At 36.9% G+C, this 107,457-nt stretch overlaps 2 long non-coding RNA genes across 3 annotated transcripts; both read left to right on the top strand.

The window, feature by feature from the left end:
• Nucleotides 1-36,797: 36,797 nt before the first annotated feature.
• On the top strand, nucleotides 36,798-47,371 carry LOC135301538 (uncharacterized). 2 transcript variants are annotated; one of them, XR_010363288.1, is made up of 4 exons: nucleotides 36,798-36,901; nucleotides 37,566-37,767; nucleotides 38,691-39,052; nucleotides 47,170-47,371. It is a non-coding gene; the product is annotated as an uncharacterized LOC135301538 (long non-coding RNA). The 2 variants fall into 2 exon arrangements; XR_010363287.1 differs by lacking the exon at nucleotides 47,170-47,371 and having other exon boundaries at nucleotides 38,691-42,090.
• Nucleotides 47,372-53,419: 6,048 nt separating this feature from the next.
• LOC135301543 (uncharacterized) lies at nucleotides 53,420-83,042 on the top strand. Its single transcript, XR_010363290.1, has 5 exons — nucleotides 53,420-56,127; nucleotides 57,195-57,270; nucleotides 71,123-71,347; nucleotides 77,934-78,046; nucleotides 81,324-83,042. It is a non-coding gene; the product is annotated as an uncharacterized LOC135301543 (long non-coding RNA).
• Nucleotides 83,043-107,457: the final 24,415 nt, after the last annotated feature.

Raw genomic sequence — 107,457 nt, 5'->3', positions numbered from 1 at the left:
TTTTGATAAATATTTAAAAGAGTAAAGTTTACTTGAAAAGCAGATTCTGAAATGAAAACTCACATAACAAAAGATAAGAAAAATTGAGTTTTTATGTATTCAAACTGGGTGTAAGGATAAGTTTCATATAAAAAAATCTGAGAGAAATAGTAGCTAGGATAGATATCTAGTACCAAATAATTTTAGTAATTCTAATTTCAGTCACAGCAAACAAGGGCTGTATACTTGCCAGCTGATTATAGTATATGTATTTTGGTAGGACTGATGGCTCAGTTTTGATTACAAGGTAAAGAAAAACAGATGGATGATATTTTTGCTCTTCTGAGTATTGGGAAATACATTTAAAATCAATGTAAGCAGAAAGAAGGAATTCAGACTTTTAATTCTAAGCCGTTTATTATAAGCGTTTTATTACTATGCAGAAAAAAACTTCATCATCCTAACAGTAGCATTTCATCTTGACCTCAAGAAAATGGCGGTTAATTGGGTAAAAGAATATTAAATCAATAAGAAGGAGAAAAAAAATTAAGAAAATAACCAGAATTATTCAAGAGAGATTATTCTAAAGTGCTTGGAAACGAGCCATGTGAGCCAGGCATTCCTGAGTTCTACTCTTATTTCTTCTTTAATGACTAGATTCCAACAGTCAGAAAAGATAAAACAGGCAATTTCATGTACATATATATAAATAATTACAAATTATGAAGGTATTTTTATGTTTATAAATATATATTAAATAATAGAATCATATTATCTCAAGTTGGAGGGGACTATAAGGGACATCCAGTCCTGCTCCCTGCTCCTTGCAGGACAACCTACAAACAAATCAAGAGAGTCATGCAGATGCTGGCTGAACTTTGACAGGCTTAAGTGCCATGATCACTTCTCTGGGGAGTCTTTTCCAGTGATAGACCACTCCCTCACTGAAGAACCTTTTCCTAATGTCCAATCTGAGCTTCCTGATGCAGCTTCATTCCCATTTCCTTCAGTTCTATCATTGGTCATCAGAGAGGAGATCAGCACCTTCCTTTCCACTGTCCCCTACTGAGAAAGTTGTAGACTGTGACAAGGTCACCCCTTAGCCTTCTCTTTCCTAAGCTGAACAAGCCAAGTCACCTCAGACACTTCTCTTACGTCCTGATCTTGATATCTTTCATAATCTTGGTCACCCTTCTCTGGACACACTCTAATAATTTGATTAGATTCTTTCACTGGGCCACCCAAAACTGCACACAGCAATGGCTGAGACTGCACCAGTGTGGAGTGGGAGAATTGTGGTTGTGCTCAAGGGTCTCAGGACGAGGGAAGAGATGAGAATCTTGACTCCATGTTTCAGAAGGCTGATTTATTATATTATGATATTATATTACATTAAAATGCTATACTAAAACTATACTAAAAAGAATAGAGAGAAAGGATCCATCAGAAGTCTGGAAAGGAAAAGAAAGGAATGATAATAAAATCTTGTGACTGCTCACAACCTCGACACAGGTGGATGTCATTGGTCATCAAGTAAAAACAATTTCACATGCTGGGTAAACAATTTTCCAAATCACATTCCAAAGCAGCAAAACATGGAGAAGCTGAAGCTTCCCAGCTTCTCAGGAGAAAAGATCCTGGTAAAAGGATTTTTCATAAAATATGTCTGTGACAGAGAATCCTCCTCCATGCTGTGTTTGATGCACCCACGTCACAGCTAGCCCACCTAGATGCCAGGTGACACTGCCAACTAACATTCAACTTGCCATCAACCACTGCTCTCCAGTTTCTCATCCCCCAATTTTCATGAAGAACCTACATTATCCTATCTTCAGTGGAGAATCTGGCACTTGCTTTTGTTATGTTTCATTGTGATTGGTGATTTCCCAGCTCTCTAGTCTATTCAGATCTCTCTGTCAGGCCTCTCTAAACTCGAGGGAGTTGATAGCTCCTCCTGATTTAGTATACCTGGCAAACTTACTAAAAAGGCATTTCCTTCCTGTATAAAGATAATTTAAAAAAATTAAAAATCACCGTCCCTAAAATTGAATCCTGGTGAAGTCCATTACTGATTGGCTGTCAGCCTGATGCAATCTCATTTGCTATAGCTCTTTTAGCTAAGCCCTTCAGTCAATTGTTCATCCAGTGTATTACAGAATTATCTAGCTGTATGCTGAACCTTTTGTCTAGAAGAATATAAAGAGTTACTGGAGGTTTCCAGCATATAAAGAATTTATATATATATATATATATATATATATATATATATATATATATACATGAACACACATACACAAAGACTTACTGGGAATCTCCTTTTATTAAAGATAATTAGATTTTCCTGCTTATTTTATGCATTTGTGATGATTTTTTACTACTTATGCTTATTTTCAGTTATAAGTACAGATCAGTTTCCACTGAACCAGTCCACTCATATTTTCCCAGGTAAAGTAAAGCAAACTTTGACCACAAGCAAACTTTGACCATCCATTTTGGTAGGACCTTAGGGGTTTGCCCAGCACTGAGATTAAAATGAAAACTCGAAAATTCTTTTTTCTATGTATTGTGTATAGTCCATCTGTTAAGACTTTTCTTATTGAAAAACTATGGTTTTCATTTTAATCTCTCTGTAACTGTTCGGGGCAAGTTAAAGTAAGCAACAGTTTAGCCTGGTAAGTGTCCTGGAAGTGGCAAAATGGCCTTGGTCCCATTGACTGTTCTGTCCAGCAGAGCTTCATAAAACCAGATTTGTTGCTGAGGGAGGTGTTGGGCAGTCACAGTGAGCAATAGGTAATTCTGAGGCCACAGCCAGCAGGACTAATTGTGTCTCCCAGCTCAACTGCCCCAGGAGCTGCTGAAATCTAGCTCTCCATCCCTTTTGCTGATCCCTGGAGCAATTAATTTAAAACATGCCATTGCTGCTGAAAATTTATGCCAGCTCTGATTCTCTCTTCTATGACAGGATAATGTAGCAAGGGATTCAGAAATTCATCCCCTAAAAATAGTGTCCTAATTAAATTTGCATGAAATATTTTGGCTTGTCTGAACAATGTTGTTGAATAGAAGGGAAGTGTTGCCAAACTTCAATCTAACAGAAAGAAAAAACTTCTCTGATGCAATAGTTTCATAAAAGTTGAGTGAATCATTCCTATATTGTGTACTTTAAAAAAAAGTAACTTCAGTATCATTCATTTCCTCAATACGCTGTGATTGATACAGGAATTTGCCAGGTGAAGCAATACATTGAATTTTTTATATATTCCAGCATTAGGCTCATAGCATTGATCCAGGTCTTCAAAATTAATGGGATAACTACTTAAAAATTAACTTCAGTGACATTTGGCTTAGATTCATATGAATGAACTTTGAGTTGTAAGAACATGTATATCATTATCATATAACCTTGTAGGGAACGCCAATTTGACTTCCTAATTATTTTATTAACTGTAGGATTATCCTAGTTCAAAGACCAAAGTAATCTTTAGTATATTGTATGTCTGTTTATTATTATGCTAGTTCAGGAACCAGATAAATGACTTCAGGATTTTGCTAGGTTATATGTTATTGAAATTTAAGCTTAATTGTAGTATTAAGTATTGACTTAACTATTATTATTTCTCAGAAAGTTAGTACTTATTCTATGCCTCTGAGTAAACTGGACAGCCAGAATGTGGGTTACAAATGCATAAGAATCAGAATGTCTCTGTAGTGCCTACATAATGGATATGCCATGTGTGTTTTATGTATATAATATAGAATCCATTAGGTTGGACAAGACCTTTAAGACCATAGAATCCAACCTCTAACCCAACACTGCCAAGTGCACCACTGAACTATGTATCTAAATGACTCATCTATGTGTATTTTAAATATCTCCAGGTAATTCAACCACTTCTCTAGGCAGCTTGCTTCAGTGATGGATAACCAGTTTGGTGAAGTCTCCATAATATCCAATCTAAATCTCTCCTGACACAACTGAAGGCTGGCTTGTCTTGTCCTAATCCTTTGCTCCTCACTGCAATAAATAAAGGCTAGACATTTTCTATAAACATCCTTTAATTGCAAATATATTAAAAGAAATTGGTTTTACTGGGTTTTAGAGGGTTTTTTGTTGGGTTTTATTTTTTTTTTAAATTTTTTTTTTTTTAAGTAGCAATCATATTAAGTCCCTGTTGGTCTTTGGTCCTTCTGATTTTCTCCCTACAGAATCTCATAACATTTTTGTAGTCCTCCTGAGTGGCTTTGCCCTTCTTCCAATGGTCATAAACTTTCTTTTTTTCACCAGAGTTTCCGAAAAAGCTCTCAGCTGGCCTTCTTCCCCACCATTTCATCTTTCAACACACGAGGATTGTCTGCTTTTGCACATTTAAGAATTTCTTCCTGAAAAATTTCCAGTCTTTGTGGACTCCTTTGCCCCTTCAGGACTGGCTCCCAAGGGACTCTTTCAGCCAGGGTCCTAAACAGGCCAAAGTCTGCCCTCCAGAAGTCCACATTAGCAGTTCTCATTATTCCCCTCCCGACTTCTCTAAGAATTGAAAACTATCATTTCATGATCTCTGTGCTCAAAGTGGCCTCCAGCCCCCACAAATCTTTCTCTGTTTGCAAATAGCAGGTCCATCTTAAGAAAATATTTTCTGTACAGATGTTGCATTCACTCTGTACAGATTGAGAGGACTTGTCTGGACTTTCTACATACCAGTTTGCTAGATTCCAAGCAGATATTTGAGCACCTTTGGCAAAATGCTCAAATTTCTCTCTTTCCAACATGAAGAGAAAATGGCCAGCAGCAGTAAAGAGTAAAGAAAGCCATATCTCATGATCAGATGGGTTGTGACCCTGTTCTATTTGGGACTTTCTAAGTGCAAACCTAGAGAGAACAACTTCATCCTTTATTCCCTGCACTGTATTTGAGGATTGGTTAGTGTCTTTCATTTTGATGTGTTGTACTTCAGTGCAGTTTTGTCCACACATTTTACTTTTTAAAATATCAAAGCATGTTTTAAATTTGAAGTTACTGAAAGTTAAGGCACTTTGACGGCTTGCCTATATGTAGGCAAAAAAAAAATAAAGCTGCTTTTCTCTTTTTCATGTTTAACACCATAGCTTGCTTAAAAATGTACTGCCACTGAGAATTGTTCTCAAGCAGTCTTTGTTCTGTCAAAGCTTAGCATCAGAAAGCTGGTATAAAGAATATTCTTCTACCTTGGAATATTCAGTTCTTTGAAAAAAGATTGTACCTGTATCAGCCTCACCATAATCTCAAAGCACATTAGAGATAAAGGTTTTTTATGATCTTTGATAGAATATCTCAATGAGAATAGGTTACTGGATTGCTTATAATTGTATAATCTTATGTGCATTGATACAATATATTTTGATAAGGCACTTCATGATGTCTGAAGCTTCTTTTTTTTAAGATGCAGTAAATTTTACTTTCCAAAGAGGACTTAGACTAGTTGGTTTAAAGCAAGTCATTAAGAGTGACAAAGTATGCCTATATCTATAAGAAAGTAAGAACTGTCCTGTGTGAATTTAAAACTAAGGCAGTTAAGAGCATTTACTTTCTTGGCATATCAGTGACTTCCTATGACCCATTAATTCTGGCTGCCACAAACACAACTAGAATGAGGTGTGACAATCTGAGCAAAATCAAAATTCATTTGCCTTCAATAATGTAGGATATAAGCTTAATTGCTGTTAGATTGTTGCATATAGCAACTGAGAAGCAGAATCTCCCTGATTAGAAAAGTCACAGAATGGGTATCTGATTGCTTTTATTACTGTAAAATTAATTCTTCTTCTGTAAATACTCATGGGTTTCATCCACTATAAATAAACCTATTTTTCAACGTGATTTTACTGCTAGATAGCAACTAAAACATGGTCTTGCCAACTCCTTTAACTTTAAGATGCATTTTGTTGTATTTTATGTTTTTTCCTAAAGCCTTAGCTCCTGAAGAGATAAGATTGCTGAGCAACCTTAACTTTCATTATGAAAGATGTGAACACTTAGATGCCATAATTGTAGAGGGAAAGCTTGAAAATGAGAAGGCTAAGGCTTACATACAATCCAGTTTCACAAAAAAAACAAAACAAAACAAAACAAAACAAAACAAAACAAAACAAAACAAAACAAAACAAAACAAAACAAAACCACATTATTTTTAAAAATCTCACTTAAATGAACATCATTATGTCAGGTTGGGGTGGAAGGGGAGGAAGAAAGGAAGTATGGTTTTGAATGTAAGAGATTTATAACACTGAAAATATAGGCACAATTTTAAAATATGGTTTCATACTCAGATATCTTCCCTGATGTTTCTGATACCTTGCTGACATATTCACTGTTTTTGAAGTGAGCTTCAACAGCTAAAAAACTGCGGGCAAAAGCATCATGGATTTTTGATCACAGACAGCCTTTAGCTGCTGAAGAATTGTTTTTTAAAGTATTTCTAATGGCTTGAACAGATTTTAAGAGCTTTCTGCATAAAATCTTTCTGCACAAGAAAGCCCTGGTGAGGGCTTAGCTGGACCACTGTGTCCAATGCTGGGCTCCTCATTAGGAGAGAGACATGAAGCTCCTGAAGCGGGTCCAGCAGAGGTCAAAGATGATGTGGGAACAGGAGCACTTCACTTACGAGTAAAGGCTGAGGGAGCTGGGCCTGTTTTGCCTTGAGAAGATATGGCTGAGAGGGGACCGCATCGATAAATATCTGAAGGAAGGGTGTCTAGAGGATGGAACCAGCCTCTTCTCACCAGTGCTGAGTAACAGGAGAAGAGGCAAAAGCAGAAACTGGAACACGGAAGTTCCACCTGAACATGAGGAAGAAATTCTTTACAGTCAGGGTGACTGAGCGCTGGAACACATTGCCCAGAAAGACTGTGGGATCTCTTTCTCTGGAGAGATCCAAATGTTGTCTGGACACAATCACGAGTAATATTCTTAAGCAGGGAGACTTGACTAGATGACCTCCAAGGGTTCCTTCCAACCATTCTGTGAGTCTCTGAAAATCTCTGGGCTTGAGATCTAAAACAGAAAAAACACAGTTCTTTTTCATTACGCCCATTGTAAAATGAAAGTCTACACTGGAGTACAAGAATGGTTACAGCATATCGAGTAACAAGGGATGAAAGGGATAACTTTCTTTTTTACTTACCTTGGTTGTTCATACTGAATGCAGTGCTCATGAAACCCCCAGATTTTCCCACAGTGAGATCAGATATTACTATTTATTGAGGTTCTAGCCCTGAAAAGTGTGAAGCAGTGGCACTGAGGATGCTCAGTTACATTCGCTGGTACTTTGCATTTTAAGCAATAAGTATCAACAAGGTAAACTTTTCCATATTACTTCTCATTTCTCCAAGCTGGTACTTTCAACTTTTGAATAGACAAAGCCATTCTGGGATGATTTTAGATACAGCATCTGTTTCTTCTCTTGTTTATTACTCTCGTCTGCCAGCAGGTGTTCTGTGACAATCTAGTCTTGGCTATTGAAGATGAAGAGTATTTGTGTTAGAAATTAAGCCAAGTGTAGCATTACATTTTATATATTCTTTGCTGGCAGTGGAATCATGTAAACAGAGAAAAAACAACAGCCAGAAGTTGTTTAATACTTTCAGAAGATTCTTTAAAAAGCAAAACTTTTTCAAAACGTTCATTTCTATGAAAAAAAAAAAGCCACAGAACCCTGCAAGAAACAAACATGAAAGCAGCGCACTGAGACACAAAGAGGAAACAGTCCTCTGTCAAAAATCTGGCCAGACAGACCACAGCTCTGGGGTGTTCTTGTTTTGGATCATGTTAAGAGCTATTCCAGGGTCTTGCCCAGTTTCTTATTTTCAATATGGTTCAGTACTCTGGATATTATTATGACTGTAAAATTACTGTAAAATTAGTACTGTAATTATTACTGCAATGAATTAGTAGTATAAAAATATTGATAAAGCACTCTGGCTATTGAAATACATTTTTCATCAGAGATATTATTCACTTTTTTTATTTATTCCATTTCAGAATACTACAGTGATTCTGCATATTAATTGTGAATAATGGCTGCCATAATATCTTGGATGACTTTTTACTATGAATTTGCTACACTCTAGCCCCCATACTGAAGGTAGTGATCAAATTCATGAGAAGATGAGCAATAAATTTTGGTGTCATTTCTAAATCACAAAACTGTTAAGGAAATTGGGCCAAATCTGGCAGACCAGAGAGGCAATGCTGCATGCCCCCCATTGCAGCTGCTTGCAGGGTTGAGTATGTATTGCCAGTAGGTGCACACACAGAGCACCACATATAATACAAACTTACATGTAGGATTAGAGAATCACAGAATGTTTTTGAGTTTGAAAAGGCCTCTAAAGATCACTTTGGTACAACCTCTCTGACATGGGCAAGGACATCTTTCACTGGATCAGATTGCCTAAAGCCTTGTCCAACCTGATTTTGAACAGTTCTTATGATGGGGCATCCACAGCTTCTATGGGCAACCTGTCCCAGTGTCTCAACATCCTCCTAGTAAAGAATTTCTTCTTATATCCAACCTAAATCTATCCTCTTTCTGTTTAACACCACTGACTCTTGTCCTAGAGGCCTTGGTAAAAAGTCTCTCTCCATCATTTTTATAAGTTCCCTTAAGTATTAAAAGGCCACAATCCCTGATCTCTCAGACTTTCCTCATAAGAGAGGTGTTTCAGCCCTCTGATCATTTTCATTTCCCTATTCTGGACTTGCTCCAGTAGGTCTTGGTTGTTGATGTGCTGAAGATGCCAGAGCTGGATGCTATTCTCGAAATGGGGTCTCATGAGAGAAAAGAGAGGGAGAATCACTTTCATGCCACTGGCCATGCTTTTTGCACAGTCCAGGGTACATTGGCTGCAACAAACCAGATGCAAGGACTGAAAATTTACCCAGAATTATAAACTGGAGAAAGAACTAGATCAAAAATGCATGTTTTATCATTTGTCTCCTTGCATAATGTTTCAGTTGCCTCCTATCTGTATACCATGCACTAGTTCATCAATTAGTTTGGTAATTGATTTAGCAATGTGAAGCAAATCAGAAAGCTTTGGTGCATTCACAACAAAAAGGAAATTATTTATCCTAAAAATCTTTGATCAGTGGTATGACTTTGGAGGAACTAATTTTTGTTTTGCTTGAATATTAATTTTATTCAATTTTCTTGTGGATTTTCTTAAAATACAGCACACCTTAGCATTTAGGTGACTGGAACTCTATAACATTTCTCTTTGGGAAAGGCATTTTGTATGGTAAAGTTTACTAAATTCATTACTATATATACTGATGGATAAATATAAATAAACTCTACCAATATAGTCAAGGGGTACATTGCTTATTTATGTAAGTGAAAAAACAAACTCACAGGGTAACTGGCTCTACTTGATTATTCCTGTGAAGGCTTATGGTTGATTCACTGAATATGGGCAGCTGTGGGGAAAAAAGCAGCATATCACCAGAAATTTCGTCAAAATCTGTCATACAAGAATGCAAGGATGAGAAGCAATTTTTGATGTTTTCACATCTCAACCCAGAGCACCTTAGTTCTATCTTAGTTGTGTTAAAATAAAATAATTTGTGTGTGTGTGTGTGTGTGTGTGTGTGTGTGTGTGTGTGTGTGTGTGTAGAGAGGATGTATCCAGACAAATTCTGCTCTCAAATTCAGGCCCATACTCTCTATTTTATGATGAGAGCCATAAAGCCATTTGCACATTTTTCAGGCAGATGCACATTTCCAGAAAATCTCCAAATAATCTACATAATCTCTGTTATAGATATGGGTAGTAATTCGTGGAAATAAAAGGTGTATCAAAATATATAGGTATAAAATGAACTACTGATGTACAAAGTGGGGGGGAGACTCTTCCCCAGGATGGCGAAACCGTGGCAGATGGACAGAAAGGCACCACCTCATTTGCATGCAAAGGAACTTCGGCTGCCAATAAGAGATGGGCATTCACAAGGACCTGCACCCAGTGACAAGCCATGATGGCCCAGACAAGATACCTATCTGAGAGGACCAGGACCATCAACACCTTCCATCTGAATGCCAGATTCCGGGAATCAAGGAAATTCCCGGACGGAGGCTTTGTGCAGCCCGAGCCAGAGAAAGAAACCAACTTGAATATGAAGAACTCAGAAAGAAACAAAGACACTCTGCCGTGGGCAAAATAAACCGTATAAGAACTGCTGCCTCGGAGAAGCCGGTGTGGACAGGGAGTCATTGGTCTAGCAAGTCCAATCTCACGTTCACCCGTATCACCGACTGGGGGTGTTACGCTGGCCGATTTGATTGGTGGCGGTCGGGTAATAAATTTTTTTTTAAATTTTTTTATTAAAATTGGCTATTTCTCATTTTTCATTTATAACAATCTCTAAGGAATTTTACTTTTCCCACACAAAAGATTCTGTGCATTTAAGAATTACTATTCTATGTGTGCAAAGAACTCCCAGGTGTTTGCAACTTTGTGGGGCCCGCATAGTTTCGTGTACCCTACCTCCTGCATGCAGGAGTGCTTGCCGACTTGCTTATGTGACTTCCTTCACTGATATCTGCGTGGCCAGGCCAGAAAAGTGTCAGCTGCCAGTTCAGAGTGGCATGTCTGTCATGTTTTCACTCTGATGTCTGGAGGGAGCCTCCATTCCAGAAATTCTCCCAGGGATAACTCCCTTACTGATCCAATAAAATGTTATTATTGTTTTGTGGTTCATCTCTGTATACAGCAATGCAGCTTTATCTTAAAAAAAAAAAAACAACCTATCTATGTCGAGGTAATCTAGAAAATAGAGAATTGCTAAAGTAATAATAACGATGTGCTGAGATATAGAAGGGGTTTGTAAGATACATAACATTTTCCCCGTGAGGCATTTCAGATGAGTGATTGAAAGAATTGCAGAATTGGAGTTACTATGACTTTACCTCTGTTGTTCATCAAACATGATATTGTTTAGGCACAGAGCCTAAATGGGGTTATTTTAGTAATTTTTCTTTTATTTACTAACTGTACTGTGGTAGCACTTGACAGTCACCAAACACAGAGCTGGGAGCTGCTAGAAGGTAAAGGCACTTTGAAAAAGAAACAGCAGGTGACTCCTCTTCCACAAGAGTGCAAGGAGCACAATAGTTTGGCAATTTACTTCCCGTGAAGCTGCACATTCCCACAACAAGCACTTGTTTTAGTAGAAGACAGAGCATAACAGTTAAGGAACTGAGGGACACATTGTCTTGCTGATTGAGGTAACTTTTTAGGGAAAGTCTCTGTTATAAACTAACCCACTAGCTTCCTGAAATTAAGTCAACATTACAGTTTCAAGAGCATGGGATATTTTAAGGCAACTTCCTTCTTAAAGCAGAAAAATCATCAGATTTCATGGAAAGTGACAGATAAGATAAACGAGCAAACACCTAAAATTTTTCAAAAGTAATTTCTATGCTGGAATGTTCAAAAGATAGGTGGCATGACAACTGCACTCATGGCTTTTTTTTAGGAGATTTTTTGTTTTGCCACCATTCGATCAGCACTTTTCAAGGTGACGAATATGGTAAGTCTGAGATAAATCTGAAAGGAGTGTAAATGAACAAAAATGAGCAAAAAGAATGACTTCCATATTTTACAGTAAAACCACAAATATCATCATCCTTATGAGGAAATTTCTATTAATTTTCCACAGTTTAGGAAAAACACATTGTTCAGAAAATGAGCTGACATTTAAGCTGGCACTTTCAGTTATATTCTATGTAATTAAACTTAAATAGTTATGCTTGAATTATATTACTACTTAAATATTTATTTTTAATCATGGACACAGTATATTTTCAACAAATTAATATAACAAAGATGAAAATTACATCAACATATAAATAGTTAACATTATGTTAATCAAAAATACTTTCTTTCCAGGATATGGCAGATGAAGTAGAAATACCACATTTCTCCATTACTGGGATTACTTTTTATACTGAAAACAGATATTCTGAAGATAAATTGAAGAAATAATGCAGTGAAATAGAAATGTCTGGAGAAAGTGATAAAGGAATAAAGTATCAATAGAAGTATTTTCTTGTTCACAACTGAAAATATAAACTTCACTGAAACAATGTAGTATGATTTCAGCTGGAACACTAAATTAATAAACAATAAAGAAGACTTTTCCCCACCAGTAAATTCTTTGAAATCTTTGAAATGCTACATCTAACACAAGCATAGGATTAAGTATCCATAACTTTGAGTCAAGTGATGAATGTTGTAATAAACCTGTAAAAAATTTTCCTTCCAAAAATAATTTTATATATATATATATATATATATATATATATATATATAAAACTTCAAAAGCCTATAAAATATACATGAGAAATATATGTAGTGAGTAAAAATGCCTTATGTAGGGAATGAAAATTCAGAGAGGACAGATAGAAAAGTTTGATAATGAAGAGAAAAATTATGCTGGGACAAAACAGCTTTCAGTCTGCTACAGGTTTATGCAGTTTTACCTTAAAGCATTAGTCTTTTGGCTGGGTCATGTCGAGGTGGAAAAACATTTGCCCTGCCCTTTCTGTCTCAATGTTCATCCTCCCTTGGGGGAAGTAGTCCAAATGAGAAATAATTCTTCTGTGGCTTCCTTGCTACTACTGAACCTCAGCATTGCATATAATGCTTTGATTGAAAAGAAATAACAGCTAATTACAAATCTGGGCTTTGGCATCAAATTTGTATTTATCAGTCCTCAGTCAGAGAGAAATACATATATTACAAAGCTTGCGAAATTGAGGCACAGTGTTGCTTTCCAGGGTCCAGACCAGATATCAAAAATGGATATTGCCCTATGGCAGTAACTACCTCAGAGCAGGAAGTACCACTGCTGGAAATTGAAGAGCTAGTGTAAATGCACTGTCTGGAATAGGAGTACCTTATTCCATTTCAGGTTCATCCCAAAATGATAAGAAGTTAATTTCCTAGGGCCTCAGGCCAGACCTCCATGCTAAGGAGTCTTAGAAAAATAAACCCCAATCCTGGACCTACAGTGATATTACTGATTTCAAAGCTGGTCCCAAGGACGAGTGAGCAGTGAGTCAGCAGAATGATTGCTTTTTGACAAGATAATGCTTGCTGGAAATCTGATCTACTGGTAATCTAGGATTACAGCCAGATTAAAGCAGCCATTTGGGAAAGTTCACATTACTGTTCTAGAGACTGACCACTTAATGGTGGATTTTGGAAGATTTCAAATGGAAAGTCTGAAAAAATGAAAAACTAACCAAACTGGCTTGGTGAACTAGTCCAATAGTTCATTTAGAAAAAAAAAATTTGGAATGCTGAAGCAGTTTTTCTCTGTAGGAGCAGTCTGACAGAGAACTAAGTCTTTGTAGAAGCAGTCAGTCTGATATTTTTGTCGCTATTTCTGATTTCCTTAATAATTGCTCTTAAGTATGAGAGATAGCCTAGAGAGCAGGAAGATGAGCACAAAGCTGTTCCTCACTAAAGCAGTTATTTTCTTATTTCTTTCTTATACATTTATTGTTATTTATTCATTTATTATTCTTTCTTTCTTTCTTTCTTTCTTTCTTTCTTTCTTTCTTTCTTTCTTTCTTTCTTTCTTTCTTTCTTTCTTTCTTTCTTTCTTTCTTTCTTATACATTTAGAATTTATAGATATCATTAACTCACAATAAGGCAACAAAAGGTTTTGAGTATAATTTTCAGGGTCCAAAACATACAGCATCCAAAAGGACATGCTTTTAGCTTGCACATGAGAAGGAAGATTCATTTGTGGCATACAGCATAAATAATAGACTCTTGCTATTGCCTCCTTAGGGTTGGTTGGTGCTTAACTGGTGCTTAGGTTGTATGGTGCTTAACTGAGGTCTGCAAAAGAAAAGTACGATTAAAATTACAGCCATCTGAAAAAAAGGGCTTTGTTGCAGAGACAATAGGTAAGAAAATACACTGGATCATGAACTAATAATCAGAGGGAATGGGAGCAGTCCTTGACTGCAAGATTTTTAATATGCTGCAGTATGTTAAGGCAAATTTGATGCTCCACTCAGGCTGCATCGTGAGGGAGTTTAAAAGTGTGGAGCTGATGGCAGATGTGATGAGTGGGTGTGTGAACAGATCTTAAAACTTGGCTGGAATGAGCCTAAGAGTTTCCATTTTAGAGCTACTTTGAAGAAAGACAAATCAGACTAATGCTTGTCATTTATCTTTCATGAAATGCTTTCTCTTACTGTTGGCCCAGATGACCAGTTTGGAGCAGTAAGTTTATTTGGCTAAGAGAAAAATGAAAAAATCTTCTGTTGTTTGTCCTTTTTTTAGCAATTTTATGATAACTTCTCATAAGCTCAGGAATAAGAGAATTTCCATGGCAAAGGAATTTGGTTGTAAATTGAGCTTTCATTTATATTTAAATAAGTCAGACACAAACTACATTTAGTGGCATGACCTATGTTTTTACTTATAATTTATGTAATATTTTAATAGAAATTCATATAAATTTAGACATTTATACAAATATTCCAGTCTTGTAAGTACACGCAAAATACTAACTTATTATGAACATGAAATTTTACTCTTACAGTCTGTCCTGTATTATGCAATGTCATTTAAACATAAGAAATTAATGATTTCTTAGGTTTAAGAAAGGCTTTTTTTTCCCCTGGAAATAGACAGAACATACTCATAATCACAGATAAAAGATTAGAGAACAGGTCTTACCTTCTAAATGTTGCAGTCATTAATAAATTTGTCTTTCAGTGCTGTGTTTCACTGCTTTCATTCCAAGCTGTACTTGCGAGTTCATAATGTGAATACTAAAGAACTTTGTCTTTATAATACACACAACCCTTCTTTTGTGCTTTCAGTCAACAAAAAGGGAAGTAATTTCTTTTTCTTCGGGTATTTTAAAATGCACTATGACATATGCCTACAAAGACATTGCAAGATTTAAAGTTTGTTCTTGTCCTATGAGAGTACAGGTATAAAATATAGATACACTTTTAAGAAAAAAAATCCATATGAATAGCATTTCAGATTCTTAGAAAATATCAGCAATGTAACGTATGTAGCATGTGTGCTTAAGAACTCTTTAACTACTCTGTGCATTTCTGCTCTACCTTTCTGCCCCAGACTGATGGTTTTCCACTAATCAAAAAATATATTCCTCTTCTCTTAGTAAGCATAGGGACTATTCTTTCTGGAATAGCTGGTCTATTCTCTCCTTAAACCACTGATGCACTCGCATGCTCTGTGCTGTTAGTGTACAGTGCGTGTGTTGTCAGTGGTTCAGAAACAAGGTGTGGTTGTTTCCACTTTTTCTAATCAATGTTAAAAGTAGATTTGAATGACAGTTCCCAAGAGTTGTCATCTCACTTTTTGAGATGTCTCCACTTCCTCTTCTCTCAAAGGCCCACAGGGTCTGAACCAGATTTTGGGCTTGCTATGTAAATTATTTCTGTCCTTGTAATTAAATAGAGATATATATAAATGTCTATGACAATGAAGCACTCGTCTGAAAAAGCTATATGATTACATTTTTAAAAGTGACAGCAGCTAAACTACTGCATTCCCTGTGCAGAAATGCAGCCTAAGTATGAATGGGGGTAGAAGAATGGCTACAAGCTTAGACATAAATAAATAATCTGAGTATTTTAATTGCATTGATTACATGTACATCTTAAGAGCCCTGCAGATAAAATTTATTGTCTTGGATTGCTTGTAAGTAATGAATATATTATTCTTTTTCCATTCTGTTTCATAATTGAACAATTCAGGCATTTAATTCTTGCTTCTAGTTAAATGAGAAATTTTAATTACAAAGTAATTGATTGAACAGTTTAAATACACTTCAATTCTAATGAATATGGATATATTATATGGTGCATTGTACCAATACATCTTTTGTTTCTGTATCTGTATGTTCTCATACTCTATCCTCTGCAATGAATGGGAGTCTCTGGAAGCCTTTTCGTTTCTTCAGGAAACCTGGTGTTAGAGTTCTAGGAAGTTGTACAGTAGCAAAATTATCAGAAGGAAATGTTTGAACTTGTTCTAACAAGATAAGATGCTGTATAAAAAAACCCAATGAACCAACGAACCAACCAACCAGCCCGCCAACCAAGCAAACAAACAAAAAAACCTAACACAAATCCCTGACATTTTCCATGTATTTCTTTAAGTTTCTTCTAAATTTAAGACAAAAAGAAAACTAGAAGTAAGGCTGGTTTTGGCTAATCCATTATGTTATACTCTCCAATGCATATTAGCTAGTCATAACATTTTTACTGGGTGCTCTGCCCCACTGTCCTCTTGGGCTGAAGACATCTCTTTTAGATTCTTCCTTTACTCAGGCTTTAATACTTTGTCATGGTTTGACCCTGACACAATGCCAGGGCCCCCATGCCAAACCACGACATACTTAAATAAGGATTGATGTGTTTTCTGCTTGTCTTGCTGCTTCTGTGAACAAGGCTATATTTAAGATTAAGTCTGACAACCAACCTCTGACCATATTGTCATTTGTCTACAAACTTCACAACATCCCCCTCTTTTAATTTTGCTGGAGATTTTTATACTTGTATATGTCAATCATTATATGTTGGCCCGTATGTATGAGCAGGAAAGGGTAAGCAGCAATAACTATTGCTTGAATTTCACCATTTGAATGACCATGTTTTCTCCATCTCTCCAAATGGATTCTTTCCCCTTCTCCCAGTCACTTGAAATATATATCTTTCACCTATCCTATTGTTGCCTACTATCATTTTAATGTTTCTTTTATGAGTAGGCACAAAACCTGATTTCCAGGTGTGCAAACAAAAGAATTGTACTACTAATATAAATAGCCATTATACAGAACCATCAGATTGCTTTCTCTATCTCTACAGAATATTTTTGTTTACCTGGCACGTTAGTTTGCCCTTGTATGTTTATCATTATATACTGGGATATATTAGTGTTTTGAAATTAATTTGCAGATTCAGCTTTTGAGGAAGGATTTTCTCATCTATTCATATTGAGCCTGATATCCCAGATGCTACAACCCTGACACTTCCTTTTGGATACTATGGTTATTAAATAACTGTCCAACATGTTGTCAAATATATATTTGGATTCTGTGTTGGACACACCCTCCTAAGAAGACAGTTATCTAATAAATCCTACAAGCAAACATGAATGAGTCTCACTGTTTTTCATATAAAGGGAGAAATGTAAGTAAATTTGAGTAGATAGCAAATATCACTGCCCATAATGTTCCTTAAATCATTCAGAAGTGATATAGGTGTTTGGATAGTACTCTTCAGTTATGTTGAAACTACTAGTTCAGAAATCTTTCTACAGCATGCAAATAGTTGCAAATATTTTTCAGCATAACTCCTTTTCTAGAAGAGAAATGCAGAAACTAGAAGAGAACTGTCTTCTAGAAAAAGGTCTACCCATTTATCTGTTTGATAAAGAGTCATGATATAAGTAAATAATTTTCATTTTGAATAAGACTAGTTACTTTCAAATTTTCCATGGTAAACAAATAGAGTGCTGTCAAATTCCCAGTTTTACACTGGGTCCTAATTCATAAAGCTTCATAGATGCACAGGAACTTGTCTCTTTTTGTCTGTAAGAATCAGGTCAAGATTTACTCCAGGAAATTTAGACCACAGAGGAGTCTCCCCATGCCAGTTTTAGAGCATGTGGACATCTTTTCATGCTTCTTTTGATTCTGCATTTACTAATTGGTCAGGCTTTGCTTCTGTGCTTAAAACATAACATTCTTGGCACGCACTGTCAGTGATAAAGAATTAAAACTGAATGATACTCTACCAGTGTAAGAAACGGGGTTTCTTGATTATTCCTTAATAAATTAGGTAATTTATTACATAATTTTCTAGTTCTTGTCCTTCTGTAGTATTTTAGCCTGAATGAAAACAAAAGTTTTGGAAATTGAATACCATCAATGCGAAACAGTCCATTGTATCCCAGTCACTAGTTTACGAATTTGATGCTCAGAACAGTGTAGGTATCTTTCCCAAAATATTGAAGACTATTCTTTATTTAAGTGACAAATAGCATTTTCTGGCCACATGATTTGTAAATTTTATATCCTCTGGACCCTCAGAAGGCTTTTCCTTCTCTATTAAATGCATGGGAGTAAAATGCTGTGAAATCTTGGATAATGAATTATGCTGAATCTGTAGAAAAAAAGGTACACACATCAGCAGTTAATATGAGGAGTAGAAACACAGATTAAGACACATTTTGGAATACTTTAAAAAAAACTACAATAAAAAAAAATCAACAGCAACAAAAACAAGCAGCAGAAAAAAATCTCAATGAACAAAAACCCAAATGAAAAGCTGAATTACCTTTCCTTCTTTTTTTGTTTATGAGTGTTCAAGTATTTTCCTGTAGTCTTGGTCTGCAAATACTGCAGACCAGAGTATGTGAAATATGTCTGTCATGTTTTTATTTGCCTTAATGCTTTCTGCAGCATTATTTTGGCACCATCTAGAAAGTTCACCATAGAGCAGCCCCAGCAAAATGGATGTGCCTTGATTGATGTCAAGTGCTCTTACTGAAAGGATAATGGGAAACGATCTACTGGTGACATCTATTCTCTGTCTTGGCAACTTAATGTTGTTGCTAACTGCAGTCAAGATTGCAGTTTAAATGTGTGCCAGAGCACATTCAAAGGTCTGAGAAGGTTCTTCAGTGAAAGAGAATTTTGTGTAACTCAGAGGGTATGGCTGAAAAAGCTAACTTCTGTTTCTCTTTCCTGCCCTGCTTAATCACACATTTTTTTCCAGCTCTGTCAGTGCACATACCTGGGATTTGCTTTTCCAGTGGAAAACATATGACTGTTTGATGAGAGTGGTGTAGAGTCTGCTTCCACATTTACGTAATGTGACAGTGACAATGACTTGAAAACAAAGCTATTAATATTCAGAAAACTAAAAATTGCTGCCATCATATTTCCTTAAACTTGCTGTCATTCTTTGGTATAACACAAACTCTTAATATTCAAGGAAATAATTAATAATTTTAATTAATATTTTTAATTAATTCAAAGAAATAATATTCAAGAAAATAATTTTTGCTGTGTTTTTCATGATGACCACTTCCCCCAAGCCTTGAAAAAATGTAGCTGGAATTTTCTCTTATATAATCTTTCTGCTTAGTACCTGTTGTGGGATTGATATTATATAATCACATCTCACTTAAAATTATAATTAAATCCCTTATTTTCCCTATAATAAAATGAGCAGAGCCTCTAAAATATCTCAGAAGGATCAGTCAGCAGAACAACTGAATATATACAATAAATTGTCTTGATTTTCTCTGTTAATTTGTGAGGTTTAGGCTATAAACTGTTTTCTGTCTGTACAAAGAAGAAATAAACTCTCTCATCATGTGCATTGCAGAAACAAATGCTTTAAATCATTGCAACTGAAATTGCTTTCTCTGCTGCAGGTTTTGTGCTTTAATCAGCATGACAAGTATGAAGGGGAAGAAAGAATGTCTCCATTCCAATACTTAGATAATTCACAACACAATGACAATATGATGCTAAAGAGCTTTACTGGCACATACTGGTGAACACGGCAGTAACATGAAATGATCAAACACCAACCCTTCTTTAATAACAAAAGGAGGAACTTAAAAAATACTTTATTCTAATCTCTTTACCTTGTCAGTTATGTATCAGTTTTGTGAATGAAATTGCATAATTATTTTATGAGTATTACATTTTAAATTTTATGCCACAATGAGAATGCAGACCCTCCCGCACTACGTTTTTTCATTGGCCTGTCTTCTGGAGGGAGGTATGTTAATGCCCTGTGAGAAACAGTTTTTCTAATGTTACTACTGAGACAGCAACTCTCAGGCATGTCATGGAAAAAACAGTAGGAGGAAAAAGCAAGGCAAGAAATGGGATGCTTGGGCTTTGTCAAGGGAGTGACTTACAGGAATGCTGTGCTTTCAGGCTGACAAAACAATAGCATAGATTAAGGAAACCTACATTAAGAACTGCTAAAGATGAGTGAGAGAAAAAAGAAAGGGGAAGAAGGAAGAGCATACAATTGATAGTAGTTTAAATGAAAAAGAAATCCAAAAGAATGATGGGAAGGGGATATGTGACCAGTTTTGAAGATGGAAAATAGAAGGAAAAAAATTAAAAGTACAGGAATTCTTTTCTGAAGTAGTAATTTTATTACATGCTGCTTTCTGAAGTTGTGTTTATGATAAGTAGCACAGCTTAATTTACAAACCATTGTACAATTATAATTTCTCATTCAATTGTAACCTGATGACAACTCAGAAAATCAGGGCAGTGTTTCAGTTCCCTGACTGTTGGGGAAAGCAGGGACTCAGGGAAGTGGTTCTAAAACCCCTGGGGTTTTCAGTTACTGTAGTTGTGAAAACAGCCTTGGAGGACAGAATAAAGAAATTAGATTCTCTTTTACAAAAAAAGCTGCAGAGAAGAAACAGCTTTGATTCTTGGCATCCATTCTTGTCCAGGACTACTTAAGGATGAGGACTTATGCTGTCACTACAGGCAAAGAACATGCATGTACTGAACATAATTTGCTTTATTTGTTTTGGCAAGTTATCTCTGTAACAGGCATGGAGCTCCAGAACAGATAATGCTGCAAAGAAGTGCCTTGTCATGGATTATTAATCTGGGGAATTTAGATATCACTAAAATGTGAAGAGAGTGAAGTATGCATAGGGGAAATTTTTACCAGAACTGGTTATGCTGACTTGAGAGGAAAGATAGAAAATTCATGAATAGAAATCAGAACATAGAAGCATGGGATAGAAAATGCAATTCTGGTAAAAGTTAACTTCATGGACTATGAATAGATAATAAAGATTATATATGACAGATCTGTGAAGCCAATGGGGAGTGAAAATTCTTTAGTTCCAGAAATGCAGCTCCAGGCTTTAAATAGTATGGTCATGAATTAATGGCATGTTACACTGCAACTAATTTAATAGAAAATCCAGCCTGCACTGCCCTAACAGCATTCTGTGGGATGAGTAACACTGGAATGGATGTCAGAAGAAAACAGACAGATTTCACCTCTTTTCAAGAATAACACAAATAATATGGATTAGAACACATGTACTGTGAAAGTTGAAGTCAGTATTTTTCTCTGTATTTATGTACCTAAGGGAGATTCTGTATTCTGAAAAACTGATACAACTATTCACAAGGGAAATTTGTCTTAGTAAGTTTTACTGCTTCTGGTGTTTGGGGTTTTTTTTGTTTGTTTGTTTTGGGTTTTTTGGTTGTTTTTTTTTTTTGTTTGTTTTTTTTTTTTATAATTTTTTGGGTTTTTTGGTTTGGTTTGGTTTGGGTTTGGGATTTTTTTCCCCCCTGTTGTTCAGGATGTCAGGATCTTAAACAAAAGTAATTTTTTCTTAAAATATTAACATTTGTCTTTGAATTACAAGGACTTCTTCAGTTTAAAAATTTCCCTATGCAGTCTGATTGACTTCCATTCCTCAAGAATAAGGTATTTTAACACACCTGAAAGATTAATGGAAAACCTATACAGCTGTCTTCAGACAACAAGTCATGGTTTCTCTTGTACAGTGAACATGTATCTTGTCACAGTTTCTTCATTACTTGTTTTGGTCATATAATGGAGAGCTGAAACAAGTCTTGAGTTCCAAAGGAGGATAGAGGAAGGGAGATATCAAAAGTCCAACTTTTAGGTCCATTTGAAAAAAATTGTGTTGGTATTTTTCTAAGGGCTTCAAGAGGTCACTCAAGAATACATTTCCATCTGTTGAAAAAAATTCTCAGACAGAGAATTACATTAATTTCTTCCAGTATTTCTATCTATTTTTTCTCTTTGAGATCATCTGACGGTATCAGCAGATGAGATTTTAGGCCACAAAACTCATTCAAATTGCATGTGTTGTAATTAGAATGATAATTACAGGGAAAAGTGTAGCTTCCTCCATGCTTCAATGACATTGTCCTGGAAAAAGGTGGAGTTACTCTTTCACAGGATTAGAAGGAAAAGCCTACAAGCTAATGGTGTCAATAAGATATAATAAAATAAAAAGTAATTTTGAACTACTATGTATATGCTGTGTACCCAGGATAATATAAGAAATTTCAGAATAGAACTTTGCATCGCATCTAGCATGCCATTTGTCAGGTGTTTTTAGAAAATTGTTCAAATTAAATGATCCCTGAATTTATCCCATAAAACCAAAGAAGCTTGTAAGATCAATAGTCTTTTAAGTTACTCAAACGACCTGACTATCTTGTGAAATCTTGAGGGGACAATGAATAGAAGTGCATATGCAAGTGCACAGAATTCAAATGGATGGAATTTGTCAGAGCACTACTGCTAAAGCACAACTGTCTCCATAGCAGAGGCAAAATTTTGTACTACATGCAGACTAAATGACTTTCTTTAATTGTGTAGCATATTTGATAGACAGAAATGGACACAATTGTACATTAGTAGGCTCCTCTTTATCTTCAAAAATATCAGAAAACGTGAGAGAATTTTAATCAGATATATAGAGATACTTTGTTTGTGGAGTGAGGGAGACGTTTTTCTGTAGTAGCTGTTTGTAATCTGAAACATATTAATCCAACAGCTTTTCTGCATTTTAAAGCATATTTTACAGAAAAAGAAACAATATAAAAATTCTTTCACTAGCTTTCACTAACATTTCTTAGAAGATTTGAAGAAAGTGTTCTGTGAATACTAAACATGTTGACATCTTGTTCAAATTAATATCAAGTCTTTTATACTTTCTGACAGTCTCATTTCTATTGTCGTATACTACTGATTGGGATGTACTCTCTGAGACTCTTTGTGGTGTTGCTACTGTTTGGTATCTCTGGAAGCCAAGAGTTGTGTGATATTGGTAAGACTGGAGTCTAGTTTGCATTGTGTGGATGCCCAGGTCTCAGGGTGGAAACCCTTTTGTAACTAACATGTTTTGTCCATGGTGCTAAATAATTTTGTGCTAGTAATGGCTGAGGGTTTGCTTCAAATTGGTCCCAGATCACTTGTCATGGACCAGGGAGGAATGGATTAAGTTGAATAAAGAAAAATCCTTCAGGAGATAGAGGAAAATCACAGATATTGTTGGCCACATTTTAAAATTGTAACTTTTTTGTGATAACTTGGAGACTTTTTGAGTTGGGGATAAAGAAATATTTTGGGGATATTGCACTATGAGACACTGATGAAAGCTAGAAATTTGGTAATTGGATGCTTATCTCTAGTTACACATGCCCATCTTTACTTTTTTTCATGCTCAGCAGTTTTTATATGAAATTTTGCTGCTTACTTACAATATGTTTTGACTGACTAGAAATAGATATACTTTGTTGTCTATTTGCATCTGATCTTCACAAATGTCCTTCAGCTGTGAAATGGCTTCCCTAAGGCATAAGCAAGCTCCATGACCTTTTCAGTGCACAGAGTCTGTTCATAAAGCAAAGACACAAACCTGACATTGTTGAGATATTACATACTTTATTAAAATCAAAACAAACCACTTCTGGTCTTCCCCCACACCTTGCATCTTAGCACTGTATTTATTGAATTGTTATTTTAGTATAGCTTATTATTGCTTTTCTGCATATTGAAAACTTGTTTCTACACTACAGGACACAAACATTTTGGTATTAGTCTTTATTACCTTTTTTAACAGCAGAACTCATGGCAGCATACATCCAAACGTTTTTCATTGAATATGTTTCTTTATGTAGACTGCTCTTTCAGATCGTTTTATAGGGGTGTTTTATCCATCTGTTTACTTCCCCCACATTTTTTTTTTGTTTTGAAACTATTTTTAATTCTCACACGGTTTAAAATTATAAAATTATCCAACCATGAGCTATGATTTTTAGATGTTCACACTGAGGTAAAAAAATCTTCTGAAAAATTCTAACCTTTCCAAAAGCTTTTGATGTTTAATATCTTGTTGCATACAGACAGATAAGTAGTCATTGCATTCTGTGTTTCAGTATAACCTTCATGATTGGCTTTTTGTTTGAGTTCAGGCAGAAAAATAAATTAAGGGATTTATATTTTTTCCCAAGTATGAGAGTGGTTACAGAACTGGTCACATTTCATTCACTTCACTTTTGTCACCTGATAGAATGAAGAATATCTCCAACCATCTTCTGTTGTTGGAAATACATAAAAATAACTCTGACCAACAAATGCTATAGGTAGCCATATCAAATGTCATTGTTATAGAGTGATATTGCACTGAGACCTTTCTTATCATGGTCCCTGTAGATGTCATAATTATTTTGCATTCAGGATGGGGAGGTGTTAAATTTATTCCTTGTTCAAGAAATGTGTCTTACGGTTTACAGGATCTCAAGTGTTCTCTTACAGTAGTCTAACTGATGAAGAGCAACTTATTTCAGCTGTCAGCTAGGAAATAAAAAGGGGGAGAAAAAATGTTCCTGATAACAATTATACATCCTTTGTATAGAATTTCCTTATTTGTCTTTTAGTCAGAGTATGTCCTAACTCTGTTATGTCATTACAGAAAAAAACCGAAAAAAACATTCAATTTCTTTTTTAATTTTGAGACCTTTCAGTTAAATTAGTCACTTTGGGGGTCCTTTTTCTTAAACTGAGGTTTATTAGAACTCCTAGATTTCTTTTTGTCCTGGCTTGTAAAGTAGGCATGTATTCTATTTTGCCATCTGTTGGGGGTTGGGCAGTTTTTCTTATCTCTTTCAAGAACAATGACACTGCCAGGAAGATAATCTCCTGCTAATGGGCTATATGGTGTCCTGGCCTGTAAAATAGGCATGTATTCTTTTTTTGCCATCTGTTGGGGGTTGGGCAGTTTTTCTTATCTCTTTCAAGAACAATGACACTGCCAGGAAGATAATCTCCTGCTGATGGGCTATTGAATTACTCACTGTGGCTGGTAAGATTAGTTACATCATCCCATTGAGAGATGCTCCACCCAGAGGGAGGAGCCAAGCATCCCTGACACCATAAAACAAGCATTTCTGAGACCACAGACAGCCTTCTTCGCTGGATTTCCGAGAGGAATCAGGAACCAAGGCCCAGCTGCTCCTTTGCCGCATTTTCGGAAGGGATCTACACCCTTCTGCAGATCGCCGCTCCAGGAGGAGCAGCCACCTTTTGGCTGGACTGCTATCAGCACCCTGACTTCTCAGGGTGTCAGGTTTTTTCTCACTCTGCCAGTGGTTCTTTTGCTTGTACTAAATTACATTGTTATTTAGTTTTTTTTCTTCCTAGTAAAGAATTGTTATTCCCGTTCCCATATCTTTGCCTGAGAGCCCTTTTTAATTCTGAAGTTGTGATAATTTGGAGGGAGGGGGTTTACCTTCTCCATTTCACAGGAGGCTTTTTGCCTTCCTTCACAGGCTCCTGTCTTTTCAAACCAAGACACTTTTCAAGAGCAATTTCTGGAATAACTAAATTCAAAACAAGATAAAACAAACTGAAACAAATTATTCAAGAATGTTTCTTTTTATCTTTAAAACTATCATTGTCAGATCAAGGTGATAGTATCTTGTGGTAAGTAAATTAGAAAATTATGCAGCTTTCCTAGAGTCTTTTAGATGTCTGAAGATGTTTTTACAGTTAGTTTTTGTATCGCAGGTTGAATATAAAGATTGGTAGACTAAATGCATAATAGATTTGCTATTTTTAGAGCATGCACTTGTGCTAAATCATACCTCTAATATTTTTATGCATACCAGTCTATTTTATCTGAGTCCTTAAAATACGCTTTCAGCCAGGATATCTGCATTCTATATAGGTAGAGAATTTTGTAACATCCATTTTATAAGTATCTATGTATATGCATACATATGTACAAATCTCCTTTATAATAAAAAAAAAATTCCTTATATTTTCTCAGTTCAGCCCTGACGTGATTAAAAGTGCCTTGGAGACTGATTGTGAGCAGGGAAATGAAGACAGCTTGGGAAATACATGTATGGTGTTATGCCTGTGTGAGAATGACATTAAAAGGGAAGTGAATGAATGGATTGTGTTGTGTTCCCCTACATACAAGTCCCAATGAGAAATTAATGAACATCTATGCTATAGTAGAAGGAAATAAAGAGGATACAGTGAAATGATGGGCCACTGCTTCTTTGGCAGGCATAGGAAAAGAACATGGTCCCCTGCTAGCCATTTAAGGGCAAAGGAAGGGAAATAGCAAAGAGAGTACATTGTGCCATGACAGACTCAGATGTTAGATGTATGCATGCCTGAGCAAAATAAACTTTTTAAATGTATGGGTATGTTACTAATTATTTATATCCTTCATCAAACATTTAGCACATTTAGCTATGTTGAATATACAATTCAGCACACTTGGCCACTGATTCCCTTCTTATATTTATTTAATACTCTTTTCAGTAAGAGTAGCTGACAAATGTAAGTAAAAACATTTCTCTGCTGAAGTCCATGGAGGTGAGAATTTGCTGCTGGCTTTTTGAATTGCAGCCTTGTTTCAAGTGTAATTTTGCTATGGCATACTGAATGGGCACTGCTGGTCTCTGTCTTTCAGATATTAAGCAAAAAAAAAAAAAAAAAAATTTCCCTCCTGATGCTTAGTCTAAACATTTTTTAAAAAATAAGTTCAGATGAGGATGTGAGGCTGTCATGGTTTGGCCAGGAAGTGAGTTTCTGGAAAAGTCGTGGTCAAACCAATCAGTGGCCAGATTTTAAATTGTCACCTGTGGTGGCCACTGAGGAGCTGGATACGCCTCTGAGAACACACAGGGGTTAAAAGCAGGAGATTCCCAGAGAACTTCCTCTTTTGATCCAGTGGTGAGTGGAGTCTGAACCTCTCCCCTGCCCAGCTGCGTCTGGGTGGGGGAGGGGAAGGCCATGCGGCCTGTGGGGAGGGAGGCCGGAGCCCTTAAAGGTGCAGGGGTGGAAGAGACTTGGGATGTCTGGGCAGCACCCCCCCCCGGGAGAGAGTGATAGAGACTGTGCTGGCAGCACGGCTGGCCAGAAGCGGGGGATGCGGCGAGAGAAGGTGCCTGGCAGCTGTGGGAGTCCTGGGCAGACAGAGGCGAAGATTTTAACCCCTTTGTAGAATTATGGAAACCTTACAAATACTGATCCTCCTGAATCAGAATGAGGAGAGAGAGATGAGAGATGAAATGGGCAAGCGTGAGGAAAGCTGGAAGAGGTGAGAAGAATCCTAGGTGGGAAGAGAAGATGGAGTGGCCTTGGGCTGGACTCTTTCTTGTATGGCCATGGACAGACCCGTGTTTTTCCTGTGACCCAGAAACTGTATTTAGGGGGAGGCAATACCTTGGAGTCAAGAATGGAGCAGTGGCATGAGCAGAGACAGCTGAGGAGGGTGTGGGATGCCCTCTGTCTCCACAGAGAGGAAGATCTCTGTTCACGAGGCCCCTTGGCCCCAGGGGGTGAAATCTGGGGGGGACTGGTGTCCCGAAGTTGAGAGACTGCTGCTTCTGGAACTGGGTGGAGCATCTTTAAACGGGGAACCATACAGGCAGTCCTGGTCCATGTCCAGTGGTGAGAGCACTGGACAGAGCGGGGGAGAAGTCACGAAGGCCGATGTTCTCTGGGCGGGGCCATGAGTGACACGGAACCACAGGAGGTTTCAGTTGTGTTTCTGGGGGAAGCCTATGGTGCAAGGGGGGACTCCTCTGTCCGTGATGGATTTGAGGGTTGATTATTTGAGGGGTGATGATGAACTGAAAGTTGATTATGTGAGAGATGGTGACAGAGTGGAAATCTATGGTGTTATTTCATTCTGTGGAGAAAATGGAGGGGGGAGGAGGAATGTATTTGAAAGGTTTTCATTCTTAGCTTTGTGTGTGTTCTTTTTTAGATATTGTAATTAATAAAGTGTTGTGTTTTCCCCTCCATCCCCAAGTGGGAGCCTGCTTTGCTCTGTTTCCAGGTCACATCTCACAGTAACCATTTTAGACCTTTCATGGGGGCCCTGGCATTGTGCCAGGGTCAAACCATGACAGAGGCTTTTTCTTAATTTCATTAATAGGGTGCTTTTTTAGGTATCTAGTTGATCCAATATGTCCATAATAATCACCAGCTCTGATATTCTCCTCCTGAGGAATACTGTTGGAAACACATTTGAATACAACTTACAAGAAGAAGGAACAGGCCTTAGAAGAGGCACAGATGTATACATGGACTATATTTCTTCTAATGCTAATTGTTAAAGTCCTTATTCTTCCTCTCCAGAAACATCCCATAAATGTGGTACCATGAAAAGTGAAAGAGTATCAACAGATCAAGTCAGTTGGGAAATACCTGTTTTGTTTGAGATTCTGGTGCTTAGTTTGTTTTTTTTTTAAATTTAATTTTCTTTTGTTTTGTCTTTTCTAAAGAAACATTTTCTGGAGGGAAAAATTATGTTTTTTGGAGTAGGTTTGCTTTCCTTAAATTGGAGTGTGACTATTTTCATGTTGTTTTTCTTTCATACTCATTTGTAGTATCTTTTGTTTTTCTGAGGAAACTCCCCAAAAGTAAGTGTCAGCCCTGTAAAGTGAAGGGTCTTGTAGCTTCCATTTTTACATTGTTACAGCCAGAGAAGAACTCATTAGCAAAAAGATGGTAGGGAGAAATTTGCCAATTCATCACCTGTGATTCTTTGTTCTGTCAGTCTTGCAAGCAGAACTTAACTGTTTTATAGTCTATAGGGTTGGTTTAGTTTGGGTTTTTTAAGTAACAGAATGTTCACTTGGTGTTAGAATTGTTACACAGCATTTAGTAATGGGTATATTTCATATTTTTAAATGTATTTTGTGTTTATCTTTGCTGGAAAGCTGATAAGAGAAATGAGGAACTTGACAAATTCCTATGAAATCAATATTTGCTTTGCACACACTCCATTATTTAGCATTAATAGATAAAATATATCAGGTATGCAAACCATCTGGAATATTACTTTGACTTCTTTGCATTGGTGTTTTTGTAAACATGGCCATCCTGAGTGTATATTTTTTCTTTTTCCTTAAAAACACCATATTGGCAATGTTCTTGTAGAAAAAAATATTAGGTATTTCATGATACTTCTTGGCAGATCCCCCTCTCTAACCTTGAAATATTAGTTACTCAACAGACCAAAACACAGAAGTGCTATTCCTTTACAGAGAATGAAACAACAGAGAAAGTAACGAAGAAAGTGACATTCAAATGGTATGTGGAAAGCTGTAGACTTGGTCTGTAGCCAGAGGCTGCTACCACATTGGCTTATTGTCTGACTACACCGAACTGACTTCTTTATAATCACATTTTTTACAGAAGAATTTTAAGGTGGAACTAGAATAGATTTTTGTCAACAGTGCTGCTGAAAATGATTGAACTTCTTCTTGTTTCCTAAGGCCTTATATAGTTGTATTTTCCTACTTGTATTAAAAAACAAATTATGAAAACATTTTCTATGCTCAGGAATGTCTTCCTGGTAGCCTTTCCTCTCCAATCTGAAGGTAAGAGTATAACTGAAATTTATTTCAGATGAAGAACAACTCCATTAAGAGAATCTCCTGTATGTGTAAAAAATGAGAAGTTACCTATGATATTGCTAAGCAACAGGGAGCCTGTAGAAGTCTTCCCAGCCTTTATCAGCAGTTTAGCCAATGAACCCTTCCTAACTGCAAAAAAGGTGAGTAAAGACTTGTGAGAAGGTCCAAGCCTGCGCTGAATTTACTACTCATTGCCTTCACTGCTAAAAATAAAACTGATGAGTATAGGAAAAAGGAAATGGAGTTGCAAATAAACAAACCTCAACATATCTCTAGATCTGTTCCTTTCTAAAACAGGCTGAGTGCAACATGGTAATTAATGGGTAAATGTATTGGACTTGAAGTGCTTGATCACAGAAGAAATCAGCAGAGAAGGAAAACATTCTAAAGGAAAAAAGAGGAATGATGACAACAATGAGAATATTAGAAATTATAAGATCAGTGTCATAACTGCAGTGTTTTGCTATTATTCCATTCATCACATACTCTCTTCAGTGCTGTTCATTGTCTCCTTGAGAAGGAAAATGTGTGTTTAGAAAGAAGAGTGATGAAGCAGACACAAAAGAGAATGCAGTTGCATTATGTCCCATAGCTGGCAGCATTTGTGTCCCCATCTGTTAGGGGGAGAGGAGCAGAATAGCACGGGAATGCATTAATTCACTGAAAAATATCAGAAATCATCTCTTTTCTTATCTCTTCACCAATTTCATATTCAGTATCTCCATTGTACCTACGATACCTTCAAAGGATTAGAAGTAGCCTGATTACCCTTAATGCATTAATAGCCTTGTCCCAGTTTTCAAGAAGGGCAAGAAGGAGGAAACTACAGACCTGTCAGTTGTACTACAGTGCCCAGTAACATAATGGAAAAGATTATTCTGGTAGGTACTGAAAAACACTTGGTGGACAATGTATTCAGTGGTCACAGCCAGTACAGATTCATGAGAGGGAAGTCCTGTTTGTTAAATCTGGTTTCCTTCTATAAAACAGTAACTCAGTTGATCTCAAAAAGCTAGTTGATGTAACCTCTAGACTTCAGCAAAGTTTTAAATATTGTCTCAGACAGCATCCACCTAGACAAAGCCCACAGCTCCTGGTCCAGCCCACAGCTGGATAAACACAGCATGCGGTGGGTGAGCAACCTGTTCATGGGTCAAACACAAAGGGTTACAGTGAACAGGATGGTATCAGACTGGTAACCTGTCACTGGTGGGTGACAAGGTCCACAAGGTCCCACCCTCAGCCTGATTCTCTTCAGCACCTTCATTAATGACCTGGAAGCAGGACTTGAAGGAATACTAAGCAAGTTTTCTGATGACACTTTATTGGAAAGGACTGTCACCTCCTTCACGGCCAGAGAGGACCTGCAGAGAGACCTCAACAAAAGCGTTGTGGAAAGGGACATAGAGGTCATGGTCAACAGAAATTTGAACACAAGTCAGCAGTGCCCTGGCAGCCAGGAGAGCAAGCAATATCATGGGGTGCACCAGGCACAGCATTACCAGCCATACAACAGAGGTCATTGTCCTGCTCTGCTCTGCTCTGCTCTGCACTGGGGTGGCCTCACCTAAAGTCCTAGGAGCAGTTTTGGCTTATACAATACAAAAAAGACATTAAGCTGTTAGAGTGTTCAGAGAAGGGCCTCAAGTATAGGGAAGGGTCTGAAGGAGAATTCTCGTGAGGAGCGCCTGAGGTCACTTGCCTTCTTCAGCCTGGAGGAGGCTGAGGAAGACCTCACTGCAGTCTATAACTTACTAATGAGGAAAAGTACAGGGGCAGGTACTGATCTCTTCTTTCTTATGACGAGTGGCAGGACCTGAGGGAATGGCCTAAAGTTGTGTCAGAGAAGATTTAGGTGGGATATTAGGAAAAGGTTCTTCAGCCATAGAGTCATTGGGCACTGGAGCAGGCTCCCCGGGGAAACTGTCACAAGGACCAAGTCTGACAGAGTTCAAGACACATAAGGACAACACCATCAGGTACAGGGTGTTGTTCTCAAGGTGTCCTGTGTGGGGCTAGGAGTTGGACTTTATAATCCTGATGGGTCTCTTCCAACTCAGCTTATTCTATGATTCTACAACATAAAAATACCCAGAGACTGGAATGAAATTAGTGGCAAGTGTTGTGTGTTATTTCCTTTGATTTTACCTGTCCTTTGTCAGCCATTTGTGTCATGCTATGATAAACAGTAAGGTAGACCTTTGGTCTGACCAAGCCCTGCTCTGAGGGTAAAGGGCTGAGAGAAATATTTGGATATGTAAGACCAGGATGCTTACAAGTTCGGAAGAAAATTAATTAAAGTTTTTACAGGCCATATGATGAAAGAATCAGCATGTAAAAGGCTAAATTGGACTATTGTCTAGGAAGAAAACCATATGAAGGCCTTAAAATGAGTTTAAATGCTTCAGATGTGATATTTCTTCTCACTTGTCCCCCACTGAAAACAGGGGCTGCTTACGGAGTTTGGTGCCCTGCAGTTTCAAAACAGAGTGTAAAGTCCATTTTCATAATAATTGAAAGATTGTAAGTCATTAATAATTTTGTTGCTTTAAAGACTTTAAAGATCAGCAATCACTCTTCTGAAAACTTTCTGGCTGTTGAATATTAAGAATTACTTAGGCACTTTGATGCTGTCCATCTCAATGCCATTTACTTCGCACTGTCGTTTCTGGAACCAGGTCTAAAACCTGAATTTTTCCTCTTTCAGGCTAGCATCTGATCACTGTAAAAAAAAAAAAAAAAAAGTACATGTTCCCTGCTTTGGCCAAATGAACATTAAATTTTGCTGTCATTAAAATTAACCAATTTAAAACACAAATAAAAAACATCTGCAGTAATTTCCATTAATATGTCACCATTTGTCTTGTCACCATATAGTAACTTAGCGTCTACAGCTATTTACTTTCCTAAGGATGAAAAGAGAAACAGCTTTGCTGCTGATGCTAAAGGAATGTACTTAGAGGGGAAGAGGCAGACATCTGTTAGGTTGTTTGAAAAATAGGTTTTTTGAAATTTAGGTGACACAAAAATATGCAATGTCTTTTACATGCAATTATAGTGGGTAGAGATAAACCCTTTATAAACAATTTTGCAGTAGTCTAGTTTTAAAAAAAGAGTGCAGAGTTGCAATAACTTAATGAGTCATCAAAGAAGGTTGAGCTCTTCAATGTCTATTAAATTGAAATGATTTTTCCAGAACACTGAGAGATAATGGCAAAATGAAAAGGTTCATCAGTGCCATAGGGTTTTTTTTTTTTTTTTAATGCAACCAGGTTTTAATACCTTTAAAAAAATGAAGTTAGAGAGTTCATAAGCACTAGAGTCATCTCAGTAATTGAGATTTGGATGTATGGTATAGATAGTAAAGTCAGTGCCATGAAAGCAATTCTTGATAACAGTCTCAAGCCTCTTCCTATTTGGTTGGATGGTTTGGGTTTTTTTTTTTTGCCTGGAATGAACCTGGCAGTATGTGCTTTTATTAAGTTTGTATCCACTAAAAACCCCAACAGGCATTTCCTGATTGGGTTAAATATTACACTCATCTTTTATTGAAGGATAGAAAAGTGCATTTAGCTAAAATAAGAGTTGACCAAATTTTTGCTGGGAGAAAAACTATAAAAGTACCTTATTCCTTATACCATATTTAGATGCATATACTATTGCATTTTCTTTTTTACTTAAAGCTACTTATTTCCACAAAGGCTATGGATTGAGGCTATTTCATCAGAAGGAAAGCCAGAGATCCAGAAGCAGGTCCAAACACTGCAGTTTTCAGATACACTATTTTGTATGCCTGTTGCATGCTGTGGAGGTCTTGCAGTAAGGGTTTTACCCATGTCTCACATAAGACAAATACTATGCCACGTAATGAGTATTTATCTCCTGACTGTAAAATGTCGCCTTTCCACTTGTGTTGAGTGGTAGATTCATATTTCAACAGGAAAAGATGCAGACCAATAAAATAGCATTTTAATAGCGGAATGATGGTAAGAGGAATAAAATGTGCAACAGGTAGATGACTATGTCTGATGTGGCAGTCAGTAACAGCAAGCAAGAATAAAAATAAGTTTTACATGGAGGCTGCTTTAAAAATTTTAGTTGGGATTTTTGTTTTGTTTTTTTTTCATTCTAGGAGTAGAGTACAATAGCTACAGGCATGATGTGGAAAGGAATGATTGTGTTTTAACAGAGATAATGGAACTGCCTCTCTTTGATGCATCATATGTTGAGCGTAGCTCATGCCACCTCATGCCCAAAGAAAGGACAGCATTGACTGGCCCACAGTGGTGGATCTGCACATTCTTGGTCATGCAACCACAGTGATTTCTGAGCAAACCAGAAAGATGTGCTGTTGGAGTTAATGGAGTGAAATAGGAGCAGAGCCTTTACAGACAGAGAAGAAGTTGAATTATCAGCATTTCAGACCTCTGTCTTGTTAATAGCCTGAAAAGAATTCTCAGCTGAGGAAAATAATGCTCTCTGTCACTTGATAAAAGACTTAGTTGTCACTTTGACTGCACTAACTGAAAGAGACCTTGACAACCATTTCATACCATATGGTATTTCCTGCTTCAATTTGTTTTAAATGTTCAGATTCTTTTTATACTGCATGACCTTAAAAAAAATCTTGATATTTTCTCCGACAGATGAATAGTTTCAGTAGTACTACTTCTATTAATATAAAGTTACCATTTCAAGAAAGCAACTCTAATGTGGAGGTTGCTCCATGAAAGAAAAGAGATGTGTGTATTTTTAAAGCATCCTGTCTGTTGATTTACTTCAGTCCATCTTTAGGTAAGCCAAAGGTGAAAGTCCAAAACCAAAACTTTGAGAGAAAAAGGCAGGGGTATGATCCCTCAGGAAGAGATAGACAAGGAAAATTTAAGCTGATGGATAGAAAGAAATAAAAAAAAAAAAGAAAGTTTTTTAATCTATTAACATTGCATTATTTATCATTATTTTCCTTTTAGAAGCTGAATAGAAGAAAACAAATAGAGACCTGCTAAACCTTGCCTGTACTAAAGATGTGTGTTCTAAAAAATACTCTACTATGCAGATCTCAGGCAATTAAATAAAGTTTAACTTCTGAAATTAGGGTGTTGAACATGGTAAACAGTGTTAGTAGTTATCATATTACATTTGGAAGGTTTTTATTCCCATCCTTTGAAACTGGTCCATTATAATGTTCATTAAGTTAAAAGTATTTATTTTGTCCCTTTTTTCTCATTCCCTCTTTCTCACGCCAACAGGAGTAAACAATTTTTATTTCAGGACATAACTTGCCTTGCTAATAAATAATGCTGATTATAGGATGCTTCCAGGGAATGCTAAGGAATTTAGGTGGATGACAATATAGGATTTTCAAGAAGCTGCCTGTTAGAAAGCACACTATTTGAATTTTTTTTTTACTAAGGGAATTCAGGAAAACTTTTGAGAGTGTTGCCATAGAAGGAGAGACAATTGCTGAATGTATGTTTCCAGAGATGCTAGAAAATCCAAAGTTACTTTTCTTCTTTTTACCTACTTGTCAAAGGGTTAAATTTTTTTCCTATAGCTAAAGAAAATATTACTTGTTACTTTTTGTGGCCTTTACTAGAACCATGGGAAAGGCAGATGTGTCACTGTATGTACAGTTGCTCAGTTGTGGGAAGAACCAACCAGCTAGTATGTAGGTTCCAGCAGACTTGTACAAACACTACCTGGCCTTAAGAAAGTATTGCATAAACATAGAAACGTAGAATGGTTTGAGTTGGAAGAGGCCTTAAAGATCATCTAGTTCCATCTCCCATGCCATAGGCAGGGACACTTTTTAATAGACCTGGTTGCTCAGAGCTCCATCCAGCCTGATCTTAAATATTTCCAGGACAGGGCATCCACACTTTCTCTGGACAACCTGTTCCAGTGCCTCTCTATCTTCACGGCAAAGGATTTCTACCTAATATCTAATCTAAACCTACTCTCTCACAGTTTGATCTTCACAAGAGATGAAACACAAATAGTAGAACCATTTGTGTGTGTGCTTTACAATGGTGCAGATAATTTTAAAAAGGAAGATTATAAAGACTATAAAGCAAACTGTCAAAATGTTTAGGGCACCTGAAAATTTCTGTGAATGGCATACTATCTGTATAGTCTTTCAAGGAAAATCTTTGGGCAATGTGGAGATAGATATGATATCTGAAGGAGTGTTTCTAGACATAAGTAAATAGATAAATAAATTTTAAAAAGTCTTTACACAATCATTTCATGCTTTGATTACAAAAATTATTTCATTACAGTAATGATAAATATATTGGAGGTTATATCAGCATCCTCACTTCTTCATTAGTGTTAGGAGTGGCTTTTTGTAAAGCATTGCTTTTTATTTGCTGCAATGGAATTCTTTTAGACTTAGCCAAGAATGAAGAATTTATTGTTTTTGGAAAATAAAGAGAGACTGAAGTTACCAATTCTTCTCCATCTTCTTCTTGGAGGACAATCCAATAAAAATAAACTTTCAAAGTAATATCACTGTGAACTAGAGTACTGTATGATTTCCTAGAGCTACCAGCTGTTTATTCTTTGGGTTTCCTCTCATATTCTGGCTATATTTACACTAGTAAGGAGTATTCCCATGCTCTTGTATTGAAAAATACTGCTGGTATATGCATGAATGTATGAATATGCATTTTTCTTAGAGAAATTGTAAGATAATGGTCAGTCACTTCACCAATTCATCTGGGTGCAGCATTTTTTTCATAAATTGCTAGAACTTTCAGATTGGCCAAGAATCTTGTTCTTTTATTGAACATAAAAAAATTTGAATCAGCAGGAAGTGAGACTTGTCAATCTAATACAATTTTATCTTTCCTTGCAAAAGAATTATCTTTGATTATGTATCAAAATACTTGTGAAAGCAATATGACCTACTTTGATTTAAAAAAGGAATTTAGCCACATTTTTCATTCGACAAGGAAATAATAAATTTTAATATAAATGATCAGCAAAATAGAGATTTTCTTGTTCTGGCATTTATGTGGGTTTCTTTGGTTTTACTGCAAGATTGTGATAGTTGCTCTTCCATACATGCAGAAAGATGAACAGGCTTCTTTGCAGTGAGAGACTCATAACTGATTCAGAGCATTTTAATCAAAAAGTGTGCAAAATTAACCAGGCACCAGATCATCACCAGGATCCTGAGGTGTCACAGTTTCAGAGACAGAGCAGTGACAAGACACACTAAGTTCATGCAGCAAGACTTCACTTTATTCAGGTCTAGCTCCCTTATATACCTTAGGAGCCCATGAGGTTAATCCTCATTGGCTGAGCCTGTTACTTCCTGCTCAGCCAGCCAATAGAAGCCTGAGTCTCCAATGGCCTGGGCCTGCTCTTAGTGATCATATTATGGAAGTCAGGTAGTTATGTAACTGATCACATATTTCTGTTATAATTTTATAATTATTTATCCTTTGAGACCCACAGGCCAGCTCTTGGCCACCACACTGAGGAGCTGGAAGTATGCTGAAGACCTGTGGGCACAGATTATTAGGTTGAACTGGGAAAGCTGAGTAGAAGATAAAAGGCATTTATCTATGGTATGGCTGACACCTTACATGAGCCTCTGTGTATGGGTTGCTATATTTAAGATTGATAACTCAGCCAAGATGCCATTGAAAATTAGATAATTTTAAGATTGGAAGCTGTTTATTTTTGGGGCAATTTTATGAGTCCTCTCTTTTAAAGTATTTCTCAGCAACAGCAAGATATCAAAACCATGCCTTTTTAGAAATAAGAAAAGCAAGCTGAGAAAGGTTCTCTTGTTTCTAAACACACATTTTCTAGTGTCCTTTTTCATTATAGGATTACTGCTGATCTGTGATCAGGTGAACGTCAAGTGAGACAGGGCTGTGTGGTAGATTATTGTCTTTTCTTCTTTCTGAGGAAGCTAATGGCCATCATAAGGGCTGTGTCTACACTAATTTAGACCACTACACTAGTTTAGACCACTAGAGCAGTTTTGGAATGATTCCTTCATATGTCTTCACATACCAGGCATTGTTTTGTTTTCTTGTTTTTCAGCATGTAAAAAACTCCCTGTTTCTTATAAAGAAAGGGAAATCAGAGGCTGTTGTTCAAGACCCCTGTGGAGGTTAAGGCTGCATCATCCCTGATCCCCCAAAAGATATCTAACACATTGCCCCCCTCAGGTTCAGGAGAGCCTTGTTGGCTCTTCACTCAACACCTGCAAACCCTGGCACTAGCATTCTTGGTACCAATTCAGGTAAATATACTACTTTTCTATTAATATCTTCAGAGCTGGTGAAGAGGTTGTTAGAGGTCTCTGGTAGAATCTAGATGTTTGGTTTGAAGTTATAAAATGAGAACATGTGTTTGCGTGTGTGTTTTTGTGTGTCTACACAAAAAACAATTTTCACCAAGGTGTGTTAGCCAGTGCTGTACTCTGTACAGGGACAAGCCACTAATACTGATAGCAATGTAGCCCTTAAGTGATCTGATTTAAAAGGAAAAAACAAAAAATCCAAAAAGAAAACACTTCAGCCCAAATCCCTATTTCACTGGTCAGGTTGATATTTTTAAATATACATTTATGCTGTATGTGTGGACTGATTGAAATGGTAGTTGTTGGCATGTTGGTAGTATATTTTGGAATGGAGGGATATTGCAGTGAATCCAATTGTGTGTCATGCTCCAGTGCATGACTCCAGATTGCCATGCCACCTTTGTTTTCAAGGGGCAGTTCAGTTAAATGTTACACTGTCTCCCATAACCTAGACCTTGACAATAATTTATTCTTGAACACTGCCTCCTCTTACGGCTGCTTCTATGACAGCATATTTAAGAACGAAAAAGCCACACTGCTTCTATGACAGCATATTTAAGAACAAAAAAGTCACACAAAGTTCTCTTGCTCCCTGCTCTCTAAAAAGAGGTGGAAGGCTGGCCAGGTCCCCTTCCTGGCACGGCAGGGGCCTTTCCTGGAGGAGGCCACTGGACCTAATCCCCACACAGGTTCTGGACAATGCTGCCAGGGATCATCCCAGGCCACAAGAAACCATGAGGCCAGGGCAGTGCCACATGGCTGCAGCTCTCTCAGCATGGCTTGCCATGGACTTTATTTACTTAGCTGCTTTTAGCCAGCCATGCTGTGGACAGAAAGGTAGTGGTAGCAGCTTTTTTTTTCAGCATCCTGCAAGAAGAAAAGGTGCAGAATGGAGCCAGCAGTCAGCATGGCTTGTGTAGTGCTGGTGGAGACCACGTGACCGACAGAGACAGAAGCATGGCGAGTGATTGCCCCATTGTGGAGCCTGGATAAGATCAACCTTTCAGTGCTGTAGAACTCCATGGAAACTGTTTCACTTGATAGAAGTTGGGAACAAACGAACTTATGAACACCAATTCTCTCCTGAGTCAGGAAAAAGGAAAAGGAGAAGACAGGTGAGGAGAACAACATGGAAGCACTAAGGTAGCGACCAAGGAAGGAGGAGAAGAGGAGGGAAGAAGGAAGTGCTCTGAGTATCAGGGCTGAGATTCTTCTGCAAGCCATGGTGAGGACTATAATACACCAAACTGTTTCCCTGTGATTCATGAATCACATGCATGGGGGGATGCACCACTCACCCTCAGCCCATGAGAAAAAGGCCCTCATGCTGGAGCGTGTGGATGTGAAAAGCTGGTGAGAGGCTTGAACAGAGAGAGAGAGAGAGAGAGAGGGTGTTTTCTTCCAAAAACAAAGGAAGAGGGCACTTGATTTTATACTCTAGAACAGTTCATCCTTTAAAACTGCACCCCATAAAATAAATAGCCCCCAAAAAGCAGTTGTGGAAAGACTGGAAGCCATGGGAGTGACTTCATGTTGCAGATTTTGGGCAGACTGTTATTTGTGAAAATTAAAACTTCATTGAAAAAGTTCACAGAGAACTGTCTCCCATGGGAAGGACTCCATAACATAGCAAAAGAGACTCTTCTCCTTAAGTGAACTGCAGGAATATTTTTAGAACTGACAAACTGATTAAAGATCCCATGTTTTTTCTCCCTGTGCTGTCAGTGGGAAGGAAAGAAGGGTTGGGGGGGAGGAAAGGTGTTCTAAATGTTTATTTTTAGTTCTCATTATCCTCTTTTAATTCTGTTAATAATTTTTTCTTTATATCTTTTAAAGTTTTAAGCCTGTTTTGCTCTTAAAGTGTTTTCTCCTAATCCTTATCTTACCCCACCAGTTTTCTTTCCCCCATCCACTTAACTATAGCAGAGGAAAATGAGTAAATTATTTTCGTGGGTGCACTGGCATTTGGCCAGCATCAACCCATTACACTTATCTTGTGAAAAATGTTTTAATATCAAAAGCATGGAAAAAGCAGAAAAACTACTGATATTCTTATCTTTGCTTACCTTTTTCTTATCTTTTATGTGTCTTTCATTGCATTATAGTCTGTCTTTGTTTAATTCTGTCTTGCTATTCCTCTACAGACAAGTAAATACCAGCATAATGCATAACAAGATATCATGCCACTGTGCTATGTAAACTTTTACTTGTGCTATATTTCAAAAACGGAGCTCTGATATGAATTGAAAATGTGCCTCATCAATTGAGATACCCATAAATTATATTTAGCAGGCAAAATATTCAAAACCAGCTGTGGGTGGAAGTAACACAAAAAAAACCTGTAGGACATTTGTCTTCACTTTTTGCGTCTGTGTACAGATAGATACTCTTCACAGATCACCTCTATATGCACATTTGACTTTCATTAATGTTGCCGTATACATAGAACAGTATCCCTGACCAGGCTGGCAAATATCTGAAAGTCTTGAGAAAAAAGAAAAATTGTTATTAAGGATGTGCACTTTCTATTTACAGATGAACCTTAGGCTCCTGAGACAAATATATTCAATGTGCCTTTGCTAGCCATAAATATGAGCCTGATATCTAGTCATGAAAATTCTTTTATGGGCTTGACCCGCAGGTGACAGGAAAGACATAAAATGTAAAGGTATAACGCTTGAGAGGTGAATTGATCCTTCCCAAACAAAAGCAAGAACTTGAGATTAGATGGGAGTATTCTACTGTCTACAGTCCATTTATTGTTTTGAATGCTCTCACTTGTGCTAAGATAACTAGGAGATGGGGGACTCCATGCTAAATGGAATTAAATGCTTCTCAAATAAGTTGAGGGAACAAATGAAATGTAGATCCTTTTATTGCCTTTCTACCAGGAAGGAAAGATGAATTGTGGCACACATTTTCCTCAGTTTTGTTAGTTTTCAAAGATTTCATCTTGCTATTTTTAATACAAATGGTTATTACTGAGAAATTTCCTTTCTTCTCAAGGTACTCCAAGGCATCTAATCAGATTAATTGCTTCAATTTCTTCTTCTTTTACACCATCTTTTAGTTTTGGGCATGATGTCTATCAGAAGCCTAAAGGCTCTATTAATTAAGATCTGGTAGTCAAGGAAATGTTAGCTGTGGAGCCTCTCTGAAATCTTAAGTCTGCACTGTCATGAGAAGGAATCTGCTCAGTCTGTGCTTTCTTCCTATTACATTATCACAAGTGTTTGTAAAAAGAGCAGGCTAAGAGCACTCTCTTCTGAGCAGCTACTGGACAGCAGTGTTCTAAGACTAGGGAGGAATCTCATGGACAAGATTTTCAAATGTGACTGCTGATTCAGTGTTTCTCCATCTAGGATTTTAAACCTGAAATACCTTCAAGGAAACGTAAATTTTAGAAGCTATATTCTTAATGTGAGAGTCAAGCTTTCCTAGACTATTCCAGTGTGGTTTTTGTTTTATTAGTAGGTTTATTGTTTGATTTGTAATTTAGTAGTTTTCTTTATGCTGTTTCCTTTTGCTCCTGCTTCTTTCCAGAACATTCGTCACTTTTCTTGTTGTTAGTTGCTAGTTTCTATTTCCCCAAACTTTATCAGTTTACTGATATTGTTCTCCTCCCTTGGAAATTTTATTGGTTTATACACTGTGGTTCCCACCTGGTTTTTTACTCCCAGTTCTCCTGATTTGTTAAATATTGTACCCTCCCCTGAGACCTGCCCCCACATATAAGTTCTTCTCTGCCCCTTGTTCCTGGTCCCCAGGATGAAGAGGGGAAGTTTCACCATCAAAGAAAGTTACCCTGGGACCTGTATGCTGCTCTGTGTTTTATGATGCACCAACACTGGCACCTGGGATTCAATGGGGCTCGAGTGGGGGATCTTCTGCCCCCTCTTCCCCCCACCTCCTGTCATCAGCTAGACAGGAGGAGGAGCGGCAGTAGATATTTCAGATTTTCTACCAAAACTACTGATTTCCTGCCATTGTAATGTCCCCTGGGTATGTAGTGTAAGTTAGTAATTTGAACTTATGCTATTTAGTATGCTGTCTTTAGATAAACTAATAGTATCTAATTTAGTTAGTATAAGTGCATTTGATAGGCCAATACTACAGTATTCAAGATAACAGAAGTAAAAAAAAATATTCAGAAGACTACAACAAAACTTTTTCTACTTTATATTAGCAAGAGACAGAACCTTTGGAAGAGAAATGTTTTCTCTCAATTGATGTTACACTATTGAATAAATGACTTTTTGCTTAGCTGCTGCAGTTGATATAGTTTTCAATTTTTCAGATTGTCGTAATTCATGCTTGTTCTGGTTCTTTTGCTTCAAAGCAGATCAAAAATTCATTAGACTTTTATTTCCAAGTCTGTAAACTTAGTTATTAAGATGTGATAGAAAATTAGCAATCATTGGCAATGGGGACAGTGGGTCAATAATAATTCCCATTGTGGAAACCATTAGGGACAGGGAGAACTTGGGATTAAATACTGGTGCATTTAAAATCATGTACTTTTAAATTAGCACCTGGTAGCTACCAAATGTATCATCTAGAAAGGTAAATTTCTCCTGAGTTCTGATTCTGCAAAGATTCTCACACATGCTTCCCTTAATGCACAATTACAGTCATTTGGTAATTACTCAATTATATCAAACTTGATCTACTACACGAAGTGAATCTAAAGATACTCTGCCACTGCAATACAGGGGCCCCAGACAGAAATGAGTCTAGGTTCATTCTAGCCTAGGGAACTACATCAGAGGAACTACTGGCCAGTATTTTGGATCCACAGCAACTTCTTTACATTTGTCACATCGAACTTTTTTCTAGTCTGCATCAATCTGTTATGAATAACAGGGGCACAGACAAGTAAAAGTATTCTGTCCACTGAGATGGAGAACACTCACCAAAGACAGGGTTTGTGAGGGATGTGTCATTTTTACAGCAATATCTACAATTCATTGGTTCTTTAATGCAGTTTTTGTTTAGTGTCACTAGAGACCATAAAATATGGTCTAGTACAGGCTGGTGGGAATGACTTAGCTTTTAACAAGACTATGCTTCCAAGAGAGGAAGAATATCTTGACATTATTTTACAGAAAATAATTTAAGTAAAATTGTTTCTGAGCATCCAGTTCAGGTTTTTTAAAAATAAAAATGGTATTATTACTACCAATTTTAAAAATAATCCTGTTGCAACCAAAATAAGGCCTCTATAGTTAATACTCTTTCTTTGAATAATATGGCCATCTGGTCTTCTTTTTTCTCTAAAATTGATTATGTTTTTTTCCTTTTTTTTATTGTTGCTGTGTGGTTTTTTTTCTAATTATTATACTATAAATTACAGTTTAATAATTTTTATTGCCATGAAAATGACAATATTAGATTTACACAGTTCAGTTAATCTGAGAATGAGTATATATCAGTAACATCCCTTTGGAAAATCATGGATTCTGGATGACTTAATGAAAAGGTTTAATTGCTACTATTATTTTAGAAATATACTAACATACTCAGTATTTTAATTATTTGTTCTTTACAAATGTAATTTCACTCTAGAAATATCTAAATTTCTTATGCATCATGTGAACCTTTCATTGCCTGTTGTGATGCTGCTCAATTTACTTCCTAATGAATCAATTTATTAACACAGAATAGGTTGACACAAGTGCTATAGGTTTGCATAAACAGGTTAATTTTTTAAAAATAATAGAATGTCATATGTGAAGTGAAAGGCCACTGTACTGCTCTATAAGAACTGACTGAAAAAATAATTTATCCCTATGACCACACTGACATAAGTCATGTCAGATCTTTGTGACACTTGGTTGTTGCTCAGCTTTAATTTGGCAGCTTGCAGTCAGCAGAAGGCCTCTTGCAGGTTGCAGCTGAATTTGCACTACAATTGAGGAAAGAGAAGACATGTAAGCTCTTTCCAAATAGATTCCATTTATATGTTATCCCAAATCTAGGAAGCTACTGGGAAACTAAATCAAGGAAGATTTATACAAGTTAGAAGTACCAAAGATATGCTGATAAATTTATGTGAAGACCTAAACCAATTTACACTGCTAACTTTGGGCAAAAAAGGAGAGAATAAGGGAAATGCAGTGGTATATGTAGTTGAACCTAAAGCATGAAATAAATTAGGGAGGGAAGACAGAACACAAATATTTTAACTAAAGTTAAATTTCTGTGAAAAAACCCAAGATGGATTATCAATACATAAGAAAGTAGAACAACTTTGTTTTTTTCAAATAGGCAATATATGCATATTACCTTTTGGTCTAATTGTGCTCATTTGCTCTGTTTTCTCTGGCAGACTAATATTGTCAAGCAGCACTGTATCTTTACTTATAATAATATGGTCTTAGATGTACCTTTAAACTACAGAAATATAGTCTATAAAAAAAGATAAAGTGAGTATATAATCCATGGAAAAAGCACTCTTGGAGAGAAGTTAGCATTAGCTTATGAGTTAAATGGGGGTATTTCAAATTGGGTTCCTCAGTGGTCTGACTTAAGCTTAATTTTATCCACTATTTCTATGACATTTTGAATAGGATGTAAGATTAGAACATGAACAATTAAAACAAAACTAGAAGAGTCTAGTTTTGCTAGTCAAGCAAATACTATTTGCTAGTCAAACAAATACTTGGCTTATCATTCTAATGATCTTGTAAGACTTAGGAGTGAGTACTTCAAATTCTTGAAAACATGTTTTTCTTAATATTTGTGCAATTGTTCTTAAAATTAGTTAGAAAAATATGTATATTTATTTCATTACATTCATTGCTTTCTTAAGTTTAAAAATCTCTTGGTATATTTCCCTGAACTCGAACTGCATTTATTTTGACAATATGGGAAATTTTAGCGGTGTTGTTTTCTACATGTTCTTAAGACTAACTTTGGATTCCAGAAGTGATCTCTTTTAAAAAAAAATCTCATTTCACACTGTGAACCTTATGGTTTGCTTATGCATCAGTAGTTGCTTTATAAGCAAACATAGTATGTCATGTAGATGTGGGACAATGTCATTGACAGTGAGGCTTTTTACAGTACAGGTCAACCCCAGGGATGGTAACCTCAATTGTGTCCTCAATGGTGGCCTATTTATTCTACTTGATATATTAGATCTATATCTGTAGTGTAAAAATTGACAATTAAAAATTAAAAAGAAGGAAGGTTATTTTATTTTTCCTGTGGGAGACACTGGGAACTCTAAGGCTGTGGTGAGAATTTTAATTATCTTGAAATTAAAAATAGCAAGTTATGTAGCTCTGTGCAATCTTAAATTTACTGAGGGACTAGGAGGACTGTTGTTTTCTCCAATTAGCCTGGTACAGTTTTGTATCATATTCAGAGAGAAAGAGTACATTAGTTCCTATGTATTCAATTGATATCATGGCTGAATCTACCCAAGCTTGTCACAACATATAGATATGGGTGATAGTGTGATAAGAGTTTGGAGTGGGAGCTCCCTGGGTATTGCTCAAGCCTCATTCGGCCATGTGATAGGAGGGAAGCCATAGTATACAGATTCCTTTGAGAAGAGTTTTTAATGCTCTCCCTGTCTTTGACTCCTTGTTTCCCACTTCTTTGTTGTGGTTCTGATTAATTTGACATTCAGGCACACTTTCCAGTGTCTGCGGTATGTATCAAGAATGTAGAGGGTAACAACACTCCATAACTCCAGAAAAAATTGGAGATGGAAGATAGATAAACAAAGAAATACAAGATACTGGAAAAATACCTGTTCATTCATTGATGTCAGGTTTATGCTAACTGAAACAGTAAAAATGCTTGCTTCAGTTACCATATTTTATTTAAAACTCCATTCCTCTCAATAAGACTTATAACCTTAATCTCAGTAAATGAAACACAAAATCTCTCTACAAAAATAGGTGAATATGGCTTCATCAGAGAAAATTGTTGCCTACAGCAGATGAGTTTCTACAGTGTCACTGTTCATATGCTTCTGGAAGCTGAGATAGAAGAAAATTGCAGTCCTGAAAGAATCCTCATAAAATCATAGAATATGCAGAGTTGTAAAGAGACCCATCATGATCATAGAGTCCAGTTCCTGGGCCTACACAGGGAATACCAAGATTCACACCATGTACCTGACAGCATTGTCCAAATGCTTCTTGAACTCTGTCAGGCAGGCACTGTGACCACTTCCCAGGGGAGCCTGTTACAGTGCCCAAACACCCTCTGGGTGAAAAAAGCTCCTCCTGAATTCAAATCTTAACTTCCCCTGTCATAGCTATATGCCATTTCCTCAAGTTCTGTCACTGGACATGAGAGTGAAGAGATCAGTACCTGCCCCTCTGCTTCTCTTTGATGAACATGCACACACAAAAACGCTTTGCATTAGAATAGCAAGGAAAAAAATGTTCCATACTTCTGTAAAAGAACCACTGGTTTTAATTTGAGATTTAAGGGTCTAGTAGGACATGCCTTTTATCTGAGGCACTTTGCTCATTCTTCATGGAAATGGGGACTATTTGAGCAGAGGTGATGGGATGTGTGGGATGGGATTATGGCAGGAATTGCTGGTAACACTTTTTCATTTTTCTTTTCTTTCTATCTTCTTCTCCAGCATGACTGCAGTTGCCTTTACGATCATTTAGGAGTTTTATTTTATAAAATCACTGCTATTACAGAGATCTAGTAATTGGTGTGCCCTTCATCTCTTCTTCCTTTCCTTTGTCCTTAATGTTATCACTGAATTTTATTAAGAAATGTTTTCTGTGTGCGCTTGTGATAAAAATGGATGTTTGATAGACTCTTTGAATGGAGCATTATATGATAATTTATAATTGTAAAATCCAGATTTTGGCAATGGAATTTCCCACTAAATTTAGACTATCTTGTATTTAACAGCAGACAGATTAGTAGGTGGTTAAGAAACTTTTCTCCCTCCCCCACTGTCTCCTTCCTTTTCTCGGTTGCTCTGTTTCATGCTCCACTTACTTAACATACACAAGCAGCCAGAAGACTGCAGCAAAAATGAGGAATTTAACCCCTCACTCTCAGTCTGCACTATGACCAGATGCAGAATTTGAAAAGCAGAATTTGACTCAATGATGATTATAAAAGAATTTTATACTAAAGTATATAAATCCCAAGTAAATATTAACTGGGACTGTTAAGTCTAACTAAATAAAAAAGATTTATTTTGGATGGAACTGGGTGGGCTTTATAAAGTATGTAAAGTATCACCCACTTCTTGCTTTGGGGAGCTGTGTAGATTTGATGGTAGCAGAGCTGTGATTCTTACTGAATATGAGCTATACTTTCTGGTCTTAAGTCTGATGTTTCCTTACTTTTCAGTGTAACTCTATCAGATCAGGAGGGACAAGGGAGTTACCCATCAAGATGTCTCACTGTGTTTGCTGTTGTGACCTTGATTTGTTCTATACAACAAATTCATATCTTTCTTTGAAGGCAGCAGTGTTATATATATTGAACTCTTGCAGAACTGCTTTTCCAGAACTTCCTCTGAATTTTGTCTCATTAAAATTGTTCATAATAATCATGTGTTGTAAGCATTTCATTTATCAGCTTAAGCATGTGGGTGTACTTGCAAGCATTGCAATTTGGAAGGAAATTTGCAACCTCATCTAATAAAATGCAAGCAAGCAAGCAAGCATTATCATAGACATACTTATTCAAGCAAAAAACCAAAGCCTGCAGCAGAAGCATATAAATTCTTAGAGGGTGTGCTGCTGGCTTAGACTAGGTACTGTAAGTGTAGTAGAAAATGATTTAGAGAGCTAATTTGGAAACACGTAATTGTGTATAACACAAAACCTAGTTCATATAACACAGCAGTGCTGTAAAGGGGAGTGGGATAAGGAGACAGGGTGGTCTTAAATGAATACATGAAAAGGAAAAAACCCCAAAATACTATTTAGCACATTTGTTGAAATACCCGCTGTGGTGAAGGAGACATATATTGCATACAGCAAATTATATGCCTTGATACTTAAGGAACTAATACTCTGTTTAATAGTCTGGTACTTGGTTTAGTCTTCTGGTGTTTTATTTTATGTATTTGTCTTCCCTCTATTGGTTACTGCAGTTTGATTTGTTTTGTTAGGGGCAAGATGAGATGAGCTTTATTTTAATGAGGCTTAGTAGAAAGACTAATATTTCCTTTAAAAATATGAAATATAATCTACACTTGTAGATTACTACTTATCCCATAATATGATTAATGAGATTTTTAGATTTCAATTCTATGATTCAGTTTCTTCTTGAAACAGTGTACAGATGATTTACTTTAATATCTATTATATACACACTTATATATGTAGACATCTGTGACTATATTACAACTAAAATTGAAATTAACACACCAAGATTTTTATTTTAAAATATAGAATGGGAATGGGCTATGAACGTAAACACTGGGAAAGACATGAAAAATATATGACTTTAGGAGCATAGGCAAAGGAATTTTCTTTGGAATCTTGCATCCATTTTGACTACCTTATACCCTGTTCATATTACTGACATCTACAACATCACATAGTATTCATTCACATGATAAAATCCACAATATTAATTATGCATATTGTGAAAATGTATATTCTTATTGAGCTTTTTTGATAATTTCATTTGATGTTCTGAATTTCTTATTTTAAGACAAAGTTCAAGAGATTTCTCTGTTTGCTTTTTTTTTTTCTTTTATTCTGTCACTTATCACTTATAGTCTCAAATCTCCTTTTTCAGTATGAGTCATTTTGGGCTTTTCCTTCAGCCAATTGCTCATTTACTTCATATATCTGACATCCATATACCTCCCAGACTTCACCATCATTTTCTACTCGGCATGATAGGAGACATTTGGAGATGTCCAGGGAGATTATTTTTTTCTAGTTTCCTGTATGGACATAAATGACATGTTGAAGAAAGTAAGTACAGAATAATCTTTCTCTAGTAGAGTCATCTTTTATTATCTCATCTGTCATTTAGCTCCCAATTTGCAGATGTTTTGCCTTTTCTTCAGAGCAAAAAACCCAGATTTTTAGTTGAGAAGATCACTTCTTATCTTTTACTATACCCCAGTCATATAGTACCTCACTTAACTTGGTTGAATTTAAAAATATTGCTGTCAAACCTCAAATTTAAAATGCCAGAAATTTTCCATCTTGTACAACAGAAAACAGAGATCCCCTACAGCATAAGTGCATGTATGTTTACCAATATCTCAGTTGTAAATATTATAATTTGTATATGTAGCAAATATAATACAATAAATATGAGTTTATTTTCTCTGTATGCTATCTTTTCCCAAAAGTTTATTGTCAATGCACTCAGATCAAGAAAAGCCTTTATGGTTTTTTGAAAACTTATTTCTTATAAGACTAGCATGAAGTGATGCCTTAAGCTTTAGCTTACATATTATCTACATTCTGTGCTGCATTAGTATATAGCTCTGAACTTCATATAAAGTGTTAGCAAGCTCTCCTCCTCTCAATTTAGTTAGACAAAACAATCCTTTCCCACCCCCAAGAACCAAGGATACCATTGCAGCTTCAGGCCCAAAAAGTATAAACAACAGTAAATAAATAGCATGGAAGGATGGGACTTCATAACCTGAAGCTGTAACTGGACAATTAATCCCAGTATGTAAATAGCCCAAAACTTATAAAAATTATAAGTTACACATTATAAAATGTGTGACCTGTCATCCATCTTAGGTGTAGCTATGGCCGGGCTCGTGTACTGCCCAAGGTGTATCCTTTGAAGCCTTTTAATAAATACCTATTTTATTCCTTTAACCCTGTCTAGCCTCTGTTCTAGGTAGCCTCTCAAAACATCAGGAATGTATTGAGAAGCAGCACTTTAGAACACATACTTCAGAACTTGGTGCTGACACCAAATTGGCCTGACATTGCTATTAAAATAGATCTTTTGTGAGGCAAACTAGAAAAACAGAGGTAGAAAAAAAATCTTCTCCCATTTTCTTCTATCTTTCATGGAGGATTTTTCAAAGTTTTTCAGAAGCTTTTGTTCAGAACACAAAGGTGGAGATTTGCTGGCTAGAATATCTCCAGGAGGTATCTATTTATTGCAGAGGGGTTTTTTAGGCCTAGTTTGATTTGAGTGGGTTTTGGCTGAAGTTAAAGCCTATGGATCACAGCTTTTGTAAAATATTTAAAGCATTACTGACACTTCTAGTGCTTTTTAAGTATCCATTCCAATTTATATTAGTTTCTTACCAGGTGTTTTGCCCACCTGACAGTAACAGAATGTGGAAACAATACTCTCAGTAATGGCTGGATTATATTTTTTAAATCTCATAGCATAGCATCATAGTTTTTAATAGAGTGGCGAAACGATCTGATAAGTGCATGTAGTGAAAGATGAAACTGTGTGAAATGGAAGATGAGTAACTTTTTCAAATGTTCACTGCTCAGAAAGAAAAAAAGTCAAAAATAGCTGGAAACAAGGATTCAGCCACTAAAAGGCAATTTTCCCCCTCCATTTCAAGATTTACTCTCTCCATCGACAATGTGAGAAGGAAAAATTCAGTACATTCTCCTTTGAATCTTTTGCTTTTATGAAAAGGTATTATTTCTTTTTTATTTTTGAATGGCACCAACTATCACCAATAAAAATTTTACTAAAAAGTCTGTTCTAAAAAGTGACTCTGTAGGATCAGCCAGGTTTAGAATAGCATAGATGGAAGAAAAAGTCAAAGTCATGGTGTGGCATCTTCAATCAGTGCTCAAGCACACCCTGCTGAAGCTTGTGTTACATAGCTTTCTAGTTAATGATGTTCATGTGAAGACTGTCAGCTATCATGGTGAGCAGCTTTGTGTAGTTAATGCTGCCTGTGACATGCTGGCTACCCATTAAGATTGTAGGAAAAAATATGCAGCCATCAATAGGTCTTTGGGAATGCAAATATAATATCAGTGGCCTTGAGAGCATCTCACATTGGAGCCTAGTGTTCAGTCTTGCCATACTAAAATACTGGTGTAGCTCCATGTCCCTGAGAAAAATTGTTTCTATAACCTCCCCTGAAATAAAGAAGGTAGTGATTTATATATTTATTTAAAACTGCATGTGAAGTGTCCAAGCCCAGGTCCCTAAAACTTCATTAAATACTAGCTAGCATCTTGCTAGTCTTTCCCTGACTGGTCTCTCCTGCTATGTTCTGCTTCTAAGCATGTTTCAGCATTTTTGTACATCAAGGTTGGAAAAAAAGTGTGTCAGACAGAAAAAACACCTTTCAAAAGTCCTGCCGTGATCAATAAAATTTCAGTGAAGAACTTTTATTACCACTGAACATATGCTCTCAGCTTTTTAAAAAATCCACCAGAATAGAGAGCATGTAGAGCAAGATGATCACTGGTCACCATGGCAGTCTCACAACTGCCCACAGTTGTTGCTGTTTGTTTAAGGGTCCCTGGGGAGTCCCCGGAGAGCCCCCTAAGCTGAGTGTTCCCTGGTAGCAATAGGCAGGCAAGGAGATTCCACACGGCTTCTGAGGGTGCTGATTACATGAGCGTTAATTGGGGGTCCCACCCCTGGGAGCAGTGTGGTTTCTGAGGGAGAAGAGGGAAAGGGGGAGGGAGGGGGAGAGAGAGCCTAAGGAGAAAAGGGCCAAGAGAGAGTTCGGTCTGCCTCGCACAGCTTAACAGGGAGATTCAAAGTGGGCGCGGAATAAGACTTGGGCCAATGGGATTACAAATACATGATACTTCAGGGGAGGATCCCAGGCTCTGAATAAACTGTACATTTTTGAGGGGTGAGACAGAACATTTAACTAAAATGTAACACCAGACACAGTAACATGCTATCTCTGCATGTCACAGGGGTTTCACAGTCAGCATGGAGAAAACCACATGATAGTGGATAAAAGCATGGCCAGTTTTGAGATTGCATCTTAAGCCTTCTGCCTAATACAAAGTGCCCTATTGTGACAGTGTCAGTGTAGCACAATGCTCTGCCTGGAATGAAGTAAAGTAACTCACAGAATGTCCTATTTTGGATAGCTATCATTGGTGAACAAAGAAGGACATGCTATTTTTGGTGCTGGGTTATGCTAAAACCAGTCTGACTCATCAACCCCAAAGTTAAACATCTTGATAGTGAGGTGAAGATAGGGCAGATCTAAAGCATCCTTATCTAAAAATGCTGACCTAGCACAGCCAGTGTGGAAACATACAACTGTCAGTCAACCACTTTGTACTCCAAAAGTCCAGTTCCACTTTCAAATGGCCGATTTTTCTAACACAGCTCTTCTTGAAATATGTGTGGAAATTCTTTCTTTGGATGAGGAAGCCCATCTAGGTATCTCCTTGAGGAGGAAAGAAAGAGCTTTTCCCACAGTTGATCGTATGGGCATAAATCTCTACTTAAAATTTGGTGGTTTGGGGGTTTTTTGCTAGCTTTAATATGATTGCTTTAATATAATTGCTTTGCCATAATACATTTTACTATAATATACCATACTATACTATACTAGTAGTTTTAGATTCTCTGCAGTAAATGATTCTGATTAAGATATTCTTGCTAAATCATTTATCACACTAAATCATTCATTTTTGTAGAAATATATCTGGTTTGGGATCCTTAATCCTGAAGGACAAAGTTGTACAAATATTCCTCACACCTCTATAACTCCTTAGGCTTAAACTGTTGACAAAATCTGGGGCTAAGATTGAATATCCAGCTGCACCCAGGCTCCTCTCTGAGAAGGAGTTTAGCAAACAAAGGGGGTCTTTTCTGCACTTTGTGACTCAGGAAGGACTTCTTTAATAAATTTTGTTTGAAGCTCCCACTCTGCTTGTGACAGTCAAAGGGGACATAAGAATTGCACATCACATAAAATAAATCAGTGTCTTGTCTGGTAATTGTTCAATAAAATGTGGTTTTGTTTTGAAGTTATTAAGGAGAATAAAACTAAACTAAACCTGTTTGATTTTGTGTACAATGAACTGTATAAGTCTACTATTTCTGTGTTTCTCATTGCAAGACCAGAGAAGCTATTGACTTATAATTTAATTCACTTAGAGAAAATCAAGCAGACTCCTGGTAGCAAGGACTAGTAAACTTTTACCCATTTGGAAGATACAAGGTTCTAGCTACCAGGGAGCAAGAATGCATTTTAAGCTGATATTCAATAAGTTTGTGACAAGGATTTTGTCACACAGTTCCAATTTGGGTCAAAATTAGGAAAAGTGATATTTCTGTGTTGTAAAGTCCTTTTTAGACCTTGTTTAAGCTCTGTCAGAATTTCTGGTATTGCATAGAATAATGAAGTAGAGGCATAGATTCATGAGGAAAAAAAGTAAAAGGGATTTCCAAAGGTCATCTGCAGCACACATCTATCTTAAAAGGTTCATGCTTCCTTTTTCCTGGCAGTTATTTACCTGACCTGGTCTTGGAGAGAGGAATAAAAATCCCAAGCCCCTTGTGATGCAATTGCATAGACTTCCTCTGCAAACTAGTCCAATGCTTCCCAGTAAATTAATGTTAAATAAAACTTTACAAATATCCTTTTTCCATAACCACAGTTTGGCTTATTCTGAAGAGGCAGGGTGATGGAACTTCATTAATCTTTTAGGTTCATGAAAGCTGCTATATTTTTTTCTTGCTGATATTTTCCTTTCTGGCTGAAAACTCTGGTAGTTTATTCTCTCCTTTCTCTCTCCTTGTCAAGCTTTCCTTTTACTAAACTGCATCTCTGATCCTTTCTGTATTTCCTTTCTAGACTACTCTGGCTATCTTCTTTCTTAATTATGGATGTGATACTCAGAGAAATGTTAGCAACTGTTCAGTAGGATAGAAATATTAATCAAGTATGCATTCCATTTCTGATAGAAATGGCTAGTGAAAAGGTATGGTATTTTCTTTTGTTGTACCATCATGGCATTTTGAATTTCTGTAAAATCAGTGGCCTAGTATAATACTCTCAGGCAAAAGTGAAATCTGTATTTTTCATTCATATTGTGGTTTAACCCCAGCCACTAAGTCTAAGTCCCGCACATCCACTTGGTCGCTTCCATCATGATGGGATAGGGGAGAGAATTGGAAGAGTGAAAATGTGAAAAGTCATAGGTTGAGATTAGAAGTTTTTAGAGAAAAGCCACTCACAAAATCAAAGCAAAACAAGGAATTCATTCACCATTTCCTATGAGTAGGCATATGTTCAGCAATCCCCATGAAAGGAGGGCTCCATCATGCTGAATAGTGACTTGGAAGAAAAATGCTACCATTCTAAATATCCTGATTCTTTCTTCTTCCCCCAGCTTTACACAGTGACCACAAGACTGTAGGGTCCAGAATAACCCTTTGGTCAGTTGAGGTCAGCTGTCCTGGTTGTTTCCTATCCCCTCTCTTTGTGCAGCCCCAGCCTCCTACCTGGAGGAGAAGTATCAGAAGCAGGAAAGTCCTTGATGCTGTGAAAGTGCTGCTCAGCAATAAGAAAAGCATCTCTATATTACCAACACTATTTTCTGCATAAATCCAAAACATAGCCCCATACTAGTTACTGTGAATAAAATTGCTAAAACCAGAACCACTTAGAGCTGCATGATAATTTTGTGGCAAAAAATCAGATTGATTTCTAGACTTGTCCTCTAATGTGTCAACCTTTTGAATACAATGTAGTCTCATTGCTGTTAAAAAAAGAAAATCAAGGAAATACTTCTATTTATACAAAGTAAAACTTTCTGGATCTTCAAAATTACCCCCATAAAAGAAAAAATGTTCATTATGTTCATTCATATGTCCTGTTCCATTCTGAATGGTTAACTGTTCTCAAGTAATTGGACTTTTCAGAGACTTTACTTGAGTGGCTCATGGCTCTTTATTGATTTTGCTTAAATTGTGTTTATTCAAGAAGAAAATTTGAGAGCTTTTTTTTTTTTTCTTTCTCATCATATCTGTAAGAGGAACTGTTTAACCATCAATCTCCTGAAAATTGTAGAAATAGAACATAACATTGTTACCTGCAACTGCTACTGATATTTGAGACAACCTAAACTGTTAATTATCTGCCATGATACAAAATTGCTTTTTCAAATGTATTATTGTGAAGCCTACCAAACTCTTCACCAAGAAAATTTCATCCCATACAGCCTTGCAAATTTTTTTAGAATGTCAGGCCACAAAGAATGACAGTGGTTTCAAATGCAGGCTTAGATTTTTAAACTGGCTGTTTTTAATGCTGATGTTTTGTACAGTCTAGTAAAAAATAAAATAAGGGCCTGGAATATTCAGCATCACAGTGAATATATTACAGCTGGTCAATGTGTTCAGTAGTGTTTTTGGTAAGGTGATAAGAACTGAAAAACCATATTGGGAGAAGATGCTATTTGAAATTACCTGCATGGTCCAGGATATTAATGAATCTACTAGAAAGAAGTGAAATAGCAGATATTTTAGTGTCTTCTGGTATTCTGTTGTTTAAATGAAGAGAAATGGATTGTGTCCTTTTTAAAAGCCTCAGACACAATTAACTAGATCTCAGTCTTCGACTTCTAATATATCTTATTTTCAAGAACATCTTGCAGAGGAACAAACATCCAATATTAAATCCTTACTATGGTAATCACCTAAAATTATTTCAGAGTAATAGAATTTATATATCCTAGATCCAAAAATCACAGAATCATAGAACCACTGAGTGATTGAGGTTAGAAGGGATCTCTGCATGTCATCTAGTCAAATAACTCCAGTCAAGCAGGATTACAGGGATTCAGTGTCTCAGACAGCCTTTGAAGTTCTCCAAAGAGGGACACTGCACAGTCTCCCTGGGCAGCCTGTGGCAGTACTCAGTCACACTCACGGACAAGAAGTGTTTCCTGATGTTCACAGGGAACCTCCTGTGTTTCCAGTTATGCTCATTGTCTCTAGCCTTGTCACCACTGGAAAGAAGAAAGATTCTTTACATTTTTTCCTCAGGTGTTTAGCAAAATTAGTAACCTTACAGATGGGCCTTGTTTTCCACAGGCTGAAGGGTCCCAGATGTTTCAGCTTTTCCTCACCAGTGAGATACTCCATTCTCCTGAACATTTTAGTTTCTGTTTTCTGGAATTTATCTAATACATCCATGTCTCTCTTGCACTGCAAAGCCCAGAACTAAGCACAGTACTCCAGATGTTGTCTCAGCAGCACTAAACAGAGGGACTGGATCATGTCTGTTGATCTGCTGGCTGTATTTTCTCTAATGCAGACCAGAATGCCAGTAACATTTGCTGCAAGTAACATCACTGACTCATATTCAGCTGGGAACCCCACTGTATTTTCTGCCCAGTTGCTTTCCAGGTGGGTATCCCTCAGCATACACTGGTGTGTGGGTGGAGCTGTTCCTCCTCAGGTGTGGGACTTGATATTTCTCTTCGCTGAGGTTCATGGGTCTTCTATCATCCCATCCCTCCAGCCTGTCAGCCCCTCTGCATGGCAGCACAACTCTCTGAGGTATCACTGCCTCTCCCAGTCTTATGCCACCTGCAGACTAGCTGAGTGGACATGCTGTCCCATCATTCAGTCCATTGATTAAGATATTAGGCAGAACTAGACCCAGGATGAACCCCCAGATGCTACTAAACACCAAGAATAGCTACTGCAGTCATTAGTATGCCATTGATCCCCAGGGATGTAAGGACACACATAGATTCACGAAATCTAAGGAATACTATTTTCCCTTTCTGTTGTGTGTATTTCTGAAAGCAAACGTGTGCTGAGATTTAGAAAAGTAACTGTAAACAAAATAGATAGCCTTGTAGTGGATTTGGGGAAAAGGAGTAATAAGCCAAAATACTTTCCAGTTTATGAATATAAAGCGCATTTTTCTTTCTGTGGATACTTAATGTGATGGACAGTGCTGCATGCATCTAGAACTTGTTTCCAGACATTGCCAAGCTCAAACAAGTAACTTTTTTTCACTTTTACATACGAGGAAATATATAATTCTTGCTACTCTTTCAGCAACATTTTCCAAATTGCCCTGGGTGTCTCATGTCTACCCTAGTAAAAAAGGCTTTTTGCTTCGGTATGCAGTGTTGAGGTACTCAGTGTTTTCCTCAGTGTCATGTAGTAAGTTATTCTGAAAATGGCTCCACTGAGAACCGCAGCCAAAATAGTCTAATTGTCTACTAATTGTCAACATGAATTATAGTCTTTATTAAGTAAACTGCTAATGCTAAATTTTGGGAGTGGCATTGGTCTGTCTATGAGAGAAAGAGTATTTTAAAAACAATATATAATAATACATTCTTCCATCATTTTGAGTACTTTCTGCAGTAGTTCTTTACTTAGTGTCATTTGATCATTTCACTTTCTGTGAATATTTCTGAGCTTAATTATTCTTCTGCCTATTTTCTTTTTTCCAGAAAAATGCCAGTTAAAAACCCTGTTCTGCATTCTTGTTGAAACACAGACATTGTTTGATCAAAACTAAACTTCCAGGTAATACATAGCAGAACAGAACCATATTTTCAGTAAACTCTTACTCATCATTAGGGAATATCTTCATAAGATGTAACAGTCAGTGTGAGATTGCAAGTGAATTTCTTATTAGCATTTTGTTTTATATTAATACCCCTAAGACTACAAAAAGCTAAATTTATCATTTGACAGATTGGCAGTGAAGAATTTGTTGAAATAAAAAAAGTCTTGTATTTGTGATTCTTAGAAGCATAAACAAACAATCGAGTAGTGCTAAAGACTTCAAAGTAAAATACAAAGCAAAACAAAAACAAACCCACAAGATCCTCCAAACTAAAAAACATGGCATCCAAATTGTCTTCAGTGTGTGATTCTACATGCAAACAGAATTGAGAGCAGGGTATGGGGCTTTTTACATATTCTTTATATTTATAAGTAAATATAGATTTATTTATATTCTTTATATTTATATGTAAATATATATTTACATTATTTATATTTATATTATTATAATATTATATTAATATTATAAATGGAGAAGAATATTGTTAGTCTCCTTCTGAAATAGCTTTTTTTCTCACCAATAATTCTTATTAATAAACTTTTAATTCTTATTAATAAACTAATTCATTAATAAACTTTTCTCACTTGGGCTTTTTTGATGTGTGGTACTTAATAAATGGCTAACATATTCTACTTTTTATAGCCTGGAGATTATAAACTTGTGAAAATAACCTGTGATGGCAAAGTCTTTACTTAGCCAGAAAATTTTCAAAATTTACTTTTCTAGGGAAGCTTATTCGGTGTTTTTAAGAAGTTAATATTATAAAAGCAGTATAGATTTCATCAAAAAGGAAAGCTCTTCCACAGATAAATTCTTCTAAATTTTGTCTTGATTGTCACCAATAAATGAATATATGACATAATAATAATTTTGTTCACTCTTCTTACCTAACTACTACCTAGTTAATATTGCTTCATTACCATTGAATCTAACATCTTCTTTCAATCTAGAAAATCAACTAACTTTAAAAGGAATGGGAATGTGTAATTTAATCTAATAGCTTCCAAGTAATACACTCTAATTACAGTCGCTTCTTGAAACTATGGAAAACTTTGCATCTTAGTTTGTATAACTTATGCCCTTTGTAATGTGATTCTGCAGTGATGATAGCACTAAATGCCATGGGCTATGAATTCTAATTGAAATCAACTCTGGATTCAATTAGGAGGAAAAACTCATCAGTTCCCATTGGTCTCACTGAATATCATTACAGAGAATTCTTTCCTTGGAGTCAAGCCCACTTTGAACTGTTATATCTTTTCACTGTTTGCGTGTTTCTTTACACCCTCTCAGTTGTGCTGGTTTAATTTTTATAGAACTGCATGGTCAAACAGATCAGGAACTGATCCAGGATTTTTAATGTTTGTACCAGCATAACTGAAAAGATATTTGAAAACCAGGTTTACTTTGAGCCATATTTGTCATTCAGCAAAATTATTGGATTACTGTCAAATTTATTGCCAGGGTAAGTTAGAGGCAGGTTAGCTATTGGAGGAGTAGATGTTATGATTTCTCCAATGATAAAGTTCAGGTAACTATTTCTGAAATTTCATTCTTATATTTATACATTCTGATATTAGTTTCACTTGCACAAATCTGTAACAGATCCATCCAAGAAATGAAAAACTGCTTGACCTTTTTATCCATCTCTCACGGTGTTTCAGTCATGTCTAGACATGAGCAGAATCTGTTACTGGATTTAGAAGACTTCCTCTTCCATTTGTGCCATTCTTTGCCCAAGCAATAAATAAATTTCTCTTAGGATTCTAGGAAATTATCTGATTGTCTACAGGGTTGTTAGCCAAGTAAAACAACAGATTAGCTGATATATTATTCATATAAAAGAAAAAAGGAACATTACTGACAGTAGTCAAACATGCTTTATAAATAAAATAGTGTTCTAAATTCTTCATTCTCGCTTTGAAATTTGTAAGTTTTGGTTAGGATTGTTAACCAGGTTGACCTTTTGAATGTTTTTTGTTTTATTGCTTTATGATCTGAGAAAATAAATGAGCATGCTCATTATAGAATATTTGTATTCAAAGGTAGTAAAGTCTATGCTCAAATGTGATGTAGTCATATGCAAAGCAATATATATATACATGAAGCCTGTGAGGTGTTATCTTGGAAAATTCTTTGTAAAGGGCACAGAGGTTATCAACTTCTGCTAAAATAATGTGGCAAAAGTTTTTGATATGATACTTTGGTGTATTAGGAGTGACCAGATTAAAGGAGGTTATGTTATCTTTCTTTCTCTGGACATATCTCCATATACAGAAATAAAATTCTTACAGGTGAGACCAGCTTTCTAAATTTTTAGTCTGTTGTTAAATTCTGAAGGCATGTGGCAACACACAAGTCAGTAGAGGGTAGGAAAAGGAGACATTTTTTGATAAATTCTTCAGGTTTTGGGGATGATATATGTCTCATAAAAGTAAAACAACTATTATTTGTGGTGTTTAACCTTAATAGGCAGTTCAGCTTGGTCACTCCCATGCAGCAGGATGGTTGAGAGAACTGGAAGGGTAAAACTGAGAAAACTAATGACTAAAGAAAAATCTGAGCATACAAGCAAAACCTGCACAGGAAAGCAGGACTTCACCAAGAATAATGGTTACTTGGAAATAAAAACACCTTCTCTCTAAATGTCATGCCTTTGTCCCTCTTTCCATGCTCCCCACTACCCCCACCACCATCTTTTATCGCTCAGTACAACACCTTATGACATGAAATACCTCTTTCATTAATTTGGATAAACTCTCCTGGCTGTGTCCCCTACCAACTCCTTGCCCACCCCAGTCTAGACACTGGAGTGGCAACATGAGAAACAGAAAAGGCCTTGATGTAAGCAGTGCTCAACAGTGCATTATCAGCACAGTTTTGATCGCATATACCAAATACAGCACCATGCAAACTACTATGATGAAAGTTAACTCTATCCCAGCCAAAAGCAGTACACTATTTTAAAAAATAGAAAATCTGGGTCACCACTATTTTAGCAAATGGACAAATTTCTAACAACTTTTCACAAAGATTACATGTCCTAATAAAAAATTATGAAGAAATTTGGTATCACATTTTCTTCTGCTGGTATTTGTACTGTTGCTTCTGGTAAGAGCCCTCCCCAAAAATTTCAGTCTTTTACCAGGGCCCATACAGCAGTTAGTGTGAAGTGAAACCCTGTTTCAGGAAGCTTCCTGTTTAAGAACTATTCTTCCATTTTAAGAATATTTAATAATGACTGAGTGAAATGAGTTAGTTTGAGCTGTACTAAGCTATAAAAATACACAACCACTTGAGTACATGGTAGGCAATGGAGGGTGATAGAATGGTTTAGACAGACAGAATCAGAAGGTTTAGACAGAACTGAAAGTTCTTTTATGATTTTTTTTTGCTTGTGTGAGAAATAAGCCACTAACCAAAGGTTTAATAAGTATGCTGCTCAGTTACCACTTGTCTACCTCATGTACACATTCATTTACTGTTATTAGAACTAAGCTGCTGTTTGAGTTGGTTCTTCAAATGAAGAAAAGTTGGTTGCATATATATTACATCAGAATGGGATGGAAAGATTCCCGAACTTGAATTGTATGGGCTGATTTCTCCTGTTGCACCGTGTCACATGAATAGAAAGGGCTATTTGGAGACCTTAACCTTAAGAAATGAGGTAGGCAGAAGAGGCAGGATATGTGTATTGAAGTATATATTCATAACGTATTCTTTCAGGTTGAGGTGGAATGACTCCATCTAGCTGCTATGTCTCTGAACAGTAGCTTACTCATTCCCTGACAGTGAGATTGAAGAGACAATCAGAAATATGAAAGTGAAAAAATCTGTGGGCTTAGATAGACAGTTGAATAAGTGAAACAAAGCTGCACATGCAAAGAAGGGAAATCAGTAGTTAATTCACTATTCATGTTGAAAGCTAGATGTCCAGCTGCTTCCTGAGAAGCCAGGCCTCAGCACACATAGAGGCTGCATGGGAAGACTGACACCATAGCAGTGAGGATCAGCTCTTCCTCCTCCTTTCATTGAGTTTTCATTGCTAAGCAAATCCAAACCACTGCACCATGTGGAATTATGTGATGAGAGTTAACCTCACCCCAGCCAAACTCAGCACACAGCTGTAAAGCTTTGTATCTTCCCTCCAGCTCTGGAATGGGAGAGAGATAGCTGGAGACAGAATGCCATGCTACTGCACAGCAACTGGGAGCTTAGCAGTTCTCCCAGTACCACAGAACGCAAACACAAGGCAGAAGCTAATGACTAGAGTCAGGCTCTTTAGTAGTCAAGTAAATGTACATTTGCTTCAGACTGATGAAACTCAAGAGGAATATCTGCATTTCCAGTTAACAATCATCTTGAAACAGAGGACTTCAACGATCAAGTAGGCATTCTGTCACTGAGCAAAAAAATTCAATATTCAAGGTTCCCAGTCTCTTCTGAGATGAATTAGGGCTGCAGGTGAGGAAAGGTAAATTCGTCATCCCTTACTGTGATGGTTTTTGCAGACTGCTTGGTGAACAAGCTGTGGGATCAGAGACTCTTGCTCATCACAGGACCAAGATTTGGCTGAGAGATGTCCTTGCTGCTGTCAGAACCTGATACTCATAAACCAGTGTGCTTCATGTTATTTTGAAGACCTGAATACTTGGACGTACTGGAGTTAGCAGCAATAGGTGACAACAATAGCAGCAAAGTGCCTATTTTGCTGCCTGCTTTGACCTGTCCCCATAGTAATAAGTTATTTAACTCAGTTCTACCATGGCCATTTTTGACAGTCAATATCATTGTTTCTACTCATGAATTAGGAAATAGCCCTCCACTGTGTCTATACTGCAGGCATTCAGAAGGTAAACCTGGAAGTTTTCAACTTATTATCCCAGGTGCTGTCTTTTATCGCCCCAGAAACCTTCTAGAAAAGGTTTCATAGAGATTGAATTGTATATTTTGTGAAATTCTAATGGTCTTACATACTATTAAAACAATAATACTGTTAATTATTATGCTTAACTTGATATGTAGAACTATATGCCATTCCTTTTTCTTTCCTCTCAAATGTCTAGAGCCTTCAGAATCATATCCATCAAGAAATTAATACATAGAAGTATGAGAGGAAGAGAGATGGGAGACACAGATTAGATGCTGGTTCCTAACAATTCTAAGATGTTTAGGGGAACACACTATTCCTCTCTTTTTTATTTCCTCTTTCCAGTGATTTCCCTACTTCCATCCACTAGTAACTTGAAATTCTGGCCAAGGCAGCAATGCTGAAGTTCCACTAGTGAAGCTATATTTACAGTTTTTTTCTTCAGCATTGGAAAGAACAATAACAACAAATAACAACTCCACAGTAAACTTTTCCCTATGCAATTTCCTATCACATTAATTTTCCTTGTACTCAAGAGAGCTGGAAAACTGATGAGTATTAAAAACTGTAATCTTAAAAATGTCATTCTAATGTAAGTGTGTAAGTTATTTTTCAGGATTTCTTTCACTGAAGCCCAAAATTATAACATTGAGTGTTTTACTGGTGAAATTAACTGAGGGTGCACCCTGAGCTTCTCCAAGCCACTACAGCAACACTGAAGTCAGCTGATGTCAGTGACAATTCTGCTCTAGTCATGAAAAGGGTTAATCTTATGGTATGTCTTGTCCAAGTTGGTATCTGACCTACATGAATTAAGCAGATTACAATGTTGTGTGTGTGGATAAGCAAGAAGTTGAAGTCAAAAATGCGAACTAGTGTGTGAAAAGTGTTCCTTTTTCCTTGTAATTGAACTTTGAAGGCTTCAGATTCAGAAAAGCTTCCCTAAAACTTCAGGCTATGACTGGTGAAATAAAATCAAGGAGCTGTATCAGCCCCTACATTTGGCAAAAGGCTAGAAGCAAACACTTTAGCAGTGCCAGAACTTAAACATAAATCATGTTTAAGGCCAGACATTCACACCAAGCTAATTCAAATTGCACTTCTTTCCAGGAATGGCTTTAATCCAGGTTGCCATGCGATAGAAAAATTTTGTTCTGTTTCAGCAGTGTAAAGGCACTGGGGCTTCTGAGCTTGATCATCTTGAAATGTAATTTCCCTTCAAATGCTTGTGCTGATTATTATCTTTCTGGTTACAGCTGAAATAAAATATTTATGTTCCAGTAGGAGTGGTGGTCCTTGAACTTCTAATTAATTTTGAATGCTCTTTGGGAGATTAATATGAAGATATGCTTTGGTATGTGTCTGTGATTGTGGTATCTCAGTATATAATGTTTCCATTCACAACCAAGAAATTAATCCTTCCCAGTATATCCTTCAGTTCCTCTTTAATTTTGTGCAGTGAAGTGTGACAACATTTTTCACTCTGATATTTCCTGTATGGAAGGGTTTCAATAAGATATAGAACTTTGAGACACTCTTGGAGAATTACATCTCCCATACTAGAAGAATTTAATCCCTTAAATTTTTTGATCGGATTTGGACTTAAAGCTTTGCACAATGTAAGAGAGGAATCACAAAATACAAGAGATATTTTGGGAAAGAACAATATAATTTTCTCCTAAGTACATTGTAACCAGACATTTTGATGTTTCAGTTTTTGGGTTTTTTTCCTTATTGAAATAAAATTCAAGGCAAGCAAATTTCCTTTTGTGGTGATTTTCATTTGATTAATTTGTCTATTCTGCTATACAGGATTTAATCTATACCATTCTGAACTTGTCCCCTTTTAACTGAAACTGACTGTTTCTAAAAAAGAAATAATTTTTCTTTTACTTTTTTCTGCCTCCATTCTTTTTTTGATGAGTTGGCCCCAGCCAGAAGCTAAGCACTCACAGGAACTCATTTTTTCCTCCCCTAGCCCAACCAAGTAGGACAGGGGAGAGAATAGAAGGACTGAAACTAATAAACTTGTGGATGAAGATACAGAAAGTTTAATAGGTGAAGGAGAGGAAAAAAAACCTACACAATGCAATCTAATAATTTTCCATCTCCCATGAGCATACTGATGCCCAGACAGTCTGCACATAATGGCCACCTTGGAAACCAAGGGGCTCCGCATCTTTCTTCCTCTAACCCAGTTTTAATGTTAACTATGATATTATATGCTATGGAATTTCCCTTGGAAAAAAATTGGGACAGCTATCTCAGACACTATCAACTTCTTTCTGACACCCAGCTTACTCTCTGTGGAGGGGTGGGGGTGCATGACGGGAAAGGAGAAACCATTGATGATGTGCAAACAATGTTTAACTGTAGTCAAAATACTGATGTATTATTTATGTACTTTGAACCTGATTAGCATAAAAGATTTGATAATCAGGATGCCTTGGTAAGATCAAACAGAGCTGAAGATTGAATCAAGACTAGTGACAAGAAGATTGACTCAAGGCTTCTGCAAGCTAGAGCTGTTGCAAAATGTATAAGTTTGTTTATGTGATGGTTAACACAATCATTGTAATAAAAAATTACTAGCCTTCCTAGAATAGTATATAAGTATATGTAGTCCACAATAAAGACAAATTCTGACCACCTCTCAGTCTTCCTGCCTTTCTCCATTGCTGATATATTATCAATACTGTTTTAAGCTCAAATCCAACCCACAGTACTACAGGAGTTAACTGTAGTACTTCTAAGACCAGCCAGATTCTGTACGGTCTTAGAAGAGCTTGACTATTTTCCAGGCATGTTACCTACCCAACCTCTCTTTCCAGTTTCCAACAAATAAAATATATCCTATTGTTTGTTACAATCTTTGACTTTCTAAATTTTTTGTTCCAGAATTGAGAGGTAAGGAGGTGTTATATGTTTGTAGTTTATAAAGTTGTGATCCTTCAAGATAAGACTAAAGACATTTAGTCTTGTTTCTTTCAAATCAAGTTTGTTCCCTCCAGAGACTATGCTTGATTGGAGGAACATAAGGTAACCAGTGTTGGAAATGCAAAAGTACTTTGATAAAATAAAAAGTAACTGCTTTGTTTACTTTGTTTTCTGTATTAAAGAAGCAATAGTGGAAACGAAAATCATTACTGTTCAAGTAGCAGCCATTACCTACTTAAAGAGCTTTGATACTTCCCAGCATGGATGGGGCTGCTGGAGGAGCCAGGGAGTTCACGCCTATTAGAGAGCTGGGACCAGAAAATATGGTGGGTGTGGAGCTTCCATGCTGTGCAAATTAGTGCCTAAATTACATCGGCCTCTTATAGCTACTGTTAATCCAGTGTTCTTTGCTTTTTTTCTATCAGATGGAATTAATGGTAATTCAGCAAAACAGCAATAATAGTCTTGTATTTTTTGTATTCTACACCTCAGCTTCATTAAAAGCTTTAAAGTTCCACCATGGGAAGTCTCACAGACCTAAAATGGGAGGTCTCCTAAGAGCTTTCAATTTCAAACTCAGTTCATGTCTCATAAACACTCTTTCCTGAGTGATTTTTTTTTTTTTTTTTTGAGGACTGGGGTGTTTTGGTGTTTGGGGTTTTTTGTTTGTGCTTTTTTTTGTTTGTGCCTTCTTTCCATCCAATGATACCTTAAAAAAAAACTTTGCAATTGCTTTGGAAAAAGTTAGGCTTAGTTCACACGGTTCAGTTTTAATGAGCTGTGAAGAGGGCAGAAAGAATAATTTCAGAAGGGGAAGAAAGGGGCTGATCAAAGTAGTGGCTGAATGTCATTTCACATTCATTGCTGCAGAGATGGATGCAGTTTATAGGAAGAGCTACAAAAGTCACTAGCTGATAAAGCTATTTAATTTTATTCTACATTTCTGTGTTCTTAGGGATGGGGAAACAGAAAGTCCCTTTATCAGCATGGGAAGGCCCGTGAATTTATAAGTCAAGCAGACGTTCATTTTGAGGACAATTTCCTCTGAAATGTTAAAGTTGGTAGGCTAATAGGCAACCTCACAATTCTGTGAGTCTGATTCTGTGGGAATACTTAAATAAGTACTTGATTTACATTTTGATTAGATACTTTGGTTACATCTTGCTTAACTTTTCTGGAGGATCTGGTGTTGTACAAATAAGAGGTCGGCAAAATGTCACACCCACCAACACCTTCCATGTTTCTGCTTCATGTAGAGAAGACATAATAGAGAATCCAAGAAGATTCTGTGTTACCTTACAGCTGAAACAGCATTCCAGTTTTCAGTTGTACAGAATTCGTTACCTGATACTCATTTTGAATGCGTGTATTATTGTTCTGCTCATTACCATGCTCTTAAATCCTTTTTTACTTGTCTGTTCATTCCAGGGCCTGTAATCTCAAGGCAAGGCTTTGCAGCAGGAATGAACTTAATTCAAGCATTTTGTTCACAGTGGATCAATTATAACATTCTTTCACTATAAAAGTTTACATTCAAAGAACATTAAAGTTATAAATTAAATTAACAGGTTCCAATGTGTTCATAATCAGACTTCCCATGACATGTTTAGCTGGGATGCAACTCTACAGTGTTACAGAGAATGACACTGGTGTATTAAGACCAGAGTAAAAAACACGCCCCTTTGAAAATACTTCAAGGGATAGCAGTAGAAACACTACAGAAATTCATCTAAAGAGAAAACTGAAGTGGAGAATGCATGGCTGTGTGTCACTGCAAATTACAAGAAAGTGTCCTAGCTGATAGGACTTGGAGCTGTGGCTTGAGTATTCCCACTTTTATTCCCGATACTGCTTTGTTGGATGAGCTACCAACTTGCTGTGCCTCCATTTCCCTGTCCATCATGAATAAGGTCATGGTATTTTTCCAAAAACATTGTAAATCTCTAGCAGATAGCTATTTCTCACATATCAAAACTCACTTTTCCACCAAATCCCAGGGGATCTTCCCAAAGGATAGGAAGAAAAAATGAACAAAAAGAAAAATTAACTTTAGTAGAATTTCAAGGCAGGCAATATACCCCCTTTTTTGGAGACAGATTAGGAGGTTTTGCTTTTGTATTTCTTTTCAGCTTGTGCCAACTCTCCTGTGCTGTACTGTTAAGTGAATGAAAAGTTCTTGTGTATTTTAATATCTTTCTTTAGGACATAAAAAACCAGAGCTTCCATTTCACATAAAATTATTCTTTCTTTATGAAAACATTTACAAAAATGCAGTTTCTTTGAGAAAGTCAAAACAACATCCAGTACCTTGGGCCAAACACACATGCAAATGGTATGTGTCTATGAGGGGGACCTTGTATCAGCCTTCACCTCATGTAGTACATTCACAGTATTGTATGTATTAGATATGACAAAGTAAATGTGAAATTCATGCCTGGTCAGGTATCATGTAGAATTAAAAAGCAAACACTAGATTTTGTTTCTGTCAATCAAAGCTCAAGCAGATAGAAATAGAAGCTTTCCCCAAGACTGCAGGTTTCTTCCTTAGAACCTCTGAAGCAAAGCATACACCAACAGAAGCACAAAGGTAGAGAAGCAATGGCCCCTCTATATCCCCAGGGAGCTAAATTTTAAACTCAAATAAATTGCATCTATCAAATATGGGCAGCAGCTTTGCATATGCTCTTTTATCTCAGTGTGGCTTAGGGATGTGGATCTCACTGTTTGTTACCCATTTTACTGTGCCATCCCATTTTCTATGTGAGTGGTTTTAAAATGCCTGCATGTGAGCACAGTTTGTTTGAAGTATCTGCCTAAATAACTTTAAGTAAGCTAAATAACCTTACTGAAAGGGAAAAGAAAATGAATTTATTTGGGATTGTCTCCATTCTCTCTTTTGTGCAGTCTTTATTACAATTTGCTTCCTGTTTTCATCTCTTGTAGGAAATGTTTTAACCAGTGTAATCAAAATCTATGATCACATAGTCTAAGATTGCTCATAACCGCCACAAGTGCCTAGAATTACTTTGTATTATAGATTTTTCAGGATTTTCAGAAGTTAATGCATACATATGTACAATATAATTACTATGTATGGAGCTATATGAAAATCTTCATATTTACTCTAATAAGAAATGCTGTGTATGGAAAGTAGAAAATACTGCTGCTTTAAACTGTTTTATACATTGCCTTCAAGCAAATACAAGCTCCAAGATTTCTTGAAATCCCTGAATACTGAAATGTTAATTGAAACCACTTTCTTAATTACTGAACAATTTGTATTCATTACAACTTGAACTTAGGCCCCTTGTATTGAATACCTTCTGCATCTGCTGCTCACCAGTGAAAGTGAGCTACTTGGGGACATCAAGATTGGAGGCACCCTAGACTGCCGTGATCATGCATTAGTGAAGTTCGAGTCCTGAGTGATTAGGTCAGATAAGGAATAAAGTTAAACCCCTGAACTCTAGGAAGTTTAGGAATTCTAGCTGTAAGACTTCCAGCTCCTCCGGGAGTTAGTCAGTGGGATTCCCTTGGAGGCTGTCCTCTGAGACAAGAGACTGTAACAGATCTTAAAGGAAAGATCTTAAAGGAAAGTCTTCCACAAAGTGCAAGAGCTAGCAATCCCCAGGGGAAAGAAATCCAGCAAGGAAGATGAACACAGCATGGCTGAATAGAGATCTGTTAAGTCAAACTAAAGGAAAAGAAGGAAATGCACAGACAGTTGAAGCTAGGACAGGTGACCTGGAGATGAAATTTTGTTGTGTAGGAAAGGGGTCAGTAGGAGTAATGTAAATCTGGAACTCAACTTGGAAAGGGATGCAAAGAGTAACAGGAAGGGCTTCTTACAAGTGTGTTAACCAGAAAAGGAAGGTGAGACAAGGTGTATGCCGTCCGGATAAACAACGCTGGAAAACTGGTAACAATGGATGAGGAGAAGGTTGAGGTACTCAACAGCTTTTTTGCCTCAGTCTTCAATGGCAACATCTTTTCCCACACCTTTCAAGTGGAGGGACAGCAGGATGGGAAATGAGGCAACAAAGTCCCTCACACTGAGTGTAAAGATCAGGTTCATGACCACCTGAGGATGGATGGAATGTTTATGGAACCTAATGAGATGTATCCCAGACTCCTGAGAGAGTTGGCTGATGCAGTTGCCTAGCCACTCTCCAAGATATTTGAAAATTCATGGCAGTCAGGTAAAGTCCCATGTCACTGGAAAAGGGGAAAAATTGTACTAATCTTTAAAAATGGCAAAAAAGGTTGACCCTGGGAACTACTGGCCTCTCAGCCTCACCTCTGTCTGGGAAGATCCTGGAATAGGGCCTCCTAGAAGCTATGCTAAGGCACATAGAGAACAGGGAGCTGATTTGGGACAGCCAGTACAGCTTCATCTAGGGCAAGTCCCACCTGACCACGCTAGTGGCTTTCTGTGATGGAGTGACTACATAAGTGGGCAAGAGAAGGGTACAGGTGTCATTAATCTGGATTTCTGTAAAGCTTTTCACACTGCCACCACGTTCTTCTTGCTAAATTGGAGAGAAAGTGATTTGATGAGTTGACTGCTAGATGGATAAGAAAGTGGTTGTATGGTCACATCCAGAGGGTAAATGGTTCAGAGTCTCAATGGACATAACTAAAAAGTGGTGTCCCTCTGGGATCTGTATTGAGGCCAGTGTTATTTAGCGTATTCATTAATGACATAGACAAAGGGATAAAGTACATCCAGCTAGTGCACCAAGCTGAGTGGTGCACACTCAAAGGACAGGATCCAGAGGGACCCGGACAAGCTCGAGAAGTGGGCCCACAGGAATTTCATGAGGTTTAACAAGGCCAAGTGCAAGATGCTGCCTATGGGTCAGGGCAAGCCCTGCTGTCAGTACAGGCCAAGGAATGAACAGATTGAGAGCAGATCTGCTGAGAAGGACTTGGGTGCAGTGGTGGATAAATGACATGATTCTTCCCCTCTACTCTGCTCTGGTGAGCCCCCACCTCCATTGCTGCATCCAGCTCTGGGGTCCCCAGCACACGACCCTGTTGGAGAGCACCCAGAAGAGGACCATGGATTAGAGGGATGGAGCACCTCTCTTTTCAGGAATGGCTGACAGAACTGGGTTTGTTCAGCTGGGAAAAGAGAAACCTTATGGGCAATATAACAACAGCCTTTCAGTACCTGAAGGTAGCCTACAAAAAACATATAAAAGGATTTTTACAAGAGCATGTAGTGACAGAACAAGGGAGAATGGCTTCAAACTGACAGAGTAGGTTTAGATTAGATATTAGGAAAATATTCTTTACTATGAGGGTGATGAGGTAGCAGATGTTGCCCAGAGAACCTGTGGATGCCCCATCCCTGAAAGTGTTTAAATCTAGGTAGGGCGGGGCTCTGAGCAATTTGGTCTAGTGAAAGGCATCCCTGACCAACACAGGGGTGTTGGACCTAAATTATTTTTAAGGTCTCTTCCAGCTCAAATGATTTCCTAATCCTATAACTCTATACAGTCTTCAAAATGTAAGTGTGAGACACAAAGAGGTGTATTTGTAAATCAGTTTAAAATGCATGTACACAACTGGTTTTATACTGTATTGATCTAGTTGAATAGATACAAGAAGAGTAAAAATTGAAACCAGCAAGACATGATAGGAGCTTTTCATACTGATACTTTTCTCTTAGGTTATTTGTGGTATCATGGAAGGTTAAAGGCTGACGTTTTTATATATACTACTACCTTAAAACTTCATAGACAACAACAACTTCTGTTATAAGGAACATATGGTAACAATTTTATTTCAGTAAGTTGAAAAACCACTAAAAACATCATATGCAAAACTACAAGGAGGAAAGAAATACATACTCATTGCTCTTTCATATTTTTTCTGAGGTACAGTGGAAACTGCTCACTCAACAGCACTATAGTACAGTTGACTAGATGAACAAAAAGCCATCACCAAAGCTGTCATTTCAATTTCTTACTCATTTTCTCTCTTTCTCCTTTTCACAGTTTCTGCTGAAAAGGCTTATACCCCATCTCCTAGACAGTGGAAACCCACAAACAAAAATTCTCAATGTCAAAAATGTCTAGGGAAATGGAAAAAGAAAACTACTAGGGAGAAAACATCAGACATCCCTTATCAGGACCTGTGGATACTGGCTTTAGGAGCTACATTAGGAAAATGATGACACATGCTATAGCACTGCTCTTGCCACTTCTCCTGGGGCTGGAATGGTAAGATCTTGTCTCTGTGAAGAATTTTAAGCTCATCTTTTATAAGTGCATGGGTAACCATTCAAACAAAAAAAATGTGCTGTTCTCAAAGAAAATTCAGAAACCCCTGCTTTTCAAAACAATCACAGATTTTTCTACCTCAAGTCTGATAATTTATATAGAAAAGCCTCCATGGTCACTACAGCTTATTATACAAAATAAGACCTGAATAATAAGAAAAGGTAATTGTTTAAAACTGGGAATATTTACTTTGCTGTATGCCAGGAGAGATCTGGAAAATCCCCACTTGCTCTGAATAACCAATTTCTTTAAAGCAATAGCTCTGTCTTTGTGCTTCCCTATGGACACAAAGTTTACACCACCTGGTGGACAGCATTTATTATCAAGAGCCATGAAATATTAGGATTAGGGCATTATCTGCCAGTGAAATACTATAGCCCATTACTCTAAGACATCACTGGTGATGGAATTAATTACATTTGAGAAGATTTTAAGAGCTCTGAATTCAAGCTGCATGCAGAATTGTAACTTTCAGACTTGAAGCTGATATCAAAATTGGCTAGATAGAAATTTTCTAACATAGTTTTGAATATTAAGATGCAGACATTCTTTATTGCAGTGAGCTGGTCATTCAGAGGATCCTTCTAATCAAGTGTGCCAAGTGCCAGGTGAACAGAGTTTTCATCACACACTTTGATTGCATATTCCTTAGCTCTCCCCATGCCCTTGATGCATATGTATTACTTTATTTTACGGGTCCTTTTGTTCCTCAAACCCCACTTTTGAGTAAGCACAATATAATTGTGTTGCATAACTTGGTTAGCCAAGAGATGAGCTGGCATCCTGCTTGTCTTGTACAACTTTAAAAGTTACATTCTTTATCTTCTTCTCCAAGGCTATGTTACTCTGTTCTATTATCCTTAGAGTAAAATGCTGTTTTGTTCTACTGTCCTTTTCAAAGAGTTAAAATCTAATTGCAAGATTGTGGACAATGGCAGAACAAATTAAATACATGAGATAGAGTTGAATATAACAGTCTTACTCTTTATTTGGATGCCTTACTATCTACAGGTATTCTGTTTTCAGCTGGGACAGAGTTCTGCTCTTAGTAGCTTGTACAGTGCTGTATTTTGGATTCAGTAATTGAATAATGTTCATAATGCACTGATATTGTAGTTGTTGCTTGGTAGAGCTTATCCTGAGTCAAAGACTTTTCAGTTTTCCTGTATTCTGTCAGTGAGGAGCTGCACAAGGAGCTGCAAGGAGCATGCCCAGGGCAGCTGACCCGAACTGACCAAAGTGATATTCCATACCATAAAATGTCATGCTCAATACAGAAATTGAGGTTGGTTTTTTTGAAGGGGGGGGATGCGGGGGGGGAATGGTTTTTTTGGTTTTGTTTGGCTTTTAATTTTTGTTTGTTTGTTTATTTCAATTCTCAAATTGTTCTTACTTAAGAGATTTTTCTTTTATTCTCCTCTTCAACATGGGGAGGAAGTGAAGATTACGTGATCAGCTTGTGTGGTACTTAGTTGTTGGCTGGGGTTAAACCACAACATCAGGTCTGACAGAGGAGGAGGAGAATTTGGTGGAAGGCAATGCAGGAGCCCTGTTTTTATTTCTGAACAACTCTGTCTTTTCATAACAGGTAGCATATAACAACACTGTGGGGTTGAGTGTAGGATGATGCACAGACTAATCACGATCTGCCTGATAACAATTATTACAAGAAGCATTGCCATCCCTGTTGCTTCAAGTGACTTGCCCTAAAGGTTTCCTATAAGTTCCGAAAGTTGCTTTGTTTGAAAGATTTCATATTTGTTATGTGTAACTCTTAGATTTCCTAAAGGTTTTTATTCTGACTTTGAATATTTAAAAGTCCTGTTATCTTTACCAATATTAGTAAGGTACCAATAAGTAAAATTTGACTGATAAATCCTTGGTAATAACACTCCCTATTCATGCAAATATTTATTCAGTTCCCATACATGCAGAACTTCAAACATCTGCTGAGGCCATTGAAATTCATTTTTCTTCAGTGAATTATCTCTCTGAGGAGCTGCGAACCAAATGTGCTTATTCAGATACGATGAAGACTTGCTAGCAATGCAACCTTAGCTTTTGGTATATCAAATAAAACTAAACTCTTTACTATATGTATTTTTAAACTCACTTTTCTTACATTAACAAAAGAATAGCAATGCCTTCAAATTATCTGTAGGATAAAAATTTTGTTAGTGATGTGTGTGTGAGTGATAGGAAATACAGGCACAGGGAGAGAAGGAATAGCTTCCCTTAATTTTTGTATGTCTTGTCCACGTCTCAGATGAAACATATGATTCCCTTAGAGACTCAATTTCACAAAAATTTTATATATCTCGTCACAGTGTTTTAACAACTACTGAATATCATAATAAACTCAGAACTGTAGACAGAAGCTATGTGGGTTACAAAGCAGTGTAATGTCTTGGAACTTAAAAATAACTCACCCAGTCAAAGAAATTTTGAAACAAGAGATATTCTGAAAGCAAATACTTAATATCAGTGTAGTACTATCCTAGGAAGGAACTCATCTAGGGATGCTTTCTAACAGTCCCTGTGAAATTCTGCCCTCCCTCCCTAGCAGAGCAACAACTCTCTCCTTACAGAATTAGATGCAACTAAACTCTTCTTAGAGCTACCACACAGAGCACAGCTTTCATGATAAAGTTGTGCTGTGCTGGGCAGCTTCTGTCTTTGTCCAGGGTAGGAAAGAAACAGAGCTGTGGCTTCTAAGAGGAGATGGCATGCTTCACCTCCACTCTTAAGGTACAAAGGTTTTACTCTTATACGTGATTAAAGAGAGGGTCTGACTTTTCCAATAGCACTGGGTATGATGACTTATGAAATAACTATAAAACTGTGGTTGAAGAGATGAATTGCATGTTTAATTAGGTTAATACTGATGTTTTTGCAACCAGTAGGTAACCTCAGTAGTAACTGAACTTATACACATACCTTCTTGCATACCCATTCTTATGCTAGCTTAATGTTTGAGAGATGTTGTCTGTACTTGTGGTCTTTACTGAACATGTAAATTAGTCATGCAAGCCTAAAAATAGTTTCTCTAGGCCAATACTTCATTTGTATGCTTAGAATTCAAGAAAATCCTGGCTTTGAAAGTGAAGACACTCAACAGAAGAACTAAAAATTTATTCAAATGACATGATCTAAAATTATGCTCCTGAAAATCATGCTTCAAGGTTTTGGATGAAAGAACCAGTTGAAAAATATGGGCATCCAAAACTGCATATTTGCATTGCAATCAGCCTAATTTTTGAAGGCCCAGTGTATGTAATAAAAGCGGTGAGTAAATTATATTGAGAGTCTTACATGAAAGGATTTTATAAAGAACTGAACCACAGAACACTGATTGTTTATTCCCATTTGCTTAGGCAGATTTGAATCAGTCCTCAAATGAAAGAGAGAAGATCTAAGTCAAACCTTTTAATATTTGCCTGTTCCTGAATTCCTGTACGTGGAATTCAATATACGTGACACTTTCTATTGAGAAAAAAATCTGTTTTCACCCTCTCCTTGCCAATACATTTTTTCAATTCCCTGGAAACATACCCTGCAAATCAGCTATGGGAAAAAAAGACTGGATATGAGAAATAAAATTCATATTCTCTGCATCCTAATTTATGTGACAGAATGCAGTTTTCATGTCTTCCTCAGCACGTCATAGCAATTTTTCCAGGCACCTGCTATCATATGCTTTTCTCAGTGAAATAATTCTGTCTACATGCATTCAATTCAACACTCATTCTGTTTCTACTCATAAAGAATCTAAAATAAATGGCAGGAGGTACATGGACTCAAATTAGGTGAATCTCTCCAATATATAAGTTTTAAGATGTTTTGGTTTTGCCCGTCTTTTACAGAGAAAAGGTGCAATAAGTACAGCTGGTATAAACATTGGCTACAGCAATGTGGAGTAATCTAAAACATGCCTGGAGGCTGTTTTAACTTGAACATTCGCTATAAGCCTTTTTGCTTCTTTTCACATGTATACAATTTTAAGAATAAAATTATGCATCTGAAACATTTTAGAATTATAAAAGTGCCCAAAGGAAAAAGCTGAGTGTATACAAATACATACAAAAATTCCACAGCATCATTCTCCTCATGAGAAGAAACAACCATTGTTGTATTGCACTAAGTAGTTTCTTTAGTTATTATTTTGCACTGTGTGATTGGTATTTTGCACTGAGGGGGTTTGTTCCATTACCCCCTCTCCTTGAAGCCCTGTGGCGGTCTTAGTCTGGGTAACTCCCTCGTCTCGCCCCTCCCATCAGTTGTATCCCATTGGCTGTGGCCCCTCTCATCCGCCCCTCTTCTCTGGGTTTAAAATCTCCCGCCATGAGCCATTCTTTATCTTTCTTTTCCTGGACACCATTACCTCTCTCCCAGACTCTCCCCTGGAGGTGTTCCACAACAAAGTTGTGGGAGATTTGTCCCAAGAAGAAGCGCGCCTCCCGTCTTTTCTTTTTGTCCTTGTTGGTGAAGCCAGGGTCCAGAGCTAACCAAACTGGACCCCCACAAGGCTTTTAACCCAACAAACCATATTAGGAAAAACATTAGGAGAATCCTGAAATTGAAGGTTCATATGAATTTTAGAGGATACTAGACAATTTCATGAAATTGTGTTCCCTAGCTTTGAAATTTCTTTAGAATTTCACTGGCTTTTTTTCCTGGATGTTTATAAAAGCATAGACATTGCTGTTTTGGGATGGTTTTTTTCATTTTTGTTTGTTTGGTTGGTTGGTTGGTTTTTTTGCTTGTTTGTTTTTGTTTTAAAGACTACTGATAGAAAGTGACTACTTAAATTAAAATGCTTGCTAATCTTAATTATGTTTCTTGATGTAGGTTCATTCAGTGACATTACATACAGCCACATGATTAAATAGTTTTCCCCAGCTTCATCATACAAAAATTATAGAGAGACTGTCATCAAGTACTTAAGGATTTCCTTAAGGATTTTCTTTATGCCAGACAATATTAATTAATCACAATATGGGTGGTAAAGCTCCCAACAGAGAGTAAAGGTGCAACCTTTTCTAACGAAAATGATAAGGCACAACTGATTAGTTAAAATAGAGACATGACAAGCAACAGAAGTTTATTAATATAAAAGCAAAACTCTTACTAATATTTTGCAGACAAAATTTTGTTTGAAGCTTATAATTCCAGCCATATCAGTTAAGGTTAATTTGGTCTGTTTATAAGAAATATTGTGGGTTGATCTTGGCTGGCTGCCAGTCTACAGAGTCACTCTCTCACTCCCCGTCTTCAAGAGGACAGGGGGAGAAATGAGATAAACAAAAGCTTGCACATCAAGATATAGACAAGGAAATCAAGTATGAAATACCATCATGAGCAAAGCAGACTCAATTTGGGGAAAATTAATTTATTACTTATAAAAATAGAGTTGAATTAAAAGACTTATAGAATCATTAAAAGTTTTAGACTGGAAGGGATCTTCAAAAATCATCTAGTACAATTCCCGTGCCACAGGGCATCTTTCATTAGACCAGTTTCCTCAAAGTCCTATTTAACCTGACCTTGAACACTTCTAAGTATGGGGCATCCACAAGTTCTCTAGGCAGCCTGTGCCACTGTCTCACCACCATCATCTTAAAAAGGTTTCTATCTCCAAGAAGTTATTTAGAGTGCTGGAAGGAGTCAACAGCTAGTTTTGCAACAGTGGTACCCTCAAATAAATTCTGTAGACATCTGCCTCTCTCTTCTGAGCACGCTGTGATCCTACATTTCTAGTTTTGGACCTTTATTTAAATCCCCGAAGATGGTAGTGAGAAATCATCTGCTCCTTTTGGAATGGTGAAGACAGAAATATTGTTTTATGTACAAATAACTTCATGTTTATGTTATTTTTTTATCACAATATATACTGATGCATGTTCAACAAAATTTCTGAATTTGAGAATTTGAAAGGTGCTTGAATTTTTTTCCCTTCAATTTATTATCCCAGAGTATAAATCAACCTTTAAAGAAGAAATTGCTTTCTCTTAAAATTAAGTATAATATTTTTTGTGTAATTCTGAGCAATAAAAATCATACTGTGGTAATGAGAATAAAATTGTAGCAGTAGTCAGGATGGTAAAGGAATAAATTATAAAAAGCATCTTAATACATAATGACATTATTCAAATAATACATACAGTTATTATAACAGGATGTTAACTGGAATTAAGTATTACAACAATGAGTAGTGGGATTTAGATGCTGCAGAAAAAACACAATCTTTCAGAGTTAATGCAACATATCACTAGATGCTATCAGCCTATTACTGCTTTTATTTTTCAATTTTAATCACAAAATAATTGAAATAATTCAAAAGCATGGATGAAAGTACAAACCATACATACATAGAATCACAGAATCATAGAATGCTTTGGACTGAAAAGGGGCCTTAAAGATCATCTAGTTCCAACACCCCTGCCATAGGCAAGGACAATAATTGAGAAAAGTCTAAAAATGTGGTTTGACCCTAATGCTCAAACTGGTTTTTTTTTGGTTGACACAGGTGGAGCTACCTGACAAAGGAGAAAAAAGTTGTTGTGAGAAACTGCCAGTGAAAGTTTCTGTGGCAAGTTTGACTGATTGTTTCGTTATATTTACTTGAATTTGGACTCTGAGGTAAGTAAACATAGCCAAATTGTCATTGATTCTGCCTTCTTATGTCCAGAAAAGCTAAAGACATTTGATTAAATGTAAATTTTTTACTCTTCAGTATCAATATTTATTCACATGCACAACTCAGTCTTTCCAGCACAAATGAGGGCTTTGGAACTGCTGAATATTGTTCAAGGAAAATGACAAGATAACACATCTTTTATAGTTTTACTTTGTACATATTTATGTCATTGAAAGTATATTATAGCAGCATTCACAGAAAATGTATCCTGATCAAAGCAGGCTAGTTTGAAACAATTTTGAAAGTGTTTACTCGGAAAAAAAAAACCACAATAGTTATTTCTAACTCTAGTGAAGTTAAGTGTGCCTTACTAGGTAAGAAGGATAAAATTCTAATTCTGACATGCCATTTATAAAGTCATTAAACCACAAATTCAATTCATCATTTGTAACAGATTTAGGTGTGAATAGTAGACTCAAGATATTCCTACTATATGCATCTGTTCCACCAAAAGCTTTTCCCCTTTAAGACAGGAAATTGCACACTACAGTTTGAAACAGGAAATAAATTGAAAGCTAAAGACATTGAACAGGGCCCAAAAGGAAAGGAAAGAGTTGTTGGTAATTCTGTCCTACATAAACTCTTCGCCATCATCAAGATGAAATATGTGTAAAACTTTGTCAACAGCAAACTGGGGATGTCAAGCACACAGCACAGTTTTTGTGATTGCAAGTCACTTTGTGTTTCCATAGTCAGCTAAAAAATAGAAAAATTACCATTACATGCAATTTTGATTTTTTTTATTTAACACAAGACATTATGTTCTTTATATAAGGAACTTATATGCTTTAGCCCTTAGAAAAATAATGAAAAAGCCACAGTACCTGTAGTTACTGCTCTGAACATGACACATATACATTTCTCTGTGTGTTTCTGGACTTCCACTAATTCTTTTCTCACTTGTCCCCTTCTGGTGATTTTATTGCCAGGCTCAAAATACTTATTTTTGTAAAACTCTGTTACTTCATAAATAGTCTAGCCCACACAGACTATTCTAACCTTGTCATCTGGAGGACTAGAAACTCTCGAGTCCCACAGTTCCAAAGCAGGACTTTGTAAAAATCTAGTCTCATCTCCCAACTTTTGTATGAAAACTATATAATGAAAATGCTCAATAGTACATGAAATAAATAGGCACTTTTAAAAACAAATGGGATTTTGTTTGCAATATGTTTCACAATGTCATGGTTTGAGGCTGGCACAATGCCAGTGCCCCCCATGAAAATATGTTTTCCCTAGTGGCTTCTGTGAGATGTGATCAGGAACAGAGCAAAGCAGGCTCCAACTTAAGAAACAAACTTTATTAATTACAATATCTAAAAAGGAACAGACACCAAATTAAGAATGAAAACCCTCCAAATACATTCCTCCTCCTCCCCCCCATTTCCTCCACAGCATGAAATAACACCATAGATTTCCACAGTGTCACCATTTCTCAGATAATCAACTTTCAGTCCACCACCACACCTTAGATAATCGACTCTCAAGTCCATCAGGGGGAGAGGAGTCTCCCCTTGCACCACAGGCTTCCCCTGGAAACACAACTCTTGTTTTTCCATGTCACTCATAGCACTGCCTGGAGGACATCTGCCCTTGTGACTTCTTCCCTCCATGTGCAGTGCTCTCACCACTGGACACGAGCCAGGACTGCTTTTAGGGTTCCCCTTTTAAAGATGCCCCACCCAGTTCCAAAAGCAGCAGTCTCTCAACTTTGGGACACCAGTCCCCCCCAGATTTCACCGCCTGGGGCCGAGGTGCCTCATGAACAGAGATCTTCCTCTCTGTGAAGACAGAGGGCATCCCACACCCTCCTCAGCCATCTCTGTTCTCGCCACTGCTTCACCACTATCTTTGGCTTCAAGGCATTGCCTCCCCCTAAATGCAGTCTCTGTGTCACAGGAAAAACATGGGTTTGTCCATGGCCATACAAGAAAGAGTCCAGCCCAAAGCCACTCCATCACCTCTTAACCTAGGATTCTTCTCACCTCTTCTAACATTCCTCACATGCACCAACTTCTGTCACACTTGCTCATTTCCTCCTGCTTCATCTCTCTCTCCTCATTCAGATTCAGGAAGATCAGTATTTGTAAGGTTTCCATTATTCTAGAAAGGGGTTAAAATCTTTGCCTCTGTCTGCCCAGAACTCACATGGAGGGATGCCGCATCATGCACTTCTGGCCGGCCGTGCTGCCAGCATGATATCAAACCTCAAGGCACCACAGGCACTCTCTCTCTCTCTCCCTCTCTCTCTCCCCCAGGGGGTAGGAGTGGGGGGCCCAATGCTTCTCAATGCTTCTCAGGGCTCCTCCACCCTTCCATCTTGCAAGGCCTTCACCCCCCTCCTCTGCCCGAGCCTCCCTCACCCAGCCGCATGGCTTCCCTTCCCCCACCCAGCCCTGGCTGGGCAGGGGAGCTCTGACCTCCTTCACAGACTGGGACCAAGAGAGAATTCTCCTGGGAGTTCTTGCTTTTAACCCTCTGTGTTCTCAGAGGTGGTCCATACCTTCAGTGGCCAAACCAGGTGCCAATATTCAAATCCAAGCACTGATTGGTTTGACCACAACCTACCAAAAAACTCACTTCCTTCTTAACCTATGACACATGATCAGCCTTTATGGCATATATACCCTGAGATATTTGAAGGAAACAATGAAAATTTATTTGAAAAAACTCAGGTTGTCTTGTTATAGAGTATATTTTAATCGTAAAATCTGTAATAAGAACAAACTCTTTAACCCATGTGATACATTTTTATGGTAATGCTTGTGGCAAAGAAAGAAAAGGAGGTGACAGATTGTTTGCTACACTCCAACTAGCATCCAGCAACAAAGTAACACAGGATGATTCTCCTCAAATTACATGAAGACAATTTCCCTACTTTTTTTCTATTTGGAACCACACACCAAAAAAGCCTTTTGTTTAAAGGCTAAAGCTTCATTAAAGAAAACAAGCAAACAAACAAAAGACCAAAACAAAGAACAACTGGTTGCAACTGTTGTCAAAAAACCCAAGTTGTTATTTCAAGTAACAACAACAAAGAGTACTTTCCAACCCTTAGGTACTACAGGGATTTTCCACCCCACAACAGCTGGCATATAATTTTATAAAATGTTGAGTGCTTTTTTAAAATCTATGTATAGAATACTATTTGGTCTAGAGAAGGAATATTTTTATTTTTATTCACGATAGAAATTATGTTTGCCCTTTTATTTCTTTCAGGTATAAACAAAGACTTGAAAAGTAAAAGGATGTTCTACACTGAAGTTGATAGCTTATGTTTTGCCAAAACAACATCACTTCACCAAACCACTTCCTGATGATTATTAATCTGTTAGAGAAGTTCTGATTCCTATTCCTTCTTCTGTAAACACTGCTGCTTCTCAAATTACATGAGTGTGTTTTTCTGGAGAATGAATGTATAAATTAATATTTCATATTTGCATTTAGTTACTGAAAACTAAGATTTGTGAAAACTCACCCCTTTGGAATTATTGTGGTGTTACTTGTGGCATTTTGGTTCTGTTTTTCTCAGCACACTTCTATGTTAATGATGCAGCACTGCCATGTGGGAGAGAGCCACCATGGTATCAGTCATGATAAGTAAAGAGTACAGGTGGTTTAGCCTCCTAGCCTCCCAGTTCCTGCGTGTTGTATTTTTTCACAGAAGGAGGTAAAGGATGGGTAACCTTTCTAAAAGCTAACAGTGGCTCTTTCAACTGCCAGTTTTTATTCCTAACTGACAGGCCTTGAATGCAACTCAAATACAGCAGGATTCCAAAAAAGCACTTTGAATAATAAATAACACTTTAAAAATAACAAAGATAATAATTAAAAATATGGTCTGCAAAAGACTATTTTCTTTTCCCTCATGGCAACGGAGACAAGATCCCAAAGAAACTGCAATGTCAGCCCAAACCCTGAAAAAACTTTCACCAGAAGCTTTACAAAAGAAATTTGATCTGAGATTGGCTGCATGGACTGCTGAAGAGGAGGAGCAAAACCTAATCAAAAACCAACCAAGAAAAAAAATCCAGAAAGTTAAAATATATTTATCTATATTTATCTATATATTTATCTTTTTAAAGGGATATCTAGCCTCTGACTGAAAAGACTGCTCAGGATCTTGAAATTCTTTATTTGTTTGCCTCTTTTTTCCCCCGATCTGATTTGTTCATTGATGGATTTTTATTATATATTCTCCTCAGGAGAGAAATTGGCACATTTATGAAATATTTGAATAGATATTGCCATAGAAATGTCAAATAATAGCATATCAAAGGGATTCCTTTTCACACAAGAAACATGGCATTGGGTTTGTATTTCTCTATAAAGATGAGGCTTCTTGTGCAAGTACTTGGCAAACTGCTTTATTCTTTGCCTGTGACTGTTAGTTGTGGTCATTTGGGGACTACAGTACAGCTCTTGTGTCTCCAGCATCTCTAATATTTGCCATTCAAACTAATTTTTAAATGCTTGATTCCACTCTGGAGCTGTCACTGCTGAGGTGGTTGCCTTAAGCTATTTTCACAGGGTCTTGAGAAAGTCTGGTGGTATAAAATAGAGTTCACCTACTGGCAGCATATGTGTAAACATATGAATAACTTAACAGAAAAAAAAATCTGGTTTTGTAAAACTCCTGTTTGCAATTGCTGAACTTAAAAATTCCAGCTTTGTAGTAGAAAGTGATTTTTTTTAAAGTCTCATTCTTAAGGTAGCTAAAATGCAAAACAATTCTCATTGAAGTAGAATGTTATGGTTGTCTGGGAATAAAAAAAATGCTTTGGATATTTAAGAAAGGATTTCTACATCATGAACATTTTGTATATTCTGACTTTATTTTTTCCCTGGTTTGTGAAAAAGGTCTTTTTGAAAATGTTTAAATTTTCTGTAGGTTATGGGAACTATTTTATTCCTTAATCTAATATCATCATAGAAGAAGCAGGGTCAACAAAAGTTCTACAAGGTCTTCCTAGTAGAAGAGATAAAGTTTTGGATACAAAGTATCAAAAATTATAAAGAAGAATGTGATAGCGCTTATTCGTCCTACATGCCCTCTTTCCTCTTATTGGATGATCTTGCCATTTCAGTGTACTGCTTTGTTGCAGTCAGGTATTTTAGTTTTCTGTGCCTTTTTTTTTTTTAATTTTCCAATACAGTGATGGCACAGAGAACATGGCCAGCTCCATGAGCATAGTCACAAGAGTAAAATATGGTTAGATCACACAGAAAAGGAGATTATCTTCTTTTGTATCTGCTCCATGTCAACAGCAGTACCACAGGTTGCCTGGGGAGAGCAGAAGCCATCCCATCGCTGAGCAGCACAAATAGGGCTACTCTGTGAGGGCGCCAAGCAAGTGACCCCAGTGCAGGTTGGGGCCTCACTGAGAGGGTTTCTGCCAGCTCTGAGCTGAGCCAAACCAGAGGTAGTTACAGGATCTGTTGGCAATCCAGGGATAATTCATCCAGGATGAAGTAATAAGTCACATCTAGGGTCAATACAAGAAGTCCAATGAGGAACTGCAAAAGCCAGAGCTAGAGACAATCTACCTGTAACATAGGTCCAAAATGACAGAGATAAGGCTACACAGAATACAGATGTAGTCACTAAGTCAGGTCATGGAGTGTCCTGGGTAACCCCAAATGTTTCAGTATTCCACATCTATCTGTGCCCAAAATTGTTATTACCTCTTTAAGTCCCAGCTTCAAGGCTAGGGAAAGTGCCTGGGCTTTTAAAAAAGCCTGGTCACCCAAGCAGAACTCTCATGGCTCTAGTTGTTTGCATTTGGTTCTTGCAGGGAGAGTGTGCAGAGGCAGTGTGGACAGAGGCTCGCCTCTGGTTTTCCATCTCAGGGGGTGGTTTGAGACAGGTTTCAAGGCAGCAGTAGTAGCAACCCTGCATTTCTCACTCAGAAACTGTTTCAGAGTGAATTTTACAACACCTGTTGGCAGTATGAAGCCAGAGTGGGTTAGGGTTGGACCATGGCATGTCGGCGCTCGAGAGTCCATTTCTCTTCCTCCCCGCCATTGGGGCAAGACCCAAGACAGCATCACTGACGCCAGTGGCTTGGAAGCTGCAGTGCCAACATCAGTGGATCCAGCCACCAGAGTGTGCCACCTGCCTTTGCTGATGGAGCTGCTGCCATCAGGGCGATAAGGACTAGGGGGTGCGCTACTGACATCTTTCCTCTGCCGTTTGGACCTTCTCTTTGCTCCAGGCAGTCCCTGAGATTTCAGTAATTTGGTAATTAGTGATTATTTATTGTTATCTTTTGCCCGTTGCTGTTTCAATTTTTAGCAAACTGTTTTTTCACTTATATATACTTGTATTTGTCTCTATATTGGTGTAAAAGGATTGTTTAAAACTAAAGGGGAAGGAATTAATTTTGGAAGATCTGCCTCTTAAACTGTCTTAAAACAAAGTATGGGGGAATGGAGTTGAGCTTCAGGCAGTGTCTGGGTAAAATTTGCCCTACAATGGAAGGTGTTAGTATGACTGGAACAATTCTTCATTTACAGTTCTGAGGTTGAAAGGGAATAGATAACTATGTAACACAACAAGAAAAACTCTTAAATTAAGATGGAGAATTTAAAGGTACTGTACTCCACCCCTTTACACAATTAGAAATACCAAATAGAGCCGGTGTCCAATACCAGGAATGCAGTTATGTGAATAGTAGATAAGGTGCCAGTAGACAGCATTTGGGAAGTTATAGAGTATTTGGGGAGTGCTTGTGTTATGCAATGACATATTATATGCATGGAGAATGGGAGGACTCTCACTAAAACAAATACATTCTTAGATCAAAGGAAGCATTGAACAGAATTTAGTGTGGGAAGGAAGATTAGGGAAGATGATAAGAAGATGGTGTGATGGTGTTTCTAATCATGGTAACCAGAACCTTGTCAATGCTGTATGTTTAAATAGAAAGGAAGTAAATAGCCAAAGGAGCAAAAGTGTTGCTGGTTTTGCTGCTCTGGGGTTTAGGGTGGGTAAGCCCTTTTATGGAGGGGAAAAACTTTTTCTTTGGTTTATGCACACTAGCTTGTTTGAATTTGGTAAGTTTTGTAAAGTAGGACAGAAGCAGACACAAAGTTTTAAAATCCTTTGTCATATTTTCGATTTGCTTCTCTGAAACTGTTCTTAGTCCCTGCTTACCTGTCTTGTTTCAAGGTACCTGTCTCAAGGTTTATTTACACATGAACCTTGCTTTTCACACACAGCAAACAGTCACAGAAATGTGACAGCTTGGGCTTTGAACTTCAAGCAAAAGGTATCCTGGGCATTTATATATATAATACATGCTTCTCTCTGCCAGAACAGATATATGTTAGTAAAGTCACAACTGTTTCAAATTCTTCAAAGCATCTTATTTTCATTTCCTCACAGTCCTCTCTGAGTTTAGAAGTTCCATGTAAACTCAGAAAAATTGTTTTATATCCTGAATGTGCTGTTCTAGTTCAAGAATATCTGTGTTTAACTTTGGATAGGCGTGTTCTCAAGGGTGCATTTGTTTTATTCCTACAATAAATCGCCTCCTAAGTTTTTCTTCCTGCTGCTGAAAGGGCAATGGAATCACTTGTGGTGCCAAGCCGAAAAAAACCCAGTCATGGTAAGCCCCAGCTGCCACAAAATCCATCAAGTGCCATGTCCTGTTCTGATTTGTTATCTTTTTCACACTGAGCAGTACCACCCTACGTGCTCATTATGCAACACTCCCTCTTATTCTTTGTTTTCCCCAAGCATATGCAAACAAAATGTAGAAAGTGATCACATTTGGTTAAAGGAGACTGGAGATCAGGAATAAGTGATTATAAAAAGCAAGGCAAGGTGTTATCACATACATTTATGTACTTTTTTTACTACTACTCTCTTTTTACTCATGATGTCTGCCTTCTTTTATAATAAGGCATGAAGCAAAAGGCTCATGTTCAGTTTCCTAACCCAGAAACCTAGATGTGCCTGCTGTCTTAACTTTTTCAGAGAATTCATAATCTTGTTCAGAATCTTGAATCTACTGTTAAGAATTTTGCTATGGCTGTTTTTCTTAACATTTTATCAGGCAGCTGGCTGCAGACCTCATCAAATCATGCAAGATAACTAGCTGTCAGTTACTGCACCTCTCACTGCTTTTCTTCATAAGCTATAAAGAACAAATTCATAGACTGATTAAATTCATTGGGAGGAGAAATGGCTTGTTTGAAAGGCTGGCAACGTAATTTCCTGCATCTAGTGTGCGCATAAATTCCATCAAAGTGAATTTAATGTGAGGACTGTACAGGAACCTGGCAAAGACTAGCCTGGAATATCACAGCTAGATACTTCTTTGTAAATCACTGCATCTTGCTTTTGGATGTAGTACTAGCACTTTAACTCCAGAACATTTGGATGAATAACATAGACTCAGAAAAGAAAGCTTTTAGAAGACCAGAGTAAATGATTGCTTAATACTAGAAGAAGTAGGATTGTATAAAATAGTTCAGAGACTCTTGTATCTTACAGGATGGCTCATATGATACATAAGGTCTCAAAGGAATTGCTTATTCAGTTTTTCTGCATCCTCCCTTCCAGTTTCTTCCATCTTCAGTTCCTTGTTTTAAAATCAATACAAAGGCTGACTGATACAAAGGCTGTTTAAATAATATTTATCTGAAGCTTTGAAATTTGTAAGAGCAAAGTCAGGATAAACATCTTCATTTTGTCTACAGTCACTTTCAAAACTTGTGTGTGTGTGTGTGTGTGTGTGTGTGTGTGTGTGTGTGTGTGTGTGTTTGTGCATGTGTGCATGATCATGGACATGTGTAGATTCTTCCTTATCTCTATCATTATATGTTTATTCCCACCTAACTATATCTAGTTAGATTAAATTACAATTTTTATCCAAATCTACTATTTATTTATCTCCTGCTAATATAAGCATTTGTTCCTGAAAAACATTCCCGTAATCAGAAATATTTCTCTGGATTTCTTTGGGGCAATATAGGTTGAATGTCTGTGCTAATTTTAAAAGACTATTTGTTGTGGGCTTATAGGCAGCAGGGATTTGGTCTGTGTAGACATATTTGCTTATTTTTCCATGGTGCCAGCAAAACAAACTTTCAAGCTTTAGGCACACAGACAGCGACTTTAGGAGCAGAATAGAGAGGCAATAGCTTTCAAATATGCCTATCTATTTCACTTTCCCAAATGGATATCTTGCTATAAATAATTACATAATATTTCCATCACAGTCATTAATGTGCACATTTATAGCATGTATTTAAGTTTAATGGATTTTAGTTTACACTTGAGAGAAGGGCAAAGTCTCAGTAGGGCAACCTTGCTTCCTTAGACAAGATATAAGCTACAACTGTGCAACTGCAGAGAGTATCTAAAAATAGCTTTCTCACAGTACAAGACAAAGCAATGAAGTATAAAAACAAGATACTCAGTCTTGTACTGCAGTTACCTGCTCACTGGAGATTTTTCTCCACTTTAATTTGAGGTATTATAAAAGAAACTGTGTCATACAAAGGCACATAAATTTTTCTTTTACATAAGTTAGCTGTACTTCATAGGGTTATAGAGTTTCAACTGCCCAACCCAAATTCATTCAGATTATATAAAGGAAAAGGCAGTGTCACAGCACCAAAAAAAAAAACCAACCCAAAAACCATGTTATAGCAATATTGATGCCAGAGCCATTTCAGCAACCATAGCTAAATCTCCTTTTTACAACTCCAAGAAAGAAAAAGAAAAAGAAAAAGAAAAAGAAAAAGAAAAAGAAAAAGAAAAAGAAAAAGGACATTTTATTGCAAGCAAAGAGAGTGAGTAAGAGACAAAGATAAAGACAAAACTGAGTCTACTTCTGAACAAGGTCTTCATCTTTGAGCCAGCCCCCAGCACTCTCTCAGCAAGCTCCTCACCACATTTTGGGCAAGGAGGTATTTAGTCCTGGTGTAGGTCCACAGTTAGTCCCCAGTTAGCAATCCCAGGAGTTAGTCCACAGTTCAGCAATCCCAGGAGTCAACAGGCTATTACACTTTCTAAGCAACCTTTTCACTTAGACAAGAAAAAAATCATTATTGGGCTGGTTTAAAACAAACAAGCATCCTATTAAAATGTGATTTTGTTGTGTATCATATTGACGTACTGGTTCAACAAACAGAATAATTCACTAACTTCTTAATTATGTACAGATATTGGTTTGATACTTCTTAATTTCTTAGATCTATTTTTAAATTGGACATATATAATGCTATTTATTTCCATCTTTGTTATCATTAAATTAGTAGAAAAAATTAGGTATTTTTAGTCTAATTGTCTGTCCATTATTTTGCCTTAGTTTTCTGGTTTGTTGTAGAACCTTAGTGGCTCTCACTAGCAGCATGAATAAGATATTAAAGGGGAGTGGGGGAGGGATCACAGTGATAATGTGGTGGTGAGATCCCCAGCAGAAACTTTTCTAGCTTTAGTGGTTGTCCTTTCACGGAGTAATAGTCTTTTTGAAGCCTGAAACAGGGACTCTACCTCTTCTCTTGAAGTGAACTATGCAAGTAAAATATGCAAGTGTGTGAAAGAAATATTTGGATCTTTTTTCTTTGTTTGCTTCTGATCTGCTTTTGGAGAGTAGCTTTTTTAGGCTTGAAGTTAATTTAGAATTGTTTAACACTTCTAAAGGCATGGGGAAGAAATAAAAAGTAATTTCAATTGCAGACTCAGAGTTCCAGGAGCAAGGTCTGGGCTCTTCTCTTTTGGCTAGTTCAGTCTATACTGAGCTTTTACAGTACTGTCCAAAAAAGAAAAAAAAAGGGCTTTGGTTTTTTTTCAAGTACCTGCTAGATCAAGTAACTTCATGTAGTAAATATAGGGTATTCTAAATGGCTTGGAGAAGGCAGTGCATGAAAAAGAGGACATACACTGAGCAGGAGACAAGATATATTGTTGTCTGTTCTAGTCGCACAAAAATTAAAATCACAAGTCATTGGAAGATGAAAATGTTCCTATTTCTTCACAGTACTTGCACAGAGATCTAAACCATTCAGGTTTGACCCTGTACTTCCTGGAAAGCGAAGTTGTGTTACTTTTGAGGCATGTGGATTTGTCTAGAATTTTGTAATGCTATAACTTGGAAAGAGTCTTTCTGTTTAAACAGTCTAACATCTTTAAAAATGTTAGACTTTTAAAGTATAACATCTCATTAAAAACAATGCTTTACATTCTGCAGCACTAACTGTAAGAGGTGATATCCCTAAGCAGAAATAAAAGAAAATGAGATTCTCCTTTTTTGGTGCGGTAAGCAGTCCACCTAAAAATTTTCTTCTTAATATAGAGGTGCACACATTTTTATAAGGCATTTATTTCCATGAAGCTTTAAGGTTGTGTGGGAAAGTCTTCAAGCCGTATTCCCATGCAACAAGAAAGTGAATTATTTGCTCAGCACCCTAGGGATAAGTCATGATATGGACACTGGATCTCTTTAGTAACTGGGGTCACAACACTAGAGAGAAATCCACCTCCAGCAAAGTCTACGACAACTTCTTCTGTCTGTTTATCTTGGCTGACTACAAGACGTCTAACCTAGCTGTTCTCTCACTGCCCACCTCAACAGAACAGGAAGAGAAAGTAAGATTGAGAAGAATGTCAAGACAAGGGCATAATTTACACATTACCATCATAGCCAAAAGAGATATGATCTGGGGGAAAAAAATCATTGACAATTAAAATGAAGTTAGATAGAAAGGAAAACTGAAGACATCATGTCACACACCCTTATTCCCAGGCTCAGTTTCACTTCTTAATTTCTGACTTCTGACTTGTTCCAACCCTCACAGGCACAAAGAGGTGGTTTTGGTGAGATTATAGTCAGCTCCTCTCTCCTAATTCCTCCTTTTTACATTTCTCCCCTGCTCCTGTGTCAATCCTCTCCATGGACCACAGTCCTTCAGGGTAAATCTGCCCTAGCATGGGCTTCCCATGGTTCACTATTCCTTCAGGAAATAGTCCACTTGCTCCAGTATGGGATCCTGCATGGGCTACTATGAGGAGAGCTGCTCTATCATGCTTTCCTCCACAGGCTGCAGTGAGCTCCATGACCAGCTGTTGTTTGGAAATAGTGAATATTTCTTTGCTATTGAAAGTACTGAATTTGGTACTATAAAAATGCTCACTGAATTTGGAACTATAAAGACAGCAGTAAATGATAAAGATGAGTTAAACCCTTAATCACTGTATTGAAAAGTAGGGAAACTTCTTTGAGAAAAGGATTTTATTACCACTGTAAAAAATTCTGTTGGGATAGACATATGTGAAAAAATATCAATGTGTCAAATAAACACTACATTTTCAATGTCCATATGAAATAAGTCAGTAATCTTCCTAACAAAATTTCATGCCCTTCACATATCCCTTTTAAGGCTGAACTAGGCAGGAAATAATTTTATTATTTTTTTTAAAATCGTTATTGCCCATTTATTAAATTGATGTAAACCTCTAGCCTGTAGAAGTTCCAATTCAAAAATAAACAGCATGAAAGCCTTGCTGTATGTTTGTGTTTGTTACTAAAGTTGAACCGCATTATATGGTGTGCTATGTATAGTAAAATGTTTTTAATTCTGTGGAATCTACAGATTGGCAAGTGATCAATATCTTACAAAAACTGTGATTTTGGAGCACTTAGGATGGCCAAAACCATCAATTAATTTATTAGTGTCTGTTCTGCAGATAAAAAGTACATAATTTATTTACAATTTTGTCCTCAAATACTCATTAAAGGCTGGAACATGGAAGTCAGTGCACTATTTACATTGTTTTACATTGAAAGAATAAGTATGTTTTTGCAGTCTAAATAACCAAATGATGATGACTATCTTTTCTCATTAATATATGAGAAAAAAATTGTGCAAATAGCTCATATATTCTGATGCTTCTCAGAAAAAAAATTAAAATGGTGGAGGAAAAGGGGAAAAAAATAAAGAAAGGAAAAACAATAATATACAAAATATACCAACAAATAAAACTACAGAGGGGGCAATGATTCTGTATTCCTATAGAAAATGCTAACTTTTCTGATGGAGAATATTTATATCAGTTATTTGCCTCTCCGGGAACTCCTTTAAAGCCTGATTGTTAGACTATTGCACCTTTATTCTTCCTCTACAAAATAAAAAGTCCAACATCTTCTGCATTCTAAGCTACATATTTGAAGAGGATTTATGAAGGTTACAGAAATTTGGGTTATTTTGACTGATATAAAAATATTTAGTAAGTTATGCATTTATACAAAGGCTATGCAACACAACTACAAGCACACTGAATTTCATTCTACCTATGCAAAAACACACTGTTTTGTTATGGAAAGACTCAAAATATGCATCTTTATAGATATGTAGAAGCACTGTTAATAATACCAGAACAGTTTGGAAACTTTTTTTCTGAAATAATATAAGCTAACTCTCTTTAGTAGATAAGCTAAGTTATTTTATGGATCATCATTATGTTGCCTGTAGCTTCCTGTAATCGAAATAAAACACAATATAAACATGCCTTTTCTGTGTCAGAAAATTCATTTTAATTAGTGAAAACTTATTGTCACAATTTAAAACTCAATGCTAACATAACCATGAAAAAAATTGATGTTCTGGGTTTCTGTCTTGCTGAAATTTTTGTTCCTCTTTTCTCTTTGTGTTCTGTTAAAGAAGTTAAAGATCATACTGACAGCACCACTGTCTTATGGGTTAAAAAAATGTGTATGCGTTGTCCTGTAATGTAAATAACAAAGCCTTTCTGCTTCATCTATAAAAATACCAGATAGGAATACATTTAGGCCAACTAAAAATGTTGCCTTTATAACTTTTATATAGTTGCATTTATGAAAGAATTTGAAAGACCTTTTGGTGCATCAGTAATCACTGCCAGAAATTCAGTGTGTTCCCTACAGAGCTCTTAAACATTATATTTTATTCTCCTCCCTTACAGACCACATCAGATCCCATTGGTGTTGGACAGTTTCATCAATACCACTCACAGACTATATGCACATGTGCTTCCTTAATACACATTTACTAATGAGGCTTGATGCTTTTCTTGGCCTATTGATTATGTCTATCTTGAGGTGACTGTATTTTCTGGTTGAGCAAATGTAGACTGAAAACCTTACTCTCATACTTTTTAACTGAGATGCTACAAGATCAGCCTCTAGTGGGACTTCACATTTCTGAACAACGGAAGTGGTGGATGAAAATGTTACAAGTACCATGAAATCAAGATAGTGTCTTGCTGCTACTGGTGGCAGTATTTCCAAAGGCAATCTGTTCTTCTTAAACTCTGGGAAATACTAGAATTCTCTCTAAATATTTTAAGTATATCATTAAAACTCTGCAATAAAACCCCAAATTTAGCTCTTTAAGAGACTGTAGCTGTATTGAAGCAATAACAGTATTATTGTAGACTGCAGTGAGGAGGACTGTGACCTCATATGTTTAGTCACTGTACTTTGCTTTTCATATAAGTACACTATAGAAGATTTAGCACTGTGATAAAAAAATCACATATGATCAAATCATGAAATCATAAAATGCTTAAGGTTGGAAGGGATTTCTGGAAGTCATCCGATACAACAACACGCTTAAGCAGGACTAACCTAGAGCAGACTGCCCAGAACCATATCCAGAGTTGTCCAGAGCTCTAGATTTGTGTTAGTAGATACTAATATGTAAGATCTAAGTGTTCTGTAGGGAGGCCAGGAAGACTTGAACCTTTACTAGTTGTACCACCTATTAAAATAATTTCTTTTCTTTCTCCTCTTTACTTCCTAGGCATAAACCTGAAGACTGAAAAGAAGTTCAGAAGACTATCACTGAATTACTTGTCACCTTATATAATTTTTTCTTTGACTTTTTAAAGCTCAATTTTTTTTACTGGATTTTTACTGGATTTTTTACTGGATTTTTTGGACTCAGTTTTAATTACTGGATAAACAAACTACCTATATGTATAATTTGTGTATATATTTACTCAATACAGTTTTTATTTCATTTGAACTGTGCTGTTTGGTCATTATAAATACTACTCTACCTTGCTTTTCTGCTTCGTGAATATCATGAGTCATGGCATAGTACTTAACTAAATGGATGACTCTATTATTATGAAGTATTATTGCTGAATTATGTTTTTAGCCAATAGCCATGGGGTGCTGGCCTTTTGTTATTCTTTATGTTTGCTGAGATTTTATAAATTGTTTTTCAGATAATGCCTCTGAAATGCATTTCCATGTTATTTATAAATAATTTTCTATTAAAATCATAGAATAATAGAACAGTTTGGGTTGGAAATGACCATGAAGATCACCTAGTTCCAACTCCCCTGCCATGAGTAGGGCCACCTTCCACTAGAATAGGCTGCCTAGAGCCCCATCCAACCTAGCCTTGAACACTTCCAAAGATGGGACATCCACAATTCTGGGACAAGCGTTCCAGTGCTTCATCATCCTCATTGTGAAGAAATCCAACATATGGTCAAGAAGGTCATCAGAAGTTCATAAATTATTTAAACCGGCTCTTCCATTTCATCCTTTTGCACCCCAATCCTAGTGCTGCCTCAATTTTTCACTTTCTTGTGACAACAGGAGCATTTCTGCTATCATCTGACAGCATCAGTGTATACAGGAAAACATGAAGAGCTCAACACTGCTTTTGGTTTTTTCTCCTGTTTTTTTCTATCTTATAGTAACAAAAAATCCTGTGATGCCAATATCAGTAGGTAGAAAGAGACCTGGAAGGAACAGGGATGAGACAGTGGACAGTTCTTCTTCCTCTTCTGAGTATTCAGAGGTAGTACAAACTGCGTTTACAGCAATAGCTATTGGATTTAAATTTTGTTGTTTGGATTGTGCATCATAGTGGCATTTTAAGAGCCACACTCAAAATTAATCCTGACGAGTAATTCCACTGTGAGGCAGAACACCCACTTTTGGTCAAATAATTTAGCTGCTTTATTTCCATTTTTTCCACCTAGCTTCTCCAGGTCAGAATCTCTTTGGTAAGGGGCTTGAACTGGACTGTACCCTGAAGAAACTTCCTTCTCTCCATAGTCCATGAAGAAGATTGAGATGAACCTGAAGGTTCTCTGGGTAATGTGATCAAAGCTGTACCTGCAGCACCTGGGATCTGTGCTTTCCTCAATCTGCATGGGGGCTCTAATTGAATAAAGACCTCATTCCTTTGTAAAACACCTATGCAGGGGAGGTTCTGCTCGAAATGTGAAACCTTATTCTTTCAAGGAAGAAATTACTCTGGTTTTGGATCCAATTGAACAGTAGAGGACAAGATGACAAGCTGTTGAGACCAAACCTCATCTTCATCTGCAGATTTGGAAGATGGAGAAATAGGTTGTGCCATGAATGCTGATGTTCTCTTATACTGGGCTTTTGCTTTGAAAGCACAGTGTATGCTAAGTAAAAACATGGAACATTATTTGATCACTGGGAAGAAGCCAGTTGTACTGACTATCATTTCAGGTATGTAGGGTGGAGCAGAGACCTTGTGAGGAAAGCAGGACAGTATCAAAGATTTATTTCCTAGCACCAGTGTACAAGTGTGAATGGGGTAAGTGAACACATAAGAGCAAAAAGGCCCCTAATTGTGATATTTTTGAAGTTTGTAATGTTTGATTTTTATGACCGATGTTTTGGGGTTTTTTTTTAACAAGCAGGTAAGAGTTGGGGTAGAGGACATGAGGGACTATTAACACTATTTTAAAGTTTGCAAGTTTTTCCTTTTTTTTAATGGAAATATGCATTGTGTCATAAAATCATATTGTGGATTTTCTCCTAAATTTTATCTTTCCATTCCACCTGATGTGCAAAATCTATGGCCATGCAAGTTATAGCGGAGCATACTAAACCCATTCACAATACCACCATCTTGTTTAGCAGCTCAGGCAAAAGAGGGTTAGTGAAAACAGGACTATATCAGTATCTTACACCTCCTCACTTCTGCAAAAGATGGAGCATTCCCTAGGCTATTTCAGAGCAAATTTAAACACATTAATGCTAAATATTTATATTTTAAACTAATTTTATTTGTAGCTCATTTGGCATACGTTGAACTTAGCAGTAGAAGCCCTTGCATAGTCAGCTACAGTAGTGTAGGAATAAACACTGTATCTAATTTCCAAGTGAAACTAAATCATCAAAAGATTTGCCAGTTCTATGTATCTACAAGATATGACTGCATGTTTAGTCATGTAGGTGTCTCCACCCTCTTCAATGTACTTTTTAAATCTTGGCAGACATCAACTTTTCCACCCTGCAAATGACTGATGCAAGAATGCAAAGTGTTTGAAAATGGTAGTACAGAGTCTATTTGTGTGTGCCTGTGTTCCTGTAAGTATATATAGAAGAGGCAACAAGTAATTAAAGAAAAAAAAAAGAAAATACAATAAAAGGAAAAAGTAATTCTTGCAGGAAGCAGAGGAGACACCATAGTTCCCAAGGCAACAAATTTTTTCTCTTAGAGCTCATGTAGGGAAAGAGCAATCTCACATCTTCACAAACATATTCCTATTTTTTGATGAACAATCTATGTCTCTGAATAACAACCAAGACATAATTTTTCTGTTTTAAGTGGAAGAGATTTATGCTTCCAGTGACAAAGGATTTTGTACTTTATGAATAGTAAAGGATTGAGTACTTTATGAATAGCCTGCTCTCTTTCATCCATTTTATTTCTCTTGAAATTTTACTCATTTGAGTGGTACTTCTGTCGTGGTTTAACCCCAGGCAAACCCACATTCCTCACTCCACCACCAATAGTATCAGGAATAGAATTGGAAGAATGAAAGCTGGAAAACTCATGGGTTGCGATGAAGAGAGTTTAATAAGGAAAACAAAAGACACACATGCAAGCAAGGCAAGTAATTAATTCACTGCTTCCCATGGACAGGCAGGTGTTCAACCATCTCCAGGACAGCAGGGCCCCACATCATTTATGGGAATTCAAGTGCCATTGCTTCAAACATTCCTTCTTCCTTCTTCTTCCCACTTTATATACTGTGCGTGATGTCATGTGGTCTGGAATATCTCTCAAGTAATTTGGGGTCCCCTTACCTGTCCTGGCTGTGCCTCCCAGCACCCCATTTCTTGCCAGAGTGGCAGTATAGAAAGCAGAAAAGCCCTTGGCTCTGTGTATGCCCTGCTCAGCAATAACAAAAACGTCTCTAAATTATCAACCCAGTGCTCAGCGCAAATCCAAAACACAGCCTCATACCAGCTATTATGAAGAAAACTATCTCCGCCAAAAACAGCTTAACTTCCCAGAAGGCAAGCGGCATTTAAAAGAAATTATATCAGAATGCAAAATCAGATCTACTCACTTAGGTATTTTAGTCTAGTCTTTTTTTTACATAAACCAGTTAAGTGATACTACAAAATTCCATGTTTGTAGAACAGTGCTAATGTTAATAACTCATATTACCCAAATACAGTATAGTCTTATTCATTCTGTCACCTTAACCTAACAAACAATGTGATTGCTATAATAGATGATTCTATACATATTCAAAACCTCAATCTCTTTTCTTGAGCTATTTTTGTTTCGTGCATATGTGTGTGCACACGTATGCCTGTGTTTAACTCACAATGAAGGAGAAATTTCTATTCATTTCTGACTTCAAAACCACATTCCACTTGCATAAAAAAACTCCTACTTTCCTTACTGCAGTAGGTTTAGTGCAAATATGTGAATAAAAGAACCAAAATCCAGTGATCTTTTTAACATTTCCTCAGTTATTCCTATTGAATGATTGTTTTTGGGAACTAACTCAGAAACGTAGAGGACACATGTATAGCAACTGAGCTGATGGCAAGGACAAGCTGGAGCATTCAATAAAGAAAATATGATATACATAACTAGAATGCAAACAAACTTAAGACAATGTGAAGAACCTGTTTTAGAAAGTTATTTGTGTTTTTTCAAGGTTCTTGCACATGTTTTTCTAGCCTTTTGGAGGACAGATGGACTTCAATATGAACTTATTTAACTGGGATTTTGGTCATCACTCATCTGCTTTCTGCAAGGACCCTTAATTAACTCAGTGAACTTTGCTAGACTTTGGCCCAAGACATTTACATTTTAATGGAGAAGACTAACCCAGATGGAATAGAGTGAAGTGCACACAACGTTAAACTGTGGATAGGCCATAAATTGTAGCTGGAACCCAAAATATCTTGACCTTATATTTCTGGTCCCTGATAACTAAACAACACAGTTTTCCTCAGTTTATACTATACTTTGGATTTTAAAGGACATATACTTATTTTAAGGTTTTATTAATAAGAGGAGGCAAGTAAGGGCAACCTCACTGTTGTTCATTACACTCAATGCTCCTACCAGTTGCTGATTTTCCTGAAGAATATTAATATCATATTAATTAATTTTCCTGGAGAATATCCTGCAGTAATATAGGTCCACCAAAACAGCAATGTGCTACTGACAATCCACCAGCAATATTTATGCCTCCATATTTATGGTTGTTTTAGTCCAAAGCCATGAGCAAAACATAAGTCTTTCTTTGCTAAGAATCTCTGACCTAGAAAAGTGTCCAGTAACTTCTTATTGACCTTAAAGTCTGTTACTGAGAGTCAATGATGTTGCTTTAGTGCACCATTCCCATCAAATTTAGAAACACTTTTAAGCATCATCTGGTGACTTCCATTTCTATATGAACATTTCATATGCTGCTGAATGGAAATACAATAAGGGGCTAGAAATTTATAGCTGTTCTTGCAGCACCAGCGCAGATTAATAACATAGGGAACGCACTATCCCTTTAATAAAAAAAAGGCCTAGAACACTGGGATCAGGGTTGAGAGACTTATTTCATTAATTGTCTTCATGTCATTGGTAATATGAAAACATTAATAGAAATAAAGGGAGCAACAGGTTATGCATAGGAAGAGCAACATTATTGCTTCCTACTCAGGGCAAATTTGTGCTGTTAAATTTTGTATTTATATTTGACAATAAACTTTCATATATTTAGCATTTCATCTAGAAATCTGGAATTAACCAGATCACTCAGCAGATTGAAGAGTCAGAATTTTTAAAAGACCTGTGTCATGGATCCTTCAAATAAATGAGAGCTTTCTCATAATCTTCTAACCATAGAAATCAGGATGTGAATGCAGAGATATATTTGAAGTAAACTCAGCCATTACTTTTATTTTTCTTCTACAATCATTTTGCCCTGTTGTAGCCTATGTCTTCTACTAGCAATGATGACTCTTGAGGAAGTATTAAAAAGCATGGGCAGTTACAGGATTTTAATTGTGGTAAATGTCTTTCATATACAGATTAATAAGTCATGTTGTCCTCTGTTTACAACAAAGCACTTAACTTCTAACTAATATTAAATGAAGTTTAAATTCCACTTGCACTGGAAGAACATGTCAGAGGCAGGAACAATAAAGATATATCTAGATATTTCCCAGAAAAGACCAAAACTCAGGACATGAATGTATTCTTTTCTACTTCTAGCACTGGCAATTTGTACCAAGAAAATGGTGTTAACCTAGATCTGCCCTTACTCAGGCCTCTATCTTGGAACACCCTAAATCCTTGCACTGATTTTGAGACAATTTGGTATGGAACATTCTCTTGGGTTGGCAGGAAATATAGAAATGAGGCATTTAGCAGAAGAGATAAGAAGTAAACAATCCACTTTAGCCAGCAGAGATATGTAGTATTGGAGTACAAGTATATTAGGGAATGTGCTCTTAAGTATCTAGGAGGTCTGGATGAGAGTAGGGGTTACTAAAATATTTCACAGATACATTTTAACTGTATTTATTTTCTTTATTTCCAAAGACTGAAACCAGGTCAGTCTAGGCAATGCAGTTACAGTAGTAAAACTGACCCCTGCTAATCTAAGCAGTAAAACTCATAGTGCCATGTAATGTTGTAAGAAAGCTAGGGAAGAAGCAGTTTTTCACTGATATGCTAAAGTATACCTAAAATATCCCATATTTCCACAATTTATTTAAATAGCAAAAATAGATATAGGCAAAAAAACCCTAAAATCTGCTTTTCTTTTCAAAATAAGATGATATGTAGAGAATAACATATTTGGAAAAATCATGTTCTTAAAATGTAGCTAACATTGTCTTAGGGAAAACAATGACATTTGGAAAGCAGACAAGATTTTTAAAAAAGGGATTTTTGAAATAAAGTATTTTTCAAAATAAAATCTGAAGTGCATTAATGCAGATAATTATTTTTTTTTGTGGTGTTTATGCCTGAATTTGGTTAACTTAGATTTTTCTGTGTTGTTACATTCTGTTGTTTCCAAGTACAGTTAAGGCCTAACATTGCCTACAGAGATTTTGCTATGCAAGCAAAACCTTTCTTCACCTCAAAAAATGAAATTACTTCTTTTCCCTTCAAAATACTCAGGTCCTGGTTACAAATTAGTATGACAAGTAAATCTATATTTATCCTAGGGGCTTTTCTAAATGGAATTTTGCCCAGAGTTACTTGGCTGCCAGGTAAAGGGCATGTGGAAACTGTGGCTGGAAATGCTAGATCACTAAGAACAATAAAACCAGGATACAAATAAAACACAACAACAACAACAACAACAACAACAACAACAACAAAATTGTATATTGGAAGGGACTTCTAAAGAATTTACAGAATAGCATTTATAAGCTTATTAATTGACATTACCTTATGGTAGGAAGTGCTTCTACTGGGTCTTGTTTCATCTTCAGCTGTTAAGTGCTGAAATCAGGTAGCATATGAGGTGTCCCGGGCCCCAGAAGGATGACGTTGTCCACTTTCCTCTAGAACCTCTTGGCAGGGCTCCTGCTGAACTTCCAGGACAACCAGGTGGTTTCACCATTAATCTGATATAGATAGTGTCCTTGTGCATTCATAGGTCACTCTTTTTCAGACTAACCAGTGTAGGGCAGGATTTCTCATAAAAAATAAATCCATACGTTCTTTAAAAGCAGTACAGTTGTAACCCTGCTTAGTATTTTGCCACTAGTCCTTAGTAGAGAAACAATTTGCCATTACTACTCTTTGGTTTTCACAATAGTAATTCATTGTACAACTATAAAAGCTTTTTTCATAAATGTCACTTAAATGGGGCAGCAACCCTGAGTCACTGACTTATGGAATTTGAGTAATTTCAGCATTAAGAAACAGCTAATCCATTGCCATGGGGAGACAGTATTTACCGCTATGCTGCTTTCTAAATGCTGTGACCTGGCTCAAAGCCTGATTGAAAAAGATTTAGGATTTTGGCAGGTGTGTTGTTTTGTTATTTTCCTGGTACTACTTCGTCAATGGTTTTGCCCATCCGTGAGAGATGGGATAGAAGTCAATTACATTCCTACTCTTTCCAGGAGGGCAATTTAGAAAAATAGAGCCAGAAACTATACTGTTTCTGATGTGTGAATTGGAAAAGCCCTTTGGTTTTTTTGTATGTCTTTTTCTGTTTGTTTTGCTCACTGTAACAATTTCATGAGAACAGCAGTATTTAGAGATTTCTTGGCCCAGTCTTCAATATTTGAGATATTTGGATGGCTCAGAAAAACACAAATTTCTGAGGCAAAAGTCTCCTACAGTCATATGCTTAAAACGAATGTCTGAGACACAATATTGCACTGACAGGAGATATTAACTTTAAATTACACCAAGATTAGTGGTGACACCACATAGAAGGAAAGTGGGAGAGAAGACAAATTAGTAGGGTCCCTGAGCTATGTGGGTCTGTTGGAAGAGGTTGCAGCTAAGTAAATGTGTCATTGATGTTCAATAAATTTATCTTACCCACCTCATAACTGTTAATTTCTTAAAATTAAACTAATCATGGTTCTCTATTCATAAATCATCTCTTCCTGGGAAAATGTCTCCTTTTTCCCTACTTGCTCTATTCGTGCAGCAGATGACTGACACATTTTGTGTGGAGCAAAATAGAGCATTCAGTAAAACCTTTTTCTCCTCCTTTTTATTAAGAATAGAAAATTCCATTAAACTTGTTTTGATTTGAACACAAATTCTTTACTATTTTCTTGGGAAAATTACAATATAGTTGAAAAATTTATAACCTTCTTATTGCACAAAGAGGGAATTTTTAAAAAAGAATGGCAGCTCAGTAGCAACAGCTTTTTTTTGGCACCATGTAGGTCAGTAGATTATATTTGACAATGGGTGTCTATAGACACTGTACAGTCTCAGTGATTTTATGGTTTGAAGCAGAAAGACTTAATGTAGATCTGCATAAAGGTAGAGGTGGTTACACAGCCATTGTAGGTAGCAAACAGAATCACAGTAGGTAGGAAGACACCTGGAAAATCTCTAATCCAACCTCCAGCTCCAAGCAGGGCCAATACTGACTTGAGACCAGCTTTCTTGGGGCTTTATCCACTTGAGTCTTGAAAACCATTAAGGTTGGAGACTATAAAACCTCTCCAGGTATACTGTTCCACTTTTTGATTCTCCTCATAAGAGAAAAGTTTCATCAAATGGAACTCTCTTGTTTCAGTTTATATCTGTTGTTTCTCATCTGCTACCAGAAGTTGTTCTGTAGCCATCCAGATATGCCTGTCTCTGTGTATACTTTGCAGCTCACCTCAGTTTGGAATACTCTACAAACTTGATGAGAGGGCACTCCATTTCCTCCAGGTAATTGGTAAATGTATTAAACTAGTATAGATTCCTGTGGTACTTTGCTTTTAACCAGTGTCCAGTATCCTTTTAAATATTTTTTTACCCATGTAGTAGTCAACCTATCTTGGTCTTAAAGATGCTCTGAGAAACCATCTAAAATACCTTGCTCTGTCAAGATAATTGACATTCACTTCTCACTCCTCATGTATAAATTTATTCCTTTCATCTAGAAGGCAATCAGACTGATTTTGTAACATTAATTCCTGGTAAATGCATGTTGGTTACCATTCCAGTTACCTTTAATTCCTTCAGTTGCCCACAATGTGCATAAGACTGAATGCATTGCCTAACATTCATATGGGCATGTATGTTAGGCAAAGCATTCAGTCATGCTTTCTCTGAGATGAGTGCCATATTTTTTTTTCTTCAACCATTGTGGGCCATCCCTGATTAAATAACCTTTCAAAGATGATAGAGTGTCACAGTGACATCTTGCAGCTTTCTTAGCACCCCAGATCCATCTCATTAAGTGCTATGGACTTGCATGGGATGAGATTTATTGAGCAATCCCTAAATCAATCCTTTTCCACTCCTGGTTTATTGTCTATTTGTCGAACATTATCTCCATCCAGAAAGACCTCAGGGACTTTGTTGGTAAAGGCTAAGGCAAAGCAGGCTTTGGACTTCTCAGCTTTTTTTCCTGGTTGTGCTATTTTTGCTTTTATGCTGTCTTAGTTGTGCTATTTTTTTATACAAATAAATATTGGAATTCCCAGTAATAAAGCATGAAAATATTGCTAGAAAAAATATACTATGGTAAAATATATTCATTTTACCAGAGAAAAACAACAACACTGCCTAACACTTCATGATTCAAGAATAAGAAAGTAAAGTGATTAACATTTTTCAAGCTTAAAATATGCAAGATAGAAGAATAATTTACTGTCATCCTTTTTATCTAAAGATTGAAAGACCTTCTTGCTGTTAAGTTTCCAAGACAGCTTTTTCCAAAGAGGGATGTTCTCAAATTGTGTAGAGTTCAATCAAGGACAGAAGATGCTACTGAGTTCATTGTCTTTACCTATTTATCTGACCTATTATCTGCAGTATTTATCCATATGTGTGCCCATTTTCATAGAAAAATATACACACATGCATATATATACACATATAACTGTCTTTGTATTTGTATATAAAATTGGGTCTTTAGTGCATGTTCAGAAGCACAAGGGAGTTAAGATTTGAGAATGCTTTCAGTCAAGAATGAGTCCTGGAGAAGTTGAGTACAGCACAATTAACATTTTTCCCCAGAATATTTTGGATTGGAATGGACCTTAAAGTTCATCTAGTTACAAACCCCTTTGCCATGGGCAGGGACAGCTTCCACTAGACCAGGTTGTTCAGTGCCCATCCACAGGGTCATTCACAGCTCCTCTGGGTCACATCTTCCTGTGTCTCACTGCTCTCATAGTAAAGACTTAATCTGTCAATGACTATTTTGACATTGTATCTCTGCAAGCACAAAGGGGATGCATGAAGTCAAATATAAGTTAATCTAGTAAGAATAATTATGACAGGCACTGTTTGTGGAGCTTAGCATGCTTAAACATTCTCTTGAGATTAAGTAATCAAAAAGAGATTAGAACAAAGGTGAAATAGAGAGGAAAAAAATTTAGATGTTCCAACCAGGTCAATGTCCACAAAAACTTTTTATTACTTGTTTGGGAGAGAGGAATTTAAGATACTACACATTCTTTCTCACATAACTATTAATTTGTCCACTTTTATTTGCTGACATTTTTCTCTAGACCTCCATGGTGTCTTAATGAAACTTTTGGAAAACATTGCAAAACCTTTTTATAAGGAATAAAAACCTTTTCCAGTTATATCTGAAATGGTGGTTTGAAAATATGGACTAGCTAAATCACGCAATCTGCTGTCTTACTGAGTCTGCAAAATATTACCATAGTTTTGGGATGGAAGTCCAACATAGTTGCAATAGAGCACCCATTGTTGGTATACTGGACCTGTGTAAGAGGTATTGACAATAAGATAATACATAGAAATTGCATCTCTCTAAAAGACAAGATGATGATATGTGTAGGGCATGGCCAATATGAGGTGAAATTGATTTGACAGTTTAGAGTCAAGCCCCAAGGTATGTCAGGAGCTGAGCAGTACCCCCAGGAATCATCAATCTATATAAGGATTCATATCAGTATTTAGATTTCAGTGAGATTTCCTTAATCTGGATCTCATTTTTTGTGCATTTCCTTTCTGTATGGCAACAGATCTTTTTTCAAAATTCAAGAATAGATTATCTGTTAGGTTTTTGTATGCAAAAGAAAGTTTCTAATATTGGATCACAAATTTTTTCTTCTTCTTGCAATAAAAAACATAGTAATGACTTCCACTGTTGTTGTATGATAAGGAAAATGTGGGTTGCAGAAAATCTGGAATGCTACTGTGTCTTGGCTCATCCATATTCTGCCACCATCTACATGTACAATGTTATGGTCTTGTGAGTAAAGCGGAAGAAACAATTTGGGAATTGGATAGCTCACTGTTACAGGAACTATCAGAGACAAGACATATATACTGTCTTGCTAAACTGAGTAGAATAAAACAGCTTTCTTTTGAAGGGCACTGTAAAGATAACCATAAGTGTCAAGCCATTCAGCTGTTAGAAAAAAAATCATCCCAGCTCAAGTTATGAAAGTTTCCATTTGAAGTTTTTGGAGGGTATGTGAAAATGTTTTAAACTAAAAACTTTCTTTTTTGTGGAACAATAGGAATATTAAGATCCAAGTAGGAAAATATATATACCTATTTTTATATCAATGTATGTGCATTTTAACGTTTTCATTTTACTGCTGTAGCTCTTTTATTTAGCCTATTAGTTTGAAAGAAAAAGCAGACATCAAAGTAAACCAGAATTATTTTCTCCTGTTTAACCTATAACTTCCTGTGCTTTTGCTCTTGTTACTTAAAATCTCACTACTCCAACCATAAGAAACTTGCTTTTGCTATTGAAATCAAACAAGAAAACCATGGAAAGTTAACTGCTGGTTTCTTCTACAGTGGGAGTTAGTAAGATCCTAATGTAAGGCTCTCAGCATAATGGTGATCTGTGTTGTTTAGAAATATGATTACCTAAGGTACCACTACTAGTATGTCTTTGTAATACTTTTTGTTTATATATGCTCAGTGTATTAATTATATCTTCAGGGATACCTTCAGCAACAGGCGATTTCTTCTGGGATGGGAAAAAAATGGAATGTGGAAGCAGATATTTTATCTAGAAAATTTTGTCAGAGGGAGGCTGAGTGAATCCCATTACTGCACCAGAAGAGCAAAAGTGCAAACTACTTGAGAAATAACAACAACAAAAATATCCCCACATTTAGTATATACTTAATTTAATGTAAGGCTTCTGCTAACTTTTATGTGCATTGGGCTTGTGTTGTCAGACTTTCTTCCACATCTGTGTGTGCACCTATACTAATACTGTATGTATTAACTGTGAAATACACTTTGCTACCTCACATTTCCAGTTGCCATTGGAGGCACTATACCTGGGCTTATTTCTTAAGCAAAACACAAAATGCTCTTATAAGTTCTCTTCTTTCATGAGAAGCAGTCAATTTCTACTACTGGGTATAGTCTTTTAATACTTTGTTGAAATAACAGGAAAGGCAGGCAAGAAAGAAGCAAGGAATGGGAATATTTCTGCTGGCAGGCATGGGACTTTTTATTGTCAGTGCTATAGTTAAGCTCTAAATACCCTGACAGATCTGACAAACTAGGAACTATATGCAAGGGGTTGCAGATTTTTTCTTCTTACCATTTCTTACCTTATACACAAATTCTAAGCCCAAAAAACTAACAACACTGAATTAGAAAACATTTGAAAGGTCTGTTATTCTTCAGTGTCAGTGGATCGAAAAAATGCTGCTCTCCCAGAGTCCCAGACTCAGAATGAGGCTGGTGTTTCAGTGAATATTTAGATTAAGCTCCCTGATCTTTTTCTTTAGAGACCTTTTTCCGGAGAGGGTTTTTAGTCTACCCAGAAGTGGAAACAGAGTAAATTAAGGACACATTCTCTTCTTCCTGTGTCTTGAGAGATAGCTTGTCCCTGGCTTCATGGAGTACCTAGCATAAGGAAAATGCCTAGGGGTACTTTTTTTTTTTTTCCTAGGCCAACTGTTTGCTGTAGAATTTTTGAAATTGAGGTAGTGATAAATAACATGAGAAACACTGCACCTATAACAACTGTACTCTCACTGCCTGTTCCCAGTAATTTAATGTGAAACCTGTGGAAAAGTAACTCATTATGCAAAGATGAGAGTGATCTGTTCTGCAAGAATAACAAATTGCATATACCAATTAAGAACCCAGGCCATCTGGCCCTTCAGCAAGACTTTCTCTATCTCCACTTGGTGTGATGAATTAAAAAGCTGTTTCTTTGTGCATACTCAGGCCAAACATATTTCCTTCAAAATATCTGCTGTCTTAGATACTCATTAGGTCAAAAAGAAGTTTTTAATTTTGTTTTGGTTACTGTTCCACACTCTCAGTTGACATAACTTCATGCAGGTGTAGCTATTGATGAGAAATTCAGTGCTTTCTTTTCACAGTAGAAACTGTATCTACCCTTCTGTAGTGGAGACAGAGTCATTGAGTTTCACAGTTACATAGAAGGAATTTCCTAGAACTGGCATTCTAATGATTAAACAACATTCTCCTTGAATCATACTTCACAGCTCTAGTTTCCTTCAGCGGTTGAAACTTTTGGTTATATACTGAAGCTATACCAACCTCACTCCAGCATGTAGCCTCCAAACTTAAGCTAGGCATCTGCTTGCTTTCTATGAGGGACTTGCCTGAAGTAACCAGTGAAAGACTATAAGGAAAAAGTGTGACTTGAGTAGCCAAGTGCAGCCTGGAGTGGGACACTTCCTTTCTCTCAGTATTTGCAGCCAGGATATTTTACCTTGTGTTACAGATCCCTTGCTGATAGAACAGTGTACACGGGGCTGTCCTGCTGAAGCTCTTTGATCCTGTGCAGATAGTTAGGTATCCAGCAGAGAGAGGAAGAAAGTAACTCTTATTTGATGGTTAAGTGCTGGTATGGATGAATCAAATTTGTGTATTGATGAATCTTCAATTGTTTCTAAAAAGAACAATGGTTTCATTGTTTTTGAAATATATATTAGACAGCCTGATGATTTCCAAAACTCCCTGAACTGAGAGCCCTTGTGCCAAAGGAATTTTTAACCTTATCTTGCGGGTATGTCTTCAGTAAGTTTTGTAAGAGATCACACAAGAAGCATTTCCTATCTCTGTGTGAGTGTGGGAGAAACTGAGAGCAATGGCATACCAACGGTGGGGAAGTAGTTCTAGCTTTTACAGTTCTTCACCCAGGAGCTATAACTACTAAGCTGAACTTGTATATCAACAGCCAATAATCCCAGCAGTCAGCAGATTTAGTTCACAGAATTCAGGATCCAGTAAACCTAAAATACCAGCCCAGAACAGGCAGTAAGGCTGCAGAGCCCAAATTTACTCCCCCCATTTCTATCAGCAATGGAGTACTGACTCCTCTAGTGAGATGACCCCAAAACTCATTCCCTGAGGTCTGTGGGGCATGTTGTGATTCTTGGCTCTGCAAAATATTAGCCAGGTCAAGAGATCAGGAAAGCTG

This window comes from Passer domesticus, chromosome 1 (assembly GCF_036417665.1).
Source record: "Passer domesticus isolate bPasDom1 chromosome 1, bPasDom1.hap1, whole genome shotgun sequence".
Taxonomy (NCBI): Eukaryota; Metazoa; Chordata; class Aves; order Passeriformes; family Passeridae; genus Passer; species Passer domesticus.
Note: the sequence above shows the minus strand (reverse complement) of the source record. Positions and strands in the feature narration are given on the sequence as shown.